This window comes from Nerophis lumbriciformis, linkage group LG12 (genome assembly GCF_033978685.3).
Source record: "Nerophis lumbriciformis linkage group LG12, RoL_Nlum_v2.1, whole genome shotgun sequence".
NCBI classification, from domain to species: Eukaryota; Metazoa; Chordata; class Actinopteri; order Syngnathiformes; family Syngnathidae; genus Nerophis; species Nerophis lumbriciformis.
The window spans coordinates 17,913,399-18,057,577 of record NC_084559.2 but is presented as its reverse complement, the minus strand read 5'-3'; the positions used below and the strand labels follow the sequence as shown (position 1 = coordinate 18,057,577).

The 144,179-nt window shown below is 39.5% G+C and overlaps 3 protein-coding genes and 1 long non-coding RNA gene across 7 annotated transcripts in view; 1 reads left to right on the top strand and 3 right to left on the bottom strand.

Moving 5' to 3' along the window:
• Positions 1-29,809, top strand: part of LOC133623072 (citron Rho-interacting kinase-like) — a 158,664-nt gene extending 128,855 nt beyond the window's left edge. For both annotated transcript variants that reach the window (XM_061986021.2, XM_061986019.2), the window contains 7 exons: positions 4,669-4,777; positions 11,655-11,783; positions 13,270-13,350; positions 13,418-13,496; positions 16,614-16,787; positions 21,399-21,687; positions 29,131-29,809. In XM_061986021.2, the coding sequence (XP_061842005.1) occupies positions 4,669-4,777; positions 11,655-11,783; positions 13,270-13,350; positions 13,418-13,496; positions 16,614-16,787; positions 21,399-21,687; positions 29,131-29,154 (885 nt within the window). In that variant the 3' untranslated portion in view covers positions 29,155-29,809. The remainder of the gene's footprint in view (positions 1-4,668; positions 4,778-11,654; positions 11,784-13,269; positions 13,351-13,417; positions 13,497-16,613; positions 16,788-21,398; positions 21,688-29,130) is intronic.
• Positions 29,810-43,860: 14,051 nt separating this feature from the next.
• LOC140679229 (uncharacterized) lies at positions 43,861-44,688 on the bottom strand. Its single transcript, XR_012050735.1, has 2 exons — positions 44,559-44,688; positions 43,861-44,483 (listed from the first exon to the last, which is right to left on the bottom strand). It is a non-coding gene; the product is annotated as an uncharacterized lncRNA (long non-coding RNA).
• A 2,334-nt stretch (positions 44,689-47,022) lies between these two features.
• LOC133623062 (phosphatidylinositol-3,5-bisphosphate 3-phosphatase MTMR3-like) lies at positions 47,023-98,574 on the bottom strand. Of its 2 annotated transcripts, XM_061985994.1 has the most exons (21): positions 98,401-98,574; positions 90,213-90,287; positions 89,890-89,945; positions 85,521-85,610; positions 82,974-83,090; positions 76,951-77,033; positions 76,585-76,751; positions 76,413-76,509; positions 76,036-76,149; positions 75,546-75,736; positions 74,971-75,102; positions 74,764-74,875; positions 71,208-71,403; positions 69,519-69,704; positions 69,047-69,217; positions 68,718-68,863; positions 65,516-67,013; positions 65,322-65,432; positions 65,122-65,210; positions 62,509-62,535; positions 47,023-48,015 (listed from the first exon to the last, which is right to left on the bottom strand). In XM_061985994.1, exons 3-21 carry the CDS (start codon positions 89,890-89,892, stop codon positions 47,856-47,858), a joined length of 3,690 nt encoding a protein of 1,229 aa, XP_061841978.1. In that variant the 5' UTR covers positions 89,893-89,945; positions 90,213-90,287; positions 98,401-98,574; the 3' UTR covers positions 47,023-47,855. The 2 variants fall into 2 exon arrangements, with proteins under 2 accessions (XP_061841978.1, XP_061841979.1); XM_061985995.1 differs by lacking the exon at positions 62,509-62,535.
• Positions 98,575-120,239: 21,665 nt separating this feature from the next.
• Positions 120,240-144,179, bottom strand: part of LOC133623060 (homeobox protein cut-like 2) — a 329,715-nt gene continuing 305,775 nt past the window's right edge. For both annotated transcript variants that reach the window (XM_061985993.2, XM_061985992.2), the window contains exons 16-22: positions 141,466-141,567; positions 140,544-141,376; positions 135,469-135,646; positions 135,079-135,384; positions 126,732-126,920; positions 124,827-125,103; positions 120,240-121,680 (exon numbers count right to left, since the gene is read on the bottom strand). In XM_061985993.2, coding sequence (XP_061841977.1) covers positions 120,999-121,680; positions 124,827-125,103; positions 126,732-126,920; positions 135,079-135,384; positions 135,469-135,646; positions 140,544-141,376; positions 141,466-141,567 — 2,567 coding nt within the window. In that variant the 3' untranslated portion in view covers positions 120,240-120,998. The remainder of the gene's footprint in view (positions 121,681-124,826; positions 125,104-126,731; positions 126,921-135,078; positions 135,385-135,468; positions 135,647-140,543; positions 141,377-141,465; positions 141,568-144,179) is intronic.

Below are 144,179 nucleotides of genomic sequence, written 5' to 3'. Positions count from 1 at the left end.
AACGACTTCCGGACGGCTTCGAAGCAATTCTGGACCACCATCCTCCGCCTCAGGAAGGGGAAGCAGTGCACTATCAACACCGTGTATGGCGAGGATGGTGTTCTGCTGACCTCGACTGCGGATGTTGTGGATCGGTGGAGGGAATACTTCGAAGACCTCCTCAATCCCACCAACACGTCTTCCTATGAGGAAGTCTGTGGTGGGCTCTCCTATTTCTGGGGCTGAGGTTGCTGAGGTAGTTAAAAAGCTCCTCGGTGGCAAGGCCCCGGCCGGGGGTAGATGAGATCCGCCCAGAGTTCCTTAAGGCTCTGGATGCTGTGGGGCTGTCTTGGTTGACAAGACTCTGCAGCATCGCGTGGACATCGGGGGCGGTACCTCTGGATTGGCAGACCGGGGTGGTTGTTCCTCTCTTTAAGAAGGGGAACCGGAGGGTGTGTTCTAACTATCGTGGGATCACACTCCTCAGCCTTCCCGGTAAGGTCTATTCAGGTGTACTGGAGAGGAGGCTATGCCGGATAGTCAAACCTCGGATTCAGGAGGAACAGTGTGGTTTTTGTCCTGGTCGTGGAACTGTGGACCAGCTCTATACTCTCGGCAGGATGGATGGATGGAATTATTTTGTTTAATTTACTTTCCCTAAATATCCAAAAGTATTCATATTCTCTTCATGTCATATTATGCTCATTCCAGTGCTGTTGTTTTTAGTTTTAGTTTGTATCCAATTAGAATTCAGCTATCTTATGTTGCCATGCTGTACCAAATCTGCCAGAGGCCTTCAGATTCAGCAATGCAGGCGTCCGTGCACTGTAAGTGAACGGGGACATACAGTTGATAGACAGTTGCAATAGCCAATCAGATCACGAATTGTTGTCAGTAAGGCCTTTTAGATGGCCTCACGTTGAACGTGACATTTACGTGGCCTGTGATTGGATACTCATCGGGACCGTGAGCGGATGAATTTGAGAAGACAGAGTTGAGAGACAGTTGTGATAGCCAATTAGATCAAATCAAATCAAATCAACTTTATTTATAAAGCACATTTAAAATTTACCACAGGGGTAGGTAGCCAAAGTGCTGTACAATGGGCAGGTTAAAAGATAATACGAGTACCGAGCAAACACAACACAACACAAACAGAACACGATAAAAAATAAATCAATAAAATAGAATAAATAAAAACATAAAAACAGGATCACAGCAGGTGTATTATGGGGCGCCATTGCAGGATGGATATCACTCAGTGTTAAAAGCCATGGAATAAAAGTGTGTTTTTAAGAGAGATTTAAAAACAGGAAGAGAGGAGGCTTGTCTAATACTCAGAGGTAGGTCGTTCCAGAGCTTGGGAGCAGCAGCGGCGAAAGCTCTGTCACCTCTAAGCTTCAGCCTTGTGTCAGGGATTGCAAGTTGTAGACAGTAGCTGTTCTGTTACAACTATCCATCCATCCATTTACTACCGCTTGTCCCTTTTGGGGTCGTGGGGAGTGCTGGATACTATCTCAGCTGCATTCGGGCGGAAGGCGGTGTACACCCTGGACAAGTCGCCACCTCATCAACTAAAAGTTGTAAACTCTTGTTGTTAAAGTGCGTCATGCTTGTCGATTAATTAACATTGTTACATGTGTATTTGTCGCCATCATGTGGTCAGGGCAGTTAGTATATCTTGGGGAAGTGTGTACTTTGAATCAAACTTTATTGACCGGAAGTTGCATCAGCCAAGCAGAGAAATTTACGGTACTGTATTTTTCGGAGTATAAGTCGCACCGGAGTATAAGTCGCACCTGCCGAAAATGCATAATAAAGAAGGAAAAAAAACATATAAGTCGCATTTTTTTGGGAAATGTATTTGATAAAAGCCAACACCAAGAATAGACATTTGAAAGGCAATTTAAAATAAATAAAGAATTTTGAACAACAGGCTGAATAAGTGTACGTTATATGAGGCATAAATAACCAACTGAGAACGTGCCTGGTATGTTAACGTAACATATTATGGTAAGAGTCATTCAAATAACCATAACATATAGAACATGCTATACGTTTACCAAACAATCTGTCACTCCTAATCGCTAAATCCCATGAAATCTTATACGTCTAGTCTCTTACGTGAATGAGCTAAATAATATTATTTGATATTTTACGGTAATGTGTTAATAATTTCACACATAAGTCGCTCCTGAGTATAAGTCGCAACCAAACTATGAAAAAAACTGCGACTTATAGTCCGAAAAATACGGTATATGTTTTAATTGCTGATGCGTTTTAATTGATTTTTAAATGCGCCAGAAAATAACCCGTTTTGTATACTGTTGATGTGGTTCAATGCGCAGTAGTGCGTAAATGTGTTCCTGTATAGTATTTCTCCAGCAATGGTCATGTGGAGACATCAATTATGGTATTTTGAGAGGTAATCATTGAAGTCGGACATCACTGAAGGCCTAGGTGGGAAACGCACGGCCCGCCACTGTATAATACACTCCTGAACAAAATATTTCGGCCGCTGGATTGTAAAATTGTAAGTTGCATGCTTATTTGGCAGCTGACTATGTGAATATGGCAGGAATAATTCAAAGGGTATTTCCAATAACTTTTAGATTATGTATCTTAAAAGCGCATAAAATTTAGCATTTTGGCCTATTGTCCACAAGCAAACTTAAATGGAGTTTCTAAATTCTGGTTCAGTGTTTTTATGTGAACAAGTTTTTAATTTGTGACATAAACTTATGTTTTTCAACCTTATTAATGAACATGGAGTTGTCGGTTTCTTTTGTATAAGAGAAGCCTTATAACACGCACGGGCAAGTAATTAAAATAATTGATGTTGTTTCCTGGGCTCTATGTTACGGAGCCCCTAAAGGGACATGGATGTTTTGCGAGATCTCGCAAAAGTTTTTTTTTCCTATGTCAGTGAACCGGAAGTAAAACAGACACAACAATGGTGAACCGGAAGCGAAACAGACAAAGCGATGGAGGAGCGGGAGCCTACCCATCATCTGTGCTATGTTGTGGGACCATAATACGATTTGATGTCTTTATATATTAGGCCAATACTAAAATAGAAATCAGTAAACTTCTCCAACGGATGATGGGTAGGCTCCTCCATGGCCTTGTCTGTTTCATTTCCAGTTCATCACCGCTTTGTCTGTTTTACTTCCGGTTCACTGACATAGGAAAAAAATATTTTGCGAGATCTCGCAAAACATTTTTTTCCCTTCATGTCCCTTTAGGGCATGGGTGTCAAACTCTGGCCCGCGGGTCAAATTTGAAACGATATCAAATTAACACTAAAGCTGGCCCGCCGATCCTACGGGGGGGGGGCCTTCCAAACGCCAGCCAGCCAGCCAAACGAGTGCTGGTCCAGTCACATAATATGTGCGGCTTCTGCACGCACACACATTAGAATGCAACGCATACTTCATCAACAGCGATACAGGTTACACTGAGGGTAGCCGAATAAAAAACTTTAACACTGTTAGAAATATATGCCACACTGTGAATCCACACCAAACCAGAACCCTTTGCAGCACTAACTCTTCCGGGACGCTACAAGGTGTGTGTGTGTGTGTGTCTGTGTGTGTGTGTGTGTGGGGGGGGGGGGGTTTGGTGGTAACGGGGGTGTATTTTGTAGCGTCTCGGAAGAGTTAGTGCTGCAAAGGATTCTGGGTATTTGTTCTGTTGTGTTTATGTTGTGTTACGGTGCGGATGTTCTCCCAAAATGTGTTTGTCATTCTTGTTTGGTGTGGATTCACAGTGTGGCGTATTATTCTAACAGTGTTAAAGTTTTTTATAGTGGCACCCTCAGTGTAACCTGTATCGCTGTTGATGAAGTATGCGTTGCATTTGCTCATGTGTGCGTACAGAAGTCGCACATTATCTTGTGACTGGGTCTGAACGATGTTAGAATGAATGAAAAGCGGACGTGACGATAGCTCGTAGAGTACGTTAAAGGTTAATTTGTTCAACCTTGGCCCGCGGCTTTGTTCAGTTTTAAATTTTGGCCCACTCTGTATTTGAGTTTGACACCCCTGCTTTAGGGCCTCCGTACTATGTAAGGGTGTGCTGGTTTTAAAGATGATTAATATAATATATGTCCAGTGTGTACACTGCCTTCTGCCAAAATGCAGCTGAGATAGGCTCCAGCACCCCCCGCCACCCTGAGAGGGACAAGCGGTAGATAAACGGATGGATGGATATGACAATATTCATGAAAATATGAATATATTTTAGAATGCCATCAAGTCAGCTGTGGTTGCTTTTTTGTGCTTCTGGTTGGACAAACTATGCATGACAGCCAGTGAAGGTGTTTTAATGTGGACCAAGACTGTTTTGAAACTACACTTATGTGCATGTACAGATGTTTTAACATTGCAGAGACCTTTTTGAAAACATCTATTTGTGTATAGACTTGGAGACAAGACACACATTGATGAGTGCATAGAGAATCATCACGAGATGACAATGTTAAACCACATTTCATCTGAATGTAGTTTACCCAAATCAGGTTGTAATTTGTTGTGCTGGTTGGGGATGTCTTCTGAGTGCCTCCTTTTAGCTATTCATGTCCTAAGTCACTCGTTGACTTTGCTCTTGACAAAGGTTTTGTTGTTCATCTACACACCTCACACATCTCATCATGTAGCATTCAAATCAAGCATACTTTTGATCTCCCAGGAGATTGAAACCCTGGAGCCTTGCAGCTGCATCCACCTGACCAGCTACAGCATCATCATTGGAACCAACAAGTTTTACGAGATCGAGATGAAGCAGTTTGTGCTTGAGGGTGAGCTAATCATCTTATTCTGGCACTTTCCCCAATCTTGACTGTAAGTGCAATGTCACATTTATACCGTTTGTCGCTACTGACATACAGTACAGTGTGTGATGATGCATTTTAACTGTTTTTGAACAGTCTGATGGTCTCATTGCTTGTACAGGGGTTACCTTTTACCAGTAAATTTGCAGCAGCTCAGCTCTACAACACAGGAAATGCTTACATTTCATTTGACGTTATTGTCAGTAATATCAATGTCCTTATGTTACCCACAAGATTCGGTCGCTCACTTTTCCGTTCTGCATGGGACTCGAACCGAAGTCGTCCGCATGAGAGGCGAGCGTGCTGACTACTGAGTTCAAAGCGCTGCACTGCTCTTGAGGTTGGCAGTGAATGAGGTTTACCAATTGCCACATGGCTCCGCCACACTGGCTGGCCTCCGTTACACTTAGACAGATTTGTTAATGGACATTCCAATTCTTGCCGTTCCCCGTGCATTGCGACCAGTTCTATAGAGCTCTCCACTCCTGCAATCATTCCTTAGTAGGTCAGCGTACGGTGGCATTGGGCCTCCTTTTGGTCGGTGCCCGTGTGTTGGCTCTGTGGAGAATGCATATATGTTTAAGAGTTCTTTCTGTATTCATAGTCATGTTTGAAACTGCTAGTGTTTTTCTATTTGTATTCTTTCTGTTTTTTTATCTTATGTTTGCTAGTAAACTATGTGTGTTACCTTGAAGGCTTGCACTGTAGGAGATGGAATACTCCCTTTTGTCTTATCTGTAGTAGAACAATGAGGCTGTGTTCCTTTCCGGACAGGTGGGGGCTTTCTTCATGTGCAAAAAGTTGGCTCTTCCGTTTGAGTGTTGGATCGATACGAGAAGTCGATATGAATGTATTGGTTTTGCTGATCTCCTGAAGCTTCAGTAAAACTTGATGGTATTCCTATTCTGTCTTGATGGTCCTTCTTGCTCTGCATATATGTCATCTGAAAGAACTTGGGTTTGACCAGTGACTTTACTTCCCTGGGAGGGAAGTCTGGTCAGACGCAACATCTCCCAGAGCCATACGTGCTTGCAAGAAGTTCTGGTTGTTTGTGGCAGTGACTTGCAAATGTCATCCTTCTGGATTCCACCTTGTCACTCAGCCTTGGCAGACCCTCATACAGATACTAGTTGGTAACATGCTTGTTCTGTCACGCTTGGTGACACCCTCAAAGAGGCTAGCGGATCCCAAGACGCAAAACACAGGCAGGAACAAGAACAAAAAGGTTTTTTATTGCTCAAGACAGGGATAACGAGCAACACTTAAGTGGATAACAAAAAAACTACGGTGCATAAAAAAGGGGAACAAAAGATTGCACTGCGAAAAAGACTGCAACAGGTAAAATACAAAATCAAGAATAGGGTGAGTACCTGAGCCGAGAGGAAGGCGAAAGGTCGTACAGGAACTGGAATTGAGGAGAAGAATCCAGAGCACGAATCAGAGGTCCTGTGTCACGAAGAGTAATCAGCCAGTGCCTTCCTACCCCTACAGGTGTGGTTAAATAGACCAGTTAATTATGCATACCTGCAGCAATTATGCCCCAACAAAAAAAACATAAGACACAAAAGAAAAACCAATTAACTGCTCCTGACACTGAACATCAAAATGGTCTTACCGGCCAAACAAAAGGTGACAAAACAAGTGGATGGAAATTGGTGTCACAATAGCGTGTGACATGTTCTGGTTGATGTTCAGTACCACACTGGTGTAGTATCCATCCGGAGACTTTAGAAGAGTGGGTTTCAGAGCCATAGAGGAGCAAGCTTGGAAAAAGCTAATCTTGATGTGTCGAGAGAGATTGGATTTTCTCACACTTGACATGCCATTCAGAGCTCTCTATGGCAACACCTTTGTCACCTCAATGTCCTGTTCTGATGACTTGACCTAAGAACCTAGGTACTTGAAGTCGCTGGCTTCTGCCGGAAAATTACCTCCTTCTTGAGTTGGATGGTCCAGCGGGGTGTTTGAAGGATCCCGATTTTCTTTGCATACAGCCTGAGACATTCTGCCCCCACTCTGTTAAAGAGCTCTTTAACCTGTTCTACTAGTCAGAAAACAGACAGATGTCCGTTGTTATGTTAACTATTGTTACGTTCCCAGATGGCTCAGAGTCAAGGGCTCGTAGGGGAACATAAGGTTTGTCATCATCAAGAATGTGTTTAGGAAAAGTCAGGACTGGCATCTCAAAATATATAGTTCAACTATACTCACCATTTTTCCACTTCAAAGTAATCCCCCTGGAGTCTGGAGAACTTTCCCAGCTTTCTCTGCTACATCTTTGCTTACTCCTTGAAGGATTCTTCCATAATACTCCGCAGCTTTGTCGTCGTGATCTTCTTGTCTTCATCCACATCTTTAAAAGTGGTCCCCTAGATAACCCTCCGTAACCTTGGGGGAAATAAAAAATGACACCGAGCCAGGTCAGGTGAGTAGTGAAGTTGCTCAAGCAAGGCTATGTTCTTTCAGACAGGAACTGTTGAAGGCTCTGGGCATCGTGAAGAGGCGCCTTGTCATGGTGAATCAGCCAAAAGTTGTCCTGCCACAACTCTCGCCTCTTCTCGCGCACTGAACAAAGCTAACGCTGCAGGACCACTTTCTGGTGCTCGTTAGTCGTCTTGACCTGTGCCAAGAAATCGCAATGCCCCTCATATCGAAAAACACTACAGAGTCACCATCAACAGCCTTGGAACTTTTCTGACTCACCTCGTATGTAAAACAGTGAGGTCCAAAGTGCCACCTGGGGTGTTTTGCCAAACACCCCTGACACCATACTTATTTTGATTATTGTTTCTCAGCTGTTTGTACATGTTGCAGTTCATAAATAAAGGTTTATTAAAAAAAATAGATAAAAAAATTGCCTCTGCGCTAGAGATGCGCGGATAGGCAATTTATTGCATCCGCAACCGCGTCAGAAAGTCGTCAACCATCCGCCATCCACCCGATGTAACGTTTGATCAGAACTGCACCCGCCCGCCATCCGCCCGTTGTTATATATCTAATATTAATAAAAAATAAAAAAAAAGGGTGAAAACTACGCGAATTGCACCTTGTGCAGACAAGATTTTTCGATCGGACACGGAGGAATTAGCGATGTAAAAGACCACGTTGGGACAAAAAAACACAAGTCTAATGCCGTTGCTAGCGATACAAGTGGAAAACTTTCAACGTTTTTCGTCGCCCAAACAGATTCTTTGGATGTGATAAATGCCGAAGTTTTATTTACGGAGGCAATAATTGAGCATGGACTTCCAATCGCACTGGCTGATCACATGGGACAGTTAATAATGTAATGCAACCTTTAAAAATCATTACGCGGTGATCGCGATCCCAAAAATAAACTTTTCTTGCATGATAATGTCCAGAAAAATTCGCTTTATATTACTATAGAGTCCTTTTAACGAATGAGTTTGATGGTTTATCACAAACCTTAAATGAAAGAAGTCCTTTGTTCTCCTGCACCATGGCCTTGCTTCGTGTTTGGTGCGCGTCGGCTGTATTTCACAGCACGACATACTGTTAAAAGTGTTTATACTATTTATACTTTCAATTAACAAATTGAAGTCTTGTGAAAGGTTGACAGGATAACTGGCATTAACTGTCAAAATAATTTCAAACTATTGAAGTTATCTTACAGAATAAACATGTCAATCAACCCATATGATTTTTGCTGTAATATTTTTGCATGTTCTCCCCGTGACTGCGTGGGTTCCCTCCGGGTACTCCGGCTTCCTCCCACTTCCAAAGACATGCACCTGGGGATAAGTTGATTGGCAACACTAAATTGGCCCTAGTGTGTGAATGTTGTCTGTCTATCTATGTTGGCCCTGCGATGAGGTGGCGACTTGTCCAGGGTGTACCCCGCCTTCCGCCCGATTGTAGCTGAGATAGGCTCCAGCGCCCCCCGCGACCCCAATGGGAATAAGCGGTAGAAAATGGATGGATGGATGGATTTTTGTTTTGAAAAGTCACTGTGACTGATAGAAAAGTGATGGTTTTAGCAACATTTTAACCTGTCTGAATGCTAATAATCATTTTGCGTCGGGGGGCGAAGCCCTGAACCCTCCACCAGGACTTTGTCCTGGACCTACCGGGGCCTGCGGCCCTTGGACCCTGGCTACTAGGTTTTTCTGATTTAAAAGTTGGCAGGTATGGTGAGGTTATAAAGCTTTTGCCTGTTAAAGAAAGGAGACTGATCCAATGGAGCACAGACTTGCGCGTGCAACGCTGTCACGACCCAGACGCACACCAGTGCGCAATCATATGGGAGCCGCGCTGAGCGCACCTCCAAGCGCGTCTCGCTGCCGGCGACGGCCAGGTATGGGCCCACGCTCCAGCGCCATCCATTTTCAGGGCTAGTTGATTCGGCAGGTGGGTTGTTACACACTCCTTAGCGGGTTCCGACTTCCATGGCCACCGTCCTGCTCTCTATATCAACCAGGGTGAGCTCCACCCCTTTCGTGAGCGCACTGCGCGCGGAGTGACCCCTGTTACGCGCCCCCGGCAACAGGGGTGGCAAGCAGGTAAGCTGCGCGGGCGGAGCGCGCGGAGTGACCCATGTTACGAGCCCCCGGCCACGGGGGTGGCGGGCAGGTAAGCTGCTTACCTGCTGCGCGTGACGCCGGCCGCGGCGAAAGCGGACGAGGCGGGGTGTCGGTGCGGTGGGCGCGGTAGTGACCCTGGACGTGCGTCGGGCCCTTCTCGCGGATCGCCTCAGCTACGGCTCCCGGTGGGGCCCTCTCGGGGGAAGGGGCCTCGGTCCCGGACCCCGGCGAGGCGTCCCTTCTCCGCTCCGTAAAAGTGTCCATCTCTTTTCTTTTTTTTTCTTCTGTTGTGGCATATGCAGCAGGTGCCTGCTCGTTTTTCGTATGTGGGTAACAACATTTAACTATGTATATATATTTCCGAATTGGTCTAACTGCCACCCGCAAAAAAAATAAAAAAATCTAATTAATCCGCCCGACCCGACCCGCGAGCGGATAAAATCTTATTTTTTTCAAATTTCATCCGCCCGATCCGCGGATAATCCGCGGACTCCGCGGTTGTGTCCGCAAACCGCGCATCTCTACTCTGCGCATGCGCATAGCATAGATCCAACGAATTGATGACTAAATTAATCACCAACTATTTTTATAATCGATTTTAATCGATTTAATCGATTAGTTGTTGCAGCCCTAGTTCAAACACTGATGACATCTATTAAACAAGACAAGGGGCAAAGAATTAAACAGAGACAGAATTCAATTTTGGACTCAATTGAGGAGAGTCGCCTGTACACCGTACCTTTGAACAGTATCTCAGCACGCTCCTCCTTCTTTATTTGACTTTCTGCGACCACATGACCACAGCTGCTTCCAGAGGGAAGTGGGTCGTAAACAGCATTGCCTTTGGTTACCGAACAGTTCAAAAGAAGAGGTCATAAAATAGTTCAAAAAGACGTTCGTAAAACAGTTCATAAAGGAGGTTCAAGAAGAGGTCGGCTGGAGGGGAGTCTGTTCAATCAATCAATCAATCAATCAATCAATCAATGTTTATTTATATAGCCCTAAATCACAAGTGTCTCAAAGGGCTGCACAAGCCACAGCGACATCCTCGGTACAAAGCCCACATAAGGGCAAGGAAAAACTCACCCCAGTGGGACGTCGATGTGAATGACTATGAGAAACCTTGGAGAGGACCGCATATGTGGGTAACCCCCCCCCCCCTCTAGGGGAGACCGAATGCAATGGATGTCGAGTGGGTCTGACATAATATTGTGAGAGTCCAGTCCATAGTGGATCCAACATAATAGTAAGAGTCCAGTCCATAGTGGGGCCAGCAGGAAACCATCCCGAGCGGAGACGGGTCAGCAGCGCAGAGATGTTCCCAGCCGATGCACAGGCGAGCGGTCCGCCCCGGGTCCCGACTCTGGACAGCCAGCACTTCATCCATGGCCACCGGACCTGTGCCCCCCCCCCACAAGGAAGAGGGGAGCAGAGGAGAAAAGAAAAGAAACGGCAGATCAACTGGTCTAAAAGGGGGGTCTATTTAAAGGCTAGAGTATACAAATGAGTTTTAAGATGGGACTTAAATGCTTCTACTGAGGTAGCATCTCTAATTGTTACCGGGAGGGCATTCCATAGTATTGGAGCCTGAATAGAAAACGCTCTATAGCCCGCAGACTTTATTTGGGCTCTGGGAATCACTAATAAGCCGGAGTTCTTTGAACGCAAATTTCTTGCCGGGACATATGGTACAATACAATCGACAAGATAGGACGGAGCTAGACCGTGTAGTATTTTATACGTAAGTAGTAAAACCTTAAAGTCACATCTTAAGTGCACAGGAAGCCAGTGCAGGTGAGCCAGTATAGGCGTAATATGATCAAACTTTCTTGTTCTTGTCAAAAGTCTAGCAGCCGCATTTTGTACCAATTGTAATCTTTTAATGCTAGACATAGGGAGACCCGAAAATAATACATTACAGTGGTCCTGCTTCCTCTCCACTTTGAAGTCCTTGGGTTAGAACAATATCTTTCTGTTGATTACCATACATGAAAGAAAACAGAACACTTTAATTTTGCTTCCCCCCCTACACAGTGGAGTTTTACTAGCCTTACTCTTGGTAGGTTCCAAAGACAGCTTTTGTCTTCTCACCGGGCACTCAAATGTAACACAAAGTTTTTGTGATAACTTAGAAACAATTATTCTAACAGTTGTGCATTTTGAAACCTTTCTTGATGGAAACAGTTTTTACACCCCTGCTGAAACCCTTTATATAGATGCAGTGTATGTTTATTAAAGAAGGTGTAACTGAACTACAACCGAATCTGCTATTTGACGCACATCCTGTGTTTGATCCGCTACAGAGTTCTTGGACAAGAACGACATGTCGCTGGCTTCAGCGGTATTTGCTGCCTCGTCTCACACTTTCCCTATCGCCATCATGCAGGTGGCCAGCAGCATGCACAAGGAGGAGTACCTGCTATGTTTTCATGGTGGGTGCACACAGCCACAGCAACACTACGCTTTGTAGTCAACTCATACATAAATACGGTGGCACCTGTTTATGTCCACCACATGCCTTAGTCCAGGGGTTCTTAACCGTTTTGAACTCGGGGCCTAACTTTTTCACTACAGAGCGGTCTGGGGCACACTCAAATATTAACATTGGATTGGTAATTTTACCCTTATTTTTATTTAAGTTAAATAATGAAATCAAACCTATTCACAGTTTACAACCATGTCAAGTTTTATGACAGCTTGTGTTAGTCACAATGATTATTTTTTATTTAACACATGAATCTTAGGCTTAGGTCAGGCTGATTAGAAAATTAAGTACTTATCAAATACACAAAGATAGGACTCAAGAATAGCTGACAAAAAAGTAACATACAATTATGTTGTGCTAAAAGGCATAAACAAAATAACAATAAATATGTTTCTTAGCTGAACTCTCAATAAAATAAAGTGCAAATGAAAACAGCTTCACCATTTTAGTCATAATTATGGCTAACAACGCTAGCTTGATTACATTATGATAGCACATACAAATATGCTTGAAAACACTCCTGCAGACATCACGCATGGGACGGTTTAGTAATGCAAGTATGAATTGTTTTAGTTATAATGTAAAACTTACAACTGTTGCTTGGAGTGATGAATGAAGAATCATTTCGAGTAGAAACGCTATGGACGGCTATACTGTGATGATCCGTTACCCGGATCTTGTTTTGTTTAAGTTTAGGATTACCTTAGTTCTGTTTCAGCACCCCTGTTTTTGTGTTCCTTGTTGCCATGGGTGCTGATTATGTTCACCTGTCTCTGATTAGTGGTCGGGACGCTCACCTGGTCACGGTCACTAATCAGAGAGCTATTTATTCCTGCCTCTCGCCACACCCTGTCTGGCTGTTTTGTTTACTTCCCGTTTACTTTGGTTATCTTTGCTTCTTGTTGCTAAGTTTATATTTTGCTTCCTGTGCCGTCGGCACATTCCTGTTTTTGTATTCTTGCCTTGTTATGGTAATGAACCGTTTTTCCTACCTGCACGCTGCTTCTGAACGTCCAGCTGCATCTTGGGGAAACGACCAGCGCATAACCATGCGACCCCATCGTAACATATACGTCCGGTTCAAGACACAACACAGGAAGTACATTTTGCACCGGCAGTGAGCGAACTTATCCAAAAGATGACGTCATTGCACAAACAATAACACACCATTTCAATGTCTCCATCGGTGTAATATGAAGACTGTTTGTTGAATACAAAACATTATGACCTTTTAGCGAAGAAAAATCCATAAATTAGCCGCACCGTTTTATAAACCGCAGGATTCATAGCATGGGAAAAAAAGGAGCGTCTTATAGTCCGAAAAATACAGTAGTCAATATGTAATGTGTACTGTATCAATCTCTAAATCCACTATATATTTTGGACTTGACTCCACTTAACTCCCAACATCGCAACATTTTGTCATCTTCCAGAGTTTGGAGTGTTTGTGGACACGTATGGGCGAAGGAGCCGCACCGAGGACATCAAGTGGAGTCACCTGCCTTTGTCCTTTGGTAAATGCAACGAATGAACCCATGTTGTTGAATGTAGAGCAGTACTTGACTATGTTCTGTGGTGCAGCCTACAGAGAGCCCTATTTGTTTGTCACCTACTTCAACTCACTGGATGTCATTGAGGTTCAGGGACACTCTGCTTTGAGGTGAGTGCCAGTGGACACCAAATCCCATTTAACATCACTTGGAGTGGGGCTGCCCAAACCTTTAGGCCGCATACGGAAAAGCTTGAAATGATGTAAGGGTCACTTTATCACATTTTGTACATATTGGGCCTGATCTACTCAGATCCAAATAACAAGTGCTAAAGAGTGTGCAAACAAACAAATTGAGAGTATCATTAGTGGGCGTGCTGCGGCTGTGTGTGTAACAAGTGCCTATTTAAATGGCATTTTTGTGTGTATACTGGCTGTCACCATGGAGACACTTATTTCCCTCTACATTTATGGCATCATGTGGTCCAGCCTGTAGTGTTTCGTCATGTTGTTGACATGCGGCATACAAATATGTACAGTATGTATCACCTTTTCTTGGTTATATTGAAGGGCGAACAGAGCATCTTTTTAGCACACTGAAGGTGTGCTCCTGTTTAATGCATATTTTTTTCCTATAGGGAATATGTTGGTAATAATATATCTCCTATATGAAACGCAACCTTACATCAAAATGAATCAATTGAATTAGTTTTAATTAGAGATGTCCGATAATATCGGACTGCCGATATTATCTGCCGATAAATGCTTTAAAATGTGATATCGGAAATTATCGGTTTCAAAAAGTAAAATGTATGACTTTTTAAAACGGCGCTGTGTACACGGACGTAGGGAGAAGTACAGAGCGCCAATAAACCTTAAAGGCACTGCCTTTGCGTGCCGGGCCAGTCACATAATATCTACGGTTTTTCACACACACAAGGCATACTTGGTCAACAGCCATACAGGTCACACTGAGGGTGGCCGTTTAAACAACTTTAAAACTGTTACAAATATGCGCCACACTGTGAACCCACACCAAACAAGAATGACAAACACATTTCGAGAGAACATCCGCACAGTAACACAACATAAACACAACAGAACAAATACCCAGAATCCCTTGCAGCACTAACTTTTCCGGGACGCTACAATATACACCCCCCGCTACCCCCTACCCCCCCATCTCAACCCCGCCCACCTCAACCTCCTCATGCTCTCTCAGGGAGAGCATGTCCCAAATTCTAAGATGCTGTTTTGAGGCATGTTAAAAAAAATAATGCACTTTGTGACTTCAATAATAAATATGGCAGTGCCATGTTGGCATTTTTTTCCATAACTTGAGTTGATTTATTTTGGAAAACCTTGTTACGGGGAATCACAACAAAATTAGGCATAATAATGTGTTAATTGCACGACTGTGTGTATCGGTTGATATCGGAATCGGTAATTAAGAGTTGGACAATATCGGAATATCGGATATCGGCAAAAAAGCCATTATCGGACATCTCTAGTTTTAATCAGCCCCTTAAGTCATTCAGCAGCTATACAACTATAAAATGATATTTCTGAATAGACAATATGTCTGATATTTGTGTTTGTGACAGTCCACATATGTTGACACACACAGCTGCAGAATTATCTGTCCATCATATGTCTTTGCAGTGCGATCTCCTCCTTTCTTACAGTCATTTGTGCGTAACAGTGCCAGTTTGCACGCGCTTTATTAGCGTGCTAAATATAGAAGCAATACAACGTCCGCAAAACAGTTTTGCAGATCACCAGCATATATTCTGCATATTCATGAAGACAGACACGCTAAATGGATTGTCTTCTCTGTTTTTCTCATTTAAGAGACGCAATCCTCTGCGCATAAGTTTCGTAGATCAACTTTGCGTGTGCTGTCAAGTTTGCACGTATTTTACTACAAGCAAACTTTTTAGTAGATCAGGCCCTAAAGATTCTAAAACGCAATGTTAAAAGTTGAAGTACCAATGATTGTCACACACACACTAGGTGTGGCGAAATAATTTTCTGCATTTGACCCATCACCCTTGATCACCCCCTGGGAGGTGAGGGGAACAGTGGGCAGCAGCGAGCAGCAGCGGTGGCCGCGCCCGGGGATCCTTTTTGGTGATTCAACCCCAAATTCCAACCCTTGATGCTGAGTGGTAATGAGTCCCATTTTTATGGTCTTGGGTATGACTCGGCCGGTGTTTGAACTCACGACCTACCGATCTCAGGGCGGACACTCTAGCCACTAGGCCAATGTGTATACTAAGTTATATATATATGTGTATATACATATATATATATATATATATATATATATATGTATATATATATATATGTATATATATATATATATATATATATATATATATATATATATATATATATATATATATATATCCTAAAAATATGCAAACAAATCTGTGTTTACATAATTGATACTTCAAACTTGCATAAATATAACATGAATATAAGATAACTTGCCTTCTGCGAGCTTCAAAATGTAATAAATAAAATGGTAAAGTTGTTGATAAACAAGTAATTATTTTAATAATTAAATATGGTCATTTTAAATGAATTATTATGATAATTTAAAATTAATTATTTCAAATATGTTTATTTTAATGTACCGGTATAATTCTATGGCTGGATGTAATAAGGAGTCAGAAAAAATACAAATAAAAATACAATTAATTTTGATGTTTTTAGCAAAATATTGTAAAAATGTATTTCGTTTTTTTTTTTTTTTTTAATTAATAAATATATTTATTTTTAGGTAAGATAAACATAATAATACAATTTATCTCTAGTCTGGATGATTTAGTTCTTGTCACCCTGTTGTCCTCCCGTCGTGAAAAAAGGCTGTCCTCACTCAGGTGCGCATGGAGCTGGAGGGGGCGTGGCCTCCAGCTCCGGCTGAAAATTGGGAGATTTTCGGGAGAATATTTGTCCCGGGAGGTTTTCGGGTGAGGCGCTGAATTTTGGGAGTCTCCCGGAAAATTCGTGAGGGTTGGCAAGTATGGTTATAGTTGCCAAAACAAATGAAGTGATTGATTGATTGATTGAGACTTTTATTAGTAGATTGTACATATTTCGTACAATTGACCACTAAATGGTAACACCCGAATAAGTTTTTCAACTTGTTTAAGTCGGGGTCCTTCAATGTATTTTCCAATATGCTGATGGCCAGTAGAAAATTAGCGGCTGGCCTCTGAATGACACTTTTGGACACACCTGACATCAAAAGCTTCTGTTTCACACACCTGCTCTTGCTCCCAGTCCTTCAGTGTTGGCCCACCTGGACATCCCCAGCCCCCGCTATCTGGGCCCAGCCATCTCCTCCGGGGCTATTTATCTGGCCTCGTCCTACCAGAACAAGCTGCGGGTCATCTGCTGTAAGGGAAGTCTGATCAGGGAGTCTGGAGAGCTGCAGAGGACCGGCTCCAACAGAGGGTTTGTTCGTCCTTAAGTCATTCCAATGTAACTAGACTAGTTGTGTTCGGCGATGGATTCCAATAACTTGGACTCTCTTCACTCTGATCAGAGGAAGAAGAAACTTTGTCAGGCACTCTTTTCAATATTCAATCCGTTACATTTGCATCAACACAATGACATGTACTTCAGAGGCTCTCTGGGTTGTTGTCAAAACAATCACCACACATGTGGGCTTGAGTGAAGGCAAGAACCCCGATAGTCAATTTATCTTAGCTCTTGTAGCAAGTTGGGGGAGTTTTATGATGCACCGCTTTCCTCTCCAGTCTTAGTGAGTCACTGTTTGTTGATCTCACCTGCCTCTTTATTGGTTTATTGCTGTCTCTTGAGTCAAGTGTTATTCATCATCATGGTTGCCATGCCAATCAATCAGTTGTTATTCTCAAAAAGCCTTGCTCAAATCCCTCTTTGCACCTCCTCAGCTTGTTTAATTGTTTAACAACAGGAAATCCCAGTCTGTCCTGAAAGTTACTCTAAGTTTTCAATCTGCAACAATTCAACAGAGATTCATTCCACAAACAATTGTAAGCGTAATATCGTCTATGTTAACCTATTATGCATGAATATTCAATAAGGATCATCAATATATAAGCAACATTGAAATACATTATAAGCCAACCTTTATCACGCATTAATATCTAATAAGCAATCCCAAAAAGACTTCTAAATCGTAACAGTTGTAAGTCCAACTGCACAAGCTACATAAAGACAACCCAGATGGAAGGGTAAAGACAGCCTGTCAGGTTCAAACACTGATGACATCTATTAAACAAGACAAGAAGCAAAGAATCAAACAGAGACAGAATTAAATTTGGACTCAATTGAGGAGAGACGCCGTCGACCTGTAACCTCTTACAGTGTCTTAGTACGCTCTGGCGAAAGATTGTACGCCACCTCTTTTTATTTGGATTTTCCCTGTTTACATAACAACAGCTGTTTCTAAAGGAATGGGGAGTATGTAAACAGTCATTGTTTTCGGTCACATTAACACAAAAGAAAAAGATACCTCGGGCTTGGGCTGGTCCTGGATTCAGCTTGAGCAGGTCTTCGATGACAATAGATAACTCCCTCCCGTCTCCTCCCATCGTACACAATGGAATTTTCCAAGCCTTTGCTTGGTGAAACAAAGACAGCCTCTTGTCTGTTCATTGGGAACTCAGAGAACGGAAAGTTTTTTGATCATTTACAAACAATTTTTCTGACACAGCCCTCTTAAAGTGACATAGATATTGTGCCATGTATGGCCAAGACCTATAAAGTGCATAGTCTTAGTCTTACTTCTTGCCCAAATTCCAGTAACAGTTGGCCAAAATTCAACTCTGTCAACCGCTTGTTCTGTTGTTTGTGTATATAAGTAGTGCTTGCTTGTGTATATAAGTAGTGTGCATCTATAAGCTGTCTGCCACACTTCTCCAATATTGTGGTTGTCATTGACTCATTGTGTCCATATTGCCATACTATAAATATTACTCAAATTGGACAAATGTAGGCTTCATATTAAATACAGGGTTCGTACGATTGCTTAAAAACCTTGAAAATGCTTGGATTTTAATGTTGTGTTTTCAAGGTTTGAAAAATGCTAGAATTTTGGGTGAAGTGCTTGTAAATGCTTGGAAATGTTCATCATATTTCTCGGCAGTCTGACTCAATAGGCTAATTATTGTCTGGTTCGAACACTGATGACATCTATTAAACAAGACAAGAGGCAAAGAATTAAACAGAGACAGAATTCAATTTGGACTCAATTGAGGAGAAACGCCTGGACACACTGTTCTCTTGTACAGTCTCCAGCACGCTCTGCCAAAAGATTGCACTCCTTCTTTATTTGACTTTCTCCAACCACTTGACCACCGCTTCCACTTCCAGAGGAGGAAGTGGGTCGTAAACAGCGTTGCCTTTGGTTACAGAATAGTTCAAAAGAAGAGGTCGTAAAATACTTCAAAAAGAGTTCCATAAAATAGTTCAAAGAGAGTTCGTAAAATATTTCAAAAAGAGGTCGTAAAATACTTCAAAAAGAGGTCGTCTGGAAATTGGGCAGATCCTTGGTTCTCTCCGCTTTGAAGTCCTTGAGTTAGAACAATATCTTTCTGTTGATTACCATACATGAGAGAACACAGGAACACCTTCATCTTGCTTCCCCCCACCCTACACAGTGGAGTTTTACGAGCCTTACTCTTGGTAGGTTTCAAAGACAGCTTTTGTCTTCTTGTCAGGAACTCAATATACAAAGTTTTTGTGATAATTTAAAAACAATTATTCTAACAATTATAAAATGGAAAGAAATAACTGTCCATCATGCGGGGAGGTTGTCGTTTTAATGAACATTGGATGGGAAATGACGAATACAAACTTTGGATAAAACGTGGACCAAATCCAGGTGTAGCCTGCTGCAAAGTATGCAAAAATGAAATCCAACATGGTTCGATGTATTTTTTGCTCCATTATTTTGGTTGTCTACTTAACTTGTCTGACTACCTCAGTGAAAGCAAACAAGTTACACTTTGTCGTTTTGGTTAATTACATTAAAATGGTTACATTATTGGACTTGTTTGTACTGTGTAGGTCATGTAATGTATAATTTGTAACCTTTTTCACAACTTAGACCTGAGTTCATATGAATGATTTTGTAGTTTTTTACACAACATGTTTGTATGCATTTTTTTCTCTATTATTTTCGTTGTCTACTTAACTTGTCTGGCTACCTCAGTGAAAGCAAAAAAAGTTAACTTTTGTTCATTTGTTATCGTAGCCACAGTTATAAGGCTAGGTGTGCTCAATGAAAGGTGACTGAGGTGTTGTGAAACAAACAAAATATTTTCCTTTAATTTATTATCCTTATATTAATGTGGAACAGTTTTGTTAATAAATGAGTGAAATTGACATTTTTATGGTGCGTGTATTTATATCACATTATGCAGTTTACAGGCACAAATACGGTGTTAATCAATCTGTGCTGTTTGATGTCATTGAGTGCTGTAAGTACAGACAGCATTTGGTGACCTCAAAAAACAAGGCTATGGATTGATTCACACTGGCCTTTTGAAGGGTACTGGAAAAACTGGAAAATTGATCTTGAAAGTCTTTAAAAAAAAGTGCTTGAATTTGGCCATGGAAAAGTACGAACCCTGTAAATACATTTACAGCGGTAGCTCAACTTACGAACGAACACGTTGCCTTCCACGAAAGAGCTCGTAACTCAAAACGCTCAAATCAGTCCCGCCTATTGAAATCCATTTAAGCCATGTTTGGTGCTCCGAAAACACTACAATTTTAATGCCTTTTTGAAAGGGTGTGCAATTGATTGTACTACGAAATAACTACAGTAGTTTTGTGAAATATTGTGATAATATTGTTCAGCATTTAACTTGGAAAGCAAATTTTTGTGTCTCCCATGGGTTGCGTCTTCGTCGTTGGAAAGAAGGAAATAATTTTTTATGTTCGACATTTACATGTTTGTGTACCAGAGGTAATACTCGACCGTCCAGTTTGTTGAGTCAGGACTAGACAGAACATATTGAAACACGTTAAACAGCATCTGCAGCTTCTCAATATTTTTATGGTTAAATGTTCGTCGACGCTGGCTGCAGCTTGGACATGTTTTTAATGTTTTGTTTCTCTGATTCGGTCGTCCTCTTTTTTTTCCGTATGCACTAACTTTCTTGGTTCCGGTGATTGGAGGGCAGGATTGTGTCGATCTCTAAGTGGCGTTCAAACTAAAAATGTGTTTCTCGGGTTGACTTTTTATTGCTCAAATGGCACAACTCTGTGACAAACACTATTTCAACCAACGGCGGGTTGGGCTCGTAAACTCAACCAACCAAAGTAAGTGAAGTGAATTATACTATATATAGCGCTTTTTCTCTAGTGACTCAAAGTGCTTTACATTGGGAAAACCCATTATCTACTGCAGTGTTTTTCAACCTTTTTTGAGCCAAGGCACATTTTTTGCGTTGAAAAAAATCTGTAGGCACACCCCCAGCAGAAATCATTAAAAAACAAAACTTAGTTGATAGTATTGACTTATTTGGAGTTTTTTGCTGTTTTCCTGTGTGTAGTGTTTTAGTTCTTGTCTTGCGCTCCTATTTTGGTGGCTTTTTCTCTTTTTTTGGTAATTTCCTGTAGCAGTTTTATGTCTTCCTTTGAGCGATATCTCCCGCATCTACTTTGTTTTTATCCTTCTTCTTGGGGACATTGTCGATTGTCATGTCATGTTCTGATGTACATTGTGGACGCCATCTTTGCTCCACAGTAAGTCTTTGCTGTCGTCCAGCATTCTGTTTTTGTTTACTTTGTAGCCAGTTCAGTTTTAGTTTTGTTCTGCATAGCCTTCCCTAAGCTTCAATGCCTTTTATTAGGGGCACTCACCTTTTGTTTATTTTTTGTTTAAGCATTAAATACCCTTTTACCGCTCTACCATCTGAGCCACGCCGCCCCAAAGTAAGACAAAGATAGATGTGTGATTCATTGGTTTGAGCAGTTTTCTTGTTCAAGCCCTCTCCAATCTGACCTGAGAAGAGTATTTCTTGGATTGGGATGCCAAATGGGATGTTGTCCTCTGTTGTGGTCCCCCAGGAGTCCCACTAAGCGAGGCCCTCCCACCTACACAGAGCACATCACAAAGCGCTTGACCTCGGGGCCTGGCAGCCATGATGGTCTGCATCGAGAGCCCAGCACCCCTCACCGCTACCGCGAAGGACGCACCGAGTTCAGAAGGGACAAGTCTCCGGCCCGCCCCTTGGACAGAGAGAAGTCGCCCGGCAGAGTGCTGGACAGCCGCAGAGAGAGATCTCCTGGGAGGTTTGGGGACAGCAATCGACTCCATGCTGGTTCTGTGCGGACACAGCTGGCACCAGTAAACAAGGTACTGTCTGGATAAAAGCAATTCAAAGGGTAACACTTTAGTATGGGGAACATATTCATCATTAATTACTTGCTTATTAACATGCAAATTAGTAACATAATGGATCTTAATTAGTCATTATTAAGTTCTTATTAATGCCTTATTCTGCATGGCCTTATTATACAACCAGTAAGCCATTAACTAAGAGTCTTCCCTCAATAACCTCAGAATTATTGCTTATTAGTGTCAGGTTCAAACACTGATGACATCTATTAAACAGGACAAGAAGCAAAGAATTAAACAGAGACAGAATTCAATTTGGCTCAATTTGAGGAGCGTCGCTTGGACACTGTACAGTGTCCAGCACGCTCTGGCGAAAGATTGTACGCCTCCTCCTTTATTTGGACTTTCCCTGACCACATGGCAACAGCTGCTTCCAAAGGGACGTGGGTCGTAAACAGCGTTGCCTTTGGTTACAGAACAGTTCAAAAGAAAAGGTTGTAAACAGTTCACAAAAAAGGTCGTAAAAGAGTTCAAAAAGAGGTTCGTAAAAGAGTTCAAAAAAGCGGTGTCTGGAACTTGGGCAGATCCTGCCTTCTCTCCGCATTGTAGTCCTTGGGTTAAAACGAATATCTTTCTGTTGATTACAATACATGAAAGAAAAATGTTGCTTCCCCCCTACACAGTGGAGTTTTACAAGCCTTCTTCTTGGTAGGTTCAAAGACTTCCCGCTGGGAACTCATTGAGACACAAAGTTTTTGTGAGAACATAGATAAAATTATTCTAACAATTAGTAACCCTAACCCTTATATGTTAACCTAGTATCCAAATAACTGTAAATGAAGTCTTTGTTACTTAGAATATGTTGCCCTAGTATCCAAATAACTCTAAATTAAGTCTTTGTTACTTAGAATATGTTCCCCTAGTGTCCAAATAACTGTAAATTAAGTCTTTGTTACTTAGAATATGTTCCCCTAGTGTCCAAATAACTCTAAATTAAGTTTTTGTTACTTAGAATATGTTCCCTTAGTGTCCAAATAACTCTAAATTAAGTCTTTGTTACTTGGAATATGTTCCCCTAGTGTCCAAATAACTCTAAATTAAGTCTTTGTTACTTGAAATATGTTCCCCTAGTGTCCAAATAACTCTAAATGAAGTCTTTGTTACTTAGAATAGGTTCCCCTAGTATCCAAATAACTGTAAATGAAGTCTTTGTTACTTAGAATATGTTCCCCTAGTGTCCAAATAACTCTAAATGAAGTCTTTGTTACTTAGAATATGTTCCCCTAGTATCCAAATAACTCTAACTTAAGTCTTTGTTACTTAGAATATGTTCCCCTAGTATCCAAATAACTCTAAATTAAGTCTTTGTTACTTAGAATATGTTCCCCTAGTGTCCAAATAACTCTAAATGAAGTCTTTGTTACTTAGAATATGTTCCCCTAGTGTCCAAATAACTGTAAATTAAGTCTTTGTTACTTAGAATATGTTCCCCTAGTGTCCAAATAACTCTAAATTAAGTCTTTGTTACTTAGAATATGTTCCCTTAGTGTCCAAATAACTCTAAATTAAGTCTTTGTTACTTGGAATATGTTCCCCTAGTGTCCAAATAACTCTAAATTAAGTCTTTGTTACTTGAAATATGTTCCCCTAGTGTCCAAATAACTCTAAATGAAGTCTTTGTTACTTAGAATATGTTCCCCTAGTATCCAAATAACTCTAAATGAAGTCTTTGTTACTTAGAATATGTTCCCCTAGTATCCAAATAACTCTAAATGAAGTCTTTGTTACTTAGAATATGTTCCCCTAGTATCCAAATAACTCTAAATGAAGTCTTTGTTACTTAGAATATGTTCCCCATACTAAAGTGTTACCATTCAAATATATGATTGAATCTTAGCTTTGTGTTTTTGCTGACAAAGCAAATTAGAGTAATACTGTATCTAATTCAGTGTTTATAATGTTATATCCAGCAATTAATTCATTGAATTTTTACAATATGCCAATAAAAAAAATTGTCCCCCAGGCTGTCCTTTGGACACTCCTGATCGGTAGGAAAATGCTGCATACTTTGATGTACCATGATTATCTTTAGATTGATTAAAGTTATATTTGACACATTTACGTCCAGTATGCAGTCCGATACACATTAAGTAAACTATTAGTTTGACTCAATCTGCAGTGTTCCAGTAGAAAATCACAGAATTTGAAAAAATCAGTTCCAGTGTCAAGTCGTGGCCATAAAACAACAACTTTGCTACCATTACAGCCACATAAACAGAATCGTTTTAACAGTTAATACAACCATCATACAAGTAAAAATAAGTTATTAGTAAAACGGCAGTGTCACTTTTTTATTATACAAAACCCAAAACCAGTGAAGTTGGCACGTTGTGTAAGTGGTAAATAAAAACAGAATACAATGATTTGCAAATCATTTTCAACTTATATTCAATTGAATAGACTGCAAAGACAAGATATTTAATGTTCACACTGAGAAACTTATTTTTTTTTGTGCAAATAATCATTAACTTAGAATTTAATGGCAGCAACACATTGCAAAAAAGTTGGCACAGAGGCGAGAGTCAGGTTCACACATGAGATGGTATGAAATTTAGTGCCGAGGGCCCAATATGTAAGGCAATGATTGATTGAGACTTTTTTATTAGTAGTTTACACAGTACAGTACATATTCCGTACAATTGATCACTAAATGGTAACACCTGAATAAGTTTTTCAACTTGTTGAAGTCGGGGTCCACGTAAATCAATTCATGGTAACCAAAGGCAACGCTGTTTACGACCCACGTCCCTTTGGAATCAGCTTTTGCCAATTGTCCAATTCATGGTACAAATATATACTATCAACATAATACAGTCATCACACAAGTTAATCATCAGAGTATATACATTGAATTATTTACATTATTTACAATCCGGGGGGGTGGGATGTAGAGGGGGTTGGGGCGGGTGGGTTAGGTTTGGTTGATATCAGCATATTTCAGTCATCAACAATAATATCATCTGAGAAATGGACATTGAAACAGTGTAGGTCTGACTTTGTAGGGTATGTACAGCGAGCAGTGAACATAGTGAGCTCAGAAAGCATAAGAACAAGTATATACATTTGATTATTTACAATCCGGGGAGGTGGGATGTGGTGGGGGGAGAGTGTTAGTCTAGGGTTGTAGCTGCCTGGAGGTGTTCTTTTAGTGCGGTTTTGAAGGAGGATAGAGATGCACTTTCTTTTACACCTGCTGGGAGTGCATTCCATATTGATGTGGCATAGTTGAGCTCGTAGGACTAGATAGTACAATCCCTCAGATTAATCAGCAGTTAGTGTTGAGTGGGGAGTGGGGGGTTAGGGGCAAAAGCTTCACTGGGGTCTTCAGGTGGGCACCCTCCTTCATTGGTGTTTCGTTGATAGGCCCACGACACCTCCGGAGGGCTCAACGGCGACATCTGGCGTCCCAGGTGTGCCCCCCTCTGCCTTTACCCCTAGATGTCATTTAGCAGCCCAGTTTGGGTCTTTTCTCTTGAACCATATCCATCTTCTACTTCGTTCAGCCACATCCGACAGCGATTTGACAGCCCGCCGGAAGGCCTGACCTCTCAATCCCATTCCTTTGAGGAGCTTGGTTGTGGACGTAGCAACGAAGCCTCTGCACCCGACTTCAACTGGAAGCACTCGGGCACCCCAGCCGCGCTGCTCTGCCTCGGCTGCTATGTCCGCATACCTCAGTTGTTTGCGCTCATATGCTTCACCAACTGCTGCTTCCCATGGTACAGTTAGTTCAACAATGAACACAGTCTTCTGGGAGGTTGACCACAAGACCAGGTCCGGCCTGAAGCTGGTTGTAATGATTTCAGGCGGAAAGATGAGTTTGTGGTCCAAGTCAACCTGTATTTTCCAGTCCCGGGCAGAGTCCAGAAGGGTTGCCTCCACTCTTGCAGATGGTTTTGGTGGGAGTTGTCTTGCTCTTACAAACTGAGTGGTGATTGAGTGACTAGGGATTGGGGAGGGAGGGCCTTGTTGTTATTTCTCCTTTCCTCTAGGGTGATCGCCAGTTGTCTCAAGACCTGGTTGTGCCTCCAGGTGTAGCGGCCTTGAGACAAACTGATTTTGCAGCCGGTGAGGATGTGACTGAGTGTTGCAGGGGTTTGACAGAGTGCACAAGAAGGGTCTTCTCCAAACCATTGGTTTAGGTTCTTGGGTGTGGGAAGAACATCGTAGGTGGCTCTGATGATGAAGCTGATTTGGCTCCCTTCCATTTCCCACAGATCCTTCCATGTGAGCTTACGATGCTCCAGGTTTTCCCAGGTCGTTCACTGTCCCTGTTTGGACTGTGCCACTGCTGTTGCACATCTGTCTGCCTCCTCTTGTTGTCGAACCTGATCAACCACCAGCTTTCTCCTCTGGGCTGATGTTGCCTTGTGCCATGTGGGTAGAAGGAGAATGAGTTAAGACCTTTGTTGGATCGGAATCTGGGTTTAACATGGTTTGTGGAGCTCCCCCTGGTGTTGTGGTTATGGCGGTCATTTACGTTATGGAAGTAGTTTGACATGTACTTTGGTATCAGGGAGGTGTAGCGGATTTTATAGACTAGGCCAGTGGTTCTTAACCTTGTTGGAGGTACCGAACCCCACCAGTTTCATATGCGCATTCACCGAACCCTTCTTTAGTGAAAAATAAGATGTTGTTTTTTTTCAAATTCAATCAAATCAAATCAAATCAAATCAACTTTATTTATAGAGCACATTTAAAATTTACCACAGGGGTAGCCAAAGTGCTGTACAATGAGCAGGTTAAAAGATAAAACGAGTACCGAGCAAACACAACACAACACAAACAGAACACGATAAAAAATAAATAATTAAAATAGAATTAATAAAAACATAAAAACATAAAAACAGGATCACAGCAGGTGTATTATGGGGCGCCATTGCAGGATGGATATCACTCAGTGTTAAAAGCCATGGAATAAAAGTATGTTTTTAAGAGAGATTTAAAAACAGAAAGAGAGGAGGCTTGTCTAACACTCAGGGGTAGGTCGTTCCAGAGCTTGGGGGCAGCAACGGCGAAAGCTCTGTCACCTCTAAGCTTCAGCCTTGTGTCAGGGACCGTCAACAGCAGCTGATCGGCTGATCTTAAGGATCGGGTGGGGCAGTAAGGCTGAAGGAGGTCGGAGAGATAGGTTGGCGCGAGGTTGTTTAGACATTTAAAAACAAATAAAAGGAGTTTAAAATGTATTCGGTAACGCACAGGGATTCAAGACAAAGTTATATGTTTTTGGTAACACTTTAGTATGGAGAACATATTCTAAGTAACAAATACTTAATTTAGAGTTTTTTGGACACTAGGGGAACATATTCTAAGTAACAAAGACTTAATTTAGAGTTATTTGGTTAGGGTCAGGGTTAGAGGGTTAGGGTTATAATAAGGCCATGCCGAATAAGGCATTAATAAGTACTTAATAATGATTAGTTAAGAGCCAGTATGTTACTAATTTGCATGTTAATAAGCAACTAATTAATGGTGAATATGTTCCCCATACTAAAGTGTTACCTTGTTTTTTTACTGGTGCATAAAATGAAGCGTGCATGAACATCACCTTGTTCAAAGAACAAAACCAACACAGTGCATAAACTCTCAACAAATTACACACCTGCAAATCAATCTGACTTCTGCTGTTGCCGTATCCTTAATAAGTTTTTATTTACACGATGAGTCGGTGTGTTTTGACCTCCGCCGAACCCCTGAGCCCGACTCACCGAACCCCTAGGGTTCGATCGAACCCAGGTTAAGAACCACTGGACTAGGCTCAGTGCAAGTGGTTTTACTCTGTCCTCCGAACTTGAGCCAGCCCACTTTGGAGAAGTGGGTAGGAGTGAGGTGTGATCTGGGGTGGAGGTCTAGAGGTGACCTGACTAGCTTGTTCTGGGATGTTTGGAGTCTAGATTTGAGGGTTTTGGAGGTGCTGGGGTACCAGGAGGTGCATGCGTAATCGAAAAGGGGTTGAATGAGAGTTCCCGCTAGAATCTTCATACCACAAGAACGCATACTTGCCAACCCTCCCGGATTTTCCGGGAGACTCCCGAAATTCAGCGCCTCTCCCGAAAACCTCCCGGGACAAATTTTGTCCCGAAAATCTCCCGAAATTCAGGCGGAGCTGGAAGCCACGCCCCCTCCAGCTCCATGCGGACCTGAGTGACGTGTCAACAGCCTGTTTTCACGTCCGCTTTCCCACAACACACGTTATAACTGTAGAATGATCGAGGGCGAGTTCTTGGTTTCTTATGTGGGTTTATTGTTAGGCAGTTTCATTAACGTCCTCCCAGCGCGGTAACAACACACAACAACAGCAGTCATGTTTTATTCGACCGTAAAGCAGTTCGTCTGCCGTAAACAGCAATGTTGTTGTAATATATTGAGTTGGAGGCAATAACCAGGCGAGGTGATGAAGTACGTCTCTTTACTGTAGACTTCAGAACAGACTCACACACTTGACGTCAGGTGCTCAACACCACGTAAATCGTTGGCCAACCAAAAAGTAACCCCAGTACGCTATAGCCAACATTCACCAGGAGATGGCAACAGACAAACATAGATCACTCTATTACATTCCTCACCTTTTAGAAATGGAGAAGTTCCTCAAAATAAATAAACAACCCAACCAAAAAATGCTGTACTTAAGCCACATTCTTTTTTTTTTTAGTACTGAACTCTTAACCCTCATTTGTAAACAATAACATGCTTATTATACAAACAGTATTTGTACACCTTTAACACAGATTTTTATACTGTCTTCAGAGATTCAGTTTTATTGGTGGTACTCGAAACCTTTCTGGGTACCTGCGAGAGGGTGTTCAGCATGGTTAGAAAAATAGTGACAGAGAATAGAACAAGGATGGACAATTCAACCCTTAACTCAACAATGAGTAGATGAGTGTTATGTGTGTGTATATGAGTAAATAAATGAACACTGAAATTCGAGTATTTCATTTATTTATATATATATATATATATATATAAAATAATTATATATATATATATATATATATATATATATATATATATATAAATAAATAAAATTATATATATAGCTAGAATTCACTGAAAGTCAAGTATTTCTTATATATATATATATATATATATATATATATATATATATATATATATATATATATATATATATATGGATATATATATATATATACATGGTGAATTCTAGCTGTAAATATACTCCTCACCTCTTAGCCACGCCCCCAAACACGCCCCCGCCCCACCCCGACCATGCCCCCCCCCACCTCCCGAAATCGGAGGTCTCAAGGTTGGCAAGTATGCAAGAACGAGAGCATGTACGTGATCATTTCAATCAAATATGTGCTATCTAGTTTTGTATCATGACTTTTGACTTTGTATAATCTATTGACAATGTACTTTTCCCCTCTTGTCGTCTTGCAGGTGTGGGATCAGTCGTCCGTGTGAGAGGTTGCTCCTCGTGAAAAGGCCAGTAGTGACTTATTGCTCGACCGTCAGCCATCTTGCCTGACACGGTGCGACATCCTCATTTGACCACACCGACCCGACACGTGCTTCTGGGGGGCAATGCGAGTCTTAACGCTAGATGGGAATAAATGTACATAACGCAGCCAAAGGTTTTTATAAAGGGAAAAGTCGGCCAGTAAAGCCATGTCTATTTTTTTTAGACTTTCTAAACATGTTGCAGGAAGACCAGACGTTTGAAAATGACGAGATTGCATTTATGGCCACGAGGGAGGCGGCACTTTGCACATGAAGTTGGATACGAACAGGATGTTTTTTCTTTGCTAAATCTCCTTTCTATAAAGTCGTTTTTGCTTCTGGTTTGATTGACAGCTGTTATCTTTGTAGAAGACTTCTAACAACGTTGTTGTTTCTAGAGTGCAGCTTGCTCCGATTAGTCCGCTGCAGCTGCTTCTTCTGATACACGCGTCCTGTGTCTGTGCTGTGAGGTCAAGTCCAGTAGATGTCAAAGGTCAGTTCCAGTGTTGTTTCTTTCTAGACCGCCTCCAGCCGTCACATCAGTCAGCATGACGCTTTTTGGGTCTTGATTCTTTCTCTTGGTCGTTATTTTCCGTCGCTGAAGGTTTGCATTCAATAAAAGGGTCATGTTAACCTTAAAAAGATGTTTGTTGTTTTTTAGACGGGAGAAACCAGAGGGTGGTCCTGCAAGTATTTTCTGTTCTGGTAGCAGGATTCCAGTAGTTATTTATTGGCAGAACAAAAGAAGGACAACAACGAGCAAAGAATCGACAGAAAAATCAGGCGAGAGAAAAAATAATGGGATAAACTAGTAAAGTTGTACCTCCATTTTTGTTTGTACTCCATTCCAAAAGGTCTTACAAATTACACAATTAAATGAAAACTGTCACTGTTCAAACAGTGATGACACCTATTAAACAAGACAAGAGGCAAAGAATTAAACTGAGACAGAATTCAATTTGGACTCAATATTGAGGAGAGTTGTCTGTACACTGTGCCCTTGCACAGTATCTCAGCAAGCTCTGCCAAAAGATTGCATTCCTCCTTATTTTATTTCGGACCCTCCCCGACCACATGGCCACCTTTGTTTCCAAAGGACAAAGGTCGTAAAAAGTTCACAGAAAAGGTTGTAAACAATTCACAGGAAAGGTCAGTTCAAACAGAGTTCGTAAAATAGTTCAAAAAGAGTTCCATAAAATAGTTCAAAAAGAGGTCGTCTGGAAATTGGGCAGATCCTGTCATCTCTCCGCTCTGAAGTCCTTGGGCCAGAGCAACATCCTTCTGTTTATTACCATACATGAAAGAACACAGGAACACCATCTTGCTTTCCCCCATTCACCCTCCACACAGTAGAGTTTTATGAGCCTTACTCTTGGTAGGTTTCAAAGACAGCCTTTTGTCTTCTTGTCAGGAACACAATGTAATACAAAGTTTTTGTGATAATTTAGAAACAATTATTCTAACAAAAACTGAAACCAAATCCAATTAATCTGTTCCAGACAACCAAAAATTTGGACACAAAACATATTTTATAGAGAATAATTAGATTTTTTTTTTTTTTGCAGAAAACAATGTGCAGCACATACAGTACAGGCCAAACGTTTGGACACACCTTCTCATTCAATGCCTTTTCTTTATTTTCATGACTATTTACATTGTAGATTGTCACATCCAAACTATGAACCATTGTGGAGTTATGTACTCAACAAAAAAGGTGTAATAACTGAAAACATGTTTTATATTCTAGTTCAGGGGTCAGCAACCTGCGGCTCTTGAGCCTTTAGCGCCGCCCTAGTGGCTCCCTGGAGAATTTTTAAAAAAGGATTGAAAATGCAAAAAAGATGGGGAAAATATATTTTTTTCAGTATGTTTTTTGTTTGAGGACAAACATGACACAAACCTTCCCAATTGTTAGAAAGCCCTCTGTTTAATATGTTTGTGTGTATGCTTCACTGATGAAAGTACCGTTTTGTCCTACTAATTTCAGCGGTTCCTGAACTCACCATAGTGTGGACTGTGACACAACAGTTTGTTTAAATGTAAAATCTTCCACTCCTCCTTTGTCTCATTTTGTCCACCAAAAGTTTTATACTGTGCGTGAATGTACAACGGTGCGCTTTGTTGATGTTGTTGACTTGTTGGAGTGCTAATCAGGCATATTTGGTCAGTGCGGCAAGCTAATCGATGCTAACATGCTATTTAGGCTAGCTGTTACTTTTATCCTCTTTGTATATAATTTAGTTTTGCATGTCTCGTGACACATTATCTGTATGCAATATTGGCTGCATTTCATAGAGTTGTATGTGTGCCATGTTGTTCCAGACCACAGCAAACATTGCCTAGCTTGCCAAAGATTGTGATAAATCTGTTAAAACCTGTCGTTTCCTTTAACTTGGACACCCACATCAATACCTTTGACCATTAAAAGCCAGTAATTTCCAGGAGTTTTCTCACCTTCTGAGTAACCTCTGATTTACTATTGTTGACTAATGTTGTAAAAATGTGTAGAATAAATATGAAATTTGGCAGATTTGTTTTTTGTATTTTTGGTCCAATATGGCTCTGTCAACGTTTTGGGTTGGGGACCCTTGTTCTACTTTCTTCAAAATAGCCACCTTTTGCTCAGATTACTGCTTTGCACACTCTTGGCATTCTCTCCATGAGCTTCAAGAGGTAGTCACCTGAAATTGGTTTTCACTTCACAGGTGTCATAGTTTTAATGTGACAATCTACAATGTAAATAGTCATGAAAATAAAGAAAACACATTGAAATAAGAAGGTGTGTCCAAAGTTTTGGCCTGTACTGTATACCGTGTTTTCCAGACTATAAGCTGATTTTTTCCCCCCCCATGCTTTGAACCCTGTGTCCTAAAAAAACGGTGCGGCTAATTTATGAATTTTACTTCACTAAAGGGCATGTTTTGTATTCAACAAAAAGTTTTCATTATACACCGATAGAGAAGCTGGAAAGAAGTGTTCTTTTTTGTAGGACAAAAAACCCCCTGCTCTGCATCCAAACGGAAGGTAATAGAAGCACAGCAGCAGCCTCTAAAGTCGTTTTTGCTATTTTGATCTTTGTGGATCATGTGTGCGAGAATGTATAATAATAAAACAAATCATTAAAGTTGTCCTACACGGTCTATCATTCCATGCCTGGCCAGCAGATGTCACCCTTTTTATTTCTATTTCTATTTCATGGAATGGACACGCAATGACGTAATTTTTTAATATCTTTTAATGCGTCCATGTGTGAATGAGATGAAGACACACACAATCATATTTCAATAGCTTTGATCAGATATTAATGATGTCACACACATTACTGTAACTGTGTTCAGTCAAGAGATGTTCTGTGGTTAAACTGCAGTCAGCACTTCTCATTAATCGAAATTATATTCGTAGAATTTATTTCGACACACTAAAAACCTTTTAATAAATATGCAGACAAATAAAGCTATTGTATATGTTCAGGATGAGATTGCAAATATTAAGTCTTGACATGCTACACTGGAATATAATCATTGACATACAGCATCATATATGTTACATTTGGACTACCGTATTTTTCGGACTATAAGTCGCAGTTTTTTTCATAATTTGGCCGGGGGTGCGACTTATACTCAGGAGCGACTTATGTGTGAAATTATTAACACATTAGCGTAAAATATCAAATAATATTATTTATCTCATTCACGTAAGAGACTAGACGTATAAGATTTCATGGGATTTAGCGATTAGGAGTGACAGATTGTTTGGTAAACGTATAGCATGTTCTATATGTTATAGTTATTTGAATGACTCTTACCATAATATGTTACGTTAACATACCAGGCACGTTCTCAGTTGGTTATTTATGCCTCATATAACGTACACTTATTCAGCCTGTTCTTCACTATTCTTTATTTATTTTAAATTGCCTTTCAAATGTCTATTCTTGGTGTTGGGTTTTATCAAATACATTTCCCCCAAAAATGCGACTTATATATGTTTTTTTCCTTCTTTATTATGCATTTTCGGCAGGTGCGACTTATACTCCGAAAAATACAGTACCGTAAATTTCTCTGCTTGGCTTATGCAACTTCCGGTCAATAAAGTTTGATTCAAAGTACACACTTCCCCTGACCACATGATGGCGACAAATACACATGTAACAATGTTAATTAAATGACAAGTATGACGCACTTTAACAACAAGAGTTTACAACTTTTAGTTGATGAGGTGGCGACTTGTCCAGGGTGTACCCCGCCTTCCGCCCAAATGCAGCTGAGATAGGCTCCACCACCCCCCACGACCCCAAAAGGGACAAGCGGTAGTAAATGGATGGATGGATAGTTGTAACAGAACAGCTATTCTTGGTGTTGGCTTTTATCAAATACATTTCCTCAAAAAATGCGACTTATACTCCAGTGCGACTTATATATGTTTTTTTCCTTCTTTATTATGCATTTTCGGCCGGTGCGACTTATACTCCGAAAAATACGGTATATATCTAACTTTGTTAGAACACTATGGAAGCAAAACTATTTTATTTTCTCTATGGAACATGGGGGAACCATACTCACCCAGCTGTCCCGATACATTTGTCAGTATAATGTGTTTTATACAAAAAAGGAAAAACAACAGTAATACGCTTCTTTTATTTGATTGTTAGTGCGTTTATAAGTTTGCTGATCTGTATTGTTATTGTCTAATTATGTTGAGCAATGTGATTTGAGTGCATTGTTACCACCGCTCTGCCATTTTTATATCCGTTTTAGTCAGTAAAACTGAACTATAAACATCAATTAAAGAGGAATAAAAAATAGAAAGTTAACTGTTTATATCAGCATGTTTACACTAAATGAAGGTGGATGTTCTCATGGATGTTGTGGACTTCCGGCGTAGAGCTGGCGCCCTCTGCTGGGAAAGGTCAACACTACAATCTAAAATATTACAAAAGCAAATTAAAAATGCATGCGTAACTACGAAACTCAAATACAGTAAAAAACTATTCTTAAAACGTGTAATGCAACTAAGGGAGGAATTCCATGTAAGATATATGTTAAATAAAATGTTCTTCGGTTTTAGATACTGATTTTAACTTATTTTAATGCTGAAGGAGAAACAGGAAGGTGCTTTTGTTAGAGAAGAACAAAAAGGTTGTCAATTGTAAAAAAAAAAAAAATGTTTAAAGTGTGGTCGATTGAAAAAGTGCAATTGTTCTGCCATTCAAACAAGTCTTGGTTCATGCTTTTATTTTGAAACCTGTGATTTTATTTTGATGCTCCAAAAGCACCGCGGAACAGGAAGTGGCAGAGTGGCGTGCTGAGAGGAGGAAAGCAGGTGAACTCTCACATCGATGTGGATTCTAACTTTGACAAACTTCTGGAGAAGCAAGGCGTGTACGTAGAAGTATGATGTCATGTTAAATATCAACATGTGCGGTTAAAGCGAAGAAGTGAAAAAAATTCGGACATGTTTATAAACAATGTGTTTGTGAAGACTTCAAAGATTGTCTTTGATGACATTCAAGATCATTCGTTTTATGCTAGTAGTCCGACATGTGTTACATTTATTTATGTTAGTAGTCCGACATGTGTCACATTTATTTATGTTAGTAGTCCGACATGTGTTACATTTATTTATGTTAGTAGTCCGACATGTGTTACATTTATTTATGTTAGTAGTCCGACATGTGTTACATTTATTTATGTTAGTAGTCCGACATGTGTTACATTTATTTATGTTAGTAGTCCGACATGTGTTACATTTATTTATGTTAGTAGTCCGACATGTGTTACATTTATTTATGTTAGTAGTCCGACATGTGTTACATTTATTTATGTTAGTAGTCCGACATGTTTCATTTATTTATGTTAGTAGTCCGACATGTGTTACATTTATTTATGTTAGTAGTCCGACATGTGTTACATTTATTTATGTTAGTAGTCCGACATGTGTTTCATTTATTTATGTTAGTAGTCCGACATGTGTTACATTTATTTATGTTAGTAGTCCGGCATGTGTTTCATTTATTTATGTTAGTAGTCCGACATGTGTTACATTTATTTATGTTAGTAGTCTGACATGTGTCACATTTATTTATGTTAGTAGTCCGACATGTGTTACATTTATTTATGTTAGTAGTCCGACATGTGTTACATTTATTTATGTTAGTAGTCCGACATGTGTCACATTTATTTATGTTAGTAGTCCGACATGTGTTACATTTATTTATGTTAGTAGTCCGACATGTGTTACATTTATTTATGTTAGTAGTCCGACATGTGTTACATTTATTTATGTTAGTAGTCCGACATGTGTTACATTTATTTATGTTAGTAGTCCGACATGTGTTACATTTATTTATGTTAGTAGTCCGACATGTGTTACATTTATTTATGTTAGTAGTCCGACATGTGTTACATTTATTTATGTTAGTAGTCCGACATGTTTCATTTATTTATGTTAGTAGTCCGACATGTGTTACATTTATTTATGTTAGTAGTCCGACATGTGTTACATTTATTTATGTTAGTAGTCTGACATGTGTTTCATTTATTTATGTTAGTAGTCCGACATGTGTTACATTTATTTATGTTAGTAGTCCGGCATGTGTTTCATTTATTTATGTTAGTAGTCCGACATGTGTTACATTTATTTATGTTAGTAGTCTGACATGTGTCACATTTATTTATGTTAGTAGTCCGACATGTGTTACATTTATTTATGTTAGTAGTCCGACATGTGTCACATTTATTTATGTTAGTAGTCCGACATGTGTTACATTTATTTATGTTAGTAGTCCGACATGTGTTACATTTATTTATGTTAGTAGTCCGACATGTGTTGCATTTATTTATGTTAGTAGTCCGACATGTGTTACATTTATTTATGTTAGTAGTCCGACATGTGTTACATTTATTTATGTTAGTAGTCCGACATGTGTTTCATTTATTTATGTTAGTAGTCCGACATGTTACATTTATTTATGTTAGTAGTCCGACATGTGTTACATTTATTTATGTTAGTAGTCCGACATGTGTTTCATTTATTTATGTTAGTAGTCCGACATGTGTTACATTTATTTATGTTAGTAGTCCGGCATGTGTTTCATTTATTTATGTTAGTAGTCCGACATGTGTTACATTTATTTATGTTAGTAGTCTGACATGTGTCACATTTATTTATGTTAGTAGTCCGACATGTGTTACATTTATTTATGTTAGTAGTCCGACATGTGTTACATTTATTTATGTTAGTAGTCCGACATGTGTTACATTTATTTTAGTAGTCCGACATGTGTTACATTTATTTATGTTAGTAGTCCGACGTGTTACATTTATTTATGTTAGTAGTCCGACATGTGTTACATTTATTTATGCTAGTAGTCCGACATGTGTTACATTTATTTATGCTAGTAGTCCGACATGTGTCACATTTATTTATGTTAGTAGTCCGACATGTGTCACATTTATTTATGTTAGTAGTCCGACATGTGTCACATTTATTTATGTTAGGAGTCCGACATGTGTCACATTTATTTATGTTAGTAGTCCGACATGTGTCACATTTATTTATGTTAGTAGTCCGACGTGTTACATTTATTTATGCTAGTAGTCCGACATGTGTCACATTTATTTGTTAGTAGTCCGACATGTGTTACATTTATTTATGCTAGTAGTCCGACATGTGTTACATTTATTTATGCTAGTAGTCCGACATGTGTTACATTTATTTATGTTAGTCGTCCGACATGTGTTACATTTATTTATGTTAGTAGTCCGACATGTGTTACAATTATTTATGCTAGTAGTCCGACATGTGTTACATTTATTTGTTAGTAGTCCGAGATGTGCTACATTTATTTATGCTAGTAGTCCGACATGTGTTACATTTATGTATGCTAGTAGTCCGAAATGTGTTACATTTATTTATGCTAGTAGTTTGACATGTTACATTTATGTATGCTAGTAGTCCGACATGTGTCACATTTATTTATGTTAGTAGTCCAACATGTGTCACATTTATTTATGTTAGTAGTCCGACATGTGTTACATTTATTTATGTTAGTAGTCTGACATGTGTCACATTTATTTATGTTAGTAGTCCGACATGTGTTACATTTATTTATGTTAGTAGTCCGACATGTGTTACATTTATTTATGTTAGTAGTCCGACATGTGTTACATTTATTTATGTTAGTAGTCCGACATGTGTTACATTTATTTATGTTAGTAGTCCGACATGTGTTACATTTATTTATGTTAGTAGTCCGACATGTGTTACATTTATTTATGTTAGTAGTCCGACATGTGTTACATTTATTTATGTTAGTAGTCCGACATGTGTTTCATTTATTTATGTTAGTAGTCCGACATGTGTTACATTTATTTATGTTAGTAGTCCGACATGTGTTACATTTATTTATGTTAGTAGTCCGACATGTGTTTCATTTATTTATGTTAGTAGTCCGACATGTGTTACATTTATTTATGTTAGTAGTCCGGCATGTGTTTCATTTATTTATGTTAGTAGTCCGACATGTGTTACATTTATTTATGTTAGTAGTCTGACATGTGTCACATTTATTTATGTTAGTAGTCCGACATGTGTTACATTTATTTATGTTAGTAGTCCGACATGTGTTACATTTATTTATGTTAGTAGTCCGACATGTGTTACATTTATTTGTTAGTAGTCCGACATGTGTTACATTTATTTATGTTAGTAGTCCGACATGTGTTACATTTATTTATGTTAGTAGTCCGACATGTGTTACATTTATTTATGCTAGTAGTCCGACATGTGTTACATTTATTTATGCTAGTAGTCCGACATGTGTCACATTTATTTATGTTAGTAGTCCGACATGTGTCACATTTATTTATGTTAGTAGTCCGACATGTGTCACATTTATTTATGTTAGGAGTCCGACATGTGTCACATTTATTTATGTTAGTAGTCCGACATGTGTCACATTTATTTATGTTAGTAGTCCGACGTGTTACATTTATTTATGCTAGTAGTCCGACATGTGTCACATTTATTTGTTAGTAGTCCGACATGTGTTACATTTATTTATGCTAGTAGTCCGACATGTGTTACATTTATTTATGCTAGTAGTCCGACATGTGTTACATTTATTTATGTTAGTCGTCCGACATGTGTTACATTTATTTATGTTAGTAGTCCGACATGTGTTACAATTATTTATGCTAGTAGTCCGACATGTGTTACATTTATTTGTTAGTAGTCCGAGATGTGCTACATTTATTTATGCTAGTAGTCCGACATGTGTTACATTTATGTATGCTAGTAGTCCGAAATGTGTTACATTTATTTATGCTAGTAGTTTGACATGTTACATTTATGTATGCTAGTAGTCCGACATGTGTCACATTTATTTATGTTAGTAGTCCAACATGTGTCACATTTATTTATGCTAGTAGTCCGACATGTTTTACTAACATTTATTTATGCTAGTAGTCCGACATGTGTTACTAACATTTATTTATGCTAGTAGTCCGACATGTGTTACTAACTTTTATTTATGCTAGTAGTCCATGTGTTACTAACATTTATTTATGCTAGTCGTCCGACATGTGTTACTAACTTTTATTTATGCTAGTAGTCCGACATGTTTTACTAACATTTATTTATGCTAGTAGTCCGACATGTGTTACAAACATTTATTTATTTATGTTAGCAGTCTGACATGTGTTACTAACATTTATTTATACTCGAAGTCCGACATGTGTTACTAATCATAGACATCTTATAAGTAGACGCAGCATTGGCTGCTGTGACGCGAGAAATTCGGCCGCCATCTTGAAGTGGTGATGAGGAGCCGGCGAGCAGCTTAAACTGACAGTTGACATGTAGAAAACAAAGATGGTGTTCAGCTTTTTCCTGCTCAAATGAGCAGATTGTTGAAAATAGGAATCGGGGGATTACTTTTCACAAGTAAGATTAAAACATTAACTATTGGTTGTATTTTGTAAAAGAGAATATTATCACACTGTTGAGAAGGAGCAAAAATCTTCAATAGTACTGAAATCGTAGCCGCTAGCAAACAAGAGTATGACCATAATAGAATTGCTTGTCAATTAATTACATTTAAAAATACATACTTGAATAACATAAAGTTGAAATAAATGATGAAGATAAAGATTGTAAAATATAATCTAATTTTATTCTGAATCCAGTGAAACAGATTGGTGGTTTTAGCTGATATAAAGACTTTCAGGTGTTTATATATGTTTTAAGTATTTGGCAGACACTTTTATCCAAAGCGACTTACATAAAATAATACATATAAAACAATCACTGTAAACATGATCATTTAAGGGAAGAATGTAATACAAAATTTCAATACAAAGTGTCAAGACAAAATAAACTCTCTGCTGCTACAGCAACAGAGATACAGTCTATAGGTCCCTAAGATAGATATCTAATGTATTCATACATTGTTTATGTAGGATATACGCATGTATATATAACCTAATCATATTGTTTCTTCAATTTAAAAATAGCTGACCGTTTTTTCCCCCCTTCTCTGGGATTATATTCCCAGTTTTGATCTCGGACGTCTGGTCACTTATAACACATAAGAATATTCTATTACTGTTTAGCAAACTATGAATAATAAAAGATGTGTCCTTTATCATAGCTACACGTATGACAAAAAAGTGCGTGAAAATCAGTGGTATTCAGTGAGGTAAAATGAATTAAATTGCGCTGACAGTTCATTGCTCCTGCCAAATGAATTGCACTGAGTGGAGCGGATCACCACTCCAAGATGGCGGCCCCGCGTCTCGTCAGCACCAGTAGACAGTAGTGCTCCATGCTGCGTACCCTAACGTTAGCAGTGAGTTTACAGCCTCACTGATTTAACTACACAGCAAATAAAAGTCACGTTACTTAGCCAATAAACGTTATCTTACATTCAAAATGTACCCTTCTTTGTGCAACTTCAAATATCGAACAAAGTTGGAAGTTGTTGCCCCTCCGTTTGTAGTATTCGAACTGCGTGTTTTGCATACTGCAATTCCTTTTTTGTTGACCAACTCGTAGTTTTTATACCCGAATGAAACTATCTTTGGCATAATTTTTCCTCACTAGTGTGTTTGACATTTCTTCTTCGTTGGTTGCCCTGCAATTTGATTGGATGAATGCTGTAGGATGAAAACAAGGTGGATGTAATTTGATTGGATGTTGTACTGACAGGCAGCACACACGCCGATAGACACACACTTGTACAAAATGAAAGATACGGAGCGTTCCTGAATAACTTTTTAATCTTTGGGTTTTGGGGAAAGTAGCAAGTCTTGTCAAGTCAAAAGGCTCAAGTCCAAGTCAAGTCACAAGTCATCGATGTTAAAGTCGAGTTGCAAGTCTCTTTACATTTTGTCAAGTCGACTCTAATGTCATCAAATTCATGACTCGAGTCCAAGTCATGTGACTCGAGTCCACACCTCTGATACTATATATATATATATATATAATATTATATATATATATATTATATATCATATATATATTTATATTGGGATAGGTTGATTGGCAACACTAAATGGTCCCTAGTGTGTGAATGTAAGTGTTAATGTTGTCTATCTGTGTTGGCCCTGCGATGAGGTAGCGACTTGTCCAAGGTGTAGCCCGCCTTCTGCCCGAATGCAGCTGAGATAGGCTCCAGCACCCTCCGCGACCCCAAAAGGGACAAGCGGTAGAAAATGGATTGAGATATATATATATATATATATATATATATGATATATATATATATATATATATATATATATATATATATATATATATATATATATATATATGATATATAATATATAAACATATATATATATATATATACATATGTTTTTATAAATAATATATATATATATATATATAAACATAAATAATATATATTACATATATATATATATATACATACATATTATATTTTTATAAATAATATATATATTATATATATGTTATTTTTTATATATATATTATATATATATAAATATATATATATATATTTTTTATAAATATATATATATTATATATACATATAAATAAAAAGTGTATATACACACACACACACACACATTAATATATACACATACATACGTTAGACGCCAACAGTTTAGACACACCTTCTCATTTAATGTGTTTTATTTTCATGACTATTTACATTGTAGATTGTCACTGAAGGCATCAAAACTATGATTGAACACAACAAAAAAAGGTGAAATAACTGAAAACATGTTTTATATTCTATTTCCTTCAAAATAGCCACCCTTTGCTCTGATTACTGCTTTGCACACTCTTGGCATTCTCTCTGTGAGCTTCAAGCACACCTGTAAAGTGAAAACCATTTCAGGTGACTACCTCTTGAAGCTCATCGAGAGAATGCCAAGAGTGTGCAAAGCAGTAATCAGAGCAAAGGGTGGCTATTTTGAAGAAACTATGGACTATATTCAATAATACTACATCATCTTTAAATAATAATACATAATGAATAGTACTGTATTTATTATAATTTTTGTGTGTGAAATTGTTGCTGTTGAATCTGAATTTAATTAGATGCGTGTTTTGGAGCAATAGGAGAACAAATCGTCAATATTTTTTCTTTTTGTGCAAAATAACCAAAGTACCAGAATAAAATACAAATATTTAGCTTTTTTTCTATGTGTTACCTTTCCTGACACAGCCTTGTCTGGGGATCAAACCTCATCTCAGACACACTGAATGTTCTTTTTGGTGACAGCAGAAAAGGTCCGGAAATAAGTTTGCTGTAAAGTTTCCTATAAAATTCCCCATCATTCATTCTAATAACATTTTACAAACTATTTTTGATTTTTATGGTAATTTGGGGAAAAAATGTATCCCTTTTGAGGTCAATATGAGGATGCATACCGTATTTTTCGGACTACCGGTATAAGTCGCAGTTTTTTTTCATAGTTTGGCCGGCCAGGGGTGCGACTTATGTGTGAAATTATTAACACATTAGCGTAAAATATCAAATATTATTATTTATCTCATTCACGTAAGAGACTAGACCAGGGGTCGGCAACCTTTATCAGTCAAAGAGCCATTTTGACCAGTTTCACAAATTATAGAAAACTATGGGAGCCGCAAAAAATTTATGAAATTTTAAATGAAATAACACTGTATACAAAGATATTTTTTTGCTTTGTGCTGTGTATAAACCAGGGGTCTCAGACACGCTGCCCACACCTTTATATGGGATTTGAAAACTGGTGCGGCATGCAGGTTTTAACTGAATGGCGCTTGTCAGCGTCATGCGTGCCGTGTTGGAACAGCATATAGCACCTACCATAAACAGCGTGCCTGATCAGCCACACGTTGTATGTGGCTTCTGCTTGCTTACGTAGGTAACAGCAACGCATACTTGGTCAACAACCACACAGGTTACACTGATGGCGGCGGTATACATTTTTTTTAAACACTCTTACTAATAATGCACCACACTGTGAACCCACACTAATCAAGAATGACAAACACATTTCGGGAGAACATCTGCACCTTAACACAACATAAACACAACAGGACAAATACCCAGAATCCCATGCAGCCCTAACTCTTTCGGGATACATTATACACCCCCGCTAACAAACCCTGCCCACCTCAACCGACGCACAGAGAGGGGGGGGGGGGGGGGGGGGGGGGTTGATGTGTGAGGGAGCAGGGTTGGGGTGGGGGCGGGGTTTGGTGGTAGCAGGGGTGTATAATATAGCCCGGAAGAGTCAGGGCTGCATGGGATTCTGGGTGTTTGTTCTGTTGTGTTTATGTTGTGTTAAGGTGCAGATGTTCTCCCGAAATGGGTTTGTCATTCTTGTTTGGTTTTGGTTCAAAGTGTGGCGCATTATTAGTAAGAGTGTTAAAGTTGTTTTATATGGTTACCGTCAGTGTAACCTGTGTGGCTGTTGACCAAGTATGCCTTGCTGTCACGTACGTGTGGAAGCAGAAGATGTATATGACAAGAGGCTGGGCTGGCACACTGTTAATACAGATTGTAGAAGGCACCAAATGTTGTACCATCATGATACACCCTTATTATAGCTGTAAGGGTGAAAGTCGGTGAATATTAATCCCAAGGGAGTTTTCTGCGAGAGAAACTGAAATCCGGAAGTCTCACGGGAAAATCGGGGGGTTCAGCAAGTAAGTTGCTGCGCCGCATCAGAGTGATCAAAGTGCCGACCCCTGGACTAGATGTATAAGATTTCATGGGATTTAGCGATTAGGAGTGACAGATTGTTTGGTAAACGTATAGCATGTTCTATATGTTATAGTTATTTGAATGACTCTTACCATAATATGTTACGTTAACATACCAGTTGGTTATTTATGCCTCATATAACGTACACTTATTCAGCCTGTTGTTCACTATTCTTTATTTATTTTAAATTGCCTTTCAAATGTCTATTCTTGGTGTTGGCTTTTATCAAATACATTTCCCAAAAAAATGCGACTTATATGTTTTTTTTCCTTCTTTATTATGCATTTTCGGCAGGTGCGACTTATACTCCGGTGCGACCATTGTTTTTTTTTTTCAAGGGACGGTTGTAACTCGGGTTATATGACCGGATATTATTTTACCACACAACAACACATCCTTAAAACAACAATCTACAAAGTGCAGCTTTAATGGACAGAAAACATAGCTTCTTCTTCTAGTTTATTTCTCTATTTAAACTCTACAACAAAGTAAAATCCACAAAAGAAAATATTCTGAATGAACAAGGAGCACTTTTTTATCGTAATAGGAACTGGCTATGTACAGCTAAACATTCCTCTGAAAATACATGAGGGGCTTCAAAAGTGCTGATCCAACAGGAGGGGGGAAAAAAAGCATATGAGTGAGAGACCTGAAATAACACAGCTTGGCACTCGTCTCTACTGTCAAACACGCACACACCCACACACACACACCCACACACACACACACACACACACGCGCACCAAGTGATGGCCGCAGTGACGAGCATGAAGACAAAATGAAGACTAAAGAGATGTTGTTCACCTTAATGACTGTCAGATGGAGTGTTGATGCCCATTAGATCTCAGCTGGGAAGTTGCACACAAACACTTCAGTATCTGCCGAGTCTTCCTAACTTGAGAGTCTCAAAAGAAAGGAAATGAAAGACGAGTAATGACAGCATCAACTAAGTTGTTTTGGACTTTGTGGTGCGGAACACACACAGGAAGTCAAGATGAACAAGAAAGGCGCAATCTTCCTGAAAGTGAGAATCTCTAAGCAACTATACACAATGTGTGTGTCTGTAGAACTATACACAATGTGTGTGTCTGTAGACACAATGTGTGTGTCTGTAGAACTAGACACAATGTGTGTGTCTGTAGACAAAATGTGTGTGTCTGTAGACCTAGACACAATAGGTGTGTCTGTAGACAAAATGTGTGTGTCTGTAGAACTAGACACAATGTGTGTGTCTGTAGACCTAGACACAATAGGTGTGTCTGTAGACAAAATGTGTGTGTCTGTAGAACTAGACACAATGTGTGTGTCTGTAGAACTAGACACAATGTGTGTGTCTGTAGAGTAGAGGTAGTGTTTAAAGGTGAAGGGAGGGTGGGGCTTAAAGCATACTTGCCAACCTTGAGACCTCCAAATTCGGGAAACGAGGGGGTTCGGGGGTGTATATTGTAGCGTCCCGGAAGAGTAGGGATGATGTTCGAAATCGGTTGTTCGATAAGAAAAGAACCGATTCCATGGACTCGAATCCCTTTTTGAGAACCGGTTGCCGTTACCGAGGCCACTATAGTAAAGAAAAAGAGTTGGTTCTTTATTCGAATCCCTTCCCACGTACAGGAAATGCCCTGTGGGACCTGCAATGTTATGCCCATTTGATTGTAGACTCTTACTGACACCTTGTGGCGATATGAAAATACTACGCGTCATTAGTTTGGGCATTTCCGGGTTGAGACAATTGAGAAGTAGACAAGTTGTGTTAGCTCTTACAAGCCTTGGAAAAGATAAGTCTGTATATATATTTTTTTAGGGGGCTAACAGTCAATATTTGATTATTTATTTTATTTTTTTCTTATAAAATAAAAGTGAGCTTTTGTTAAACCAAATATTGTGTTTTTTTCCATATTCAACAACCTATCTGGATTCGATAAGGAATCGGTTCGATAAGAGGATTCGATAATGGGCTCGAACTCGATAATTTCTTATCAAACATCCCTACGGAAGATTTAGTGCTGCAAGGGGTTCTGGGTATTTGTTCTGTTGTGTTAAGGTGCGGATGTTCTCCCGAAATGTGTGAGTGAATTATATTTATATAGCGCTTTTCTCTAGTGACTCAAAGCGCTTTACATAGTAAAACCCAATATCTAAGTTACCTTTAAACCAGTGTGGGTGGCACTGGGAGCAGGTGGGTAAAGTGTCTTGCCCAAGGACACAACGGCAGTGACTAGGATGGCAGAAGCAGGGATCGAACCTGGAACTCTGAAGTTGCTGGCACGGCCACTCTACCAACCGAGCTATACTGCCCCTTATCCTTTGTTGTGGACAATATAAGTTAATAATAGTGTGATTTATCATCTTGTCTACTGTTTTAATGAGAGTTATCAAATTGCCTTGTTGGGTCTCAAGTAGAGATGTCCGATATATCGGCCGATAAATGCAATATTGGAAATTATCGTTTTTTTAATTATCGGTATTGTTTTTTTTAATTTAATTAAATCAACATAAAAAACACAAGATACACTTACAAATAGTGCACCTACCCAAAAAACCTCCCTCCCCTCCCTATATATATATCAATATATATCAATACAGTCTGCAAGGGATACAGTCCGTAAGCACACATAAGCTGGTCCACTAATAGTACTAACCTTTAACAGTTAATTTTACTAATTTTCATTAATTACTAGTTTCTATTGTAACTGTTTTTATATTGTTTTACTTTCTTTTTTAATCAAGAAAATATTTTTAATTTTTTTTGTTTTATTAATTTTTTTAAAAAGAACCTTATCTTCACCATACTTGGTTGTCCAAATTAGGCATAATAATGTGTTGATTCCACGACTGTATATATCGGTATCAGTTGATATCGGTAATTAAGAGTTGGACAATATCGGATATCGGCAGAAAGCCATTATTGGACATCCCTAGTCTCAAGAAATATTAACTATTGTTTCTAGATGAAAAAAAAGTATTAAAATAATACCGATGTGATACTTTAGTTATTTGAGGGGGAATCTATGTCATTGTCATTCTTGTTTGGTGTGGGTTCACAGTGGCGCATATTTGTAACAGTGTTAAAGTTGTTTATACGGCCACCCTCAGTGTGACCTGTATGGCTGTTGACCAATTATGCCTTGCATTCACTTAAGTGTGTGTAAAAGCCGCATATATTATGTTACTGCTGTTTGTATGGAGGAAAAGCGGACGTGACGACAGGTTGTAGAGGACGCTAAAGGCAGTGCCTTTAAGGTACGCCCCCATTATTGTTGTCCGGGTGGAAATCGGGAGTAATTTGGGGAGAATGGTTGCCCCGGGAGAGGGGCACTGAAATTTGGGAGTCTCCCGGGAAAATCGGGAGGGTTGGCAAGTATGGCTTAAAGTTTGGAGTTTTGGATGCTTGTTTCAGACCACTTGTTTTTTCTGTGTGTGTGTGTGTGTGTGTGTGTGTGTGTGTGTGCATAGGCTTGTCGCTCCGAAGTGGCTGCAGCATGTGAGAAACACTGATTATCACGTGGCAGTTGAATTGTCTAAATCCAAAATTCAACAAACTCCTGCTTATTAAAATAAATATTTGCATTTCAAAAAGGTGGTGGGGAATAAAACACTCGAGCGTCCCAGCAGGACAACATGTGCTTCTATAATTTACAAAACACACACACACACACACACACCTGTGTCCTCAACAGGATGCAAATTATAAGTATATATATTTATATAGATCAATTCTGCAATCGACACAAAAAAGTTAAAAAACAAAACTTTTTGGTGACTAATTTAGTGAGCCACTATTCTCTGTTTCTATACATTTTGTACTTAAAATGCTATAAGACATATCTGAATATATTATTTTATTCCTTTATTTTACAAAACCACCAGCGTGTGTGAACGGAGGTCATTGAATGGCGAGCGGGCAGCGAGGACGTCTCACCAGGACTCCAAAAAGTAGAATTATGTTCAACTTGACATTTGTGTGCAATGAGCAGGAATGTGTTGATAAGAATTAGATAACATTTGTCTGATTTGATTGTGCAACACAAAGATTGACAGCCAAACTGTCCATTTTGATAAAAGTCCAACGTTGGACATGAAAGTCTGAAAATAAGACAGAAATTGGGATAAAAAGTGGACTGACCTCCTCTGGAGGAGAAGAGTGAGACGACCTTCTGCCTCCTGGTCCAAAGCACCAGGAAGTCCATTCTCGCTCCTGTAGTGCACGGCTGTGAGCGCCCATCATGCCATCCGTGTGGCCAACGAGGGACTTCCTCCTACGCCGTCCCACTGTGCAAAGCTAACATGCCGCTGGTGGGACACGTAGTCCACTTTTGCAGCGCACTCACTCACACACAAACACACACATACACACGAGTCCACGGGACATTCGGTGGCATTCTTCAGCAGTGTGTCAGCTGCGACTTCCTTCCTGCGGGGGTGCACCTCCTCTCTCCGAGGCTCAGTTCGAGCTGGCCGTGATGGGCTTCTCCAGCGGGGGCGCGCTGAGCAGGAGGCTGCCGTAGCACGTCTTGCACACGCGACTGGGCTCGAACAGCTGCTGGCTTGGCACCGGCAACTTCTGGTCGCAACAGTTGGCGCAGAAGACGTTACCACAATTCCTGGATTGGGGAGAGACACAAAAACTCACAATTGGACAATTTTAGGCTGCACAAACCTGACTGACTTCCTATGTGGGAGGGTTCATAGAAAGTGAGGTAAACTGGCATATACGGTTATTATAAAGTGGAACCAGTTGTAGTGAAAATCCGTCAGATAAGTGGTGGTCAACATAACCCAAACCAGCTGTTGCTGACACTTCCTTTTACTAGGAGATAAAGGATTTTAAACCTGCCATAGTGTCTTTACATTTGTGCAAAAATAACATAAGTGCACTTTGTTAGTAGCAGAAAGGTGAATGAAAGAACAAAATAAAGGATCTTTGGTTTGCTGCTGAAGCTTTACAGGGATCCCCAACATTGTTTGCACCTGGGACCGCTTTAATGTAGCATTATTACCACAGACCACACTTCATTACCACAGACGACCATTCATTACCACAGACCACACTTCCACGCGTGGCAGACAAATGCAGTTAAAAAATAAGTGCATGAAAAATACAACTCATCATAACACCTAATTAGTGGGAGCTTATTTCTTTGTGATGAGATGTCCCCTGCAGGTTTATTGTATGCACTGTATATATTATATACCATCAACCTGCCTCTATATATTATATACCATCAACCTGCCTCTATATATTATATACCATCAACCTGCCTGTATATATTATATACCATCAACCTGCCTCTATATATTATATACCATCAACTTGCCTTTATATATTATATATCATCAACCTGCCTCTATATATTATATACCATCTACCTGCCTCTATATATTATATATCAACCTGCCTGTGTATAAAGCCCTGTCTGAGAGAAAGACAAGCACTATTGACCTACAGTTAACAACTAAGTTTTTTCACATTACCTTTTTCTGTGTTGAATGAACTGTGTTGAAGCAGCAAAAAAGGACATTATGTTAAATGAAGAGTTTCTGTCTCTGATAGTTGATATAATAATGTAACTGCATCATAAAGCCTACATGAACTCCATGGTGTTCAGGGATTAATAGTCTCTCCTATTGCACTATTTTTTCAGCTATAGTTACATTAATCATTAGTAATGTAGCAGCCTAGTTTAGAATGACAGGATCCCTGCTATCACATGTTGATAAAAATATAACATTTACATAATAAAAATCAACTACAGGCTTCCAAAATGCTGTAATAAATTAAGCATGATGAGTTGAACATATGTCAGCATGTGGCCCCACTTGTAACTCTTTTTTTTTCAAACGCTTATTGCAAACGCTTTTTTACAGTAAGTCATTAATTTGACTTTGTAAGTCAATATTTTAGCATCTCCGGTAACTAAGACTGTTTTGTTTTTACCTTACGGAAAAAAATATTGAGATATATATCGGATATCGCCATTCAGCAAATGGAGGAAAACACCAAAAGTTGTGTTTTCCTACTTCACCACAGTCTGTAGTCTATTATTGATGTGTCGAGTGAGACAAGCGAAAGTTAAGTCAGAGAAAATACTGTCGTTCCAAAAAAATGTTGTTTCTCTGCGGCCCGGTAGCAAATGCATCACGAGCCGGTGGTTGCCGATTACTGCTTTAAAAAGGTAAAAAAGCAGTTGCAACACCACAAAGGATGAAGAGTTGGCATGGCAACGATTAATCCATTAATTTGATTAGAAAAAAGATTTGATTTATCTTTTGTTGCTTTGATTAATCCTCAATCAATCAATCAATGTTTATTTATATAGCCCTAAATCACAAGTGTCTCAAAGGGCTGCACAAGCCACAACGACATCCTCAGTACAAAGCCCACATATATATATATATATATATATATATATATATATATATATATATATAATCCTTTAATGAATGATGACAATTTATAGAATCCAGACCGTATGAAGTTCCCAGAACTTTAAATAAGGAGACAAAGTTACCGCACAGTCTCTGCAATACAGCACATGTACATCAGGTAGTGTGTGGGTGTTGTGGTAAAAAAACGGGAGGAAAAAAATGAAGGTTATGGCAAGCAGAGCATGTTTTGCTTATTTCAACTTTCAACTATTTCCCCTAAAATATGCAATGAGCTTTTAGCCGATCATAATTGATTACTAAGTTAAGCAATAGCTGCAGCCATAGTCCTTTGGTTTACAGATTTTGACACAAGCATTGATCTGCTATTGTAAAAACACCCCAGTAATAACAATGACGTTAACAAAACTACAACACGACTAGACCGATTCTTCATGGGGCTCAAACATGTCAACGCCGATTTAAGCGAGCACTTTTATTAACAAGAACACGGTGAACCAAGACTTGACAAGTTGGTCCACTTACACGGTTTGTCCACATACAGGGGTTCCAAGGTAGTAATGGATCATAGAATATAGCAACATTTAAAGTACACTATAAACTACGATAACATAAATATGGTACTTAACCAGGTAATTGACTTCAAACAATTAACTAACTTCAAACATTTAACTAAGTCATACGACAAAGTACACAACAGCACGGTCTAACAGCTTTGCAGCAAAAGTATGCACTGTCGAGTGGAGGTGCCCTTGAGCAGGGCTTGCTCTTGATCAAGGAGGTTATGGCCTGGTGTTCTGCAAATGGCGGAACAGATCATAGGGACTCCTCTTCCTCCTATCCAGGAGCTCGCAAAAAGCCGCTGCCTGACCAGGGCTCAGAAAATCTGCAAGGACTCCTCCCACACCCACCAAGGACTGTTTTCACTGCTGGATTCTAGAAAGAGGATCCACAGCCTCCGTAGCAGAACCTCTAGGTCAGGGGTCGGCAACCTTTAGCATACAAAGAGCCATTGGAGCCCATTTCCCCCCCCCCCCAAAAAAACCCACCTAGAGCCACAAACTCTGTTAGATTCCTAAAAAGACGATAACACCACTTATAGTTTCCTTACACTTGTGCTATAGGACTTATGAAAATAAACACTTATTTGATGTATTTCTGGGTATAACGAAGCAAATCCTCAAATTATTTTGAACATTAGAAAAAAATACGACTGCTGCATATTCATTTAACTAAAAATTTAAAACAACTACCTAGTCATCAATAAAAACAGCCAATTACCGTATTTTTCGGACTATAAATCGCAGTTTTTTTCATAGTTTTTTCCAGTGCGACTTATATGTTTTTTTCCTTCATTATGTATTTTCGGCAGGTGCGACTTATACTCCGAAAAATACGGTAATAAAAATGTAAATTAATAAAATGTTTCTCTTTTTTGATCCGTCCATTGCTAGGGGTAGACCGCTAAAAACAATACAATTGCATGGCAGCCAGAGATGTCGCATAAGGGCTGTGACATACATTTCCATCGACAATATATTAAAATGTGTTTTATTTTCATACATCAAGATTCCAGAACTCTCCAAAATAACAACTGTTAAATTAAAATAAACTAAATAAAATGAAATATAATAAATCAAGTAACCAGTATTTGTTGACATCTGGTTTCAAAGCCAAAGGGAGCCACGGCGGAGGCATGAAAGAGCCGCGGGTTGCAGACCCCTGCTCTAGGTTCTGTAACAGCTTCTTCCCTCAGGCTGTAAGACTCTTGAACGCATCATAATAATCCCCTCAATTCCCCCCAAAAAATGGATTAATTTGCTGGAATGTAAAGACAATATAACATACATCCATAAAGTGGATGCATATGCAAAAGTGCAATATATTTCTCTGTACAGTAATCTATTTATGTATATCTGCACCTTATTGCCATTTTATCCTGCACTACCATGAGCTAATGCAACAAAATTTCGTTCTCATCTGTACTGCAAAGTTCAAATTTGAGTGACAATAAAAAGGAAGTCTAAGTCTAAATGACTGAAGCCTTTAGTCAAGAGCTTGTCTCATCAGGCCAACGATCATTGAGTGTTTGGACCTTGAACCATGACACTCTCCTGTTGGTGCCCAGCCACTCTTCACTCCCTCCTGGTACACATCCAACAAGAGTGTCTCTGATGCCTCCTCCAGACTTGTCTCTCTCTCTCAGCCCACCTCCTGTCTGCCAACAACTTAGACTGATCAGGCAGGCATCCTCTGCAACCAACCTTTCAAGTACAACCACCAATCTTTTATTCCTACAGTCGTACACAATGTCTTAGAGTTCCTCCAAAAATGCAATTCTTCCACAAGCTCCACCAGGATGATCTTCTTCACTTCAATGAAGAACAGACCTGCATCAGGTCTAAAGGTGAGAAATGGAGCTTTCTTCAGAGATACTATAAGCTCCTTCATTTCGTTGACTGGAGGAGACCTGCCAGTGTCACGAAGAAACTTGCCATTACTATGTACTTTTAAAACAATTGAGTAATGTTGGCAAGTATCCTGGTAAAGATGGGATTTTTTTAAAGTTTCTTGATGACTATTCATCATACTTGCCAACCTTGAGACCTCCAATTTCGGGAGGTGTGGGGGTGGGGGGGCGTGGTTAAGAGGGGAGGAGTATATTGACAGCTAGAATTCACCAAGTCAAGTATTTCACACATATATATATATATTTATCTACATCCTGAAAATATGCAAACAAAACTGTGTTTAGATAATTGATACTTCAAACTTGCATAAATAAATATTAAGGAATATAACATAACTTGGCTTCTGAGAGCTTCAAAATGTAATGAATAAAATGTTAAAGTTGTTGATAAACAAGCAATTATTTTAATAATTAAATATGGTCATTTTAAATGAATTATTATGATCATTTAAAATTAATTATTTCAAATATGTTTATTTTAATGTATAATAGGAGGCCGCGGGGAAGACCCAGGACATTGGGAAGACTATGTCTCCCGGCTGGCCTGGGAACGCCTCGGGGTCCCACAGGAAGAGTTGGACGAAGTGGCTGGGGAGAGGGAAGTCTGGGCTTCCCTGCTTAGGCTGCTGCCCCCGCGACCCGACCTCGGATAAGCGGAAGAAGATGGATGGAATTCTATGGCTGAGTGTAATAAGGAGTCAGAAAAAAATACAAGTAAAAATATAATTAATTTTGATGTTTTTAGCAAAATATAGTAAAACATTTTTTTATTTTTTTTTATTAATATATATATTTATTTTTAGGTAAGATAAACATAATAATACAATTTATCTGTAGTCTGGCTGATTTAGTTCTTGTCACCCTATTGTCCTCCCGTCATGAAAAAAGGCTGTCCTCACTCAGGTCGCATGGAGCTGGAGGGGGCGTGGCCTCCAGCTCCGGCTGAAAATCGGGAGATTTTCGGGAGAATATTTGTCCCGGGAGGTTTTCGGGAGAGGCGCTGAATTTCGGGAGTCTCCCGGAAAATTCGAGAGGGTTGGCAAGTATGCTATTCATGAGCATTGAACACTGTACTTAATGATGTGTGAACGTGAGGGGGGAATTATTTAGAATATTACAGTGAAACCCATTTATGTCGACGCTCTTAGGGCGGTCAACATAACCGAAATCGAAACTAGCCATTGCTTGCACATTACCTCGGGACTTTCACCAGAGACATAAATGGGGATCGATATCGAAACTGCCAAAGTGAATGGTAACAACCAGACAGAAAAAAATACTACCGTATTTTTCGGAGTATAAGTCGCTCCAAAGTATAAGTCGCACCGGCCGAAAATACATAATAAAGAAGGAAAAAAACATAAGTCGCACTGGAGTATAAGTCGCATTTTTTAGGTAAATGTATTTGATAAAAGCCAACACCAAGAATAGACATTTGAAAGGCAATTTAAAATAAATAAAGAATAGTGAACAACAGGCTGAATAAGTGTACGTTATATGAGGCATAAATAACCAACTGAGAACGTGCCTGGTATGTTAACGTAACATATTATGGTAAGAGTCATTCAAATAACTATAACATATAGAACATGCTATACGTTTACCAAACAATCTGTCACTCCCAATCGCTAAATCCCATGAAATTTTATACGTCTAGTCTCTTACGTGAATGAGCTCAATAATATTATTTGATATTTTACGGTAATGTGTTAATAATTTCACACATAAGTCGCTCCTGAGTATAAGTCGCACCCCCGGCCAAACTATGAAAAAAACTGCGACTTATAGTCTGAAAAATACGGTAAGTAACTATCGGTGCCTTATTTAAATTTAGGTAAATCAATTTAGCTATAGGCAGAGTGTTGTGATATTTAACGCTTAAAGTCAGCAGAACAGACAGTGAGCATTAACCTAAATACTGCACTTTCAGTAGCGTATTTTTCAGACTATAAGACGCACTAAAAATTATTTCATTTTCGCAAAAAAAAATGACAAAGCGCCTTATAACCTGGTGCGCCTAATGTACGTTTTAATTTTGGTTTCGCTTACTGACCTAAAAGCAATTTTATTCTGCACACGGTATAATGATAAGTGTGACCAGTAAATGGCAATCACACATTAAAATATATGAGTGGACTGCAAGTTTGAGGGTTGGACTCCGCCAAGGCTGCTCTTTGTCACCGATTCTGTTCATAACTTTTATGGACAGAATTTCTAGGCGCAGTCAAGGCGTTGAGGGGATCTGGTTTGGTGGCTGCAGGATTAGGTCTCTGCTTTTTGCAGATGATGTGGTCCTAATGGCTTCATCTGGCCAGGATCTTCAGCGCTCACTGGATCGGTTCGCAGCCGAGTGTGAAGCGACTGGGATGAGAATCAGCACCTCCGAGTCCGAGTCCATGGTTCTCGCCTGGAAAAGGGTGGCGTGCCATCTGCGGGTTGGGGAGGAGACCCTGCCCCAAGTGGAGGAGTTCAAGTACCTCGGAGTCTTGTTCACGAGTGAGGGAAGAGTGGATCGTGAGATTGACAGGCGGATCGGTGCGGCGTCTTCAGTAATGCGGACGCTGTATCGATCCGTTGTGGTGAAGAAGGAGCTCAGTCGGAAGGCAAAGCTCTCAATTTACCGGTTGATCTACGTTCCCATCCTCACCTATAGTCATGAGCTTTGGCTTATGACCGAAAGGACAAGATCACGGGTACAAGCAGCCGAAATGAGTTTCCTCCGCCGGGTGGCAGGGCTCTCCCTTAGAGATAGGGTGAGAAGCTCTGTCATCCGGGAGGAGCTCAAAGTAAAGCCGCTGCTCCTCCACATGGAGAGGAGCCAGATGAGGTGGTTCGGGCATCTGGTCAGGATGCCACCCTAACGCCTCCCTAGGGAGGTGTTTAGGGCACGTCCGACCGGTAGGAGGCCACGGGGAAGACCCAGGACACGTTGGGAATATGTCTCCCGGCTGGCCTGGGAACGCCTCCGGATCCCCCGGTGTTTAGGGCACGTCCGACCGGTAGGAGGCCACGGGGAAGACCCAGGACACGTTGGGAAGACTGTGTCTTCCGGCTGGCCTGGGAACGCCTCCGGATCCCCCGGGAGGAGCTGGACAAAGTGGCTGGGGAGAGGGAAGTCTGGGCTTCCCTGCTTAGGCTGCTGCCCCTGCGACCTGACCTCGGATAAGCGAAAGAAGATGGATGGATGGACTGCAAGTTGACGCCCGTTCAATGGACGTCATCAAATTATCCATATATGGTAAAGGTTTACCCAGAGTGCATTGCGCGGGTACCCCGTTGCAGTCTGGCAACGTGGTCAATAAGCTCCTTCTTTTTCTCTATCCTGTTGTTGTGGGGCATTCATCCTCCACTGTTGCCATTCCCAATATAAAGTAGCGCATAGTTCTAACTTATATCTGTCAGTAGGGGATAATTGTCCGTGGATTTTATCTCACATTAGAGAATTTATTACTATTATTACTTATAATTGTATTTATATTATTTAAGTGTTTAAAGTCGTACAACTTTAATGACGAAAAGATACTTAGCCTCTTAAGGCCCAAGCTGTTTGTTTACATGCTTTTTTTATTTCTCTTTGCTATTTGGGCTTATTGGACTTCACTTATTAGAATAAAAACTAAGAATCATCTTTTGATATGATGTACTTAGTCCATAAGTAACAAACGTGTACTTCATGTTTAGTGACATGCTAATTCTTATTTTTACACTTTTTTTTTTTTCCAAATTCCATTGTATGTTATACTCTTCTGACACCACCAGATGGCAGTATAAGTGTCCACATAAGGGCCATAAGACACCAATTCAGTAGTGTACACAATTTTGGAAATAAGAGCTAAAAAGGTGCTGTCCACGCATGTGGCCACTAAGCCTTTTTAAGATTTAAACAAATTTATTTATTTTTTATTTTTTTTAGACAAAATATCGGGTATTCTTATTTTAAGTACCGGTACTGGTTCGGGTACTGATTTGGCACCTACATTGGCTAATGTCAACAATATCCATCCCTAGACATGAGGAGAATTGGGTCGATAAGGGACATAGTTTGTTGACATGATTTTCCTCCATTTGTGAATATTTTAGGGCTGCGCGATAAATATCGGACAGATAATTATTGGACTGATACGAGGAATTATGACGTTATACCGATAATTTTGATGATATTAGAAAATAACTGATAACTGCTTAAAAAAAAAACAATGGCTCCAGTGAAATGTGTTGTAGAAGGGTTAATTAAGGTGAGCAAATCAAGTACACAACATTTATGGCCGTGACCTTCCCCTTAACATGTTGATCGTGTGGGAATTCATCATTGTTTCAGAGGAAGCCATTTAGCGTGCTAGTTGCACCAAATGTTCCGCAAAAATACAGCAAAAGGGGGAAAAAAACAAATGAGCCACATGAAATGCCAGCATCACTACAACGGCGTTTTGAAAGACTACAAAGACACCTGCACTGCTAAAGAAGCTGCCCTAAAGCCAGCCACCAATAAAGTTGTGCAAAATCTACAGTTAAATCAAAGTTTGACTAAATAAATAAGTTTGCAGCTATTGGTATCGGTCTTGAGAAGCAGGCAGTTATTTGTGTTGGTATTGGCTTGAAAAAATATATAGTGTCCCTAATGTTTTTTATTTTTGTGTTTTCATTTGATGTTTTATACTCTTATCAAACAGTTGTGCTGATGTTATTGTATATTTTGACTACAATGACAAAAACTTTCAAACGTGCAAATCCTTCTTCAAATGTTTATCTAAAAACAAGTATTAAATGTTTTTTTTAGTTGCTGTGGTAAAATTTTGTTAATAATGCCATACTTTTATTTTGAAGCTTAATTTGCTCTGAACATGTAGTTACTGTGTGTGGGTTTTAATGCTAGTTATGTAGTTATTACCATACTTGCCAACCCTCCCGAATTTTCCGGGAGACTCCCGAATTTCAGTGCCTCTCTCGAAAATCTCCCGAGACAACCATTCTCCTGATTTCCAGCCGGACCTGAGTGAGGACAGCCTGCTGTCACGTCCGCTTTTCCTCCTTATAAACAGCGTTCCGGCCTCGTCACGTTATAACATCTACGGCTTTTGGAGCTCAGTGCGCAACTGCACACAAAACAAGAAGGAGACTATTATATATGTCTCCGTTATCCATAGGTTTATCTATAACCCATAAAGTAGGCAGGCACGGAGCAATTGCTCAGCGCGTGTTTATTCCAGCCAGCACGTTAATACACTGACACACAACATCCGGATTCCCATCATGCATTGTTTCAAAACTACGGCAAGTAGTAATGTCCAAAAACATAACAGACTAAGCAGAAGAACCAAAAAGAGTCATGGCGACGACGAGTAAGAAGAAGAAGAAGTACGCTTGCAAGTTCCAAAATGATTGGAAACAAGAATTTCAGTTTATCCAGGACAGCTCGAAGGGGAAGGAGTATGCTAGGGAGAGATGGAAGATTCCAGACTCTGGTGCATTTGATGAAGGCACTTTTGTGCGTGCCACACAGCAATGCATCATCAGAGACCAGGGTGTTCAGCATGGTTAGAAAGATAGCGACAGAGAATAGAACGAGGATGGACAATTCAAACCTAAACTCACTCCTTTCCTGCAAATTAAATTTTACAGATGCTGCCCATACCGATGCTCCTTCAAAGGCTGTGCTACTGGCTGCAAAGCATTGCACTTCAACTACAACAATGAGAAGAGGAGTGTTATGTGTGTGTATATGTGTAAATAAATGAACACTGAAATTCAAGTATTTCTTATATATATATATAAATATAAGAAATACTTGAATTTCAGTGAGTTCTAGCTATAAATATAATCTAATAAATAAGAAATAGAGTGCTCAGAGAGTATGGGGTATCGGACTGTCTGATTGTGGCTGTCCGCTCCCTGTATGATCAGTGTCAGAGCTTGGTCCGCATTGCCGGCAGTAGGTCGGACACGTTTCCAGTGAGGGTTGGACTCCGCCAAGGCTGCCCTTTGTCACCGATTCTGTTCATAACTTTTATGGACAGAATTTCTAGGCGCAGTCAAGGCGTTGAGGGGTTCCGGTTTGGTGGCTGCAGGATTAGGTCTCTGCTTTTTGCGGATGATGTGGTCCTGATGGCTTCATCTGGCCGGGATCTTCAGCTCTCACTGGATTGGTTCGCAGCCGAGTGTGAAGCGACTGGGATGAGAATCAGCACCTCCAAGTCCGAGTCCATGGTTCTCGCCCGGAAAAGGGTGGAGTGCCATCTCCGGGTTGGGGAGGAGACCCTGCCCCAAGTGGAGGAGTTCAAGAACCTAGGAGTCTTGTTCACGAGTGGGGGAAGAGTGGATCGTGAGATTGGCAGGCGGATCGGTGCGACATCTTCAGTAATGCGGACGCTGTATCGATCCGTTGTGGTGAAGAAGGAGCTGAGCCGGAAGGCAAAGCTCTCAATTTACCGGTCGATCTACGTTCCCATCCTCACCTATGGTCATGAGCTTTGGGTTATGACCGAAAGGACAAAATCACGGGTACAAGCGGCCGAAATGAGTTTCCTCCGCCGGGCGGCGGGGCTCTCCCTTAGAGATAGGGTGAGAAGCTCTGTCATCCGGGGGGAGCTCAAAGTAAAGCCGCTGCTCCTCCACATTGAGAGGAGCCAGATGAGGTGGTTCGGGCATCTGGTCAGGATGCCACCCGAACGCCTCCCTAGGGAGGTGTTTAGGGCACGTCCAACCGGTAGGAGGCCACGGGGAAGACCCAGGACACGTTGGGAAGATTATGTCTCCCGGCTGGCCTGGGAACGCCTCGGGATCCCCCGGGAAGAGCTGGACGAAGTGGCTGGGGAGAGGAAAGTCTGGGCTTCCCTGCTTAGGCTGCTGCCCCCGCGACCCGACCTCGGATAAGCGGAAGAAGATGGATGGATGGAAATAAGAAATACTTGAATTTCAGTGAATTCTAGCTATAAATATAATAAATAAGAAATACTTGAATATCAGTGAATTCTAGCTATAAATATAATCTAATAAATAAGAAATACTTGAATTTCAGTGAATTCTAGCTATAAATATACCCCCCCCAATCTCATTCAGAGGTCTCAAGGTTGGCAAGTATGGTTACTACAACACATGTCGACATGAACGGGAAAAAGTTGTGACCATGTACAGCATGTCGACGTCAACTAAAGCGTGTATTTTTTTTTAGTAAAAGGAGAACACGGTGGACCGGGACTTGGGGAGTTTGGTCGACATAGATGGGTTGTCAACATAAGTGGGTTCCACCGCATTAGGAATAGAAAACAACATAACCACTCGAGTAGGGTCATTATACAAATAAAAGCCTGGGATAGGCTCCAGCGACCCCGAGCAGGACAAGCGGTAGAAAAGCCTAATTTGAAAAGGAAATGTAGATCTTTAGGATGAAGTTTGGTTAGTGATTAGGATGCAGTGTGTATGACCAGCAGTGGCGTGTGAAGTGGTGGTGCTTACTAGGGCTGGGCGATATATCGAGTTTGTAAGATATATCGATATATTTTTAAACAAGATATGAATTAAGAAAATATGGTAATATCGATATAATTTATTTCACGATAAAATGACCAAACACCGCTTATTAGTTGTGTTCCTTGTTCTCCCCCACTTCCCACTCCCTCTCATGGGCTACTAAACCCCTCCCTTTCCTCCTTCCAAGACCTGCTTGCACGTACAAGAACATCCATGATTGGTTGGTTGTTTACTATGATGAGTCACCATTGGTTAAGATTAGTGCAACACATTAGGGACAAGCCAATCAGAGGCAAGATAGGGCGGGTCATGGAACCAGGAAGTGAAATCACAACACACATCCCAAATGACGACAAGAGGGTCAAGCGGGCGATTTATATATTAAAAAAACTAGTGGAAGATGGCAGAGAATCGGATTCTCTTCTTTGGATGTTTCTTTTAACGATGTAGACCACGTCCAGGAAACCCACAATGCGTCTACTTGGCCACATTTGGACAAACGTACGTGTCTGGATAAAACATTAATTTGACTTGTTTACCATGTAAGCCCAAATCAAAACTGTTCTCCAGTTGCCTAGCCGGGCATATTTGGAAGGAGAAATGCTGCCAAATATGTAATTGGGAAGTGAGGAAGATCATAGCCGCACTTACTTGGCGCTGACCAGAACCGCACGTGTGTGACAGTCCATTACATCGTCCACCGGGAATTAAAAAGTGCCTGCCTACAAATGTAGTTTTTATCTGAGTTTGATACATTTTGTATTATTTGCACAGCTATGTTATTTATTTTACGTGGAAATAATATTTTTCTATTTTATTTATGATGTGTAATTCTGTGCTACTTAAACGGTTTATTTCTATGCTGTCAATACTAGGGGTATGGGGTATAACGGTACGTGTATTTGTATTGAACCGTTTCGGTATGGGGGTTCCGGTTCGGTTCGGAGGTGTACCGAACGAGGTTCCACACGGACATATTAAGAAGCGTAACGCACGTTGTGTAAACAATGCACACCGAGGCACAACACACGGCATGCTAGCAGTTAACGGGGCTACGATAGACTGACCATACATCCTCTTTTCACCGGGCATGTCCTCTTTTGCGGAGCTGTCAGGGCGGAGTTTCTTAAATGCCTCAAATGTCCGGCATTTTGAGTTAGGGTTGCGTGTATTTTCAATGTACGTTCAGGGTTAAGAAGGGGTTAAAAACAAAACAAATTGTGCGTGCAGCAGCATAGGTGAGGGAGGGGCAGAGAGAGAGAGAGAGAGAGAGAGAGAAAGAGCGAGAGTTATGATAAACACGCATGCGTCGCCAGGCTCTGCTTTTTATCCATAGATTTATCAGATTTAATTTTTTATTATCTATAGCAAAAGTGTGCCCCGGAGGCCATTTGCGGTCCACAGCTAATGTTTTAAAGGCCCACGGCACATTCTAAAAATACTATTAAAATAAACAAAAACATAACAAAAGTGAAATAAAAAAGCTTAAAAGGTTAAATGTAATTTAGAAAAAGTTGCAATGTTGACTAATAAAACAAAGCTGTTTTTCTTTTTCTTTCAAACTGTCATTGCTCAAAACATAATATTGAATCAAAATCAATGTTATCATGAATTATTGACCTATCCAAGGTTCCGATTACTTCACATCAAATATTCCACTAAGAAAAATATTTTTGGTGGAAGATTTTGCAAATTTGGTAAATAAATAACCCAAAAATGTATATTTTGTTGTTTTCTTACTGTACCGAAAATGAACCGAACCGTGACCTCTAAACCGAGGTAAGTACCGAACCGAAATTTTTGTGTACCGTTACACCCCTACTAATTGGTTAATAAAAGTGTTTACAGTACAGTTGTCATTCACTTCAATTTCACTGAATCTCGCTGAAAAATGAAAATCTTTATATAGATATTTTCACCGGAAAACATTTTGAGATGTATATCGAATATCGAGTTTAAGTAAAAATATATCGAGATATACTTTTTCGTCCATATCGCCCAGTTCTATTGCTTACACTTTAACTCTACGTGTCGGGTCAGCATATTTTTACCGGAAAATATAACGAGATATATATAAAATATCGAGTTTAAGTAAAAATATATCGAGATATATATAAAATAGAGATATACTTTTTCGTCCATATCGCCCAGCCCTACTGCTTACACTTTAACTCTACATGTCGGGTCAGCGAATTCAACATGTGGTCTACTCGAGACACCAGGAACACACACGGTAGCAGCGCTTCACAGGTGGCACATGCCGAGATCCACATGGAAGGCAATGGTCACACTGAGCTTCCTGACTGCCAAACTCATGAATTAATTCTCTCCAACATTACGTGCTAGCGTTCGGTCTGGGGGGGGGTGGAGGGTGAGGGTGGGGGTGGGATTGCAGTATAGTCACATACTGCGCTGCCAGGAGGTAAAAAAGCTGGGTGAAGCAGCATGCTGCCGAGATGTCAGCAATGGTTAGCCGGGAGGTGTTGGGATGCTGATGCGGCACTTTAGTGGCCCCCTCAGCCAGTGGCAGTCACTGACAGCACTGTGCTCACACTCAATGAATGAAAAGACTCAGCAGGGCTGAAGAGGGGTTTTCTCTGGCGGACTCCACACAGTATGGACAGAACAAAAAAAGGGCAAACCAATGCAGTGGGTGAGGATGAGGAGGGGCAGGCTGAGGGGTGGATTAGGATTACAATAGAAGGTGCAGCAATGCCAGGTTAGGGTGGAGTGGGTGGGGGTGTGGGTTTGAGACAGAGGAGCCGGATCTCACCAGACCTCCTGGACAGGCTCCCTGCCACTGTAGAGGAGAGGGGCAGACAATAGAAAAAAGCTGCCTGAACAGGGAGGACAACATGACACACTAAAAGTACAACTCAACTGGTGTATCCATAGCCTTTTTGCAGACACATTGATATTCTGTCCTCCCCTTGTAAGGATTGCAATGCCTTATTTATCACCAACAATGGTGCAAAGTGAGTGGAGTGAGGTTTCCTCAAACCAGAAAAAAAAAAATAGCGTGCCAATAACTCGACATATGCCTGCATCTTTGAGAAAATTGTATTTTTGGGGGATCATTTTCAGAGACAAATATTCAGTTACTTTAAAGTGGAACTACACTCTTTTTTGGAATTTTGCCTATCGTTCACAATCATTATATGACAGACAAGAACACATATGTCTTTTTTTGGGGGATGGGGTTTAAAGATAATAAAAAAAAACTTGGAAGACTCGGTTAATGGGAGTCCATGTCGTAGCCTTCAAAGCCCTCTAAAACCACTTCAAAACCCTCCATCAATGTTTTGTATACACACTGCAAGTATATATTATTATTTATATATATATATATGTATGTAATATGTACAATATTTACAGTATTTTAAAAGTTAAAGTACCACTGATTGTCACAAATTATTCTCTGCATTTGACCCATCACCCTTGATCATCCCCTGCTAGGTGAGGGGAGCAGTGAGCAGCAGCGGTGGCCGCACCCGGGATTAATTTTTGGTGGTTTAACCCCCAATTCCAACCCTTGATGCTGAGTGCCAAGCAGGGAGGTAATGGATCCCATTTTTATAGTCTTTGGTATGACTCGGCCGGGGTTTGAACTCACGACCTACCGATCTCAGGGCGGACACTCTAACCACTAGGCCACTGAGAAGGTCATTTTAATCATTGCCGGAACTAAATTCCTCGCCGTATTTATTTCCCTTTCCATAGCAGCGCACTTCTGACTTCTGGCAACAACTGTGTGTCCTACATCCGGAAACAAACTTGTCTGTGTCTTCTAATAATGGCGGAATCGGTAACAAAGACGACTATTTTTGGACAAATGAGAATTCATAACCTTATCTTTTTTAATCTGAATGTATGGAAGATGAACTACTGCTTCTTGAAGCCAGCACAAAGGAAGAGTAAGACGTTAGCTGCAAAATGTGGAATATAAAGCCATGCTATTTCGACATAAATGGAGTGCTTACCCAAATAAATAAGAAAAAAACAAACATACAACAGTCCATCGATTGAGTCACATTTTATATTGATCATGATACATGCGTCATGTATCATGACAGACGGCAAATGCTGTGTACAAACAAAACATTAAATGTGGACACTTTACAGATACTGTAAATATGATTGTTCATATTTTTCAGTCAGTACACATTGGTGTCCTATCGCAATGTTGTGCATTACAAACTCAAACGTGTTTCGTGCTGACGTAGAAGCTAGCTTATCTCTTGCCGTAGTTAGCTTTTACGGCTGAGACCGTAGCATGGCAATGTGTTACCACGCTAGAAAAAATAGTTCCTCCATGTTTGTTCCTACAATAACAGTTTGGTTATTATGTTATTACCTCATACAAATTTACAATCCTGCGCGCGCTCTGAGGTCCGAGAGCCAGCTCCAGCTCGTAGTGCCCAAGACCAGACTTAAAACCAGTGGAGACAGGGCCTTCTCTGCCCCTCCATGTTCGAACTGCTCCCACAGTGGAGTGTTTTAAGTCTCGTCTTAAGACCCACTTTTATTCTCTGGCTTTTAACACTACGTGAGTTGTGTGGTCCTCTGTTGTCCTCTTGTGTTTTTAAAATTTTGATTTCTATTTACTGTTTTAATTGGTTTTACCCTTTAAAATCGTTTTTAATCATATTTATTTTATATTGTTTTCATGTTGGTTTTTTATGTATTTATTTTTTGTTTTTATTCAGCCATTGGTGGAGCTAAAGATAGTATTCGAATATTGTTTTTAATATTGTTGTGCAGCACTTTGGAAACATTTTGTTGTTTAAATGTGCTATATAAATAAAGTGGATTGGATTGGATTATACAGGTTACGGAACGTAAAATAAGTATTGTTGACCGTGTTTGAATGCCTTTTTAATGTGATTTAGAGATATAATTGATTGCTCCCATTAGCTGCATTGCTAGCCACCAAGAACACAACGTCTTCTTGTTTTGTCATAATGATTGTGAATGATAGGCAAAATTCCAAAAAAGTAGAGTTCCCATTTTAAGTGAAAACAGAAAGAAATACTAAATAAAACATTCAACACATCTGTAGATGCTGCCCTACCAACTAGGTTTATTGAATAAGTACGGCACTCCTACTAAGTTGTGTAATGTTATCTAACATCACCAGACACAAAGAAGGCCCAACAGGATATGTGACCAGCTAAATCCTACTCCTTTTTGGACATGTTGAATAATGAATGTGTACACAAGTGTGGAAATAAACTATACCATAACCCAAATCTAGTCTCAGTGTGGATGTCTGTGGCTTAAAAAACAAGAAATAGTTGAGCTAAAGACAACTTCAAAAGACATTAATGGGGTACCTCAAAGGACACTAATTGGGTACTTAATTGGCTTGATTCTGCTCAGTATTTACCTGCAGTGATGCTTCCTGGAGGCAAGCCAGAACCTGCTCTCACAGCCATAACACTGGGCTGCCAGATGATCGGGGTACCAGCGAGTGACCTTATAATGGACACACAATTACATTTCATTGACAAGAAAACAAGAAATAGGAACGTTAGGAGTGACATTCAAATGCATGTTTAAACAATAATCAACAATGATCAGGCCCACCTCAGTGTCCTGCTTGTCCACCTGCTCCCAGCTGGCTTCTGAGAAGAGCTCTGTGCTGCAGCGAGACAGACAGTTGGGGTCCACATTGTATTCTGAGTCTGTCATTGATGTCTGTATGAGAGGGAGAGTTCAGTTATTTTTTAATACATCATACAAGGAAACCTTGATGAGGCAAGCAGTCTTCTCCTTCTTACCACTTCATCTCCTGCGTCTCCGTTGGCGCGATGGAAACCGACTTGCTGCTGATTTTCCAGACGACTCCATAGTTCCTGTACCTGCTTCTTCAGCGTCTCCACTTCCATCTGGTGCCCCGCCTCTATCTGCCTCAACCTCTGTTGGATGGCATCTGTGTGCAGCATCAGTCCATCGTCATCCAGGTGGCTGCGTGACGGCGGCTCTGGACTGACGGCAGCCCGGCCCAGCTGAGCGTGGCACCAGCGGTGTTGTGAGCAGCTGCCCCGGTGGTGCAGGATAAGGGAGTGGCAGCTTGCCAAGGACACCTGTCGGCTCACTGGGGCCCGCTCACCTTTGACCCAATGAGGTCCTCCGCAAGGTTCCCCATCAGAACTGTCACTGTTACAAAGGCCGTCCCGAGTGAGGTCAGCACTTGCATAATGAAAGGCACTGACAGGCGGTCGCTTGCTGCCCCCGTTTAAAGTTCTGGTAAAGCTGTGTTCGCCTGTCTCCAGCACTTTCTCTTTCTTAGAGGAAGGTTGTTGGCCTTTGCTGAAGGCCTGGTGGGTTGGACAGACAGGCGGGGGTGCAGGGGGCTCAAACCTGCTGCAGATCTCCTCTGTCAAAGTCTCTGTGGAGCTTTCCATCAGGGAGGCCCTCTTCTCTGCCTGTTCCCCTGACTCTAACATACCTCTGTCTGGGTCACAACCAGAGCTGGTCTCCTCATCTGCACCAGGCTCCTCAGGTGATCTGCTATGGCCATTCGCCATCTGAGTTCTATGAGCTTTAAGCGGCTCTGGCTCGTCTGAACTGGGCTGAAAATGTTGTTCAGAACAATTGTCCAGAGATTGATTCTTTACATGCTCAAGTGTTTGAGCTGCCTCATCTTTCTGTTTTTGTAACTCTTCTACTATCTGTGCAGGCACAGCTGGAGAGTCACTGCTCTCCTCAGCTTCCACAAACCCATTTTGTGGATGGAGACCATTAGCATGCCCATGTTGTGTTTCAGTCGTGTTGCTCTCAGCACATTGATCATCCTCAGCAGTTCTTGGGTGCATCTCCTCCTCCATGGCTGCTGTGTTATTAAGTTGAGCACTTACAGCACTTAAAACTCTCTGTGCATCTGCTCCCGCCTCCTCCTTGGTGGCTTCTTGAAGAATGTTCTCCATCTGGCCCTCAGCCACACCTACTGCCACAGACAGCTCTGCCTCTTCTCTGGTTGATGGTGAGTCCGTGCAGGCTCCCTCTGCCATGTCAGAGTGTGAGTTGCGGGACTGTGGGCTGTCATCCAGCTCAGAGTCCACTCCATTCGGGTAAAGGCTCAATCCATTACACTGTACTTCCTGATCCTGGTCCGCCCCTCCCTCCGGCCCGACTGCCATATTGAGGTCCAGAGAGCGCCGGTGGTCCTGCCACTTCTCATTGAGATTTGGATCACTAGAGCGGCGGTTTGGGGCCAGCAAGCTTCCCAGCTCACAAGCACTGGGCAAGTTATCGAATGAGCGAGTTTTAGTACATCTACAAAAAAACAACAACACATAAGGAATGTAAAGAAAAACATTTTAACAAAACTGTGTAATTTATGATTCACTGATTGATAATTTACCATGAACATTTTGTCTATCTATTGTTCCATCAAGCGAGAAGACACTCAATGCTTCACAGGAAACTAAAAAAGTATACATTGAAGTACAGTGGAACCCGTTTATGTCAACTTTCTTCAGACTAGCTAGCTATCTGAGGTCCACATAAAGGGTTGTCGAGATAACCGGAGTCCGAACCAATAACAAACCGTTGCTTGCACATTTACTACTTCAGACATAAGGAAAATTGGAAATAATAACATATTTTTGAACCTATGGTCTTTGTTGATGTAATTTCCCTCCATGCATATTTATTTGTTTCTGTTTTCATATGACATTTTCTATTCCTATCTAATTTGGTGTATATCTTGCTACAGTACAATAAATATTATGTGCATGCGCAAATTTTTCTTACGGTCACTAACAATCTAAAAAATGTAATAAAACGGGTGCATTTTGTTAATTGTCGTGGTACAATCCAGTTAACTCCATGTTTTTGTTTTAAAGCTTACTTTGCACTGAACAGGAGGTCATTGTCTGCAACTTTTATTGTTGAGTAAGTAAATGATAGTTATGTTGTCGTTTCATGCTGCTTAGCAATAATGATGAAGTTGCATGCTTCCCTCCATCAATAATACAAATTAAACATGTTGACATGAACTGAATAATTGTTTATATCTCACATTTTATGTTGACAAAAGCGGTCGCCCTCGTATGTCAATGTCGACTGAAGCTTTTTTTATTTTTTTTTATTGGTTTTATGGGCGGAATATAGGACTTACCATTGGCTCCGCTGTAAGCTGACTTTTATTTGCGAGTTACAATGCGTTAAAAAAAACCCCATCGGTCATCATGTCTTTCGTAATTATTGTGAATGATAGGCAAAATTCCCCAAAAAAGTGCAGTTCCCCTTTAATAAGTGACTTATAGATGTCTACAACTTTAAAATATATATATAAACAAGAACACCACCTAATTTATGTTATTATTAGTAGTTTAACATGACAGCTTTTTATCATATTGAATAAAAAATGCTTGTCCGTCCAAGGACAATTTGCAGTCATGTTAATGTTACGATAGCTATCATTGAATGTATAGCCTAAGTAGCTATCATTAGTGGCTAAACTTAGCTAAATCGCCATAATTAGCTAACCACGATACGCACGGACGTAGTTTACGTCATTATGTGCTAAAAGCCAGAAGAGGGCTGGGTCACTCTGGAAAGTTTGTGCCCTCTGGGTATCTAGGTTGCACTGGATTAATACAACCTACTCATACAATATATCCAACTTAGGGGGAATGAATTTGGCTTTCTGCAAAATAAAAAATGGGTAGGAAAATGCTGTATTAAAGGACTATTAATCAGTATGATATCTGTTCCAATGAACGCGAGCATAATTACAGGAAGCTGCGGTCGTTAAACTCTTGACAAATTAAACAACTTCTTGTTGCACCTTCCTGATGACACAATTTTTCTGAGCTATGCAATAACCACAAAACGTGACTGCGTGGGTCTGAGGAGAGCGAAGTGTGCGTCAAGAGTCAAAGCTGGGTCCCACCGTCTTTGGGAGCCCTGGACCGGAGTTTGTCTTACATGAGTGAGGTAGTGAGGAGTTCTGTACCAGCGCGCCAGGCTCACCTGCCCAGGGTCGCTTCCTCCGGATTGCTGCCGGGCACAGGGTACGGCGCGCAGGAGTCATCTGAAGGGGTGGTGGGAGAGGAGCTGGGCAGGTAGACAGCGGTCCATAACATCAGGTTGCGCACATGACACACTGGGTGGAGAACCTGCAATAACAGATATGAATGGAATTAGTTACAAATTGCAAATGTGGTACATTTGAATGAGGACTACCTCATGGTGTCTTTAAATTAAAATGAGTATTTCTGAACATATTTCAATGTGTCATTGTTTATGTGCTACTTTTCCCAACTTAATGCTGGATGCCCAGGACTGTGTAGTGTACGTACAGTCTCAGAGTGTGAGGAATACAGCATGTTCCTCAGAGTACGGTTGGCGGGCCTCAACAGGGACCAGACCGAGCATGTCCTTTCTTGAACGTGGCAGTCCTCCCTCTCTTTGCCACTGTTACATAGGAAAGTGCCGAACAGACAGGAGTAGGTGTGTTGCACCAGCTTCACCTGCATTCAAAATGAGCATACATAAATATGTTGAAAGTGGAAAGCAGAGGTTAAAAAAATAAATAAAAAGATTAATTGTGAGATCTACTGGCATTATATTACAAGTGAATATATTTTTTACGTCAAAAAGACTGTTATTCTCCCAAAATTAATACAGTTTAAACATTTTGTTGGCCACCCCCCTGCATACTGTCTATGCTGGTTATACAAAATATAAACATTTATGTAAATAAGTAACATGTTATTTATACTTATTGAAGAAACTTACTACAATCAGTAAAGGTTTACCACCAATACGCACCAGGAAGGCCTCGTTAAATTCAAAGGAGCATGGAAACTGTCTCTGCAGCTGGTGAACACAGTCCAGCCACTGTAGGAAGACTGGACAGCGCTCGTTAACGTCCTCAGAGTTTTCTCCATGCCCGCAGCGATCTGCAAACTTGTGGCCAAAATCCAACCAGTCTGTCTCGACTAAAACTTGGAAGCCCTGAATAAAAATATAACACAATATTAAAAAAATGTTGTGGACATGGAAGTCCATAACTGCCTATGTGCAGTTATGGACAGTTAAGCTGTGGAAATGTCACTACTGCTCCATATTATTCTTAACAGAAAGTGATTGCTGTGTCTGGAAATTAGTGAAAAATATGTTATTCTTAATAAATGTATTAGCTAACCAGCTATATATTTTAGAATTCTTACTAAACTTGTTTAAAATAAATGTTATTGCTTTTATGTATCTGGTAAATAAACTGAAACTGAAAAATAAAGCAAATTTATTTTTTCCACACAGATTAACAAGCAATTAAACAAATATATTATTTTTGTAAGCTAATTTCGGCTTTGTTAACTTGCATAAAATATTTTTTCTGCTCAGTAATACATGTAAATAATGTAATTTGACATTTAAAATGTTGATATAAAATATTTAAATTTACAGATCTGTTACATTTTCAAACAGCACAACCAGAGTAGAGAAGTGTGACCTCAGATGAATTAAAACACGCAGGAAAAAAAAACCCATTGCATTTATGGTAAGTTATGTGGACTAAAATTAGAAAATGGACAAGGAACTAAAAATGAGCCAGTTTAAGAAAAAGTACAAGCATATGGTGTTTTTAATAGGTTGTCTGTCATATTTGGGGCGGTATAGCTCGGTTGGTAGAGCGGCCGTACCAGCAACTTGAGGGTTGCAGGTTCGATCCCAGCTTCCGCCATCCTAGTCATTGCCGTTGTGTCCTTGGGCAAGACGTTTTACCCACCTGCTCCCAGTGCCACCCACACTGGTTTAAATGTAACTGAGATATTGGGTTTCACAATGTAAAGCGCTTTGAGTCACTTGAGAAAAAGCGCTATATAAATGTAATTCACATATATTCTGTATTTGTTTATTACACTAAATCAGCTCAGCTTCTTCCTGCTCCTTTTTGGACATATGTTGAAGTGTGCATTTGTTACTAATGTTATTGTGTTAAATGTGTTCCAAATTAAACAAAACAATTACCGTTTTCATATTAAAGTTGTGTGAAACAGTAAATTTGAAAATGCATGGATGGAAAATGCATTCAAAACACAATTTCGGTTGAAGACATTCTACACATGAGCGTATTAACAATTACAGAAACATGATCTCAGTATTTACCAATGCTGTTTATTTAGGGCAGCTGTGGTATAAACCTTACATTGGGTGCTGGTCTAATACTGGGGTGCCTAAACTTTTTGACTTGGGAGCTGCATTGGGCTAGAAAACAAGTGTGCATTTTCCCATAATGCATTGGATTTAAATGGGTGTCATTTTGAATTATGTTAGGTGAAAGGACATTTTTTTATAATATCCACAAAGTTCAGTGAGCAGGTTGTGTTAATTGTGACCCTGTGTTGACTTTTTATGTTGGTTGCAGTTACATTTGTAAAGCACTATACATGGTAATATAAAATCATATCAAGGTCTCAGTATATGATTTTTTTTTTTTTAACTTTTCACTTGTACCTCTATAGTGCGGTAGTACGGGTCCAGCAGTAGCTTCGACAAAGCAACAATTTGAGGAGTGCGATCCCACCCATCAGAGCAATGCACCAAAACGGGCCTGTGGTCCCTGTCCACAGCATTGACCACCAGCAGGGCCGCCTTCAGTAGCAAGGACAAATGCTGCAGCCACTTGGTGCTCTCCAGTGCAGACAGCCAGCTGCAGGCACACATACAGCAAAGACAAACTATATTAGGGCACTGTATAACTTAAGGGTGGGTTTAAGGTCAACTACGTGACCGTTTTGAGGAAAAATAACCCATGAATGGTATGCTTTTTGAAAAATGGTTAGGGATGTTGTAAGTTTCTCAAAACTTTAAAAAATAATTGGTGTCACAATTACATAATCTATAAAGACAGAGATTCTCTATAACTTTTTGGACATGTTCCCCCCTTGGGGAAAAAAAATTACACCCCACACCTCCACACTCGTGTGGAGATATGTGCAAAAATTATATTTCAAACAGGGCTGTAATTGGTGTCATTGTTTTTACATTGTATTTCAATTACAGTATCACAATTATTTATATTGTTCTATTTATTCTATTTCATTAATAAATAATATGTGATTTCTAACCTACTCTATATCTAATTCCACATAAATTATTGTGTACATACGATTATTCTTGTGGTACTTATTGGGCTAATTCTGGGACTTAGACTGGGGTTACAAAAGAACTCCCAAACTTATTTTCTGCACCCTGGAACTCTTACACCAACCCAGACCTGGCCTTCACTGTATGCCGCGGTAACGACCTGAAACCAGAGAGACGGGTCTTGGACAGGTTCCCTCGTTCACACCACTGGCCGTCTATCATCAAAGTACCATCACTTGTGCAGATGGTAGCTGGCAAGCCGGTCAGAAGATGGAACATCAGGAAGGCAAACTGGCAGTCGTTTATGGCGGAAACAGATAGAAGAACTAGCGGTCTCACGGACCGGAAGCAGAGTATGTGGATGCTGCATACGCCGCCTAACATCCCTCGTGGCTTTAAAAAGAACTATATCCCGGGCTGGAATGAAGAGTACAGCTGCCTGCTGCGCCAACATCAGCAGGCGATCTTCAAGGACGAAAGAAATAGATGCAGCAACAACACTACTGCAGAAGCTGGATGACCCCTGAAAGGCTAGATGGACTGAAGTAGTGGAATCCAGTGATTTCAACCACTGTAGTCGGAGCGTGCCAGACCATCAACCTGCTCTCAAGGAGGAAATCAACCCCCGGCAGGTGTCCACTAACTGCAGATGCCATTGCTTCCCAGCTCCTGAATAACGGCTTCTTCTCTAATGCTGACAAAAACTTCACATGACTGTTATCGAGTGAGGTATTATCCCACTCCAGAGCAGCCAGCGCTGATGTTAACCTTTCAGGAGACTTTGCAGCAGCCAAACTAAGAGCAGCAATGAAAGAACTGAAGCCGGGAAAGTCACCATGTGAAGACAAAGTCCACCCAGAGTTTATCACACACTAAAGTGAAAGAACATCTCACTGGCTATGCTCATTCTTCTCATCATGTTTCCGGAGGTCTAAGCTCCCAAAGATCCTACGGTGTGCTTCTGTCAAAGCTTTGCCAAAGCCCAACCAACCTGCCGAAGACCCAAAGTCCTATAGGCCCATCTCCCTGCTTTGTGTTCCATATAAAATCCTGGAGAGCCTGATCCACTGCCGCATTGAGCCAGTGATGGACCCACAACTTCCACAGAAACAAGTAGGCTTCCGCCGACGCGGGTCAACAGTGCACCAAGTAACACTACTCACCCAGGACATCATGATACCATGTGGCACAGATCGGCACATGGTTGAGGTTTATTATGGACACGCTGAGTAACTGTAGATTCATCCTACAAACCAGCGATGGCCAGACTAGGAGGCTCAGAAGAAACTGTAGATTCATCCTACAAACGAGCGATGACCAGACTAGGAGGCTCAGAAGGCTGAAGAACGGTGTCCCGCAAGGCTCTGTCCTCTTACCAACACTGTTTAACATCTATATTCATGAGCTGCCTAACACAACATCCAATAAGTATGGCTATGCTGACAAGTCAGCCATCATGCTCTGCTGCCCAACTTGGAAGGCGATAGAAGTTGGCCTCAACCGAAATACGGGTATTCTGGCTGACTACTTCCAGAAGTGGCACCTGCAACTTAGCATGACCAAAACAATGCCTGCTGCTTTCCACCTCTACAGCCAGAAAGAAAGAAGGGAACTGGAAGTGCATGTCGGCAAGAACTGCCTGGAGTTCCACCAAGCCCCCAGGTACCTCGGCGTGCGCTTAGACCGGACACGCTCCGACAAGCAACACCTGGATGAAGTGAAGGCCAAGACAACTGCAAGGGTCTCACTTATCCGCCGCCTGGCTGTGCTGACTTAGAGAGCTTTCCCCCAGACCCTACGCATAACAACGCAAGCCTTGGTCCTACCTGTAGCTGAATACTGCACACCCGTCTGGAGCAGAAGTCCACACGCAAACAAGGTTTATACTGTCATCAACAGCGCCCTCAGGATAATAACTAGTTGCAAAGAACCAACTCCTGGGTCCTACCTGCCAGTCCTGGCAGGAATCGCCCCAGCCAGTCTCTGACGGCAAGGAAGGCTAGAAAGTATGACTGGCACATCCTGCACAAAACCACAACAACACCAGCTCCACCATGCAGGCTGAAGTCTTCACAAACCACAATGACATTCCCAGATCTGAACCCACATATGGGCAAGAAAAACCCAATGGAACAATGAGAAACAATGAGAACAATGAGAAACCTTGGGAGAGACCACAGATGTGGGGACCACCACCGCACTGGGTCACCAACCAGGTGCAATGGAGGTGGCCAAGTGGGTACGGTTAATAATTTGAGAGTCCAGTCCATCAGGAGGCCTCTTGTGGGGCCGGGGGGTCTCTGAGGCTCTTTGACAGCTCTATAGCACTGCCGATTGTGGTGAATAGAAGAGACCTATGAGAGGTGTCTTATCTACATTATCCGTATATTGACGTTAGGAGTACTTTCCCAAAGGTGTGTGCATAACCCGACTGTGGGGGAAATAAGGCCTGCTGGTTGGTAGGAGATCTAATACTTATTTTGCCCATTCAAATGCAAATTAATTTATATACTACACATTTTCCAGAAACAAAATTATCACATTCTGCCTCTTAAAAAAATGGTGAGCGTTTTTTTCCCCCAGTAAATCTACACTGTGTGCACATTGGCAACTGTTTTGTTTCTACAGCACTGTGGCTTGAGAAGCTATAATAAAACAGATGCTGAAATGTGAGAGGTGTACATGATTTTGTGGAATAATGTATATTGCATTATTATGTCTTAGAGGCACCAATTTCAGGCTCTAAATGCAGTCTCATATTGTCTATCTATATATATATATATATACACACACACACACACACACACACACACACACACACACACACACACACACACACACACACACACACACACACACACACACACACACACACACACACACACACACACACACACACACACATAAATAAAACATATCATACTTGGCTGGATCAGGCATCTGTGTGCAGAGGAAACGCATGGACTGGAAACTCTTGCGGATGGAATGAATGTTGGCCATACCCATGAAAACCACCTCACAGTTGGGATAGTATTCTGGAATATAAGGGGAAATAAATTCATAATTCAGATGAACTTACTTTATGTATAGATCTACTATATCCACAGTACACACACAAGATAAGGCCTACCAGGACATTCGCAGCCTCCCCCCTTTGCCCGGTTGGCTACAGCAGCTGCATAAGACCTGGCATCCAGGATCAGTAACTTTTGAGGTTGGATGGCCAACGTCTCCACCTCTGAGCTGTTGGTCATCGATGACTCTGATAAAATCAGACAACACATTAGAGTTATCAAACCTAAAAACATATAAGATTTGGTATTTGTAAAGATTGGTGGACCTATATCTGCTCCAGAGATTAAACCATGCTGACCAGATACAAAAACCATCACAGTTCATGTCTTTTTAACGACGTAAACTAAGAAAATCAGAAAGGGATCAAATAATCATTCCCCCCATCCTGTACTAAGTCAATGAGTAAAAAAGTCTAATATCAAAAAAGGGCATCTGTGGAAGTAGTAAATGTTTGAGTTGAACACAAGGGAATGTATTGAATCTGTGCGGTGTTCTTAGCTGTTGTGTTTATATGGGCTTGCTGCTTCAAACCTTTTCCAAAAAAAAAGGCTGTGTTAGTTTGTGTGCACTGTATGTATGTAAATAGAATGCAGCACGATGTTGAGTAAAGCAGACTGAGCTCGCTCGCACCAAAATCAGTATCCGGCAGGTCGGAGCCATTGGTGTAGGTTCCGTTAGACAGGTGTTTGAGAGAGGTGCTATCCACGGCACAGGCTTTAGCAATGGACTGCACAAGGTGCTCATCATCAGCATTCCGCCAACCCCACCAACTGACCTCTGGCTGGCCGCAGCGGGCGATCACGGCCCCTGTGTTCAGGTGCCTGTAAAAATGGAAGGAAGTTACGTGAGCAAGCAAGAAGAGAGATTCCAAATTGACTGATAATGTAGTAAATGTAATTATAGTAGTTTCAATAATGCATCATCAAAGCTTTTAAACATACTGTACACCTTACAAAAGTCAATACACCCCTAACACTTACGCAACCATTTGCGTTACTGTATATCGATGATGAATTACAGCCAGGCTGTTGACATAAACGCTTAACTTTTTACACACTACAAACAGCACTACTATTAAGGATACCGTCTTTGGTTTCTAGTTTAATTAGAAACAACCAACCTATAAACTACTGCAGGAAACCTCTTCCAGGAGCGGAATGCTGCCACATTTTCCAACTCCTTATCAGTGATCCAGGCTGGTACCAGAAGCTGCTGGGGATAGCTGGGGCAAAGCCTAGTGGTGAAAAAAGAGGCATGAGAGAAAGCATTCAGACCTGAATGCATTTGTGAAGGCTCAACAAAAGTCGACAGACATTTAATCCTGGGTTGGGCCTTTTTGTGCCCCAGGCGAAGCACCAGTGCAGTACAAAAAACAACCTCACATTCTCTCACACACTGATCTGTGCTATATGCCAATGATAGCAAAGGGGGGGATCAGTAAGTCACGGATATCAACACGGCAGCAGGTACTCAGAAAGAAAAGAAAACGGCCTTCACCTAAACTTGCAGTTGATGTCGGATATCCTCCAGGCATTTTGAGTGTCAAAGCCCATTCTCTCCACCTCATTCTTGAACCAGGAGGTCACATGTTCCCCTTAAGAGCAGAGAAATCTGTTATGGCCGAAGTGTCCAGACTGATGCAGTTATCGGTGTGGGTGTGTGGGTCTACCTGGTCTACAAAGCTCGCCATGCTGCTCTTTCTCACCAGCGTACACATCCATGCACCAGGCATGGAAGGCAAAGGAGAAGAGATCCTCCAAGCGAGACGGAGGGCGCACTACTGCATTGAGGCGCTTCAACCACTCCTGACATTGCTCAAAGGTGGAGAACTGACACCTTTAAAGTGAATGTGACGCTTTATTGTATTAGCAAAAACATGTTACAATTACTAAATAATGTTAACATGACAAACAATTGTCTGTTTCAATAACATATATTTGGGGGGGAAAGGTTCCAGTGATGAACTACTGCTTTGAGTACAAAGTGGTACTGTTTAGACTGGCTTTAGGTAACATGGGCGTGTCTTTGGGCTTACCGCACAACTTTGCAGTCCTTACAGGTGACGTGTAGCTGGAACATATCCCGACACTCAACACTCTCAATGAGCTGCATAGGAACCTGCAGAGCACCAGAACAACTTTCCAGCAATGTTCATTTTAAATATAGAACACATGCAGTCAGTACGGGTAACATATTAGACATAAGTTACACATCAACAAAATTAGTAGTGGTCAGGATAAAAAAAGTTCATGCAAACAATGAGCTATAAAACACTGTTTTGCTATACAAACAGCCACTGAGCACAATATAAAACATTAGTTGTTGGTTGTTATATTAGGTGTACCTTTAAAATAACACTTCCTAAAAATCAGGGAATCCAATCATAGACTCACTTATATGTTTTGCTGTGTCTCTTATCTACAGTTACACACAAAATCTGTCAAACTTCATTCTAATACATATTTACTGTAAAGTGTATTAACTTGCAGTAGATTGCAATAAAACAACATAACATCCTACTAAATGTTGCTTATCGCATTGTGTTGACAGCCCTTGGACTGGCACTAAGTTATTGTTGACATAAATGGAATTAGCCATCCATTTCACCAATCAAACAGAGCCTGGCAGTCACATGGCCGCACTCAAAAATATTGGCGGCCCAACTTTAAAACTTTATTTACATCGCAGGCCCATAGCAATGAAAAAAAATGACAGCGACTTGAAGTCAAATGAGTCAACACAACTCTTTAATCTATGTTTACCTTACAAACTACGAGAAATAACAGCTATTTCATGCGCCTCAGTAAAATGTTCACGTTTGAGCCTAAAATAATTTAACTTCCAAATAGAGAAAACACATTGTCGTAAGTTGTATATCATGTTTTAGCAGCACATATGTTAAAATGTAAAACCCGCATTTTTATAGTATATATTAGAGCCATGTCTCTCACATGCAAACACAAACTACGGTTGTAGTGCAAGTTAGTAATATCAAAAAATATCTACTAAATAAATCAGAAGTCACTCAGAACTTGAATAGTTTTCTTTTTTTTTACTGAATTTCTAAATTACTCTGACTGAAATTATTAATTGGCAGACTACTTTTTACTTTTGCTTGAGTCCTATTACGCTACAGTATCAGTACCGTACTCAGTAAAATGTTTGGCTCCTCTAAACACCTCTGATAAACAGTAATTACTTTTTACTGAATACTTAATTACTCTGACTGAAATTATTAATTGGCAGACTACTTTTTACTTTTACCTGAGTCCTATTACTCTACAGTAACAGTACTCCTGAGTAAAATGTTTGGCTCCTCAAGCCACCTCTGATAAATAAACAGTAATTACATTGTCCTTTCACCTTTCACGCTGCTTTGCAATATTGATGAAGTTAACATTAATACTTTAACACATGTTGACTTAAACGAACCAAATTGTCATAGAAATTACCTCTTTGGGTCCTAAATGTTATGTGGACAAATGAGGTCGACCATGTACAGTATGTCAACATTGACTTACAGTACTGTAAGTGGGCAGCTCTTAACAATAGAAAACATTGTCTTTATGATGTGTTCGACACAAAAGAGTTAACGGGTGTGACTTAAAGAGGCTGTTTGCAATATTTACACAGATGCCGAGTGGGCGCCAACTTTTCAATGTATTTAACACAGTATATCCTGCCCTCTCACGGCTTCTCCTGCGTAATGACGTAATTCCGTACGTACGTAACACATGCACGCGCATCAGCTTTAGATGTTAGTTAATAATAACAATTTGGATAGCTAGCATTAGCAGTCATTGAATGTTTATCCAAACAACATGACTGCAAATTGTTTGTTGCTTCTCTTGGACTGTTTTTCAATCAATCAATCAATCAATCAATGTTTAATTATATAGCCGTAAATCACAAGTGTCTCAAAGGGCTGCACAAGCCACAATGACATCCCACATCTGAGCCGATTGTGGGATTTGTATGTGTGCATGTGCAAGACCGGGTGAGTGACCGCCGTAAACACCAATTATTTTTTTCAGGCTGGTAAAAAATGTTATTACTTTAACTTTGTATTTGTGAAAAATATAGACATTTGTCAAACAAATGTGTTCTGGTAAACCACTAATGGTAATATAAACCAGCCGGCGGTGGAGTTGTTATATTTTCTGCTTTGAAAAATGTTACTTTGAGGAAGTTGCAAACAGCACCTTTAAGCGAGTTCTGCTGTATTACAGTGTTAAACTGGCCACCTATTGAAAGTTTAAATAAATACATGTAATTTACAATGGGGATTGATTGATTAAGAGTGCAACAATGAAATTATCTGATGCCATATTAGAAATACAGAATTGATGTGCTGACAGAAGTTAATCATTTGAATATTGAAATACTACATGCAGTAGCATACTTGCAAACAAGCTTTGCAATTATCTAAAAGTATTTTTTAACAGCCAATGGTACCCAGGCTGCTGTTTGCATGCAGTCTGGAGCCATGCAAGATCGACAGGTATTCATTAGCAGGACAGGGTTCTGCCACTAAATAATGACAGGCTTTGTCAGATGGAGTTATGCTGTAGAGACTTGATGAGTTATGATTAGTTTTCCCAAAAGTGTCTCTTTTAATTCAGTTATTGGAGCTAAACATTATTCATAAGCAGGTTTTCTATGTAGCAACCAAATTTCACAAAAGGCAGCACACAAAATTTACACAACCACCCCACGCCGTGCATCTCTGGTTGGTACTTACTGAAACCTCACAACAACAACTCTAATCAGAAACAAAACAGAAAGGATAATGTAAGCGGTAGTTGATTGTTTGAACCTATTCTCCGTCCACATAGGGCTGCAACAATGGCACATTCCGGATGTCCTTGCATTATGCAGTCACAGTAATTCCTTCTCTCTAAATCTACACTGTTAATCTGGACGTCATCAAAATTCCTGGGCTGCCTGCGCTCATCCAGCACCATCGTGTTGCCTATTTTGCTGGAGTCTGCCATGTGATGCACATGCTTTATCAAGCATCCAAGGCCATGTTTACACTGCACACCAAATCTGACTTTTTTTTGCCCTCAAGTGACACAGATCAGATTTTTTTTGCCAGTTTAAATGCTTCAAATCTGATCTTTTCACATCAGTTTCATCGGGCCACATCAGGAAGTAGTCCTGAGTCCGACTGGAATCTGACCTTTTCAAACGTGACTGCAGTCTAAACGCAATGTGACCTGAATGTGATTTTTTTTTGTCAGCTATGGGCGAGCTACGTCACTCGTGTGCGCCGCCGGAAAGACGCAGTCGCCAGTGGAAATTTCATCACAACATCCGGTTTTGTTTTTTTATTTGAGATGACCAAAGTTTTAGTTGCATCACTACTTGTCAATAGTGCGCAAATAATAAGCTATAAATAATATATGAATATATATTTTGATTCCGAAGGAATAGTGATTGTTGAAAGACCAAGAATTGACACCGTGGCACATTTGCTTACTTGAGAGTTGAAAAATAAAGTTCTTGTGGATCCACGCTGATGTCCGCGTCTCCTCTACTTAACAGCCGTAAAAAGATTACAACTCTTCCAAATATATTACACTAATACAGCAATTCATACAAAATATTACTTTCACATAAAAACACTCATTTTTAAGGTGTTGCGACTTTTATATTATTTTGTAGTAGTAGCTAGCGACTTCCTCCCGGTGAACTTCCTTTGTTTTCACTCTATTAAAGTGCGCATTCAAGTGACGTCGAGGCCACATTGGGGCCTGTGCGCATTTACATTGGAGTCTGATAAAAATCACATTTTACTTGCAGTGCAAACAGTTGGAAAAAATCAGATCTAAAAAAAAAAAACGATTCGGGCCACTTTGGCCTGCAGTGTAAACGTAGTCCAAATGTGTGAGCGAACCTTTGGCAAGTTTGATGTGAGCACAATTAAGCAGTGTAAGCCTTCAACCAAAGGCTAACTAGCAGCACGTAACATCCAACAAACAGCTACAGTAAACACAAGGAAGCATGTACAACTACGGGTAAAATACAACTCACTGTTTGTCAGCTACACAAATCGGGACTAGTGATTGAAAATAATAACTAAAATAATCTTGTGCGTATTTGTGCTCAATTATAACTACCAATTATTCAGTTTATTAATCCAATTAATGATTTATAACCAGTCATCTATTTGTTGCGACCTGGTATGAATACATTTGGACAACCACAAAAAGAAATGGTGCTACATGTTAAGAATTTGCCATGTTTATGTGAAGACTATCATTCTGAAACCTTTTACTCTGAAAGTCTTTTTCAGTGATGTTAATCTCTCTGCTACGTTCTTTTTCTTTCGTGTATGGTCCTTAAACATCCAGCTTTCTAATCGGTGCAGGAGTCATCGCTTGAAGAGATATAACTGAAGCATTAATGGCTTTTCAGTGTGTGATGTTTTATTGATGTTGTGATATCATCACAGTGCGAATGACAGCTCTGTTTATTTAGTTAATAGCATCTGATTGCCAAACAAATGAGCTATTATGGCTGACCTGCACATAATATTTTAGGACTTGTTATATGCAAGTGCATTTGCTGCCATTGTTTATATTAATATTCAGTTTGCAAGCATAAAAGTTGCAGACATTGTCCATATTTTATTAAGATGACAAAACAATAAGAGTAATATAGCTTGTGTATATCATACACCAAAGTATTGCAAAAACCTAATTCTCTTCCAAGTCCACTATTTCCACTATAATTAAAATACAAATTGTTGTCAAAGCGTCCATAAAAATCACTTGCGCCATAGACAAATATGCAAGTTACGAAATGATGTCATCGAGCACCCCAATGCCACAGATGGATTTCAGTCGTGTGAGAAATACTACTAATGTGCTCATAAAAAGTAAAAAAAAAAAAAAAAGGGGGTACGATACACGTACGATCAAAATATATAAATATGTACAGATAAAATAACCTAGTTATTGTGTGCCTCAACTTTAAACTTACCTGAACCTCAAGTGATAAAACCACTGAAAACAACATGCATTTAGACTCCTAAAGTGTACATTAGTGCAAATCGTTTGTTGATGAAATTAAGTGGATTTGCTAAATGAAAGGACACAAATGGTAAACAAAAATATTCGTGACAAAATCAATAATACATGCACACTGTATTTAATGTACTACATTTGAAGTATATTATAATGCGCTAGATGGTATTAATACTCTTTAGACCAGTGCAAAAAACAAAACAAGAAAAGCAGCTAAGATTTTATCAATACCTGTAACAATATTTTTTTGCCACTTGTATCCTTTCTAGTCAAAAGCTACAGTTTTACTTGAACTTAGAATTTGGCGTAATTTTGTCCTCAACTGTATGTGAACCAATTCGAGATTCTGATTACTTCAGCTGTATATTTTCTCTTGTTGTTTATTGTACTGATGCAGAAGTGAAACGAGAAAAAGTGTTGAAGAGCATGACTTGCCATTACACAACTCTCACCACTGCGACAAGTCAGCAGCACGGTTATCTGAATGCAGCATGTTCTCTTATCTTGTGCACTCACACTACACAAGTGAACATTTACTACATTTACAAAGTGTGTGTTAGAATTGGTGTCCGACGAATGAATTTGCAGAAGCGTGAAAGCAGTTTTGGTTGCAAGTGCAGAAATGTACATCTGAATTGGCGAAAAGAGGATGTACCGTAGAACGCCGCCATGATTTGGTAACATAGCTAGCTTCCTTTTTAACTTGCTGAAATGAGACAGAGAGGAAGAGTGTGACTGTTACGCATCCCCTCTGGAATGGCCGCAGCCATGGCAACAGCTAGTGCAGAGAGTGAGTGTACAATTTGAGGTGGTGAGGAGTCATGTGATGTTGCTGCCAGCGCAGATCAGCTCTGAGCCACTTGGTCACAATGACGCTGGCACAATGGCTGCACAATGCCCCGTCCATTCACAAAATTCTAGCGCATTTTGGCACTCACAACAACGACACTTCTGCTTTTTTTGCTGCGCGACATTCTCACTCTCGTGTACATTTTAACAACTCCATGACTTTTGCAGTGGTACTTACATTGACGACAGACTCTTTGAACTTGATGTGTAGGCGGTAATTGGAGATTGCAATGATGGCATCCTCTGCTCTCCCCACATACTCCGTGAACTCCCCATGCAGCTCAGGAAAGGGCACCTTGCAACAGCAGGAAATTCAACATGTCAAAGACCACAGGGACAGTCTGATCACCATGTACAGCATGTGGATCACTACACAGGATCCCCGTTTTAGTATTTTACCAGTGTTTACTACATTTAAGGCCAAAATTAACATTTACCAAAAAAAAGAGTCTAGCTTTACATTTTTAGAAAAGGAAATGTGTTAATAGTACTCAGTGTTTCCCACAGGCCTTACCTACTAGTAGTGGTGGGTAATGTGGAGGGGCACGAGGTGTCTAATATGACATAAGTGTCCAATTTGCATAAAACATATATTTGAAAAAAAAAAATTGTGTTATCACTAGGTATTAGTATCAACTAGGGATGGGTACCGTTCACATTTTAACCGATACAGTACCATTTCACAATATTTGCTGGTCAATACACTGCAAAAACTGAAATCTAAGTAAAAGATTAAATATCTCAAATAAGGGTGATATTTGCTTATTTTCCGTCTGATAAGATAATTCTTCTCACTAAGCAGATTTTATGTTAGAGTGTTTTACTTGTTTTAAGGGTTTTGGTCCTAAATGATCTCAGTAAGATATTACAGCTTGTTGCTGAGATTTGATGACCTATATTGAGTAAAACATGCTTGAAACTAGAATATCAACTGTTGCAAAGCTGTGTCATCAACACTCACAAGTATAAAACTACTTTTTTAAAGTAATAATTTCTTATTTCAAGCATGAAAAAAAAAATCATGACTTTGACACAATTGTGTCTCATAATTAAAACAGATGACAGCCAAATGGACTTTGCCGTTTTATTTTCAATGAAACAAGAGAAAATACGTACTCATATAGTCGTACAGTTGGCACAGTACAGTAAACTGACAGTTAATATTTAAACATTTAACATGTGACATTTCTAACAATTTTGAACAGAAATAGTTCATGCACATTCAGATAAATTCTTCAAAATTACAATACAAATTTTTTTGGCTGAGTGCCAGGCTGTATATATGCACACTAATTGACTGAAAGAGCACGCACTTGGTGCGATGATGTCATGTTATCGATGGAAAAATGCATTTTTAGACCATATGATTTGCCTGAGCGGCTAGGAGACCCCGAGCATAACAAGCGGTTGCCTTGTTGCCTTTCCATTAAGAACAATAAATTTGTTTTTAGTATAAGTTTGCTGGTTTCAAGAAATGTAATGCCGAGCGCATATCATTATGTCAAGATAATGGCACTAGCATTTACTTAATTTAAGAATATTTTTCAACATATTGAGCATAAAGGTCTCATATTATTTTTTTCTACCAAGAAAAGTGCACTTGTTATTAGTGAGAATATACTTATTTTAAAAGGTATTTTTGGGTTCATTGAAGTTAGCTCATTTTACTTGTTTTGGAAAGTCTTGACAAACCGAATTTTCTTGTTCTATTGGCAGATAATTTTGCTTATTTCAAATAAAATACCCCTAATTTCCATCCATCCATCCATCTTATTCCGCTTATCCGTGATCGGGTCGCGGGGGCAGCAGCCTAAGCAGGGAAGCCCAGACTTTCCTCTCCCCAGCCACTCCGTCCAGCTCCTCCCGGGGGATCTCTGGCGTTCCCAGGCCAGCCGGGAGAGATAGTCTTCCCAACGTGTCCTGGGTCTTCCCTGTGACCTCCTACCGGTCGGAAATGCCCGAAACACCTCCCTAGGGAGGCGTTCGGGTGGCATCCTGACCAGATGCCCGAACCACCTCACCTGGCTCCCCTAATTTTTATTTATTTTTTCTTGTTTTTGAACACTGACTTTTTGCAGTGTATGGTACCAATTTTTAGTACTTTTGTGTGTGTTCATGTGGTGATAAATGTTGATTGCTTAATAATAAAATCTAACACCTTTAAATGTTTTTACATTCAACAGTCAGCTGATATTTATAAATGTGCTGTCCAATTGTTATTTTTTGTTTTCTTACACTTCTGAGTGTCACTAAGCCCATCAGCACTGTCATGTTGGAACAGAGATGGACCTTCCACAAATTGTGTCCACCAGTTCAGAAGCATAGGAATGTCTTGGTAAAATAAAGAAATGAGATTCACCAGATAAGATTCTGGCTCATAATCTCTATTTAAAAACGAGAATAGTCCAAACCAGGATGTAAGAAAAAGAGCTACTATTTAAAAAAGGACATCCCTCTGAGCAGAGGACTCAAACTATCGAAAGTTGTCTTTTGATGCAAACTTAGTGAGGGATTTTGACAAAATGACAGCGTTTCTTGGCAACACATTTGTAATATTTTATGGTTTTACACTTCGGGGTCTGAATTGAAACTGAACTACATGTTTATAAGTGTCAGTTAGAAAAAAATATTTCTAAAGGGTGACTTTCTTACATATTTCTGTATAATCGCAAGTTGACTGGGTGTCACAGCACAAGAAAAGCAGTGAAGGGCGATGATTCCTCACCTGCATGTTGTCCTCCTCCAGGACAGGGGATTTCTTGGGGAAAATCTGATTGGCCTGGATACACTCTAAGCTCTTCTGCACCTCTTCCTCCTACACACAAAAATACCTGTTACAGCCACAGACTTCGCTCTGTATTAATATGGCTCTGGAGGCGCTTCTACGCGGAATACTTGGCAGTTACACTGACAAACACGCGGCTGGTTTGCATAAACTCTTAGGGTTGAAGTGCTATATGTCCATTATGTAATTTGGTAAGAGAAAGGAGGCTTTTTTCACCACTTTCTGAGGCCTTTGAATACACAACCTTGGCGCCGGCACACAATTAGTTCTTACTGTATTCATGTGGCTTTCAATGTCTTAACTGAGTTAATATAATTGCAAATATTAAACATACTTGAAATAATATACTGCCCTATTAAAATTAAGCAATGTCTTAAAACAGTGTTGTCCAAACCTTTGCATATTAAAAAAACAAAGGACGTGGGGCACATTTTGATATTTTTAATGAAACTAAAAAGGCTTAAAAGCAATCTAATCTATATTTTGTCTTAACCCAAGTAGAAAATTGTGAAGTCAGATGTTATGTTTTCATCATTTGTTAGTGTATTTGGTATGTGCTAAGCATGTACAGTACAGTAGTTTCACTATTCGCTGCAAATCAACTACTTGTGGCTGTTAAAGTCCACTAGCATTGGTACCAAGTGGGACACTGACTGGTTCAACAGAAAGGATGCAAGGACCCTTTTGGTTTTTTTAAAGGCTAATTCCACATAGATATAAGAAGTTAAGATAAATTATACAACATTAAACAGTCTGCACCTCAGACTTAATAAAAATTGATTAAATTCTATACAGCGCTTTTCTAGACAGTTAAAGCGCATTACAGTGAGAACTGAGAACCCATCATTCATCCACTCCACATTCACACATGGTGGTGGTAAGCTACATGTGTAGCCACAGCCGCCTTGGGGTAGACTGACGGAAACATGGCTGCCAATTTGTGTCAAAAGCCACCAAACATTCATTCACAATCAGACACTCGCACTGAGAGCAAAGTAGGTGAAGTGTCTTGCCCAAGGACACGTCTGCGACTCAGATGTCAGGAGCTGGATTCATACCAGGAACCCTCAAGCATCCGGGCGGCCGTTCTACCATTTGAGTCACGCCGATTTGTGTTATAGGTGACAAAGCTTATTGTTAGTAGTATGTACATTTCAAACTTTCCTAACCTTTGTCGAGTTTTTTTTGTTTAATTCAAAATGTACCGCAATTGTATATTTTGGGAGGAAAATGATGGTTTGTTTGCCCTTTGATTAATGATACACATAGATTAAGACCAGATGTAGGGCTGGGCCATTTGGCAAAAAAATGATCAAGATTATTTTTTTCATATTATTTGATCTCAAATAATATCACCTTTTTTTAATTTTTTTTTTTTAAAGCTGGTTGTGCCATGCAGGATAATACAGAGTACCGCATCCCTACGGTTTACTACTGCAGTATCTTGTAACAGACCTTTCCAACTTGTTTGATTGAAGTAATATATGCTCACAGCTGACGACTGTCATTTTGTTCATATATATAAAATTGTGTTTAATAGAGGTGCAACAGTACACGTACGTACCTCGGTTTAGAGTTCACGGTTCGGTTATTTTTCGGTACAGTAAGAAAACAACAAAATATAAATTTTGGGGTTATTTATTTACCAAATTTGCAAAATCTTCCACCAAAAATATTTTTCTGAGTGGAATATTTGATGTGAAGTAATCGGAACCTTGAATACGTCAATAATTCATAATAACATTGATTTTGATTCAATATTATGTTTTGAGCAATGACAGTTTGAAAGAAAAAAAAACAGATTTGTTTTATTAGTCAACATTGCAACTTTTTCCAAATTACATTTAATCTTTAAGCTTTTTTATTTCACTTTTGTTATGTTTTTGTTTATTTTAGTAGTATTTTTAGAATGTGCCGTGGGCCTTAAAAACATTAGCTGTGGGCCGCAAATGGCCTCCGGGCCACACTTTTGACACACCTGCTATAGATAATAAAAAATTAAATCTGATAAATCTATGGATAAAAAGCGGAGCCTGGCGACGCATGCGCGTTTATCATAACTCTCTCTCTCTCTCTCTCTCTGTCTCTGCCCCTCCCTCACGAATGTGGCTGCGTGCACACTTTGTTTTGTTTTTAAACCCTTCTTAACCCTGAACGTACATTGAAAATACACGCAACCCTAACTCAAAATGCAGGACATTTGAGGCATTTAAGAAACTCCACCCAGACAGCTCCGCAAAAGAGGACATGTCCGGTGAAAAGAGGACGTATGGTCAGTCTATCGTAGCCCGTTAGCTGCTAGTGTGCCGTGTGTTGTGCCTCGGTGTGCATTGTTTACACAACGTGCGTTACGCTACTTAATATGTCCGTGTGGAAACTCGTTCGGTACACCTGGGACGGCGTGGCGCAGTGGAAGAATGGCCGTGCGCAACCCGAGGGTCCCTGGTTCAATCCCCACCTAGTACCAACCTTGTCATGTCCGTTGTGTCCTGAGCAAGACACTTCACCCTTGCTCCTGATGGGTGCTGGTTAGCGCCTTGCATGGCAGCTCCCTCCATCAGTGTGTGAATGTGTGTGTGAATGGGTAAATGTGGAAGTAGTGTCAAAGCGCTTTGAGTACCTTGAAGGTAGAAAAGTGCTATACAAGTACAACCCATTTATCATTTATTTATCATTACCTCCGAACCGAACCGGAACCCCCGTACCGAAACGGTTCAATACCGTCACACCCCTAATTAGAGGTACTGTAAAATAATGTGTACCAACACATAAAACAAGTTCAATGATTATGTCAGGAACAAAATGGTTTTTTTTTACCTACAAACAAACAAAAAGAACACAAATTGTTTGTCTGCAAATATTTTTTATTTTTTTTATACCGGTACTATTGTACTTGTTAGTCCAACAGCAGGCACAAGTTTTTTTAGTACACGTTATATCAGAAGTGGAATCTTTGCAGACACATAAACAAAAAGTCTAATTAAAAAATATTTAGATATACAGTATAAATGCCTTTTCTGATTAAATTAACAGGCGTGTTGAGTCTCCCAGTTGGGACCAATACAGTCACATAGACGTTCTATGAGTGCCTGCAAGTCCGCATACTGTTGAGCTGCAGCAGATAGCGAAACTAAACTTGCTGCTCCTTTTAAATGTTATGTTTCAACTTCTATGCTAGTGTTAGTCATATTTCTTTATTTTGTTCTTCTGGGCTGCACTTCCAGCTGCGTAAAGGGACGAGGCACAACGGGACGGAACATTGATTACGTCGTGAAGAGACTGACTTTCGTGACGGTGGATGCTCGCGCACACATTTTCACACAAATACATGCAAAGTATACAAACACACACACATTCACAGACAAACACACAGTATTACGGTCAATAAAGGTGAGTTATTCCGTGCCAAATTATACCAATCATGGTTGCTTCCCTAATGTTTACTACTGCGGTATCTTCTGACTAACTTTTCCGCCATGTTTGATCAAGGAAATATGCAAACAACTGATCACTGTAATCAAACTCAAATTAATTGCGATCAAATATCAACAATCATATAACTGCCGAGCCTTAACCAGAGGTGTTGGCCTGTGGGCCATTTTCATCCCGCGGCTTGTTTTGTTTATTAGCTTGCGGAGCAAAAAAATTAAGTATACCCTACCATAATCAATTTCATAATAAAGAGTTTGAAAAGCTCTAAATGGTCTTTATCTCTAAATCAGATTATAGTTATTGCTTGAATAAGGCAGCTCGCACACATAAGAGTTGGATGTTTGAAATCATCCAGTAGCCCGAGGAATGCACAGTTTGTTGATGAGAACAGTATTTTTTAAGAAAATGTGTCTCAGCTGACAGAATCTATGGTGCTTTGTTCATTGAGAATATTTTGCAAAAAGATTAAAGGTAGACCAAGATGCGGACATACAATAGACTTGTTATTGCAGCCTGCTAGCGCAGAATAAACGGCTGCATGTGAGACAAGCAGACGGACAAAGTCAATGCAGCTGGATGATCAAGCATGCTTAGATCAACAGCAAGGAAATAGTTTATCACACAAATCTGTTATTGTGGTCACAACATGATGCAATAATTTAGAAAAGAACTGCAGCTAAAAAACATAGTAAAAAAAAAAAAAAGGTGCGCTGCTTAGTTAGAAAGGCGCCTTAAGCAAACTTTGACACAGTGGTTGTTTTTATAACTGTGTCTTACCAACCGATACAAAATGTACATCCAATAGAAAGTCTGCAATCCTACACACAGCATACTACAACACAGTAATCTCCATAGTAAAAAAAAAAAATGTCCATACCATGGCCCTGTGAAGGAGTGTGGGTCACCCAACTCGGAAGCCTGGCCTGCACCAGCCTGGGCAAAAAGAAAATACACATTTTAGAAACCCTAAGCAAACATTACAGAAACATTGCAAGTGTCTTGCATGTATGATGCAACAAAGCAAGATTTGCAATATTCTTAGAAAATAGTCATATTCTAGCTTTAACTGAGTCTAATTTTAAGTTAATTTGGCTTTAAAGTTGGGAAGCGATAGCAATTTTACAGCAGCGTTGATGCCATAAACTGTATTAGGCTGCAATGTATACATTCATACAGTGATGTAATATTGTTTGGTCTTACCACAGGTGATCAGCGATGGACAATATGTAGTCCAGATGATCTGCTTGAAGGTGTTCACAAGAAAGACATGGAAATCTGTGGAAATTAAAGCAGATATTAAATTCAATTAAAACATTCTGACCATCACCAAAATAACCACAGCAACTTATATATAGGAAATCGTTATGAGTCGGTGCATGTGAGGCCAATTATACAATAGACACTGTCACACCATAAGATCAGCATGCTAATAGTTAAATGAAAATCAGTGGTTGGTTGCTAGTGGCTGACATCAACAGTATTCTGCCCAAAAACAATTCTTCAAGACTCATACGACCAACACTAACTCATTTTATAGAGTACGTTCATCTCTTAAAGCAGTGTTTTTCAACCTTTTTTGAGCAAAGACACATTTTTTGCATTGAAAAAATCCGGAGGTACACCACCAGCAGAAATCATTAAAAAATGAAACTCAGTTGACAGTAAAGAGTCGTTGTTGCAATTGTTGGATATGACTTTAAACCATAACCACTACAGCTCTTGTCTCAAAGTAGGTGTACTGTCACCACCTGTCACATCACGCCGTGACTTATTTTGAGTTTTTGCTGTTTTCCTGTGTGTAGTGTTTTAGTTCTTGTCTTGCTCTCCTATTTTGGTGGCTTTTCCTCTTTTGTTGGTGTTTTCCTGTAGCAGTTTAATGTCTTCCTTAAACGCTATTCCCCGCATCTACTTTGTTTTAGCAATCAAGACTATTGAAGTTGTCTCTATCCTTCTTTGTGGGGACATTGTTGATTGTCATGTCATGTTCGGATGTACTTTGTGCGCAAAATGATTATTAGCATTCAGACAGGTTAAAATGTTGCTAAAACCATCACTTTTCTATCAGTCACAGTGACTTTTCAAAACAAAAATATTACAGCAAAAATCATATGGGTTGATTGACATGTTTATTCTGTAAGCTAACTTCAATAGTTTGAAATTATTTTGACAGTTAATGCCAGTTATCCTGTCAACCTTTCACAAGACTTCAATTTGTTAATTGAAAGTATAAACAGTATAAACACTTTTTACAGTAAACAAATGGTAAAACAGTACTAAACAATTCCATTAAAAAAAAAATTGGTGTCATTATTAACTTTCTGTCCAAGCTTGTATAATCTACTGCCTTGTTCAATTGTAAAAAATATTCTGTGCCTAAAATTCACATTTCTATCACAATTATCATACTGTAAACATGGTAAGCTAAATTCATTAAAATTAATAGTCCTGTCAATAGCATGGAATTACAATTCAAATGTAGTTTTTTTGTAAGCCTTTCAAAAGAATTCAAAATATGAAAAATTTATGAAAATTAATTTAAGTGAATGTAATCATTTTAACTTTTCAACAGAAATAGCACTGCAAAAATATTAAGGACATACTTCTGTATTTTGGTAGTTATGCTGTCAACATTTAACAAGATTTCTTCAACTTGGACTTGAAAGCATAAGTAGTACAAACACTTTTAACAGTATAACAGTACTAAACAATTCCAATAGATAACATTGGTGTCATTACCTTTTTGTGGCTAAAATCCGATCGAAAAATCTTGTCTGCACAAGGTGCAATTCGCGTAGTTTTCACCCTTTTTGGAACGGATAATTATTCCCGGATAGGCTTTTGAATATTCTTCACGGAATGACTGCAGTTTTCTTTTCGGTTTAAGACTCGTTTGCGATTTTTCTCCGGCTGATTCCATGATCATTCGCTCGTTTGGAAACAATGGCAACTGGTGCCTCGGGCTTGGCAGCGGTGCTATAAATAGCCTCGCGCATGGCATTCGGAATGGCTCGATAGGAAGTTACGGGAAGCAGTGTCGATTGTCATTGTTGTTACGTGATTTCGTGAATAAAACTTAAAAAAAAAAAGTTTTTTTAATTAATGAAAAAACGTTTTTTTTTATCACTGCAACCATAACCCGGAATAGGTTGATGAAAACCGTACTAATTACGGGAAAACCGGAGTAGTTGGCAGGTATGGGATCACGACAAACCATCATCGTCTCACACGACGTGTTCCCGACATCTACAAAGAAATTAGCTACCGGCTGCCACCTACTGATATGGAAGAGTATTACACAGTTACTCTGCCGAGCTCTACACAGCACAGACATTCAACAACGGCACATTATTTGCAGACTATAATTACTGGTTTGCAAAAAATATTTTTAACCGAAATAGGTGAAATTACATTATCTCCCAAGGCACACCAGACTGTATCTCACGATACACTAGTGTTGAAAAACACTGTCTTAAACCACCTAAAATATGAGAGGCAGGACAAAATTTGCATCGATAGCAGAGAAAAAACTTGGCCTGATGGTGATGGTGTGAAGACCATCCAACCACCACGATTGGGGTTCAGTCCAATGTGTCTCTGGTGCGCGAAACTTCTCTTAGTGACAGCGCTCCTGCTTTGATTTTTCTCTATTCTTTTCTGTTCAGGCCGCACTTCATTGGTCAGCGGCCTAGTGTGTGATGGCTTATGTGTGCCAGCAATGTAAAGCGAAATATGTTTATAAATCTTGATGCGTTTAATCAAAAATATTTTTGTTTAATTGGGAGCGGTATTTGCTTTTGTATTTTAACATTTCATTTTTGTAGCACTCCATTCATTCATGTTGAGTATAATAGGCAATGCAAAATATAATATATTGTCACATGTTATGCGTTATACATTACTAACCCATTTACATACAGTTTGATATTATATATAGAGTCATATTAATGCATTTATTTACTTAATATTGATTGTTTGTATTTTTTTTATCTGGAGTATACTTAGTACTTATACATGAATTACACAATATTATTTGATTTATCCTTGTGTACTACAATGCACTCCTTATTCTCATTATTTAACTATGGCTTTATGCATTATACATATTATTTATTACTTATTCATTTTTTATTATTACATTTACTGTACTTGTTTTGTATATATTAGGGCTGTCAACATTAATGCGTGTGATTATTCAAACAAAATTATCGCGTTATCATAAATGAATGAAGGTTAATCACAGCGTTTGTTTTGACTGCCGATCACGTCACACGCCAGTGTGATGATAGAGCGATGGGCTCTGCGCCCAATTTCGCTTAAAACAAACTCAGACGGAACTTTAGATAAAACTGAGGTAATGAAGCCTATTCCAGCTGCATTCGGGCGGAATGCGGGTACACCCTGGACAAGTCACCACCTCATCACAGGGCCAACACAATCATTCACACTAGGGAAGTAACGGCATGAACGTTTCTTATCACGATTACTGTGACCAAAACTATTACGGTTACCATTATCATCGCGCTATTTTTAAATGTGATCAATATTTTCAAAAAGTACTTATATTAAAATAATTTAACAAAGTGTTATTTAAAAAAAAAAAAAAACACATTCAAAATTATTTCCTTTGTAGAATGAACATTATTGGAGATAAAAACAGAATTTCATGGACCCTCCATCCATCTATCCATTTTCTACCGCTTGTCCCTCTCGGGGTCGCAGGGATGGCTGGAGCCTATCCCAGCTGAATTTGGGCGGAAGGCGGGTACCCTGGACCAGTTGTTTAATGGACCTCAAGTAGAAAATTTAATGTGCATATGAAAGCAACACAAGCATTATAAACAAAGTAATATGGCAGAAAAACAAATAAATAAAATGTGAAAATTGTGCAAGATAGCACTTTATGGACAAAAGAGATTAACAAAAACACGACATGTAAGAATTTTGCAAGGTGGCACCTGATGGCCATAAGACGATACTGCACTTTTTGTCCATATGGATAAAAGCAGTGTTCATGTATGAGATCTAGTCTTACACATATGGCTGCATGATTATGGCCAAAATAATAATTATTAATAACGATGAATCATTATGTTAAGTAAAACGGTGTTGGGGTGTAAATGTGACGCCATCATGTAATTTGTAATGGCTAATAAAAAGGCTATAGATAAACGTTATCCATATATATGCCAGAAAATAACCTGTTTTGTACAATGCCCAGTAGTGCGTAAATGTGTTTCTGTATAGTTTTTCTCCACAATGATGGTATTTTGAGAGGTAATTATTGAAGTTGGACATCACTGAAGACCAAGGTGAGAAACGCACGGCCCGCCGCTGATATAAAGATTTGGCTCTTTATAGTGAGCCTAGTCAAAGGAACCGGCTTTTGTAAAAGTCTCGCTAGTCTGAGCCAAGTTGAGAGTCACACAGCTAAGCCCCTTAGAGCTTTACCGGTCCTGCGGTCCCCCGTGACATGCCACCACGCACCGCAGGGTGCAACATTATCCGCCAAACAGCACAAATAATTACTCGCCAGTTGTTGGGTTATTATTCCAAAAATAAAAGAGCTGATTAATTGCCAAAAAAAAAAGTGAAAGCACTTCTTACACAGACGGCTTCGTCGACAGCGAGTTGCAATGGGATTAAATCATTACCAGCACAGCAATCGCAGGAGAACCATTTTACACCTACTCAGTGGCCTAGTGGTTAGAGTGTCCGCCCTGAGATTCAGAAATACTTTATTAATCCCTGAGGGGAAATTAAAATTTTCAGCACAATCCCATTCAAGATCAGACAAACATTACAGGGAGACAGAACAGGATCGCTGACGGTTCTGTCAAATTTCTTTCAAAAAAGGTGAGATATAGGTAAACAATGGGGGGAGGGGGGGGTGAGAAAAAAAAAATCGGTCTAAGCCTGCGCTCCTGGAGAGGTCGGTAGGTTGTGAGTTCAAACCCCGGCCGAGTCATACCGAAGACTATAAAAATGGGACCCATTACCTCCCTGCTTGGCACGCAGCATCATGGGTTGGAATTGGGGGTTAAATCACCAAAAATGATTCCCGGGCATGGCCACCGCTGCTGCCCACTGCTCCCCTCACCTCCCAGGGGGCGAACAAGGGAATGGGTCAAATGCAGAGGACAAATTTCACCACACCTAGTGTGTGTGTGTGTGTGTGTGACAATCATTGGTACTTTAACTTGAACTTAAGTTAACTTAACTTACAAACATTTAAAACATGTATGGGGGACATATTCACCATTAATTAGCTGCTTATTAACATGCAAATTAGTAACACAACTCTTAGTCATTATTAAGTGCTTATTATAATGCCTTATTCTGCATGGCCTTATTATACAACCATATTATATATACCGTATTTTCCGCACTATAAGGCGCACCTAAAAACCACAATTTTTCTCAAAAGCTGACAGTGCGCCTAATAACCCGGTGCGCTTTATTACGATTCATTTTCATAAAGTTTCGGTCTCGCAACTTCGGTAAACAGCCGCCATCTTTTTTCCCGGTAGAACAGGAAGCGCTTCTTCTTCTACGCAAGCAACCGCCAAGGAAAGCACCCGCCCCCATAGAACAGGAAGCGCTTCACCCGCCCCCGGAAGAAGAAGAAAAAACGCGCGGATATCACCGTACGTTTCATTTCCTGTTTACATCTGTAAAGACCACAAAATGGCTCCTACTACGCGACAAGGATCCGGATCATAAAAAGACGCAATCTCTCCATCCGCACACGGATTACTACCGTATTTCACAGCAACTGATATTCCTGTGAACTGCACTGTGGAACGGGAGCACGTACGGTGAATATTCGCACCACAGAGAATGAGAAGTCATCCTTCACTGTGGTTCTAGCTTGCCATGCTAACTTCCACCCATCCAAAAGAGACCTTTCCAGCCGGCGTCATCATAAAAGCTAACTCGAAGGGATGGATGGATGAAGAAAAGATGAGCGAGTGGTTAAGGGAAGTTTACGCGAAGAGACCGGGTGGCTTTTTTCACACAGCTCCGAAGGCGAACACACCTTCACTAAGACGGGCAGATAGCGCCGGTCGACATAGGCCAACATCTGCCAGTGGATCGTAAATGCCTGGGCAGATAGTTTCGGTCACAACTGTGGTCCGAGCTTTCCGGAAGGCAGGATTCACAGAACTGCTGCACAACAACAGCGACACTGACTCCCGATGACTTCTACGAGACGGAACCGGCCATTTTTGGATCCCACGCTTGCGCAACTTTTCAATTCGGACACCGAAGACGAAGAATTCGAAGGATTTACGAATGAAGAATAACTTCAGAAGGTGAGCGCTATGTTTATTTTGTGTGTTGTGACATTAACGTTCGAGCAACATTATGTTGCTATTTATTGCTCTACACCATTTTGAATTTTACTATGTTTGTGATTGCACATTTGCGTACATTTTGGGACAGAGTTGTTAGAACGCTGGTTTTCAATATATTATTAAAGTTTGACTGAACTATCTGACTGTTTTTTTGACATTCACTTTAGCGCAGTGTTTTTTTGACATTCACTTTAGCGCAGCGTAGGCGCGGCTTTTAGTCCGGGGCGGCTTATTGGTGGACAAAATTATGAAATATGTAATTCATAGAAGGTGCGGCTAATAATCCGGTGCGCCTTATAGTGCGGAAAATACGGTATATATATATATATATATATATATATATATATATATATATATATATATATAAAAAACTCTAACCCTAACCAAATAACTGTAAATTAAGTCTTTGTTGCTTAGAATATGTTCCCCTAGTGTCCAAATAACTGTAAATTAAGTATGTGTTACTTAGAATATGTTCCCCTAGTGTCCAAATAACTGTAAATTAAGTATTTGTTACTTAGAATATGTTCCCCTAGTGTCCAAATAACTCTAAATTAAGTTTTTGTTGCTTAGAATATGTTCCCCTAGTGTCCAAATAACTGTAAATTAAGTCTTTGTTGCTTAGAATATGTTCCCCCAGTGTCCAAATAACTGTAAATTAAGTCTTTGTTGCTTAGAATATGTTCCCCTAGTGTCCAAATAACTGTAAATTAAGTCTTTGTTACTTAGAATATGTTCCCCATACTAAAGTGTTACCAAAACATGAACCCTTTGCAGACTGCAGTGCAACGTAACCCTCAAACCCAGTGGTTCTTAACCTGGGTTCGATCGAACCCTAGGGGTTCGGTGAGTCGGACTCAGGGGTTCGGCAGCGGTCAAGACACACCCGACTTATCGTGTAAATAAAAACTTCTCCCTATCGGCGTATTACGGATACGGCAACAGCAGAAGTCAGACTGATTTGCAGGTGTGTAATTTGTTGAGAGTTTATGCACTGTGTTGGTTTTGTTCTTTGAACAAGGTGATGTTCATGCACGGTTCATTTTGAGCACCAGTAAAAAAAAACATGGTAACACTTTAGTATGGGGAACATATTCACCATTAATTAGTTGCTTATTAACATGCAAATTAGTAACATATTGGCTCTTAATTAGTCATTATTAAGTACTTATTAATGCCTTATTCGGCATGGCCTTAATATAAGCCTAACCCGAACCAAGTAACTCTAAATTAAGTCTTTGTTACTTAGAATATGTTCCCCATACTAAAGTGTTACCAAAAACATAACTTCGTCTTGAATTTGAAAAACAAAAACATTTTATTTTTCACTAAAGAAGGGTATGAAACTGGTGGGGTTCGGTACCTCCAACAAGGTTAAGAACCCATGCTCTAACCCTAACCAAATAACTGTAAATTAAGTCTTTGTTGCTTAGAATATGTTCCCCGAGTGTCCAAATAACTCTAAATTAAGTCTTTGTTACTTAGAATATGTTCCCAATAGTAAAGTGTTACCTAAACATGAAGCTTTTGCAGACTGCAGTGCAACGTTAAGACTACGAGAGGTTGACAACTATGAAGAAGGAAATCGGCTAATGGCTGGTCGGTTGTGTTAACAAGTTGTGCTAACAAGTAACTTACGTAACATTAACTACTCTTTTCCTCCCGGTTTTCCTCGCCGACGTTACGTTTTGTAGCGAAAAGTCAAAAGGAGAAAAGTCCCAAAAGGAGAAAAAGCAACGGCCGCAATATGTCGCTCATGCTAACAAGCTAATGCTAACTTGGAAAAAAAAACACAATAAACACGACTTGTGAACGATAAAATGCTAAAGTCGTCAGCCGGGGTTCGACCTCCCTAACACGGCGAGAGGCTAGTAAGCGACTCGGATCCACTTCAGTACCGCAGCTCCGCACTGTTGTTGTTGTTGTTGTTGTTGTGCGGATGAAGATGAAGATGGAGGGCGGACCCGCAGCGCAGGCCTCCCGTCACAACCACAACACAACACACCCGCCAGGCCGCCAGCCGGCACACTCACCCGCCGTGCGAGGGACGAGGCGTTCAAAGGCCGCAGAATCACCCGCGGCCCGTGCAGTTGGTCGGCAGCGAATGAACCCGGGGAGGACAGCCAGACATGTCCGAGCGGAGGGCTTAGCTTTCACGGAGTCCCTTCCCTGCACTCGGCCGTCGTCGCCATTATAGCAAAACTCTCCCAAGCCCGAGTCGACGTCCTTTTTATGACGTCATCACGCCGAAGCAATGCCATGGGTGGGGGCGGGGGGGTTGGCGCTGGTGCACCACGTGGTACAAGCGCATGTCAACACTGCTTAGCGCGCCTCAACCGCCATAATACTACTACTAATAATAATAATGGATTTTATTTGTAAAAAGCACGTTATATTGAGTAAACAACCTCAAAGTGCTACAGTGTATTTAAAAAAACTAAAAATACAAATACAAAAAATTACGGAGCCCCTAAAGGGACATGGGGGAATTTTTTTTATTTATAATTTATTTATTTATTATTATTTTTTTAGACATGTATCTCGTGCGCACGAGAAACTTTTTATAAAGTTATAAAAAATAAAAATAAAAATTGTAGAATTTATTTATTTATTTTTAGACATGTATCTCGTTTTTTATTTTTTTATAAAGTTATACAAAAAAAAAAAAATATATATATACATATATATATATATATAATTATTATTGTATTTTTTTAGACATGTATCTCGTGCGCACGAGAAACTTTTTATAAAGTTATAAAAAATAAAAATAAAAATTGTAGAATAATTTTTTTTTAGACATGTATCTCGTGCGCAAGAGAAACTTTCTCGTGCGCACCAGATACATGTCTAAAAAAAATATATATATATATTTTTTTTTTATAACTTTATAAAAAGTTTCTCGTGCGCACGAGAAACTTTTTATAAAGTTATAAAAAATAAAAATAAAAATTGTAGAATTTATTTATTTTTAGACATGTATCTCGTTTTTTATTTTTTTATAAAGTTATAAAAAAAAAATATATATATATTATTATTTTATTTTTTTAGACATGTATCTCGTGCGCACGAGAAACTTTTTATAAAGTTATAAAAAATAAAAATAAAAATTGTAGAATAATTTTTTTTTAGACATGTATCTCGTGCGCACGAGAAACTTTTTATAAAGTTATAAAAAATAAAAATAAAAATTGTAGAATTTATTTATTTATTTATTTATTTTTAGACATGTATCTCGTTTTTTATTTTTTTATAAAGTTATAACAAAATATATATATATTTTTATTTTATTTTTTTAGACATGTATCTCGTGCGCACGAGAAACTTTTTATGAAGTTATAAAAAATAAAAATGAAAATTGTAGAATGTATTTATTTATTTATTTATTTTTAGACATGTATCTCGTTTTTTATTTTTTTATAAAGTTATAAAAAAATATATATTTTTTTTTATTTTATTTTTTTAGACATGTATCTCGTGCGCAAGAGAAACTTTCTCGTGCGCACCAGATACATGTCTAAAAAAAATAAAAAATAAAATAATATATATATATATATTTTTTATAACTTTATAAAAAGTTTCTCGTGCGCACGAGAAACTTTTTATAAAGTTATAAAAAAAATTATAAAAAAAAATATTTTATTATTTTTTTAGACATGTATCTCGTGCGCACGAGATAGTTTCTCGTGCGCAAGAGAAACTTTTTATAAAGTTATAAAAAATAAAAATAAAAATTGCAGAATAATTTTTTTTTTAGACATGTATCTCGTGCGCAAGAGAAACTTTCTCGTACGCACCAGATACATACAAAAAATAAATAAAAGTAAAATATATATACATTTTTTTTTTATATTCTCGTGCGCACGAGATAGTTTCTTGTACGAGATAGTTTCTCGTGTGCACGAGATACATGTCTAAAAAAAATAATAATAATAATTATTTTAAAAAAAAATTCCCCCATGTCCCTTTAAAAAAAAAAAAAAAATTAAATAAAAAGATAATAAAAAAATAAAAAAATAAAAACTAGAACAGCCAAATAGCTAAAACTAGTATGCATATATCTAAAAAAAAAAAGGCTTTTTTTAAAAAGAAGGGTTTTTAAGCCTTTTTTAAAAGCATCCACAGTCTGTGGTGCCCTCAGGTGGTCAGAGAGAGCGCTCCACAGACTGGGAGCGGCGGAGCAGAAAGGCCGGTCTCCTATTGTTCGTAGGTATGTCCTCGGAGGTTGGAGGAGGTTAGCCTGTTCGGAGCGGAGGTGTCGTGTGGAGGATTTGGGGGTGAGCAGTTCTTTGAGGTAGAAGGGGGCATTTCCATGGAGGCACTGGTGGGTTAGTAGGGAGATTTTAAATTCAAACCTGAGTGGAACAGGAAGCCAGTGAAGAGATTTGAGAGTTGGTGTGATATGGTCATATTTCCGCACTCTCATCAGGATCCTAGCAGCACTATTCTGTATGTATTGCAGCTTCTGGATGTTCTTGCTGGGGATCCCGACAAGAAGTGCGTTGCAGTAGTCTAGCCTGCATGTCTACTAATTGTCAAAACAGTAGAAAAAACTGCATTTAGTTTAGATAATAATGAGTCATATATTGGAATATGGGATCCATTATTTAAATTTGTTTTAACTATTAAATGAACCAAAAATATGACTTATTTTATCTTTGTTAAAATATTGGACACAATGTGTTGTCAAGCTTATGAGATGTGATGCAAGTGTAAGCCACTGTGACACGATTGTTCTTTCTTTTTTTATATATATAAATGTCTGTAATGATAATGATTTTTAATCACTGCTATGTTGAAATTGTTACTAATATTGATACTGTTGTTGATAATATTTATTTTCGTTTCTCTACTTTTAGATTGTTCTGTGTCACGTTTGTGCGTCCTCTCAATTGCTCTGTTTATTGCTATTCTGAGTGTTGCTGGGTCGGGTTTGGTTTTGGAATTGGATTGCATTATTATGGTATTGTTGTGTATTGTTTTGTTGGATTGATTAATAAAAAAACAAAAAACAACAACAACATTACTTAAGTTAAAGGTAAAGTACCAATGATTGTCACACACACACTAAGTGTGGTGAAATTATTCTCTGCATTTGACCCATCACCCTTGATCACCCCCTGGGAGGTGAGGGGAGCAGTGGGCAGCAGCGGTGGCCGCGCCCGGGAATCATTTTTGGTGATTTAACCCCCAATTCCAACCCTTGATGCTGAGTGCCAAGCAGGGAGGTAATGGGTCCCATTTTTGTAGTCTTTGGTATGACTCGGCCGGGGTTTGAACTCCCAACCTACCAATATCAGATTGTGAGTAGACTATTAAAATCCATATGATTATCCTGACTTCATTTATTTGCCAGTTTTTCTATAGCGTACCCTGTATTTATCTCTTTATTGTACACAGAAATATAATCTTAGAGAAAAATGTAATTTTAAACATTTGTACCCACGTGCAACATTTAAGACCTTCAGTATATCAGTATGTGGAATTAAATGATGGAATGGATTAACCAAAGAAATCAAACAATGTGCTAAAATGATCCACTTCAAGAAACTCTCCAAACTTAAAGTGTTTACAAAGTACAAAGAAGAAGAACCATGATAAACATTCGGAATTTATTTCATCCATCCATTAATTTTTGGGATCATTTTACTCATCACCATATGAAATATAACTTACTTCACCAATTATTATTTATTCGTTTTTTTATTGTTATTACTTATGGAGTATATTGTGAATAAATTGAAAACAGGAAGTGAACAAAAGTTTTAGCAACTGCTACATAAAGGAAAAGGGGTAGGATTAAATAAGCTCTGCTTCTCCCTACTCCTTTTCGAACATGTTGAATGGAGAAACTGGAAATTGTGATGCATCATGTTGTATGCATGCATGTGTGATGTATCATGTTGTATGCTCCCAATCTGTGGAACACTCTCCCTGACCACCTGAGGGCACCACAGACTGTGGATGCTTTTAAAAAAGGCTTAAAACCCCTTCTTTTTAAAAAAGCTTTTTTTTTTTTAGATATATGCATACTTGTTATTGCTATTTGGCTATTCTAGTTTTTGTTTTTATTTATTTATTTATTATGTTTTTTTAAATTGTATTTATTTATTTTTATTTTTTATTTTTTAATACACTGTAGCACTTTGAGATTGTTTACTCAATATAAAGTGCTTTTTACAAATAAAATCTATTATTATTATTATGCATGTATGTGTGATGTATAATGTTGTATGCATGCATGTGTGATGTATCATGTTGTATGCATGCATGTTCCAAATAAACTCAAACTCAAACTGTTCATGTCATGCAGTTTTTCCTATAACGTAGCCTGTATTTATTTATTCATTATACATTGTTTATGTGAGTTCTTCTATACCGTACCCTATATTCCCCCAGGGATCAATAAAGTACTTTCTATTCTATTCTATATCTATTATTCTATATCTATTATCTTTATGCCAGTTTTTTCTATATCAACTTTTATATATTTACATATTTTTTACATGTTTTTTTATACATACTGTATATTACGGAGCCCCTAAAGGGACATGGGGGAAATTTTATTTGTTATAATTTTTATTTTTTTTTTTAGATATGTATCTTGTGCGCACGAGAAACTGTCTCGTGCGCAGGAGAAACTTTCTCTTGCGCACGAGAAACTTTTTATAAAATTATAAAGATAAAAAAATAAAAATTATAATTTTTTTTAGACATGTCTCATGCCCACGAGAAAGTTTCTCGTGCGCATGGGATACATGTCTAAAAAATAAATAAATAAAAAATAAATAAAAAATTTATAATTTTTTTATTTATTTTTTTATAATTTTATAACTTAAACTTTCTTGTGCGCACGAGATACATGTCTAAAAAAAAAATAATTTAAAAAAAAAAATTATAAAGATTTTTTTCCCCCCCATGTCCCTTTAGGCCAGGGGTCGGCAACCCAAAATGTTGAAAGTGCCATATTGGACCAAAAATACAAAAACAAATCTGTCTGGAGCCGCAAAAAAATTAAAAGCCACATTACATACAGATAGTGTGTCATGAGATATAAATTGAATTAAGAGGACTTAAAGGAAAATAATGTGCTCAAATATAGCTACAAACGAGGCATAATGATGCAATATGTACATATAGCTAGCCTAAATAGCATGTTAGCATCGATTAGCTTGCAGTCATGCAGTGACCAAATATCCCCGATTAGCACTCCCCACAAGTCAATAACATCAACAAAACTCACCTTTGTGCATTCATGCACAACGTTAAAAGTTTGGTGGACAAAATGAGACAGAAAAAGAAGTGGCATAAAACACGTCCTAGAAAGTCGGAGAAAGTTGTACATGTAAACAAAATATGGTGAGTTCAAGGACCGCCAAAATTAGTAGGACAAAACGGCGCTCGCCAAATACTCGAATCAGTGAAACATGTTTAATATAAACAGTGGGATTTATAACAATTAGGGAGGTTTGTGTCATGTTTGGCCTCCTACAGAAACCATATTAAAACAAAAAATATATTTTTTCCCCCTCATCTTTTTCCATTTTTCATACATCTTTGAAAAAGCTCCAGGGAGCCACTAGGGCGGCGCTAAAGAGCCGCATGCGGCTCTAGAGCCGCGGGTTGCCGACCCCTGCTTTAGGGGCTCTGTAGTATACTGAACACTTGTGTCTAATAACCCTATTACCTTTGGAACTACACTTTCTATCATTTTATTTTATTCCTAAACAAAAAAAAAGCTGCGTGGACACACAAAAAGTGCACAAATTAACACTAACCCTTCTTCCTACTTTTTTCAGACTAGCTGAATTGTTGAATTCAAAATAAACTCAACCATTACTTTAATAAACACGCAAACATAATTACCAGAAGCAACAGGTGAGGAAATAGAGTCAGTAATTATTGTTATAGTAATATAGAAGATGATAATAATGTAAATTACCGTATTTTTCTATAAGTTGCAGTTGTTTTCATAGTTTGGTGCGACTTATGTGTGAAATTATTAACACATTAGCGTAAAATATCAAATAATATTATTTATCTCATTCACGTAAGAGACTAGACGTATAAGATTTCATGGGATTTAGCGATTAGGAGTGACAGATTGTTTGGTAAACGTATAGCATGTTCTATATGTTATAGTTATTTGAATGACTCTTACCATAATATGTTACGTTAACATACCAGTTGGTTATTTATGCCTCATATAACGTACACTTATTCAGCCTGTTGTTCACTATTCTTTATTTTTGGGACAGAGGACCCTATTGTATTTCGTGTGTTTTATTATTATTATTCCGCCGCCTCTTTGAGCTGTAATTTGACCCTCTTAACATGCTTCAAAACTCACCATATTTGACACACACATCAGGACTGGCAAAAATTGCGATTTAATTAAAAAACCAAACCCCAAAACTCAAAATTGCGCTCTAGTGCCCCCTATGAAAAAACAGACACAACTGCTCCTAGGAAGAAAACTCAGACAAAACTGCCTGTAATTTCCAGTAGGAAAGTCGGAGAGACATGAAACAAAAACCTCTATGTAGGTCTCACTTAGACCTACATTTCATAAATTGACAACCCCCAGCAAAAATCAACAGGAAGTTTGCAATTCCCCCTTCAAAACAAAAGTTTTGTAAAAACCGGTCACCTTTTTTCAAACATTATCTCCTCTGAGCGCGTTTGTCGTTTCGGCTTCAAACTAGCACAGGAGAGAGATTGAACCCTTCTGATTAAAAGTTTACCAAAGAGTTTTAATTACTGCTCCGGTTTGGATTTTATGTGCCGTCAAAATCGGTCCCGTCCATCGCTGCTTGCAGCTTTAATTTTAAATTGCCTTTCAAATGTCTGTTCTTGGTGTTGGCTTTTATCAAATAAATTTCCCCAAGAAATGCGACTTATACTCCAGTGCGACTTATATATGTTTTTTTCCCTTCTTTATTATGCATTTTCGGCCGGTGCGACTTATACTCCGGAGCGACTTATACTCCGAAAACTACGGTATATATTTCAGGCACACAGCCAAATAAACAAATTCAAGAATCAATTTGTCAGTCATATCCCAAAACATGAGTGGGTAAATAAAACTGTCTGCAGAAATCATTAAGGAGAAATAAGAAGACAAACACAGCAATGTCTTAAATAATGATGTATTGAACAATGGCGTACATATGCAACTTTCCAAGAAAATCCATCTTTTAACATGTTGTAGCCATGATGTGAGAGGCATTATATTGACCTTTTTGCCTTTCAGGGAACCTTTGGAACAAAACCCCACTGTCATTTATTCCCAACAGAGATAAATCATTTCATTTATGCTGACTAATGATTTCAATGTTTAGTATGGTTCAGTTTTACACAAAGCTTTGCTCTTGTAATAACACGCGGACCCAAACCCTTCTTCAGTCTTGGGAGGATGCATAATGCATGAGGGCGTATGATATGGCACAAAAACATGATTTCAATAGTTTCTTTCTAAGACGGCAATGTTACTCGGGCGGCTCGTGGCTTCATGATGAAGTCGTGAGTCAAATCTATCAGCTGCAACATGCGAAGACGTCACGTCACTGTAATAAAAAAAGATTTAAGTGCTGTTGAAATTTTCCTATGTGAGGACAACACAAAGAACACAGTCTATCCCTTGGCATCTAATCAGTTGCATGCAAAACAATGACATCAGACGCTCTTAAGAAATACATTTCTTTTCGGCAGCACTCGCCCATGTTTCACCATACAAAAAAAAACACAATTCACTCAAAAACAGGGGAGTCCAGAGTCAATATTGAGAAATATTGTTAGCTAATACACTAATCAGTAGAGATGTCCGATAATGGCTTTTTTGCCGATATTCCGATATTGTCCAACTCTTAATTACCGATATCAACCAATACCGATATATACAGTCGTGGAATTAACACATTATTATGCCTAATTTTGTTGTGATGCCCCGCTGGATGCATTAAACAATGTAACAAGGTTTTCCAAAATAAATCAACTCAAGTTATGGAAAGAAAAAATGCCAACATGGCACTGCCATATTTATTATTGAAGTCACAAAGTGCATTATTTTTTTTTTAACATGCCTCAAAACAGCAGCTTGGAATTTGGGACATGCTCTCCCTGAGAGAGCATGAGGAGGTTGAGGTCGGTGGGGGGGTAGGGGGGAGCGGGGGGTGTATATTGTAGCGTCCCGGAAGAGTTAGTGCTGCAAGGGCTTCTGGGTATTTGTTCTGTTGTATTTATGTTGTGTTACGGTGCTGATGTTCTCCCGAAATGTGTTTGTCATTCTTGTTTGGTGTGGGTTCACAGTGTGGCGCATATTTGTAACAGTGTTAAAGTTGTTTATACGGCCACCCTCAGTGTGACATGTTATGGCTGTTGACCAAGTATGCTTTGCATTCACTTGTGTGTATGAAATGCCGTACAAATTATGTGACTGGATGTGCCTTTAAGGTTTATTGGCGCTCTGCACTTCTCCCTACGTCCGTGTACACAGCGGTGTTTTAAAAAGTCATGAATTTTACTTTTTGAAACAGATATCGATAATTTTTAAACCGGTAGCAATAATTTCCGATATTACATTTTAAATATCGGCAGTCCGATATTATCGGACATCCCTTCTAATTAGCATTGTCAACTCTAACCCAAAGCTAAGATGACATTCAGGTAGCTCACACTACTCACAAAGTTAGGGATATTTGGGTGACATTTCAAGATTAAGCCAAAATGCACCGTAACTTTTGCAGGAAAAAATTAATTTAAAATTATTTTAACATCAAAATGTACTTGTCCAACTGGTCAATGTTTAAGTACTTTCTGCACAAATTGCTGTCTTCCAACAAGAAACTGAACGGCTAAACAACACTGCCTATAACTCCAGCAATCACATTCATGGCAAGGTGCATTCAGGAACGTCGGAACTCTGAACATCAACATTAGCACAAGCAGGTTGTTACTAAATGAATTGTTTCCTCCCCCCATACACGAATATCTAAAACGATTACTCATCAGTCATCATGAGACCAAGACGACGCTTAGCAGGTGATCCACAACCATACTTGCCAACCCTGAGACCTCCGAATTTGGGAGATGGGGGGGTAGGGCTGCAAGGGGTTCTGGGTATTTGTTCTGTTGTGTTTATGTTGTGTTACGGTGCGGATGTTCTCCCGAAATGTGTTTGTCATTCTTGTTTGGTGTGGGTTCACAGTGTGGCGCATATTTGTAACAGTGTTAAAATTGTTTATACGGCCACCTTAGTGTGACCTGTATGGCTGTTGACCAAGTATGTGTGTGTTAAAGCCGCATATATTATGTGACGTTTGTATGGAGGAAAAGCGGACGTAAAGACAGGTTGTAGAGGACGCTAAAGGCAGTGCCTTTAAAGCACGCCCCCAATATTGTTGTCCGGGTGGAAATCGGGAGAAATTTGGGAGGGGCAACTGAAATTCGGGAGTCTCCCGGGAAAATCGGGAGGGTTGGCAAGTATGTCCACAACACCTCGCCATGAACAGTTGGACGGTGAAATCCGGTCCACCTCTAAATTAATTTTCGCTTCATCCTGAAATAACCTTAACTTTTAGTGTGACGGGATATTGACCAACATTTAGGGGTGTAACGGTACACAAAAATTTCGGTTCGGTACGTACCTCGGTTTAGAGGTCACGGTTCGGTTCATTTTCGGTACAGTAAGAAAACAACAAAATATACATTTTTGGGTTATTTATTTACCAAATTTGCAAAATCTTCCACCAAAAATATTTTTTCTTAGTGGAATATTTGATGTGATGTAATGGGAACCTTGGATAGGTAAATAATTCATAATAACATTGATTTTGATTCAATATTATGTTTTGAGCAATGACAGTTTGAAAGAAAAAAAAACAGCTTTGTTTTATTAGTCAACATTGCAACTTTTTCTAAATTACATTTAACCTTTAAGCTTTTTTATTTCACTTTTGTTGTGTTTTTATTTATTTTAATAGTATTTTTAGAATGTGTCGTGGGCCTTTAAAACATTAGCTGTGGGCCGCAAATGGCCTCCGGGGCACACTTTTGACACCCCTGCTATAGATAATAAAAAATTAAATCTGATAAATCTATGGATAAAAAGCAGAGCCTGGCGACGCATGCGCGTTTATCATAACTCTCTCTCTCTCTCTCTGTCTCTGCCCCTCCCTCACCAATGCTGCTGCACGCACAATTTGTTTTGTTTTTAACCCCTTCTTAACCCTGAACGCACATTGAAAATACACGCAACCCTAACTCAAAATGCCGGACATTCGAGGCATTTAAGAAACTCTGCTCTGACAGCTCCGCAAAAGAGGACATGTTCGGTGAAAAGAGGACGTATGGTCAGTCTATCGTAGCCCGTTAGCTTCTAGCATGCCGTGTTTTGTGCCTCGGTGTGCATTGTTTACACAACGTGCGTTACGCTACTTAATATGTCCGTGTGGAAACTCGTTCGGTACACCTCCGAACCGAACCGGAACCCTCGTACCGAAACGGTTCAATACAAATACAGGTACCGTTACACCCCTAGGGATGATGTTCGAAACCGGTTCTCCCGGTTGTTCGATAAGAAAATAACCGTTCGATAAGAATCCCTTTTTGAGAACCGGTTCCCGTTATCGAGGCCACTATAGTAAAGGAAAAGAGTTGGTTCTTTATTAGAATCCCTGGGAACGAATCCCGTCCCACAGGAAATGCCCTGTGGGACATCACAGGAAATGCAGCTCAGTCTACGTCATTTCCTGTGATGTCACACAAGCAGCAAAAATAATGGACCGGAAAAAACGCCTCAAGGCATGGCTATTCACCTATAGTGATCACAGAGACAGGTTGTTTTTGTGTTACTGTATATATTTGTTTTTCTGAAAAATCCCACTTAATATACTTTGGGTAACAACAGTCAATATTTCTTTCTTTCTTTTTTTTCTTATAAAATAAAAGTGAGCTTTTGTTAAACCAAATATTGTGTTTTTTTCCATATACAACAACCTATCTGGAGTCGATAAGAGAATCGATAAGGAATCGGTTCGATAAGAGGATCCGATAATGGGCTCGAACTCGATAATTTCTTATCAGACATCATCCCTAACACCTCTACCTACATTGGATGACTTTGAGAGCTTCAATGTAGAAAACGTATCACGGACGCCCCTGCCCAAAAAGAAACGTATAATCAAACAGTATATTATGCACAAACATGGCAATATGAACTTCAGTTAGAAATGTAAAAAAAATGAAACAACAGAGAGCAAAGTCTACCGATTTCAAAAAAATGGCAGCCATTCGCCCCAACCCTGGTAGTTTCAATCTATGATGCGCGTTCCGTTTCACTTGCAACACCTCTCCGGTTGTCCTGAGAACGTTGCAACTGGTCACTTAGTCGTTCCCCTCGTTTCCCGAACATCACCACCCCGAGAAGAGGACCGCGGCTTGGAGTAAAGCTTTAAGAAAGCGAGGCTACCCTGAGAGAATGTGGGCTAAGCTCGACAACAGTCTGTACACTCCGTTTCAGTCCAACCAGAACATTGTCTTCCAAGTACTGCGTGATATATATCTCTATGTAATACAATCCAAGTCTTCTGGACTAGTGTTTACTACCAACTTCCACAACACAGTCAATGAAAAGGACTTGGAGACTAAGGATGATATTTGACATCGAGTCCTCATATTTACCAAAATCTAAGTGCTGTAAGTAGTTCATACACCAGGTAATGCATATCTAAGCAAAAATAGGAGCAAAAACACATAAAAAAGTAACACTTTGCAAGCATGACAAATACGGACACAAAAACACAAAGATACTTAGAAAGTGGATGAGGTCATAGTGAAAATGACCACGCAGTGTCGGGCCGAACATGCACAACGTCAGAGGTCGAGGCGTTTCGTCGTCATTATTGTAGCTACAGTACATGATCTAGACCAGTGGTTCTTAACCTTGTTGGAGGTACCCAACCCCAGCAGTTTCATATGTGCATTCACCGAACCCTTCTTTAGTGAAAAATAAAATGTTTTTTTTTTCAAATTCAAGACAAAGTTATATGTTTTTGGTAACACTTTACTATGGGGAACCTATTCTAAGTAACAAAGACTTAATTTGGAGTTATTTGGACACTAGGGGAACATATTTTAAGTAAAAAAGACTTAATTTGGAGTTATTTGGACACGAGGGGAACATATTCTAAGTAACAAAGACTTAATTTAGAGTTATTTGGACACTCGGGGAACATATTCCAAGTAAAGACTCAATTTAGAGTTATTTCGACACTAGGGGAACATATTCTAAGTAACAAAGACTTAATTTAGAGTTATTTAGACACTAGGGGAACATATTCTAAGTAACAAAGACTTCATTTAGAGTTATTTGGACACTAGGGGAACATATTCTAAGTAACAAAGACTTAATTTTCAGTTATTTGGACACTAGGGGAACATATTCTAAGTAACAAAGACTTAATTTACAGTTATTTGGACACTAGGGGAACACATTCTAAGTAACAAAGACTAAATTTAGAATTATTTGGACACTAGGGGAACATATTCTAAGTAACAAAGACTTAATTTAGAGTTATTTGGACACGAGGGGAACATTCTAAGTAACAAAGACTTAATTTAGAGTTATTTGGACACTAGGGGAACATATTCCAAGTAACAAAGACTCAATTTAGAGTTATTTCGACACTAGGAGAACATATTCTAAGTAGCAAAGACTTAATTTAGAGTTGTTTGGACAATAGGGGAACATATTCTAAGTAACAAAGACTTAATTTATAGTTATTTGGACACAAGGGGAACATATTCTAAAGTTAAAGTTAAAGTTAAAGTACCAATGATTGTCACACACACACTAGGTGTGGCGAAATTATTCTCTGCATTTGACCCATCACCCTTGATCACCCCCTGGGAGGTGAGGGGAGCAGTGGGCAGCAGCGGTGGCCGCGCCCGGGAATCATTTTTGGTGATTTAACCCCCAATTCCAACCCTTGATACTGAGTGCCAAGCAGGGAGGTAATGGGTCCCATTTTTATAGTCTTTGGTATGACTCGGCCGGGGTTTGAACCCACAACCTACCGATCTCAGGGCGGACACTCTAACCACTAGGCCACTGAGTAACAAAGACTTAATTTAGAGTTATTTGGACACTAGGGGAACATATTCTAAGTAACAAAGACTTAATTTAGAGTTGTTTGGACACTAGGGGAACATATTCTAAGTAATAAAGACTTAATTTAGAGTTATTTGGACACTAGGGGAACTTATTCTAAGTAACAAAGACTTAATTTAGAGTTATTTGGATACTCGAGGAACATTCTAAGTAACAAAGACTTCATTTAGAGTTATTTGGACACTAGGGGAACATATTCTAAGTAACAAAGACTTAATTTAGAGTTATTTGGACATTAGGGGAACATATTCCAAGTAACAAAGACTTAATTTAGAGTTATTTGGACACTAGGGGAACATATTCCAAGTAACAAAGACTTCATTTAGAGTTATTTGGACACTAGGGGAACATATTCTAAGTAACAAAGACTTAATTTAGAGTTATTTGGACACTAGGGGAACATATTCCAAGTAACAAAGACTTAATTTAGAGTTATTTGGACACTAGGGGAACATATTCCAAGTAACAAAGACTTAATTTAGAGTTATTTGGACACTAGGGGAACATATTCTAAGTAACAAAGACTTAATTTAGAGTTATTTGGACACTAGGGGAACTTATTCCAAGTAACAAAGACTTAATTTAGAGTTATTTGGACACTAGGGGAACATACTCTAAGTAACAAAGACTTAATTTAAAGTTATTTAGACACTAGGGGAACATATTCTAAGTAAAAGACTTAATTTAGAGTTATTTGGACATTAGGGGAACATATTTTAAGTAACAAAGACTTAATTTAGAGTTATTTGGACATTAGGGGAACATATTTTAAGTAACAAAGACTTAATTTAGAGTTATTTGGACACTAGGGGAACATATTCTAAGTAACAAAGACTAAATTTAGAGTTATTTGGACACTAGGAGAACATATTCTAAGTAACAAAGACAATTTAGAGTTATTTGGACACTAGGGGAACATATTCTAAGTAACAAATACTTAATTTAGAGTTATTTGGACTCTAGGGGAACATATTCCAAGTAACAAAGACTTAATTTAGAGTTATTTGGACACTAGGGGAACATATTCTAAGTAACAAAGACTTAATTTAGAGTTATTTGGACACTAGGGGAACATATTCTAAGTAACAACGACTTAAATTAGGGGGAAATATTCTAAGTAATAAAGACTTAATTCAGAGTTATTTGGTTAGGGTTAGAGGGTTAGGGTTATAATAAGGCCATGCCGAATAAGGCATTAATAAGTACTTAATAATGATTAGTTAAGAGCCAATATGTTACTAATTTGCATGTTAATAAGCAACTAATTAATGGAGAATATGTTCCCCATACTAAAGTGTTACTACGTTTTTTTACTGGTGCACAAAATGAACCCTGCATGAACATCACCTTGTTCAAAGAACAAAACCAACACAGTGCATAAACTCACAACAAATTACACACCTGCAAATCAGTGTGACTTCTGCTGTTGTCGTATCCGTAATACGCCGATAGGGAGAGGTTTTTATTTACACGATGAGTCGGGTGTTTTGACCTCCGCCGAACCCCTGAGCCCGACTCACCGAACCCCTAGGGTTCGATCGAACCCAGGTTAAGAACCACTGATCTATATGGAGAAAGTGCACTCAGTCAGCTCAGAGGAAGATCACCTCCCTTCACTTAAAAAAACAAACAAAAAAAAACCCACAAAAGTTTGCACCGTAAAAGCCTGTTCGCTTGTCAAATGCCCACAATGTGCTTCCTTCCCCCGTCATTTATTCACACCAGCGTGAGCCATGTCAACGTTGAAGAATGAAGTGAATGGTCTCCGCACGACGTGCGTGAAGGTCATTCTGAGGTCAACCTGCTGTCATACCAGAGAAAACTGTGCCTTAGAGCAGTCATTCCCAACCGCTGTGCCGCAGCATAAACTGCAAAAACTGAAATCTAAGTAATATGAAATATCTCAAATAAGGGTGATATTTGCTTATTTTCTGTCTGATAAGATAATTCTTCTCACTAAGCAGATTTTATGTTAAAGTGTTTTACTTGTTTTAAGGGGTTTGGGTCCTAAATGATCTCAGTAAGATATTACAGCTTGTTGCTGAGATTTGATGACCTATATTGAGTAAAACATGCTTGAAACTAGAATATCAACTGTTACAAAGCTGTGTCATCAACACTCACAAGTATAAAACTACTTTTTTAAAGTAATCATTTCTTATTTCAAGCATGAAAAAAAAATCATGTCTTTGACACAATTGTGTCTCATAATTAAAACAGATGACAGCCAAATGGACTTTGCTGTTTTATTTTCAATAAAACAATAGAAAATACGTACTCATACAGTAGTACAGTTGTTATTAGTGATAATATACTTATTTTAAGGTATATTTGGGTTCATTGAGGTTAGCTAATTTTACTTGTTTTGGAAAGTCTTGACAAGCCAAATTTTCTTGTTCTATTGGCAGATAATTTTGCCTACCGGTAGTTAAAAAAAAAAAAAAAAAAAAGTTCTTGTTTTTGAACACTGACTTTTTGCAGTGTATAGCACGTGCAGTGATGAAAGAAAATAGAATATGTTGATAAATTTTAGTTGAAAAAAGAAACAGAAACATAAATAAATGCTTAAAGAAATAAACGAAAATGGTTAAAAACAAGCAGAGAGTAAATAAATAATTACTGGAGTTAAAATCTGACAAATGTAAAATTCATAGATGTAATACTCTTTTTTCCCCTGCAGATAGCGCCATCAAAACACTTTTTATTTAATAAATAAGTAAATACCATGGTACTTCATCTTACCAGTGTTTTTTTTTTGATACAAGCTGCTAATTGCTGCTAAAACTACTTTTTTAAAGTAATCATTTCTTACTTCAAGCATGAAAAAAAAATCTTGATGCCGAGCGCATATCATTATGTCAAGATAATGGCACTAGCATTTACTTATTTAAGAATATTTTTCAACATATTGAGCAAAAAGGTAAAAAAATTTTTCCACCAAGAAAAGTGCACTTGTTATTAGTGAGAATATACTTATTTTAAGGTATTTTTGGGTTCATTGAGGTTAGCTAATTTGACTTGTTTTGGAAAGTCTTGACAAGCCAAATTTTCTTGTTCTATTGGCAGATAATTTTGCTTAGTTCAAATAAATAATTTTTTATTTTTATTTCTTGTTTTTGAACACTGACTTTTTGCAGTGTATAGCACGTGCAGTGATGAAGGAAAATAGAATGTGTTGATACATTTTAGTTCAAAAAAGAAACAGAAACAGAAATAAATGCTTAAAGAAATAAATAAAAAATGGTTAAAACAAGCAGTGAGTAAATAAATAATTACTGGAGTTAAAATCTGACAAATGTAAAATTCATAGATGTAATACTCCTTTTTCCCCTGCAGATAGCGCCATCAAAACACTTTTTATTTAATAAATAAGTAAATACTATGGTACTTCATCTTACCAGTGTTTTTTTTTTTATACAAGCTGCTAATTGCTGCTAAAACTACTTTTTTTTAAAGTAATAATTTCTTACTTCAAGCATGAAAAAAAAAAATCTTGATGCCGAGCGCATATCATTATGTCAAGATAATGGCACTAGCATTTACTTATTTAAGAATATTTTTCAACATATTGAGCAAAAAGGTCAATTTTTTTTTTCCACCAAGAAAAGTGCACTTGTTATTAGTGAGAATATACTTATTTTAAGGTATTTTTGGGTTCATTGAGGTTAGCTAATTTGACTTGTTTTGGAAAGTCTTGACAAGCCACATTTTCTTGTTCTGTGGCAGATAATTTTGCTTAGTTCAAATAAAAAAGAACTATTTTTTTTTCTTGTTTTTGAACACTGACCTTTTGCAGTGTATAGCATGTGTAGTGATGAAGGAAATAGGTGTGGATAAATTTTAGTTCAAAAAAGAAACAGAAACATAAATAAATGCTTAAAGAAATAAACAAAAATGGTTAAAACAAGCAATGAGTAAATAAATAATTACTGGAGATAAAATCTGACAAATGTAAAATTCATAGATGTAATACTCTTTTTTCCCCTGCAGATAGCGCCATCAAAACACTTTTTATTTAATAAATAAGTAAATACCATGGTACTTCATCTCACCAGTGTTTTTTTTTGATACAAGCTACCAATTGCTGCTAAAACCACTTTTTTAAAGTAATAATTTCTTACTTCAAGCATGAAAAAACAAATTTTGATGCCGAGCGCATATCATTATGTCAAGATAATGGCACTAGCATTTACTTATTTAAGAATATTTTTCAACATATTGAGCAAAAATGTCTCTCTTTTTTTTTTCCACCAAGAAAAGTGCACTTGTTATTAGTGAGAATATACTTATTTTAAGGTATTTTTGGGTTCATTGAGGTTAGCTAATTTGACTTGTTTTGGAAAGTCTTGACAAGCCACATTTTCTTGTTCTATTGGCAGATAATTTTGCTTAGTTCAAATAAAATACCCCTCATTTTTGTATTTTTCTTTCTTGTTTTTGAGCACTGACTTTTTGCAGTGTATTAGAGGTCATTAGGGCACGTATTTACTACACAAGTTGTGAATAGTGACAGGCAGGAAATTATTTTCCCTAGATGGCAGAAATTTAAATAACCAGCGTACAAAATAATGAATTAGTTTAGTGCCGATAAGACCTTTTTGCTCAATATGTTGAAAAATATTCTTAAATGAAGTCAATGCTAGTGCCATTATCTTGACATAATGGGATGCGCTCGGCATTATGATTTTTTTTTTCATGCTTAAAATAAGAAATGATTACTTTACAAAAATAGTTTTATACTTGTGAGTGTTGATGACACAGATTTGCAACAGTTGATATTCTAGTTTCAAGCATGTTTTACTCAATATATGTCATCAAATCTGTAATATCTTACTGAGATCATTTAGGACCAAAACACTTAAAACAAGTAAAACACTCTTACATAAAATCTGCTTAGTGAGAAGAATTATCTTATCAGACAGAAAAAAAGCAAATATCACCCTTATTTGAGATATTTCATCTTACTTAGATTTCACTTTTTGCAGTGTGTTTATAACTGAATACATTTACATATGCATAAAAATGTGTTTTCTTTTGTATTATATTTTTTTAAATGAATAAAGTAACATTTATGACAACCTTTTTCCAAAGCACAATATAGAATGTGAGATATAACAGGATAATGCATACATTTATCATTTGTTTTCAAAACGCTTACAAAAAAGTGGCACCCCAAAAATGTACTGCGGGGACCCCATTTGTATGACCTGATAGGGTCCCTGGGACCCCGTTTTGAAGATTCCTAGCGCCAACACTGATGGAGTGTTGATGTGCGCAAAACAGAGCTTCTACAAACCCCGTTTCCATATGAGTTGGGAAATTGTGTTAGGTGTAAATATAAACGGAATACAATGATTTGCAAATCATTTTCAACCCATATTCAGTTGAATATGCTACAAAGACAACACATTTGATGTTCAAACTCATAAACTTTTTTTTTTTTTTGCAAATAATCATTAACTTTAGAATTTGATGCCAGCAACACGTGACAAAGAAGTTGGGAAAGGTGGCAATAAATACTGATAAAGTTGAGGAATGCTCATCAAACACTTATTTGGAACATCCCACAGGTGAACAGGCTAATTGGGAACAGGTGGGTGCCATGATTGGGGATAAAAGTAGATTCCATGAAATGCTCAGTCATTCACAAACAAGGATGGGGCGAGGGTCACCACTTTGTCAACAAATGTGTGAGCAAATTGTTGAACAGTTTAAGAAAAAACTTTCTCAACCAGCTATTGCAAGGAATTTAGGGATTTCACCATCTACGGTCCGTAATATCATCAAAGGGTTCAGAGAATCTGGAGAAATCACTGCACGTAAGCAGCTAAGCCCGTGACCTTCGATCCCTCAGGCTGTACTGCATCAACAAGCAACATCAGTGTGTAAAGGATATCACCACATAGACTCAGGAACACTTCAGAAACCCACTGTCAGTAACTACAGTTGGTCGCTACATCTGTAAGTGCAAGTTAAAACTCTCCTATGCAAGGCGAAAACCGTTTATCAACAACACCCAGAAACGCAGTCGGCTTCACTTGGCCTGAGCTCATCTAAGATGGACTGATACAAAGTGGAAAAGTGTTCTGTGGTCTGACGAGTCCACATTTCAAATTGTTTTTGGAAACTGTGGATGTCGTGTCCTCCGGACCAAAGAGGAAAAGAACCATCCGGATTGTTATAGGCGCAAAGTTGAAAAGCCAGCATCTGTGATGGTATGGGGGTGTATTAGTGCCCAAGACATGGGTCACTTACACATCTGTGAAGGCGCCATTAATGCTGAAAGGTACATACAGGTTTTGGAGCAACATATGTTGCCATCCAAGCAACGTTACCATGGACGCCCCTGCTTATTTCAGCAAGACAATGCCAAGCCACGTGTTACATCAATGTGGCTTCATAGTAAAAGAGTGCGGGTACTAGACTGGCCTGCCTGTAGTCCAGACCTGTCTTCCATTGAAAATGTGTGGCGCATTATGAAGCCTAAAATACCACAACGGAGACCCCCGGACTGTTGAACAACTTAAGCTGTACATCAAGCAAGAATGGGAAATAATTCCACCTGAGAAGCTTCAAAAATGTGTCTCCTCAGTTCCCAAATGTTTACTGAGTGTTGTTAAAAGGAAAGGCCATGTAACACAGTGGTGAACATGCCCTTTCCCAACTACTTTGGCACGTGTTGCAGTCATGAAATTCTAAGTTAATTATTATTTGCAAGAAAAAAAAAAGTTTATCAGTTTGAACATCAAATATGTTGTCTTTGTAGTGCATTCAACTGAATATGGGTTGAAAAGGATTTGCAAATCATTGTATTCCGTTTATATTTACATCTAACACAATTTCCCAACTCATATGGAAACAGGGTTTGTAATACTAATCAAATATCATCCCGGGGGCCATAGATCATTCATTTGTGGGCCGGATCTGGCCCGCGGGCCTTGACTTTGACACCCCTGGACTAGACTAAACCGAGGTCAGCGTGTACTTCTTGTGGCTTGCTTGTTTGTTGGTGTGCCGTGAGCTTTTTTCTACTGTTAAATATGTGCCTTGGCTCAGCAAAGGTTGGGAAACACTGCCTTGGAGGTCCTGTAAACTGTGCTTGTGAGTCCTCTGTGTGTTCTTATGTATATTTGCCATGATCCAAGGCCCTGATCATGTTTTGTTATGTTCTGTTAGTTTTGGACTCAATTAGTTCCTGTTTTTTTTTTGTGCACCCTTGTTTGTTTTAGTTACCATGGTTACTTATTATTTCCACCTGCCTCTGATTAGTGTTCGCCCGCTCACCTGCTGCCCGGGCACTACCGTATTTTTCGGATTACAAGTCGCAGTTTTTTTTCATAGTATGGGTGCGACTTATACTCAGGAGCGACTTATGTGTGAAATGATTAACACATTACCGTAAAATATCAAATAATATTATTTAGCTCATTCACGTAAGAGACTAGACCAGGGGTCGGCAAACCAAAATGTTGAAAGAGCCATATTGGACCAAAAATACAAAAACAAATCTGTCTGGAGCCACAAAAAATTAAAAGCCATATCACATACAGATAGTGTGTCATGAGATATACATTGAATTAAGAGCACTTAAAGGAAACTAAATGACCTCAAATATAGCTACAAATGAGGCATAATGATGCAATATGTACATATAGCTAGCCTAAATAGCATGTTAGCATCGATTAGCTTGCAGTCATGCAGTGACCAAATATGCCCGATTAGCACTCCACACAAGTCAATAACATCAACAAAACTCACCTTTGTGTATTCACGCACAACGTTAAAAGTGTAGTGGACGAAATGAGAAAGAAAAAGAAGTAGCATAAAACACGTCCTAGAAAGTCGGAGAAAGTTATACATGTAAACAAACTAAGGTGAGTTCAAAGACCGCCAAAATTAGTAGGACAAAACGGCGCTCCCCAAATACTCGAATCAGTGAAGCATATTTAATATAAACAGTGTGCTTTATAACAATTAGGGAGGTTTGTGTCATGTTTTTCCTCCTACAGAAACCATATTAACACAAAAAATATATTTTTTTGCCCTCATCTTTTTCCATTTTTCATACATTTTTTAAAAAGCTCCAGAGAGCCACCAGGGCGGCGCTAAAGAGCCGCATGCGGCTCTAGAGCCGCGGGTTGCCGACCCCCGGACTAGACGTATAAGATTTCATGGGATTTAGCGAGTAGGAGTGACAGATTGTTTGGTAAACGTATAGCATGTTCTATATGTTATAGTTATTTGAATGACTCTTACCATAATATGTTACGTTAACATACCAGTTGGTTATTTATGCCTCATATAACGTACACTTATTCAGCCTGTTGTTCACTATTCTTTATTTATTTTAAATTGCCTTTCAAATGTCTATTCTTGCTGTTGGGTTTTATCAAATAAATTTCCCCAAAAAATGCGACTTATATATGTTTTTTTTCCTTCTTTATTATGCATTTTCGGCCGGTGCGACTTATACTCCGAAAAATACGGTACCCCTAATTTTTGTATATTTCTTTCTTGTTTTTGAACACTGACTTTTTGCAGGTGAGCGGGGGAACACTAATCAGAGGCAGGTGGAAATTATAAGTAACCATAGTAATTAAAACAAACAAGGGTGCACAAAAAACAGGAACTCTTGGAGTCCAAAACTAACAGAACATATCAGAAAACAATCCGGGGCACGGATCATGACAATATTTGTGGGTCATTAACGGTACATCTCATCAACTCTTTGCAGAGTTAGTATTCCACTCGTTATATTAGTCACTCCCTTTGTGTTATTTTACCCCTCCCCTTTTTCATCCTCTAGCTTCCACTGAAGTATAAGCACAGGTGACTAACTACAGGTGAGTACCATGCTACATGGGTTTCAGAGAAGGCTATTGCAGACATTTCTACAACATGTACAAACACATTTTTTTTATACGTGTGAGTTACAAATATTTCCAAACATTTCACCAAGGAACTAATTTACATACAAGATGTGGAATATTTTAGAGTCTTAAAGGACTATCCCTCAGGTCGGTTAAAACGACGTCACGTTGACTTATAATCAGTCCGATCTTTAAAGACAATATCTGAAAAATTGCTATGCAAAAAGTAGCAAATTTGGTCAAGGTCTCTTTTTAAATAGTTATTATAGTGCTTTTCATGGCTTTAAGACAGGGGTCTTTTTTTTTTGTTTTAATCTCACCAAGTGGCAAATCTACAGGATTTCAGTGCGCATTTTTATGACACCATAGCTGCGAGTCTCCATGTCAAGTCCAGAATGGTACCAGAACAGCGAGCGCTGTCGTACGAAGTTCAAAGCATTAGAAAAAAGAAAGAAACAAACACGCGTTTAGAAACTTTCCAATCTCCAACTTGGAGATCTTGTGGGGACTCCAGCATCGTGTCTGCTCCTTGTTCCCATTTACACTTTTGGAGCCAGGCTCCGTTCCAAGTCTTCAGCTTTTTATTTGCTACTCAAAACTCCCATTCTAGTGTTTCTTCTCGATTGGCCGCCCTCTCCAGCCTGTGGATGATGTTATTGAGGTTGGCCACCTTCTCGTTGCGTCTCTGACTGCTCCTGTTGAGCACGGGGCTTTGGAAGGGAGGCGGGTTGGGGTCCAGGCCGTGGCTGGAGGGCGGGTTAGGCACCGAGGGTGATATTGGCGCGGAGGAGGAGGGCACGGGGGAGACGGACATCATGAGACCGGGCGAGGACGCGGCAGACGGGGAGTTGAGAGAAACCTCCAAGCTGCTCCGGCAGGCTTCCGACGAGGCCTTGAAGCTGAGCGGGTCGACGGGGGACTTCCTGGGGTCTTCCCTCTGGGGGCTCATCCTCTCCTCCTTCTTCATACTCTGGCCGGTCAAGAAGGTCTCACAGCAGCCGATGGTGGCGTCCTCCAGCTCACTCTTCAACTGCACGGCGGGGGGGAAACACTGCGCTTTGGCCTCCCCCTCGTTTTCCCCGTCCACCGCCTCCTGTTTGACGAAAGGACGGGCGGCGCCGGGAGGAAGGCCGCAGTGGTTGTGTCCTGAGGGCTTCCTGTCCTCCCCCTCAGAGCGAGGGCTCTGTGCCGCTGACGGAGAGTCGGCGTGGTGCTCGGCGTCCGTGTCATTGTCTGGCAGACCCTCCATGAGCACCTCGCGTCTCATCCTGGACCTGCACACAGACACACCTTTTAGCTACGCCCTCTTGGGTTGAGTTAGAGTTTATTTGGAACATGCATGCATACGACATGATACATCACAATTTAATCAACAGAGGCCAGAGGTCCAGGGCACAGATAACAGGCCCATCAAAATTTCCGCGGGAATTTTCTAGTTATTATTAAAGGGGAACATTATCACAATTTCAGAAGGGTTAAAACCATTAAAAATCAGTTCCCAGTGGCTTATTTTATTTTTCGAAGTTTTTTTCAAAATTTTACCCATCACGCAATATCCCTAAAAAAAGCTTCAAAGTGCCTGATTTTAAGCATCGTTATATACACCCGTCCATTTTCCTGTGACGTCACATAGTGATGTGATGGCGCATAGAACAGCAAGCTATAGCGACATTAGCTCGGATTCAGACTCGGATTTCAGCGGCTTAAGCGATTCAACAGATTACGCATGTATTGAAACGGATGGTTGTAGTGTGGAGGCAGGTAGCGAAAACGAAATTGAAGAAGAAACTGAAGCTATTGAGCCATATCGGTTTGAACCGTATGCAAGCGAAAACGAAAACGACACGGGAGAAAGCGAGGACGAATTCGGCGATCGCCTTCTAACCAACGATTGGTATGTGTTTGTTTGGCATTAAAGGAAACTAACAACTATGAACTAGGTTTACAGCATATGAAATACATTTGGCAACAACATGCACTTTGAGAGTGCAGACAGCCCAATTTTCATCAATTAATATATTCTGTAGACATACCCTCATCCGCTCTCTTTTCCTGAAAGCTGATCTGTCCAGTTTTGGAGTTGATGTCAGCAGGCCAGGGAAGCTAGGGTCGATATTCTTCTCTTGATCATCTTCGGTGGCATAAGGGACGGTGTGAGCCAAGACATCCAGGGGGTTTAGCTCGCTCGTCTGCGGGAACAAACTGCCGCCATTGCTTGCCGTGCTACCGAGGTCCTTTGTCCCTGAATTGCTCACACACTCCGGCAGATTCAATGGGGGTCTGGCGGCAGATTTCTTTGACTTTATCGTTGGAAATGCATCTGCTTTGAGTGTCGCAGGATATCCACACATTCTTGCCATCTCTGTCGTAGCATAGCTTTCGTCGGTAAAGTGTGCGGAACAAACGTCCAATTTCTTGCCACTTTTGCATCTTCGGGCCACTGGTGCAACTTGAATCCGTCCCTGTTCGTGTTGTTACACCCTCCGACAACACACCGACGAGGCATGATGTCTCCAAGGTACGGAAAACAGTCGAAAAAACGGAAAAACACAGAGCTGATTTGACTCGGTGTTTGAGAAAATGGCGGATTGCTTCCCGATGTGACGTCACAAGTGACGTCATCGCTCCGAGGGCGAATATTAGAAAGGCGTTTAATTCGCCAAAATTCACCCATTTAGAGTTCGGAAATCGGTTAAAAAAATATATGGTCTTTTTTCTGCAACATCAAGGTATATATTGACGCTTACATAGGTCTGGTGATAATGTTCCCCTTTAATGTTGTAGTTTTCATCATTAGTTTATACGTACGTTGATATGTAACAAGCAAGGCCTCCTCTCCTTATATGCTAATCGCGAGAGCCGAGATCGATTCGGGGCAACCGTTTTTCCTGTATAAGCGCATTAAAGGCCTACTGAAACCCACTACTACCGACCACGCAGTCTGATAGTTTATATATCAATGATGAAATCTTAACATTGCAACACATGCCAATACGGCCGGGTTAACTTATAAAGTGCAATTTTAAATTTCCTGCGAAACTTCCGGTTGAAAACGTCTAGGTATGATGACGTATGCGGGTGACGTCGATGGTTGAAACGGAAGTATTGGGACGCCATTGTATCCAATACAAAAAGCTCAGTTTTCATCGCAAAATTCCACAGTATTCTGGACATCTGTGTTGGTGAATCTTTTGCAATTTGTTTAAAGGGGAACATTATTATGTGTTACAGCTGACTAATCAAATTATTGGTAGTCTCATATCTGACGACATATCTCATAAATAATGTTAGAATAATTCTAAGTTATCACAAAAACTTTGTGTTGAAATGAGTTCCCGGCGGGAAGACCAAAAGCTGTCTTTGAACCCACCAAGAAGAAGGCTTGTAAAACTCCACTGTGTAGGGGGGGGGGGGAGCAACATGAAGGTGTTTCTGTTTCTTTCATGTATTGTAATCAACGGAAAGATATTGTTTTAACCCAAGGATTACAAAGCGGAGAGAAGGCAGGATCTGCCCAAGTTCCAGACACCTACTTATTGAACTCTTTTACGAACCTCTTTGACCTTTTCTTTTGAACTGTTTTGTAATCAAAGGCGATGGCTGTTTACGACCCCCGTCCCTTTGGAAGCAGCTGTTGCCATGTGGTCAGGGAAGGTCCAAAAAAAGAAGGAGGTGTCACGCCAAATTTCTTCCCCCTACAAAAACCTTCCCCCCCATTTACTTCCGGGGTCATTTCCTCTTACGTCATTTCCTCTTACTTACGTCATTGGCAGCGATCGATAGAATCCAAATCTCCTGAAAATGGTGGTGTCGCTGAATGACATTTGTCTTTATCTTTCCCAGGGGACTTATGTCAAACACCAGCAGGCTTCGAAAAATTCCAGGCGGAGTGTTAGGGAAAATGTCAGGCGGAGTGTTAGGGCCGCTGCTGGGAACTTCTGTCTTCGTGGTAACGTGCAAAAAATATTAAGTTAATTTGTTCGATTAATACAGACGTTTTGTTAACGCTATATTATAAAAAAATAAATAAAATTTAAAAAAAACAAGTATCCTTCCAGCGACGGGCAGTCAAAGCCGAAGTGTTATCGATCGCTGTCAATGACGTAAGAGGAAATGACGTAAGTAAGAGAAAATTACGTAAGAGGAAATGACCCCGGAAGTAAATTTGGGGGGGGGGGGGGGGGGGGGGGGGGGTTGTAGGGGGAAGAAGACACTGTACAAGGGTACAGACGTACACGTTTCTCCTCACTGAGACAAATTGAATTCTGTCTGTGTTTCATTCTTTGCTTCTTGTTTGTTTTAATAGATGTCATCGATGTTTGAACCTGACAAATAATACATTTACTTTATTTTTACAGTATGATGAAAAATGCCCTGCTCTATGTGCAAGAACACAGGTTAGACTTGGTGTGATACTGGCCTGTAGTTGTGGAACCAGTTGATAACAGTGTTGGTCTTGAGGTGGAGCTGTGACGCTAACATCTCAATGGTGTTCTGTGAGGGGTATGGTTCCAAAAGGTAGGCCTTCCTCAGGGTCTCTTTCTCCACCGCTCCAAGCACCACCCGAGGCTTTTTGGCCTGACCGTAAGAGCACAGGTCCAGCGAGGACAAGGCCGGGCTCACGCACTCCGAGCGAGTGCCGGGCGAGTCGCTGTCTGAGCCTGTGCTCAGCAGCCCATAACGCCTCTTCAGGTAAGCTGCACAGAAGACAGTGAAGGAACTCCATTACAAAACTTGGTAAATAAAAACAGAATACAATGATTTGCAAATCCTTTTCAAGTTATATTCAATTGAACAGACTGCAAAGACAATATACTTAATGCTCGAACTGAGAAACTTAACTTTTTTTGGCAAATTATCAATAATACGGATGGTTCTTTTCCTCTTTGGTCCGGAGGACACGACGTCCACAGTTTCCAAAAACAATCTGAAATGTGGACTTGTCAGACCACAGGACACTTTTCCACTTTCCACTTAGCATCAGTCCATCTTAGATGAGCTCGGGTGTTGTTGATAAATGGCTTTGGCTTTGCATAGTCGAGTTTTAACTTGCACTTACAGATGTAGCGACCAACTGTAGTTACTGACAGTGGTTTTCTGAAGTGTTCCTGAGCCCAAGTGGTGATATCCTTCACACACTGATGTCGCTTTTTAATGCAGTAACGCCTGAGGGATCGAAAGTCACGGGCATTCAATGTTGGCTTCCGGCTTCACCGCGTACGTGCAGTGATTTCTCCAGAGTCTCTGAACCTTTTGATGATATTACGGACCGTAGATGGTGAAATCCCTAAATTCCTTGCAATAGTTCATTGAGAAATGTTGTTCTTAAACTGTTCGACAATTTGATCGCGCATTTGTTGACAAAGTGGTCACCCTCGCCCCATCCTTGTTTGTGAATGACTGAGTATTTCATAGCGAGATATAAGTTAGCACTTTACGCTACTTTATATTAAAAATGGCAACAGCAGAGGGTGAATGTCCCATAAGAAGATAGAGACCACAGAAGACTTTTCCACTTAGCATGAGTCCATCTTAGATGAAATCGGGGCCCAGCGAAGCCGGTGGCGTTTCTGGGTGTTGTTGATAAATGGCTTTGGCTTTGCATAGCAGAGTTTTAACTTGCACTTACAGATGAAGCGACCAACTGTAGTTACTGACAGTGGTTTTCTGAAGTGTTCCTGAGCCCATGTGGTGATATCCTTCACACACTGATGTCGCTTTTTAATGCAGTAACGCCTGAGGGATCGAAAGTCACGGGCATTCAATGTTGGCTTCCGGCTTTACCGCGTACGTGCAGTGATTTCTCCAGAGTCTCTGAACCTTTTGATGATATTACGGACCGTAGATGGTGAAATCCCTAAATTCCTTGCAATAGCTGGTTGAGAAATGTTGTTCTTAAACTGTTCAACAATTTGCTCACGCATTTGTTGACAAAGTGGTGACCCTCGCCCCATCCTTGTTTGTGAATGACTGAGCATTTCATGGAAGCTGCTTTTAAACCCAATCATGGCACCCACCTGTTCCCAATCAGCCTGTTCACCTGTGGGATGTTCCAAATAAGTGTTTGATGAGCATTCCTCAACTTTCTCAGTCTTTTTTGCCACTTGTGTCAGCTTTTTTGAAACATTCCAAATGAGCTAATATTTGCAAAAAATAACAACGTTTTTCAGTCTGTTCAATTGAATATAGGTTGAAAATTATTAGCAAATCATTGTATTCTGTTTTTATTGACCATTTACACAACATGACAACTTCACTGCTTTTTGGGGTTTTGTAAATTCTGCACTCAAACTGGAATACATTGCAATCTCAGCTCTAAATTCACCTTTTTTTTCCATCTTCTTCATCGCCCTCAGCTTGTCCACGTTGTGAGGGTCGTTGAGCCACAACTGCATGCGGATAAACGGCTCCCTGCCTTTCAGGCTGAGTTTGTGCCAAGGCTTGGGTCGGGACAGCAGGTCGGACACAGAACCTTGGGTCAGACCCAGAATAGTCTCCCCAAAAAGACGCTGGCCTGTTGGGGAATACATGCATTGGTTCATTTGTTTCAGACGTGCTCAACCACTTAGGGACATTCGTTAAAATTCAACATGTCGGAAAAAGACTAGGAAGAAACCAATCTTATGTAATGGGATTCAATATGGGATTCCTTCCTATGTCTATTAGTATTCATATTCTTTTTATAACATGTTGACAATTACTGTACAATAACTTGTATACTTACATGTCTATTACCTGACACCTTCTATGTTAGCGACCTCTCTTTTTTTATAATGTTTATTTTCTGCTGGATCTACTCTCTATTTTATGCTGCAGCTGTTACATATACTGTAATATTGTACATGCTAATTGTTATATATTGTATATATTATATACAAATATAATATAATATAATATAATAACCAACTCAAGTATTTCATATATATATATATATATATACATATATGTATATATATACACATATGTAAGAAATAATTGACTTTCAGTGAATTCTAGCTATAAATATATATTTCTTTTATTATATATATATATATATATATATATATATATATATATATATATATATATATATATATATATATATATACATATATATAAGAAATACTTGACGAAATACTAAGTCAAGTATTTCATATATATATATATACACACACACACACATATATATATATATATATATATATATATATATATATATATATATATATATATATATAAAAGAAATACTTGACTTTCAGTGAATTCTAGCTATAAATGTATATTTCTTTTATTATATATATATATATATATATATATATAGGTAAAAGCCAGTAAATTAGAATATTTTGAAAAACTTGATTTATTTCAGTAATTGCATTCAAAAGGTGTAAATTGTACATTATATTTATTCATTGCACACAGACTGATGCATTCAAATGTTTATTTCATTTAATTTTGATGATTTGAAGTGGCAACAAATGAAAATCCAAAATTCCGTGTGTCACAAAATTAGAATATTACTTAAGGCTAATACAAAAAAGGGATTTTTAGAAATGTTGGCCAACTGAAAAGTATGAAAATGAAAAATATGAGCATGTACAATACTCAATACTTGGTTGGAGCTCCTTTTGCCTCAATTACTGCGTTAATGCGGCGTGGCATGGAGTCGATGAGTTTCTGGCACTGCTCAGGTGTTATGAGAGCCCAGGTTGCTCTGATAGTGGCCTTCAACTCTTCTGCGTTTTTGGGTCTGGCATTCTGCATCTTCCTTTTCACAATACCCCACAGATTTTTTATGGGGCTAAGGTCAGGGGAGTTGGCGGGCCAATTTAGAACAGAAATACCATGGTCCGTAAACCAGGCACGGGTAGATTTTGCGCTGTGTGCAGGCGCCAAGTCCTGTTGGAACTTGAAATCTCCATCTCCATAGAGCAGGTCAGCAGCAGGAAGCATGAAGTGCTCTAAAACTTGCTGGTAGACGGCTGCGTTGACCCTGGATCTCAGGAAACAGAGTGGACCGACACCAGCAGATGACATGGCACCCCAAACCATCACTGATGGTGGAGACTTTACACTAGACTTCAGGCAACGTGGATCCTGTGCCTCTCCTGTCTTCCTCCAGACTCTGGGACCTCAATTTCCAAAGGAAATGCAAAATTTGCATGGTTGGGTGATGGTTTGGGGTGCCATGTCATCTGCTGGTGTCGGTCCACTCTGTTTCCTGAGATCCAGGGTCAACGCAGCCGTCTACCAGCAAGTTTTAGAGCACTTCATGCTTCCTGCTGCTGACCTGCTCTATGGAGATGGAGATTTCAAGTTCCAACAGGACTTGGCGCCTGCACACAGCGCAAAATCTACCCATGCCTGGTTTACGGACCATGGTGTTTCTGTTCTAAATTGGCCCGCCAACTCCCCTGACCTTAGCCCCATAGAAAATCTGTGGGGTATTGTGAAAAGGAAGATGCAGAATGCCAGACCCAAAAACGCAGAAGAGTTGAAGGCCACTATCAGAGCAACCTGGGCTCTCATAACACCTGAGCAGTGCCAGAAACTCATCGACTCCATGCCACGCCGCATTAACGCAGTAATTGAGGCAAAAGGAGCTCCAACCAAGTATTGAGTATTGTACATGCTCATATTTTTCATTTTCATACTTTTCAGTTGGCCAACATTTCTAAAAATCCCTTTTTTGTATTAGCCTTAAGTAATATTCTAATTTTGTGACGCACGGAATTTTGGATTTTCATTTGTTGCCACTTCAAATCATCAAAATTAAATGAAATAAACATTTGAATGTGTGCAATGAATAAATATAATGTACAAGTTACACCTTTTGAATGCAATTACTGAAATAAATCAAGTTTTTCAAAATATTCTAATTTACTGGCTTTTACCTGTATATATATATATATATAAAATAAATACTTGAATTTCAGTGTTCATTTATTTACACATATACACACACATAGCACTTATCTACTCATTGTTGAGTTAAGGGTTGAATTGTCCATACTTGTTCTATTCTCTGTCACTATTTTTCGAACCATGCTGAACACCCTCTCTGATGATGCATTGCTGTGTGGCACGCACAAAAGTGCTTTCATCAAATGCACTAGATGGCAGTATTGTCCTGTTTAAGAGTGTCACAACATTGCTGTTTACGGCAGACGAACTGCTTTACGGTAGACGAAAACGTGACTGCTGTTGTTGTGTGTTGTTACCGCGCTGGGAGGACGTTAATGAAACTGCCTAACAATAAACCCACATAAGAAACCAAGAACTCGCTCTCGATCATTCTACAGTTATAACGTGATTGGGCAGGTACGCTGTTTATATTGTGGGTTAGCGGACTCAGGTCTGCATGGATTTCGGGAGATTTTCGGGAGAAAATTTGTCCCGGGAGATTTTCGGGAGAGGCACTGAATTTCGGGAGTCTCCCGAAAATTCCGGGAGGGTTGGCAAGTATGGCCCTGAGATGGTTAGGTTGTGAGTTCAAACCCCGGCCAAGTCATACCAAAGACTATAAAAATGGGACCCATTACCTCCCTGCTTGGCACTCAGCATCAAGGGTTGGAATTGGGGGTTAAATCACCAAAAATGATTCCCGGGCGTGGCCACCGCTGCTGCTCACTGCTCCTCTCAACTCCCAGAGGGTGAAATAGGGCATGGGTCATATGCAGAGGACACATTTCACCACACTTAATGTGTGTGACAATCATTACTACTTTAATTTAAATAATTAATTTAAATATAATATATCAGTATGTGTTATATACTGTATATATAATATGTAAACATTACATTTATGTTATTTTATATTGCTACTATGGTACATTTTTAGTCTACTTTGTACCTTTTGTTTTCGCCCTCTTTTTGTGCCCTTGTGTGCATTATCCTTTCCATCCTTTGTAACTGAGCTACTGTGTGGAACAATTTCTCTTGTGGATCAATAACGTTTGTCTAAGTCTAAGTATTCTTTAAAAGTTTGTTGTGTGTCACCATTTTGTAACTAGTATAAAAAAGGGTAACACTTTAGTATGGGGAACACATAGTCATCATTAATTAGTTGCTTATTAACATGCAAATTAGTAACATATTTGCTCTGAATTAGTCATTATTAAGTACTTATTAATGCCTTATTCTGCATGGCTTTATTATACAACCAGTAAGCCATTAACTAAGAGTCTTCCCTCAATAACCTCAGAATTATTGCTTATTAGTAACCCTAACCTTTATATGTTCCCCTAGTGTCCAAATAACTCTAAATTAAGTCTTAGTATGGGGAATATATTCACCATTAATTAGTTGCTTATTAACATGCACATTAGTAACATATTGGCTCTTAATGAGTCATTATTAAGTACTTATTGATGCCTTATTATACAACCAGTAAGCCATTAACTAAGAGTCTTACCTAACCCTTACCCTAACCCTATGTTAATAAGCAACTAATTAATGGTTCATATTCCAATATACGACTCATTATTATCTAAACTAAATGCCATTTTGGCTTGTGAGAAACAAATAAGGTAACACTTTAGTATGTGGAACATATTCACCATTAATTAGTTGCTCATTAACATGCAAATTAGTAACATATTGGCTCTTAATTAGTCATTATTAAGTACTTATTAATGCCTTATTCTGCATGGCCTTATTATACAACCAGTAAGCCATTAACTAAGAGTCTTCCCTCAATAACCTCAGAATTATTGCTTATTAGTAACCCTAACCCTTATATGTTCCCCTAGCGTCCAAATAACTCTAAATTAAGTCTTTGTTACTTTAATAAGCAACTAATTAATGGTGAATAAGTTCCCCATACCAAAGTGTTACCGAAAAAAGAATAGAAATATGCAGCAATAGATTGGTAGCTCATGCAAGTGTTGGAATAAATGAAATATTTAAAGCAAAATGATCAAAACGGGAGTAAAAAGTGACACCAGTATAGCATGTGCAGTGATGAAGGAAAATAGAAGGTGTTGATCAATTTTAGTTGGAAAAAAAAAAATTGGAAACATAAATAACAATTGTAAATAAAATAAGAAATACTTTAAAAAAAGTGCAATATATTTATCTGTACAGTAATCTATTTATTTATTTATATATGTTTATTTATTTTATATATATTATTTATATATATTTATTTATTTATATATATGCACCTTATTGCTTTTTTGTCCTGCACTACCATGAGCTTATGTAACGAAATTTCGTTCTTATCTGATCTGTAAAGTTCAAATTTGAATGACAATAAAAAGGAAGTCTAAGTCTAAGTCTTAAAGAAATAAAAGAAAACGGTTTAAACAAGCAGAGAGTAAATAAATAATTACTGGAGTCAAAATCTGGCAAGTGTAAAATTCATAGATGTAATACTCTTTTTTCCCCTGTAGATAGCGCCATTAAAACACTTTTTATTTAATAAAGTTAAAGTTAAAGTATCAATGATTGTCACACACAATGGTGGAAGTTGTCCTCTGCATTTGACCCATCCCCTTGTTCACCCCCTGGGAGGTGAGAGGAGCAGTGAGCAGCAGCGGTGGCCGCGCCCGGGAATCATTTTCGGTGATTTAACCCCCAATTCCAACCCTTGATGCTGAGTGCCGAGCAGGGAGGTAATGAGTCCCATTTTTAGAGTCTGTGGTATGACTCGGCCGGGGTTTGAACTCACAACCTATCTCTAACCAAATAAGTAAATACCATGGTACTTCATCTTACCAATGTTTTTTTGATACAAGCTGCTAATTGCTACTGTAATGTACTGTATCACCGTCTGACAAACCTATTCATCAAATGGAATGTTACATCTAATGCATAGGTGCAGCACCCCTTTTTCTACTGCAAATAGCGCCATCAATTCACTTTTTAATTCCAATCAAAAAGAGTTAATAATGATTAAATAGCCATTAATGATGGTAGTAATTTAAAATTTAAAGCAGGGAGAAGAAATGAGTGGGATGTGTACTGAACATGCCTCTATTTGCTGTTCCTGCACGTACACTGCAAAAAGTCTGTGTTCAAAAACAAGAAAAAAAAAATACAAAAATGAGGGGTATTTTATTTAAACTAAGCAAAATTATCTGCCAATAAAACAAGAAAATTTGGCTTGTCAAGACTTACCAAAACAGGTGAAATTAGCTAACTTAAATGAACCCAAAAATACCTTAAAATAAGTATATTCTCACTAATAACAACTGCACTTTTCTTGGTAGAAAAAAAAGAGACCTTTTTGCTCAATATGTTGAAAAATATTCTTAAATTAAGTAAATGCTAGTGCCATTATCTTGACATAATGAAACCAGCAAACTTATACTAAAAACTAATTTATTGTTCTTAATGGAAAGGCAACAAGGCAACCGCTTGTTACTCTCGGGGTCTCCTAGCCGCTCAGGCAAATCATATGGTCTAAAAATGTATTTTTCCATGGATAACATGACATCATCGCGCCAAGTGCGTGCTCTTTCAGTCAATTAGTGCGCATATATGCAGCCCGACCCCCGGCCAACATTTATTAATTGTAATTTTGAGGAATTTATCTGAATGTGCATGAACTATTTCTGTTCAAAATTGTTAGAAATGTTAAATGTTTAAATATTAACTGTCAGTTTACTGTACTGTGCCAACTGTACTACTATATGAGTACGTATTTTCTATTGTTTCATTGAAAATAAAACAGCAAAGTCCATTTGGCTGTCATCTGTTTTAATTATGAGACACAATAGTGTCAAAATCATGATTTTTTATTTCATGCTTGAAATAAGAAATTATTACTTTAAAAAAGTAGTTTTATACTTGTGAGTGTTGATGACACAGCTTTGCAACAGTTGATATTCTAGTTTCAAGCATGTTTTACTCAATATAGGTCATCAAATCTCAGCAACAAGCTGTAATATCTTACTGAGATCATTTAGGACCAAAACCCTTAAAACAAGTACAAACCCTGTTTCCATATGAGTTGGGAAATTGTGTTAGATGTAAATATAAACGGAATACTATGATTTGCAAATCATTTTCAACCCATATTCAGTTGAATATGCTACAAAGACAACATATTTGAGGTTCAAACTGATAAACATTTTTTTTTTTTTTTGCAAATAATCATTAACTTTAGAATTTGATGCCAGCAACACGTGACAAAGAAGTTGGGAAAGGTGGCAATAAATACTGATAAGGTTGAGGAATGCTCATCAAACACTTATTTGGAACATCCCACAGGTGAACAGGCAAATTGGGAACAGGTGGGTGCCATGATTGGGTATAAAAGTAGATTCCATGAAATGCTCAGTCATTCACAAACAAGGATGGGGCGAGGGTCACCACTTTGTCAACAAATGCGTGAGCAAATTGTTGAACAGTTTAAGAAAAACCTTTCTCAACCAGCTATTGCAAGGAATTTAGGGATTTCACCATCTACGGTCCGTAATATCATCAAAGGGTTCAGAGAATCTGGAGAAATCACTGCACGTAAGCAGCTAAGCCCGTGACCTTCCATCCCTCAGGCTGTACTGCATCAACAAGCGACATCAGTGTGTAAAGGATATCACCACATGGGCTCAGGAACACTTCAGAAACCCACTGTCAGTAACTACAGTTGGTCGCTGCATCTGTAAGTGCAAGTTAAAACTCTCCTATGCAAGGCGAAAACCGTTTATCAACAACACCCAGAAACGCCGTCGGCTTCGCTGGGCCTGAGCTCATCTAAGATGGACTGATACAAAGTGGAAAAGTGTTCTGTGGTCTGACGAGTCCACATTTCAAATTATTTTTGGAAACCGTGGATGTCGTGTCCTCCGGACCAAAGAGGAAAAGAACCATCCGGATTGCTATAGGAGCAAAGTTAAAAAGCCAGCATCTGTGATGGTATGGGGGTGTATTAGTGCCCAAGACATGGGTAACTTACACATCTGTGAAGGCACCATTAATGCTGAAAGGTACATACAGGTTTTGCAGCAACATATGTTGCCATCCAAGCAACGTTACCATGGTCGCCCCTGCTTATTTCAGCAAGACAATGCCAAGCCACGTGTTACATCAACGTGGCTTCATAGTAAAAGATTGCGGGTACTAGACTGGCCTGCCCGTAGTCCAGACCTGTCTCCCATTGAAAATGTGTGGCACATTATGAAGCCTAAAATACCACAACGGAGACCCCCGGACTGTTGAACAACTTAAGCTGTACATCAAGTAAGAATGGGAAAGAATTCCACCTGAGAAGCTTAAAAAATGTGTCTCCTCAGTTCCCAAATATTTACTGAGTGTTGTTAAAAGGAAAGGCCATGTAACACAGTGGTGAACATGCCCTTTCCCAACTACTTTGGCACGTGTTGCAGCCATGAAATTCTAAGTTAATTAATATTTGCAAAAAAATATAAAGTTTATGAGTTTGAACATCAAATATGTTGTCTTTGTCGTGCATTCAATTGAATATGGGTTGGAAAGGATTTGCAAATCATTGTATTCCGTTTATATTTACATCTAACACAATTTCCCAACTCATATGGAAACAGGGTTTGTACAACACTCTGATATAAAATCTGCTTAGTGAGAAGAATTATCTTATCAGACAGAAAATAAGCAAATCTCACCCTTATTTGAGATATTTAATCTTACTTAGATTTCATTTTTGTTTATTGGTCAAATTGAATATCGATGTCATTATTGTAGTATGGCTCTGTTACTTCAATCTGACTCACCCAGGTTGTTGTCTGTTAGCACCTCCTTGACCTTCTTGGTGATTGCATAGGTGTCCAGCTCAGAAGACATGGCCACCAGCTCTTGGATGCCGAGTTGGTGAGTGGGGTGATGCTGGATCATGAGGCTGGGGGTGGACTTCCCTCCCTCCGTTTGGGGAGGCAGCCCCAGAACCAGGCTCTCAGGCTGCTGGTTCTCCTTGCTGCTTTCCAGGGAGAGGCTGACCGGTTCACCCGGCGGACTGGGATGACCCTCTGCCGGGCTTATGGGCGGTGAGGGCGAAGACTGGGTCATCACCGGACTTATATCTGAGGGTAAACCGGAGACAAGTTGTCATTGAATGCACACGAGTATGACGTGGTGCAAACGCCCTTCTTATAACTTCGACTTACCATGAGTGTGGCCCCGGTTGGGGGCCTGGTGTAAGGTCTGGTTTAGGGTCTGGCCCAGCTGGTCAAGTAACCAGAGCTGCATGCGAATGAAAGGTTCCCGGCCTTTCTGGGTCAGCTTGCTCCAGGGTTTGGGCCGTGACAGCATATCGCTCACGCTGCCCTGAGAAAGTCCAAGCACCTGTACAAAAAACATGACATTAGTATATGACTCAATACATACTGCCCAATAAAATACTACTTGAAGATGTGATACACTTCCAGCAGACAGCCACTAGAGGGAAGCACAGGCCCACAAATTCAGGTCCATTAACTGCACTGCAAAAAGTCAGTGTTCAAAAACAAGAAGAAAAAAAAATACAAAAATGGGAGGTATTTCATTTGAACTAAGCAAAATTATCTGCCAACAGAACAAGAAAATTCAACTTGTCAAGACTTTCAAAAACAAGTCAAATTAGCTAACCTCAATTAACCCAAAAATACCTTCAAATAAGTATATTCTCACTAATAACAACTGTACTACTATATGAGTACGTATTTTCTATTGTTTCATTGAAAATAAAACAGCAAAGTGGGGGGGATAAAAGTTGGAAAAGTCGGCAAAAGTCCGAAAAATTTTCAAAATACCTACCCAGGTCCGAGTCTCACAAGTCCCGGCCGGGATGCCTCAAATGTCCAAAACGCGCCCAGCAAAGTACCACGGGAAGGCGGGGAGAAAAGTGAGAAAAGTCGGTAAAATGTTCGAAAATCACACCCGGGTTTGAGTGCCGCAAGTCTTAAGACTTGTGGCACTCCATGTGGGACTCGAACCTGGGTAGGCATTTTGAAAATTTTTGTAACTTTTGCCGAATTTTCCAACTTTTATCCCCCCTCCCCGTAGGACTCGGCTGGGTGTGTTATGGACATTTTGGGCATCCCGGGACTTGCGCGGCCGGCGGCAGGACTTGTGGGACTCGAACCTGGGTAGGTATTTTGAACATTTTTGGGGACTTTTGCCGACTTTTCTCCCTTTTCTCCCCCACTTCCCGTGAGACTTTGCTGGGTGCGTTTTTGCATCCCGGGACTTGTGCGGCCCTCAAACACATTACAAACACCGAGTCAAATCAGCTCTGTTATTTTCCGTTTTTTCGACTGTTTTCCGTACCTTGGAGACATCATGCCTCGTCGGTGTGTTGTCGGAGGGTGTAACAACACGAACAGGGACGGATTCAAGTTGCACCAGTGGCCCAAAGATGCGAAAGTGGCAAGAAATTGGACGTTTGTTCCGCACACTTTACCGACGAAAGCTATGCTACGACAGAGATGGCAAGAATGTGTGGATATCCTGCGACACTCAAAGCAGATGCATTTCCAACTGGACTGGACAGATCAGCTTTCAGGAAAAGAGAGCGGATGAGGGTACGTCTACAGAATATATTAATTGATGAAAACTGGGCTGTCTGCACTCTCAAAGTGCATGTTGTTGCCAAATGTATTTCATATGCTGTAAACCTAGTTCATAGTTGTTAGTTTCCTTTAATGCCAAACAAACACATACCAATCATTGGTTAGAAGGCGATCGCCGAATTCGTCCTCGCTTTCTCCCGTGTCGCTGGCTGTCGTGTCGTTTTCGTCGGTTTCGCTTGCATACGGTTCAAACCGATATGGCTCAATAGCTTCAGTTTCTTCTTCAATTTCGTTTTCGCTACCTGCCTCCACACTACAACCATCCGTTTCAATACATGCGTAATTTGTTGAATCGCTTAAGCCGCTGAAATCCGAGTCTGAATCCGAGCTAATGTCGCTATAGCTTGCTGTTCTATCCGCCATGTTTGTTTGTGTTGGCTTCACTATGTGACGTCACAGGAAAATGGACGGGTGTATATAACGATGGTTAAAATCAGGCACTTTGAAGCTTTTTTTTAGGGATATTGCGTGATGAGTAAAATTTTGAAAAAAACTTTGAAAAATAAAATAAGCCACTGGGAACTGATTTTTAATGGTTTTAACCATTCTGAAATTGTGATAATGTTCCCCTTTAAGAACCGCTGGTCTATGATTTCTGCCACCTCAGAAGCATGTTTTGTAACTTTATAGACAAAAATGGACGAAGATCATTCTGGTTTGCAGGTCTAATTTTCAGGGGAATTGAACTGTTTAATGTTTTAATACAGCCTGTGTTTAATTTCATCTGCAGAATAAGCAGTGGGTGAATAAATAGAACAAACCCCTCTGTCATAGGCCAAGTCCTTACAGAGTAAGTTTCTGCTGCCCTCAAGTGTCCATTTTCTATAAACCTCCCTATAATTGTTTAGTCAACAAAGCTAATTGCCAGGTTTTCCACTCAAATAAAAAAAAAAACAGTGATTAGTTTGCAGATTCAGATAAATGAACACATAATAGAACTTGATTTCAAGCATAGAAGTTGTTAATGTAAGCAAAAACAATGGTGTCATTTATAGTGGAAAGCCACTGAAACATAATGAGCTGTTAAGAGCAAAAGAACGTTTGGTGAATCCTGTGGCCAACCTTCCAAAAAGCTGTGCAAGGGTTAGGGTTAGCCCGAACCCTAACCCTAACTGCTTTTAGTCTTTCAAACAAAAACGAGGGTACTCTTACAAAATGTGGGAGTGCGGCACAAACACTACGTCAAACTGTACTTAGCAAGGAGAGCATATCACATTCAGTGATGGCACAATTCTGGTACATGATTCACTGTCCATGTGTACTTGAAATGCAGACAGCTGTCACTCACACCACAGAATAAATCCCTACCATATGAGGTTTAACCTCCCTAAACGTGTTGGTGACACTTTTTGATTGATTGATTGAAACTTTTATTAGTAGATTGCACAGTTCAGTACATGTTCCGTACAATTGACCACTAAATGGTAACACCCGAATAAGTTTTTCAACTTGTTAAAGTCGGGGTCCACGTTAATCAATTCATGGTCTGCGGTGTTCTTTTCAAAGGAAGACATGAAATTGCTACAAGAAAATACCAAAAAAAGAGAAAAAGCCATTAAAATAGGAGCGCAAGACAAGAACTAAAACACTACACACAGGAAAACAGCAAAAAACTCGAAATAAGTCAGGGCGTGATGTGACAGGTGGTGACAGTACACCTACTTTGAGACAAGAGCTATAGTGATGCATGCTTGGTTATGGTTTAATATCCAACAATTTGACAACGACTTTTTACTGTCAACTCAGTTTCGTTTTTTAATGATTTCTGCTGCCGGATTTTTTCAACGCAAAAAATGTGCCTTGGCTCAAAAAAGGTTGAAAAACACTGATCTAGACCACAAGGAAGTGTGTTAAATGTAGATTAAAATCATCATAGCTCCCCTTTTAAGTACTGTGGACTTTTTAGTCTGCCTCAAGTAAACATGTAATAATGCAGTGAATCTAGGGATGTCCCGATCCGATATTTGGATCGGATCGGCTGCCGATATTTGCCAAAAATTGCATATCGGCAAGGCATGGGAAAATGCCGATCCAGATCCAGTTTTCCAACGCACCGATTTAAATAACACATTCCACTTTTCTGCTGCTCCGTAACTTCCGTTCCGCATTTTCCAGCACACCTTCAACACATCCACAGGTCTGTGAATTCTCACGCAGTTGCTTTTAGCTGCTGGCATTACACGACAGGCTCTTCTCATTCTTTCCTGTGTCTCCCTCTAACAGACAGCAAGCGCACCTTCTTACACACGTCACATACTGTCACGACATACGTCACATACTGTCACGTCATACGTCACATACGTATACGTCCTCCCCGAGCAGAGAGGTAGCAGCATGGCTAACGTTAGCTGTGATGCTAGCGCAGCCGTGCGAGCAACGCTCCCTCTAAGGTGCTCGCCTGTGCAATTGCGCACTGTTTAAGCGTCCTCTGCGCATAGCAAATCTATGCCACGCACAAAATCAAATAAAAAAATAAGCGCATAACAATTTTTGACACACGGACACGACAGAGAAAACAGTTTTCGTCATCATTGTTCAAATATTGTGAGGTCTGTCGAGACGCTTATCTCCATTCGGTGCCACACGTCCACACCATCAGAATGCCGAGGCAAAAATTTCCACATCAACACTGTATGAAAAAATTAGTGATTTTTTTAGTTGTGATTTCCTTCTCTGCATGAAAGTTTAAAAGTAGTATATATTAATGCAGTATGAAGAAGAATGTTTTAATGTAGACATGCAAGCTTGAAAGAAAATTTTGAAAATCAAGACTACATTTCCTGCTAATGGGTGCATTTCTACCCTATATTTTAACTTTAGATTTATTCTCATATCAAACTCTTTTGGCTGTCTTTTTGACACTTACATCTGGCGCCCCCCTCCCCACCCTGGATTATAAATAATGTAAATAATTCAATGTGATTATCTTGTGTGATGACTGTATTATGATGATAGTATATATCTGATAGTATATATCTGTATCATGAATCAATTTAAGTGGACCCCGACTTAAACAAGTTGAAAAACGTATTCGGGTGTTACCATTTAGTGGTCAATTGTACGGAATATGTACTTCACTGTGCAACCTACTAATAAAAGTCTCAATCAATCAATCAAAACACATAGAATCATCATACTGCTGTGATTATATGCATCAAGTGTTCATTCAAGGCTAAGGCAAAATATCGAGATATATATTGTGTATCGCAATATGGCCTTAAAATATCGCAATATTAAAAAAAGGCCCTAGTTGAATGATGCCATTTCTGTTTATGTATAATTTTGTCTATTTTGTGTTTATCCTTGAATAAACAGGTCAGTTTCTTGTTACCAACCATTGTGTATTATTCAAACTCCCCTAATTCATCTGGCTAGTTGTTATCAAGAGTACTAAAACCCTTTTCAACATGATTCTGACAACTAAGTAGGCTAAATAACTTTAAACTTTAATACATGCTCGGATAGGCCAGTATCGGTCAGTATCGGTATCGGATCGGAAATGCAAAAACAATATCGGTATCAGATCGGAAGTGCAAAAACCTGGATCGGGACATCCCTAAGTGAATCCTACTTGTTATGAAAAAACCCAGACCAAATATTGGTACATCAGGAAAAGACGAATGTGAACTGACCTTTTCACCAAAGATCCTCTGACAGATGCCGTTCTTCGCCAACTTCTCCTTCACTTGCCTGGTTAGCTCAATGGTGTCCACCTCTCGGTACATGTACAACTCATACTGCTCTGGAGTCAGGGGTGGGACGGTCGGCTTAAGAGCTCGGGGAACGTACGCCGGGTAGTAGGAAAGCCGACCGGGACTCGGGCCTGGAGACTCGCCGCTGACCGAAGTGTCCGACTCCACCTTAACCTCCGTGGGCCGACACAGCCCCAGCTCCTCTTCGGCTGCGGAAGCGTCCTCGCTGAGACACTCACCGTTCTCCAGGCGGGGCCAGGGTCGAGTCAACACAGAAGGACCGGAGGAAGAGGAAGACACCGAGGGAGAGATGGAATTAAAGGGCCGTGAGCCACCCACAACGGCCAGCCCCATCGACCCCCGCTCTTGAGCCCAGTGCTGGTCGAAGTATGTGCCAACCTCTCCGATCTCTGATTTCACTTTGCGGATGATGTTCTGAACAAAGGCGGCTGGAGAGAGAACGCTGAGTGGTGTCTGGGGATTGCTGATGGAATTGGCCATGCAAACAGTAACACAGCCCCCCTCTTCTTGTTTAATGGATATGGGCAAAGGCAAGCCCCTGGAGCGCTCAGGGGGGCCCAGACGTTCCACTTGGGCTATCGTGCCGACTGACGAGGCTCTTCCACAGCCATCCATGTCTACCAGGGTGTGCTGCTGGGTCTCCATCTCTCTCCTGGCCTGTTCTAGGATGTTCTTAATGGTTTCGTCAGAGCCGTTGCCTGTTCCGTTGCTGCTTCTGCTCAAAGCGGTGTTTACGGAGGTCCTGGAATCCCCTAAAGACAACAGGTACCCATTCAGAGAGTCGCTGTGTTTGCTTTGATGTAAGTGACAAAAAAAAACAATATCTGGGTGCTTCACACACCTCCCCTCTGGGACTGGATCTCCTTCTTGGCCTGCTCCAAGATATTCCTGATAGCATCGTCTGACCCAGTTTCTGGAGTTCGGATACGTGGAGTGATGCTCCCTGCCACAGAGAAGGAGGAGGGGGTGAGTGGGCTGGTTGATCAGAGAGCAGTTTCAAGGCTTTACTTTTGACTGTTAGATCAATGGCTGCCTTTGAGTGTGTGTTGTCTGACGCTGCTGTATACGGGGAGCTCAACTTTCAAAAAGCTGTTACTCTGGCAAAAAAAAAACAAGTTGAAAAGTAAGACTACAAACATGCCACAGACAGGAAGCCGGTAAAAGAGTCAAAGATGAGGTCCGGGTTAGTTTTTGTGTCCAGGAACTGGACCACCACTGCGAAACAGTTTCTTAACAATCTCCTACATCCATTATCAACTTTAAATGGCTCCAAGCCAGGTTTGTATTTATTTCCGTGTAACGCGTCTATATAGACCAGACCTGGGCAAACTAAGGCCCGTTAAGCTTTTCAATCTGGCCCGCCGGACATTCCCAAATAATTTTTTTTAGATCTTTAAGATGGAAACTGTAGCTGCCATTATGATGTGCAGTGATGTTTTCTCATGACCATAAGTCTTGAACTACAAACGTATAAAAGTATTTCAATGGTTGGAATCTGCACTTTTGCATGATATACAAGTAACTGTCAATTCAGAGCTTGTGAAAGTGGATTCCTGGTTCAAATGCAATAAGCTCTCACTTAATGTAAATAAAACAAATTGTATTCTATTTCGTTCTAATAAAAACCGGACAAATACTGAGCACTGCCATATCAACATCAATGGGCAGGAAATACAGAGAGTGTACTCCACAAAATTCCTGGGGGTCATCATTGACGAATACCTCAATTTCAAATGTCACATTAGCCATCTGTTAAACAAATTATCCAAATATGTTGGCCTGTTCTTTCACCTTCGTCATTATCTTCATCTTTATGCTCTACTCACCCTATATAAAACTCTCTTTGAACCACATGTAAACTACTGTAATGTCATCTGGTGTAACACCGTCCCTACCTACCTTCACAAATTAGAATCCATGCAAAAGAAAATCATACGGGCCCTGTCATGGTCCAAGTTTAATGCCCCCACTCGACATCTATTCCATGATTATCATCTCTTAAGACTGACAGAGTTCAATATTTATCAAAATGCTTGTTTAACCTATCAAGTCATTTACAGGCTGAATCTTAGGCTCTGTAGCTTGGTTCCTATCTACCATCCCCAGCATGCCCACAACACTCGTAACTTAGATCTGATATCAGGGAAACATCGTTTACTGGATTGTACCGCTCGAAGTGTTGTATGCAGGGGACCAAAGATTTGGAACCGGCTTAATGAGATCCTCAAGATGCTGTATCCATTCTCCAACTTCAAAAAGAAACTGAAAACTTACCTATTAACCACCTATCTTTAATGCCTCATGTGGGGTAGACTACTGTTGGGTTTTGCATGGTTGAATGAATGTATGTATGTATGTGTATGCTTGCTTTAGTACTGTTATCTTGTGTTTATCATATAGCGTTGTTTTTTTTGTTTGTTTTTTGTTTTTTGTTGTTGTGCTTGCTACCATGTTTCATCATTCCATGAATATACTGTCCCCTGGACCCCCTGTCAAAAGCTTCTTCTAGCTTATTTGGGGGACCCTTTCACGTACCAACATCTTTAAATGATGATATTCACTACTATTGTAATTGTTATATGGTATTGTGAATAAACTAAAACTTGAAACTTGAAACTAGTTACAATGGTAATCTAATTAGTTACAATGGTAATCTAATTAGTTACTATGGTCATCTAATTAGTTACTATGGTAATCTACGTCACAGCAGCTCAGACGAAGCACCAAGCAGTGTGGGTGGGGAGCGTTTCCACAGAGTGTTTCCAGAGCCTGAAATGTGGGTGTCAGGGACAGACGCGGAAGGAGATTTTTACAACAAAGTTCTAAATCGTTGTGATATATCAGATATATCAAATTGTAGGTGTTTTTTGTTTGTTTTTTACCCTTAGCGTTCATATTTTTTTGATTGTAAAATATGTGGATGGAGAAGGGGTGTGACGTTCATATGTTGTCAATATTCAGTGTTTTATCCTTCATAGTTAATACTGTAAATCCAACATTCTTTATTTTCATGTACATTCTGGGTGTCTCATTCAGTAAAAAATTGTAAAATTCCATTCCTTTTATTAAGGCGGTCTGTCATAAAGTTTTTAGCATTCAATCAGACAATATTGTGAGGTTTTGTATTAGTGTTCCTAAAAATAGATATACTGGCCCCCAGACACATTTTTTTCTCTAAACTTGGCCCCCCCCAATCAAAATAATTGCCCAGGCCTGATATAGACGCTCATGCAGTCAGCCGACATAACAGAAATCCAACCAAAATTAGACTTTTTACATTTTGTTGACATGTGGTGACCTTATTACTGTATATTTTATATTTAGATTATTCTGCTTTCTTATGATATTCTGTACCAGGGGTGCCAATTCGGTCGATCGCGAGCTACCGGTCAATCGCGGAGGGTGTGTTGGTCGATCGCAAGGCATTAAAAAAAATAGACCAAAAGATTACCGATCGTCAATCTTCACTATGACGTCACTTGATTAACATTAAGGTCACCCGAGGATCTCAGTATAAAGAAAACAGAAGACGGGCAGGAACATAGGCAGCTCTCT

Coding starts and splice junctions, on each gene's coding strand:
- LOC133623062 (XM_061985994.1), bottom strand. Junction 76,150..76,412: donor GACATCAACTGCAAGTTTAG/GTGAAGGCCGTT, acceptor TTTCACCACTAG/GCTTTGCCCCAGCTATCCCC. Junction 75,103..75,545: donor CCTGCCGGATACTGATTTTG/GTGCGAGCGAGC, acceptor TGATTTTATCAG/AGTCATCGATGACCAACAGC.